Source organism: Papio anubis, chromosome 1 (genome assembly GCF_008728515.1).
Source record: "Papio anubis isolate 15944 chromosome 1, Panubis1.0, whole genome shotgun sequence".
Lineage (NCBI taxonomy): Eukaryota > Metazoa > Chordata > Mammalia > Primates > Cercopithecidae > Papio > Papio anubis.
The window spans coordinates 152,253,146-152,396,639 of record NC_044976.1 but is presented as its reverse complement, the minus strand read 5'-3'; the positions used below and the strand labels follow the sequence as shown (position 1 = coordinate 152,396,639).

The following is a 143,494-nucleotide window of genomic DNA, read 5'->3' as shown; positions in this document are numbered from 1 at the left end:
GATTAAACAGACTATCAGTCACTTACTCTCAGTAAATGAATTTTTTAAATCAGATTATTTTCTCATCACAAAATTTAAATCTGTACAAGAAAGGAGAAAATGCTAGTTGGGGTATAATAGGAGAGGGAGAAAGTGGAAAGACTAGCTCCCATCAGGGGCTACTTTTCTGTGGGGCTGAGCAGGTAAGCTAATGAGTGAAGAAGGCTGGGTAGGGTATTGGGACGCTGGAGTCCACAGACCTGACCTAAAGGAGACAGCTCCTGGTCTATTTCAGTCAATTACTATTAGGTAGGAATGCCAGGCTTTTAGAAGTTGGAAATCTGGACACATATTTGGAGTCTCCAAATGTTTAAATGTTGGCAACTAATTCAAGTTGATTTTTTCAATAGTGTATACTCCAACCTTTCTCCCAAAAGTTGTTATATGGGTTCTGGTCTGTGTCACCTATTTGTTACTCATAGGAAAGTTGAGAGAATTGCACATTTGGAGCAGCCCACATTTAGAGGAGATAAAGGGAAGGGGGAAGTCAAAGCATATTATAAGACCCTTGTGCTTGGGAGGGAGAGGAGAAGGGGCAGAGGACAGTGAAAGGCAGGCACACAATGTAAATGGAAAGTCACTGAAAACAAACTTCTTTTAATGCAGTTGGCTTGGCCTGACTTCGTTCTTCCCTATTTCAGCACAGCATCAAGTAAAAGCAAATTCTGATAAGGAAAAGCCATTTGTTCCAGAATAAACTTCATTACTCTGCTAAATATCTTTACTGGATTTCATTTGATCCTAGTCATTCTCAATTCTATATTGCACTCAGCCAACTTAACCTTTTAAAAGGAGTTTTATTGATGGCATGTTATGCAGACATTAACATTTCTCAAAAAAAAAAAAAAACAAGAAAGAAAGAAATAGAAAAAATTAAATTGCTTTGCTTAGCGATCTTAATTATCTGGAATAATTAGCTCTAGTCAATTCTCCAACAACAGCTCTCCAGAGAAATCAGTGTTTGGGGAAAGGGAAAGAAAGGAGGAACCAAACTTGGGATCAAAGCAAGTATTTGGCAAGTTATTTGGAAATATCTAATTAACCCCGAGAGTGAAGCTGACAATCAAAGCCACTTTCTTGGTGCTTAATTATTAAAAGCAAATGAAGAAAGTAAATATTCTGGGAACTAGTCTATTGAGCGCTGGAAAACAGGAGCCACTTTGTGCCAAAGTACTCAATAATCCCCAAATGTACTGGCATGCATGCTCCATGCCTTTGTTCCTGCTAATGTCTATTTAAGATATTCTTCCATCCCATCTCTGCTTAGAAACTCCTACTAGGCCTCTATGATATCATCCCTAACCCACTTTTCTCCTTAACCAGAGAAAATTATTCTCTCCTTTTTGTCCATAGTACTCATTCTGTTGTGCATTCGTTAGGTATTTGTCTGCCCCCCTAGATGGTAAGCATAGTGCATATTCATCTCTGTATCTCCAGTGTCTAGTGTGTCTGGAACAGAGCAGGTGCTTTGTCAGTGGAAGTTGAATGCATCTACAGAGCAACAGCTTTTTATGCAGTCTGGTATGTACTAGAAAGTCAACAAATCTTCCCTTGTTTTTCTTTCTTGCCTTTTTTCTCCCTCCTCCTCGATTCACTCATTCATTCTTTCTCTTTCTTTTTCTCTTTTTCTTTCCTTCTTTCTCTTTTTCTTTCTTTCTTTCTTTCTTTCTTTCTTTCTTTCTATTTCTTTCTTCTTTCTTTCTGTTTCTTCTTTCTTTCTTTCTTTCTTTCTTTTCTTTCTTTCTTTCTTTCTTTCTTTCTTTCTTTCTTTCTTTCTTTCTTTCTTTCTTCTTTCTCCTTCCTTCCTATTTATTTTATTTTTAGGTTCTACCATTAAAGGTATTGATCTCAGAGCTGCTGGGCCCAAACAACAGTGTTCTCCTATGTGAGTCTGTTGTTTTGACTTGTGATTGACTTTCAATAAGCCAATGCAAATTTCAGTGGAGTGCCTGAGAAACCCCAGTGCAGGGGTAGCCTGGGGGTAGTCCATGCACAACCCCATTAGAAGAGAAGTTTCTTAATTTGCAGCCACTACTCTTGGGCTTGCAGTGTGAGAAACTTCAGGTCCCAGAAGAAGAATTGAAAGAAGAAGAAATGATGCACAAAGCATCGCTAATGTAACTCTGGGTTATTTTTTAAAACAAGCTTGTCACTGTTGGTACATAAATCAGTACAGCCATTATGGAAAAAGTGTGGAGGTTCCTCAAAATACTAAAATTAGAACTACCATATGATTCAGCAATTCCACCACTGGGTATATATTCAAAATAAAGGCAATCAATATATCAAAGAGATATCTGCACACTTACGTGTATTGCAGCACTATTCACAATAGCCTAAATATGGAATCAACCTAAGTGCCCAACAGATGAATAGAGAAAGAAAATGTATATGTACACAATAGATTATTATTCAGCCATAAAAAATAATGAAATCCTGTCATTTGTAGCAACGTGCATGGAACTGGAGGTCATTAGGTTAAGTGAAATAAGCCAAGCACAGAGACAAATATTGCATCTTCTCACTCATATGCGGGAGTTTAAAAAGTAGATCCCATAAAGATAAAGAGCAGATTGGTAGTTGCTGGAGTCTGGGAGAGTGGAGGGAAGGGAGAATGAAGAGAGGTTGATTAAAGAATACAAATATATAATTGTATAGAAGAAATAAGATATGGTGTTCAATGGATCAGCAGGGTGACTATCATTAATATTAATCTATTGTACATTTCAGAATAGGTAGAATGTGTGCCGGGTGCCATGGCTGATGTCTGTAATTCCAACATTTTTGAAAACCAAGGCAGGCAGATTGCCTGAGCCCAGGAGTTTGAGATCAGCCTGGGCAACATGGCAAAAACTCGTCTCTTTAACAAATACAAAAATTAGCCCACATGGTGGTGCATGCCTGTAGTCGCAGCTACCTGGAGTGCTGAGGCAGGAAGAGTCCAGCCTGGGTGACAGAGACCCTGTCTCAAAAAAAAAAAAAAAAACTAGAATATTTCAAAATTTGAATGTTCCTAGCAAAAAGGAAAGATAAATATTAAGGTGATGGATATCCCAATTGCTCTGAATTGATTATATGAATGTATCAAATTATCACATGTACCCCCGAAATATGTACATCTATTATGTATCAATAAGAAAACTAGGCCGGGTGCGGTGGCTCACGCTTGTAATACCAGCACTTTGGGAGGCCAGGGCAGGCGGATCACGAGGTCAGGAGATCGAGACCATCTTGGCTAACACGGTGAAACCCCGTCTCTACTAAAAACACAAAAAATTAGCCAGGCGTGGTGGCAGGCGCCTGTAGTCCCAGCTACTTAGGAGGCTGAGGCAGGAGAACGGCGGGAACCCAGGAGATGGAGCTTGCAGTGAGCCGAGATCACGCCACTGCACTCCAGCCTGGGTGACAGAGTGAGATTCCGTCTCTAAAAGAAAACTAGCTTGTGTGTACCTGTCTTGAGGACCATGACAATCCTGGGGGCTTTTTGTAGAATATTTATCCCCAGACTCTGCACTGAATCTTGAAGTCTGAGCAAGAATTTGTTGGGTGAAGAAAGTGTCACGTTCTTTCAAAAGGAGAGACCAGCATAAACAAGGGTCCCGGGGGTAGAACATCATGATAGGAGTAGAAATTCAAGTGAGGTTTTGGTTTTCTGCAGAATATTGGTACTCTGCTATAACCTGCAAATAGAGAGTAAGAAAGTGAGGCAGGTAGTGTTAAGAAGAGACATTCATAGTCATTGCTAATTTCTGAGCTTGGATGTGGCTGTTAGTTTTAGCCTCAGGGTACATTGCCTGCTGCACTTCCAATCTCACTCGGGTGTCCCACAAGCACCCCAGATTCAATAAGTACAACAATTGATGCTTAATATTTCTCATAAGCTTTCTTCTCCTCCTAACATTCTGTTAATTGCACCATCAATCCTAGTTGTCTAAGGCAAAATTCTTGGAAATCATTCTTGATCCTCTCTTTCCCTCTCTCCCACACCCAATTAACCAGCAAATCCTGAAGGCTTGGCCTCCTAACATTTCCTGCATCTCTGCATTCTGTCCCATTTCCATTATCACTGCCTTCATCATCTTTTCCCCTGGACAATAGCCACCCATAACCCCTTACCTCCAGCCTTGCTCACCTCAACTCCAAGCTTCCTACCTATCACTCTTCTGCCAGCATGTTCAGGATAAGGTTCAAACTCCCAGACATGCATATAAGGACTTCTGAGCTCTGGCCTTGCCTGCCCCTTCTGCTTAATCTCTGTCTACTCACTTCTGCATTGTGCTTTCCACTATGATAAATCTGAATGGCCTGCAGTTCCATGACACTACATGCTATCTCTCATCTCTGTGCCTTTGCTCCTGTGCTCCCCTCTACTAAACCCTCCTCTCACTTTTCTTCTGCGGGCTCTTACTAAACTTTCAACATTCAGTTCTGGCATCTTCTTTTCCAAGAAATCTTCCTTCAAAGTCCAGACTCCCCTAGTGTCCTCCTCTGTTCTCCTGTGGCTCCCTGTGCACATTCCTGCCCTTTACCTCCCACCATTACACTGTCATTAAGTAATTATATGAGATCTGTCTCTCCAGGCTCTGGCTTCCTCAAGGACAGCTGCCACTAGGTCCTATCCATCTTGTAAGTCCAGTTCTTAATGTAGTGCTTGGCACTCAGCTGTCACACATATGTTTGTTGAGCTGCACTCCAGGCAGTGCCCTCTGAGATGACTCTTATGGCAAATAGAAAAGCTCAGCCTGAGCCAAGATGTGCATGCCCCCAGACACAGCAAAGGAAGGTCCAGAGAACAGCCAAGGGCTCCAGAGAGTTCCAGAAAGTTTTGCTTTGTTTTGAAGATAGATTCTGAAAAGTGGAAAGCATACAGGCTATAGAGTCCAAACAAATCTAGGCTGAAATCTTAGTCCTACCATCATTAGCTAATATGACTATTGGAGAGACACATAATCTCTGTGGGTTTCGGTAAATTATCGAAAATATTAGGATTATCTGCTTAAATGGAAAAAAAATGTTTTTAAAGCCCCTAACACAGTAACTAGTACAATGTAAGTACTCAATAAATATTAGTTCTCTCTTGTAGCCTCCATATTTCTGGAGAAATAGGAGATCCCCATGGCCTGGAATAGAATGACTTTGGTTGCCAGAAACACAAGATATTCTTGTTTTCTACATGCCTTAAAATCTTATCATTTTAAACTCTAATTACTAGTACTAATTGGCTTTCATCTATTAAGAGCCTATTTTATGCCAGGTACTATGCAAGGTCCTCAAGGTACGTTTTCTCACTTATTCTTTGTGATGGTAGTGATGATAGTGATGAAAGTTAGCTCTTACTGAGTCCTTAACTATGCACTGCTCTGAGTCCTCTCCAAGTACTAACTCATTCAGTCCTCACAATAACTTTAAGAGGTAGAGAGAGTATCCCCATTTTAAAGACGAGAAAACTGAGTCTCAGAGTCATTAATTTGCCCAAGTACATTTTATGGAATAATGCTGGGACTAGAATTTCTCTGCACAACACCAAGGACTCTAATTTTTTGACCTTGCTATAAAGTATCTTCAGTATTGTACAAAGTTTTATTAAAAGTGAAGATGATAGCTTTATTTTAATTTTAATACCTTTCCTCATAATGCCCTTTCCACTTTTGGAAACTATGTTGTTCAATCAGCAAATAGTGTATTGGGTAAGAGAAACACTAGATTATTTTCAGCCTCAAGCTGTTTAATGAGATCATTGGAGTCAACTGTAGTGACCTATAAGAGAGAGAATATTTTGTGGACTGTGTCTTTATTACTGACAGATCATTGTGGCAATGTGTAATATTCAACAACTGACTTGTAACATACTTACCATACTGAATTGTACTACTTGTACAGATTGAATTATGAATTTGCTTTTATAAAGGTCAACTCTTTGGTCCGGGGAACCCTGAAGACCTCGAGTTAATTGCTCATTCAGCAAGAATTTACTGAATGCCTGATCAATCTCAGGCCTTATGCTAGTCTGAGGATTCTGAGATGATTAAGTCACTGTCTCTTCTCCTAAGGTACCCACAGTCTCATTGGGGTGACTCACACAGGAATTGACTTCACCCAGGGTGACAAGTTAAGTTTCCCTCTTCAAATCCAAAGCAAGGCTCTAATGTCTCGGGAGTGTTCTCAGTGCATTGTCCAGAACTCCTTTCATTTTATCCTTAGAAGTATATTGGCCTGAAAAGCCTCAGCCTAGCATAGTGGAGTGGTTTGGGGCAGAGTAGACTTTCAGTGTGGTTAGGGAACACTGAGGACCCCTGCTCCTATGTGGACTCTCCCATGACTGGGTCTCCTCAGCCCCAGGTGGGAAAAGGGCTGGCCTGAGGTTCTACCGCTGCTGAGTCAGATCCTCCTCTCTTGCTAGACAAAGAGCGTTTTCCTCCCCAACAATAGCGTGTCAGACTGAGCTCCCTGCACCATCCTCCCCCACAATCTCCCAAGCACAGTATCGACACTTGAGATGGACTAGAAGGCCCTGAGCAAATATTGGCTCTTGAAAGGTTAATAATTTACAAATGAACTACAGCTGATAAAAAAAAAAAAAAAAAAGTCAGGGCCTCTGCTGCTGGGATACGGTGCATGACATGCATGCAGCCAGCCTTCTCCAATGGAGAACAAAGTGGCAGGCACCGGCTGGCTCCTTTATAAAGGTTTAGAGAGGTGGGCAAGACCTTGTTCTTTCCCATATAACAATGGGAGTTGTGGGGAGCCCGAGCGTTTGGTCAAACCACCAGTATTTCTTCTGTACACAGAAGTCCAGTGAGATGCATAGGCAGCACGCTTCTCCTGGGGGGAGCTTGGCAGCTCCACTCTTCATGCCAGGAAGGACATCAGGATTTTTATTCAACTCCACAGTCCTGCCACACCATCCCACCAGCCTTTGCAAATCACTTCTCTACTGTGACTTAGACCCCCTTGGACAGGCAGGTGCCTATGTTTGATCCCCTGCAGAGAGAAGGAAACAAAACCCACTTTTTAAAGCTGTTGTTGATTCCATGGGATTTCGGTGGGCACATAGACGAGTGAGCAAGATGAAGTGGAGGAACAGAAAGAGCCATCAGTGAGCAGCCCACATGCATTTAGGAGCTGAGAAAGGAGCCCACAACAAATGGACAGAACCAGAATGATTCGGTGTGGAAAGGAGGTGTTTTGGAAGAGAGAGGGCGGTGACTGTGTTCATCCTGGGGATTAGCACAGCAAGGAACAAACAGAGAAGGTTCAAGAGGATGAAATGAACTCCTCCTTCAGGAAAGAAATTACTAGGTTTGGACATGAAGAAACTGTTGCGCTGCAGGATGGATATTTCTATTCCCTGCTGGACTCCATTATCTGGGCCAGTACATATGGAAGGCAGATTAACACCAGACAGCATTTAGTAATTTTAGTAATTTTCTCAGGTGGAGGACCAGAAACTCTTTTCACATAGTAGTTCATAAAAGCTACGCTAAGAAGAAACCCATTCTGTCAGTGAGAAAGGTTGTGCCGTTTATCATCCTCTCCCCACTCTGCTACCCGGTCCAAAGTAGAACCCAGAACAGCACACACATAATCACACTCTCACACACACAGAGGACATAATCACACTCTCACACACACAGAGGACATAATCACACTCATACACACACAGAGGACATAATCACACTCACACACACAGAGGACGTAATCACACTCTCACACACACAGAGGACATAATCACACTCACACTGCACAGATTACACTTACACCAGACATCACACACACACTCACACTGGCACACAAACATACTCAGAGGTACTCATACACGTGCTCAGAATTGCACATACCCTCGAAAGTAACCAAACACAAGTGCTCACACTTGCACTCACATACACGCTCCCAGGTGCAAACACACAAACTTATACCTGAGCCCACCTGGAAGGGAGCCAGCGGGAACAAATGACCACGCCTGAGCCTGGGGAGAACAGATGGAGCCAGGCAGAGAGTCCTCGTGGGAGGCTTTCAGCCCTGTGCTTCCCCACATCTGCAATGTCCTTCGTGATCATGTCCACACACCTCCAAATCTTACCCACATGTAGGTACCCCCAGCCAGAAAGGCTGTGTAGCCCTTATTCTTGGGAACTGCTTGCACTATACAAAGAGGGGTCTTAGCAGCCATGTTTCTGGGGACAGTTCCCCTGGCCATAGCTAATGAATTTACAAACTGGAGTCCTGACACTCTACTTGATTAATCACATTAGATCGCCTGGAAACTGAAGGTTTCATGAGAGAAACAAAGAATGTTTGCCACTGAATTGCAGTGACAAGGGAACTCTCAGGGGAATGGTCACAGATTTCACCACAGGGTCCCCGAGGATCTCTGCTTCTCACCTCTACCTGAGACTTACTTGTTGAGTTCTTCATGGGTTCTGTGAGATAGTAGAGTCTGCTGCCTGTGAACACCTTTTGTTACAAAAGCTAGATTCACTTTAATTTATTTGAAAAAAAAAAGCAATTAATATACCATCCATTCTAATTCTATTCAAATATCCACTCCAGCCTATGTCTCCAGCTAGCAATCTGTTCATCCTCAGAGCATTCAAAGCATTTTTATAGCCTCATTTTCTTCCCTGTACCATTCATTTCTCTCTTACCCTTAATACTAGATCATAAACTCCTTTAAGATACAAGTTACGCTTTTTTGTTTTGTTTTTTGTTTGTTTGAGACAGGGTCTTATTCTGTTACCCAGGATGGAGTGCAGTGGCTTGATCACAGCTCACTACAGTATTGATCTCCTGGGTTCAAGCAATCCTCCCAATTCAGCCTCCCAAGTAGCTGGGACTATAGGTGCACCACCACAGCTGACTAATTTTTCATTTAAAAAAAAAAATTTAGTAGAGACGAGGTCTTGTCACGTTGCCCAGGTTGGTGTCAAACCCATGAGCTCAAGGATCCTCCCACCTCAGCCTCCCAAAAGTGCTGGGATTACAGGTGTAAGCCATCACACCTGACCAGAAACCATATATATATTTTTTTAGTTCACTTAGCAATTAGCACTGTGCCTTCTACACAATAGTTTTTAATAAGCATTTGTTGTACAAATGTGCAAATGCATGATTGAATAAATGAGCTAATACACAATCCCAGGTGATGGTAAGTATGTCTTTTACTTTTCCTCCAGGAATTTATGGAGTCATGATCCCAGAAGCTGAATCTCCTCACATGTGACTCAATTCATTGTGTTTCAACATACATTTGTTGACATCAACCATGTGCCAGACCCTGTATAAAGAGGACACAAAATGAGTAAGACATGGACTGTCCTTAAGGAACCCATGGTCTCACTGGACCAAGGGTGGGGGTTGTGAACAAGGCAAAGGAACACAGCTCCCCACCCTGTTCACCCTGTACACAGCCCTGTACACCCTGTTCCTGGGAGCAGCAGAAGTAGGAAAGTCACAAATTGTACATCCACCCCAATCTTGAAACAAGAGTGTATTAAAAGCCATTTTCCAAGGCTGAGTAAGTGTTTGTGACCTGATAGATGATGGCTGGCAAACTCATTTCATCATAAATATCACAGCAGATAATATACTTCAACATAAGTGATGCATCTGCCTATGCCAGGATCCTCAGAGTGAGTAATGCTCCTCCAATATGGGCTTCTGAAAGATAAACAAATTATGGGCTGTAATTACCTGACGTTTGATTTTCTTTTTTATGAGATTTTCTTCACTCTAATCACACTCAGAGTGGTAGGATGGAAGATACAATTGGGGCTTAAAGAAGGGAAGAAGAGGGATCTGCTCTCTCAGCAGAGAGGCAGATGCCAGATAAGCAGCTCCTAAAGAAGGGGCTGGTGCTTCTGTCGCTCCGGAATCAGAGGAAAGGCTCAGCAAGTAGGAAGATGTGCAGAAAGTGGAGAAATGAGAAAGGAGAGACAGTGATGATTTCTCAAGTATGTGCATTTTTAGAAGCTGACTGCAACAGAAAAGAAATTCTCTTCTCTGACACATACATATCACATAAAGACATAATGCATGCTATGCAGACAGAATTCTACATCTCCAAACTCCCCGCACTGCAGAGCTCAGGCCCAGATTCACACACCGTTTAACCAACTGTGGATCTTGAATTTGACCCTTCCTCCTTTCTGAAGACAGCATTTCTCGTCTCTCCTCCAAAGGTTTGCCTTAAACTTCACTTTTACGAATCCTTTACCTCCTGACAGGCTCCTGTCTGCCAGCATCGATTGTTCCTCCAAAACGTTTCCTCCTCCAAAATGTTTCCTCTATGAGCCTGTTGTTAATATTTGTACTTGAAAATTAAACCTCTCCTTACACATGGGACCAGACTCTTCTGAGTCTGCGGCTTCTCCTGAAAGGTCAGAGAAGTATTTCAAGATGGAAAGGAAGTGTGCCATAAAAAAATAATAATGAATCAACAAATAAGAGGGTCACAGTGTAATGTAGTAATCTCTAAATTGGATGTCAGGAAATCTGGGTTTAATTAGAATCTTCACTGTTTCTTATGAAAGTGATGGTTCTTTGCTTCAAGTCAATTTTCTCTTCACTTAAAATGGGAATCACTTATTTGGTAGGTTGCTTTAAAGATCCAATGTAATAATATCCATAAAATTCCATGTCACCTTCTGGATTCTATAAATATTTATTTCATCCCAGCCTCCTAAGTCTGAATAATAAAGGGCTATAAATGTGCACAGCATTCTTTGTTGTACTTTAAAAGGTCTTTTCAGATTAACAACATTCTTCAGAGGCAGGCAAGACTAAAGCAGTTGCCTTTTTTTATTAATAAAGACATTGAAAGAATTCAGGGAGGTTAAGAGACTTGCCCAGGGTCATGCGGAGATTGAAAACCCAGATTCTTGAACCTTTCTGTGGTCCTCAAAGACAGCATACTTACCTGGGAGGGTCAGGTCAAAAGGAGGTCACCTTTATGAACTATTTAAAAACTCCTGACATTTCTGAGCAGAGAAGTAGCCCATGTGGCAACTGAGCTGTGAATCCAGCAGATACAAACTTTGCCCTCAAATAAAATGAGCCAGCTGGCACCTGATGCCAAAAATGCAATGGGTGAGATCAATGGTTTGAATCCGAAAAAAGGCGGTGGTGGGGTGGGGTGTGGGGGGGAGGGTCAGGGTGCTATGCATAGGGAGAGGAAGTATGCATGAAGTTAGTGATAAATGCATTTGTTTCCTAGGATACCACAAATTGGTGGCTTAAGAGAACATAATCTTTCACTGTTCTGGAAGCTAGAGATCCAAAATCAAGATGTCAGCAGGGTCATGTTCTCTCTGAAGGTGCTAGGGAAGATTCCTTCCTCGCCTCTTTGTAGTTTTGGGTTATTGCCAGCAATCCATGGTGTTCCTTGGCTTGTAGACACATTGCTTCAGTCTCTGCTTCCATAGTCACGTGGTGATCTCCCAGGGTGTGTCTGTTTTTGTATCTCTTCTCCTCTCCTTATGAGGATACCATCACATTGGATTTACAGTGCACCCTGTTCCAGAATGACCGCATCATAACTGAGATGGCCATTAATTAAATAACCAATTGAATAATTAAATAACTAATTAAATAGGTTATCCACAATGACCCAATTTCCAAATAGAACCATATTCTGAGACTCCAGGTAGGACGTGAATTTTGAGGGGACACTATCCAACCCAGCACAGTAAGAAAATGAGAGCCGAGCTGAGGAGGAAGATTGAAAACCTGAGAAAGAACATTAGGGGAAAAGGGAGACTACGAGACAGAAGACAGACAAAGTAGAATGTGAGACAGAGACCAAAGGAGACAGAAGTGGAAAAGCAGAGTGAAGAGATGAGAAAGGAAGAGAAAGAGAAGGATGCTAGTGAAGCACAGATACACAGACCCCTGCGCACACCGTATGGGAGATGCCTAACAGCTTGGTGTTTAAAGAATTTCCTCCAAATTTGCACCTTCTCTCCCACCAGATGCCCACTGGGCAGCCCTAAAGCTGTTACTGTAGAAACTGAGGCAGACATCCTCTTTGGGGTTAATAGATGGCCCCAGTAAGAGAGACCGATTAGTCTGTTGGCCCTCACATTCCTACTTCCTCCCATGACTGGGTCCAGGGGCTTCCGGTTTTCAATGTTAGAACCTCGGTGATGGTTTTTCAAAAAAAAGTATTTTTTTCAAAAGGCCAATTTTCAGGTGGTGTTATGTTTATTTACCTCCTATAGAGAAGAAAATGGGCCACTCAGGAGATGTGACAATGACAGTTCCCCTTTGAGAAGCATCATGTTCCTAGCTTCTGGCAAGCTGCTTGGGGTCAGACTGTCCCCATTTTTCATCCAACCAGATGTCATCCGGCGTTATTCTTCAGATCCCATGTCCTGGTCTTTTCCAACTCACTGGAGTTTTCCAAAGATCTCCAAAGAGGTACTAGCCACTTTAGCATCGCCCAAAACAGACACCAGGAAAGAGGAATCATGAATTAACAGTAGGAAGGAGGCCTTGGGGCTGGCAGAACACCAGTGTGCTCTGTGTGTGTGTGTGTGTGTGTGTGTGTATGTGTGTGTGTAAGGGGGAGGCTTTCATGGAGAAATAGGTGGAAGTAGAAAGATATCCATCAACATAGACCAAGCCATTTCCAAGTTATGGGGCTCTAGAACCCTCTTTGTCACTGGAACAATCACGCATTCAGTCAGAACAGAAAGTCACATAGGACACGCCAGAATTTATAAGCTAAGATGAGCTAAGTCTCCCCTTGCTTTATTTTCTTTTGCCATATTGAAAATTTAGTGAGTTTGCCTTTAGGATAATAGTCCCCACTCCTTCCCTGTCATAGAAACCACCATTTAAAAAGAGAAAGCCATAAGCTTGTAGGTCTCCTAAGGGAAATTTCCCATGCCAGCCTGACCTGGCCAGTAGTGTGACGGGGGAGACGTGGGTGAAAGGACAGAGGTGGGTAGACATCACCACAGCAAAGTGCTCAGCCGCTGTGCCATCCCTTCAGAGCAGTGAAGAGGAAGAGCCCTCCACTGGCAGGAGCATCTTCTGGGCTTCTGGGCTCCCCAGTCCTCTCACCTCCCACAGCAGGAAAGGCAGTGAGGTGCGCATGCCCATCTCCAGGGACAACCATAGAAAGAGCAGTGAGTTAGGAGACATTTATCTCACATGGCCACACAATGGAGCATACACCTTAATTGTCATAGCAGCTGTTATTCATTCATTGTTTCTCTTATTTACTCATTCATAGTTTTTTGTTTTGTTTTGTTTTGTTTTGTCACCACACTTAAGGTGGTCTATGTTAAGTACTGAAGGTATCAAGATGAAAAAAGCTCAGTTTCTAATTTTAACTCAAAGCAAGAGCAAAGCAAGAAAAAGGAACTATAGGGGCTGAATGCTCAGGGTCATAAACTATAAGGGATGGATTCTTTTACCTGAAGGCAGGCTTTCCCATCTCCCCCACAGGGCTGCAGGTGTTTGGGGCCTAACTCTGGGTCTCTCTTCTGCCAGGTGTCTAGCACCTCCCTGATGACCTGCTGACTTAAGACTCCCTTAGATCATTCTCACAATGAACTATGGCACCCTAACCAGTGGGCAGAATAAAAACCTCAGGTCAAGGTGATAAAAGAAGTCTGGAAAGGATGTGGAAGTTTGCAGAGGGAGGTGTGGTTATTACTGATCCCCCTCTCCGCCTCAGAGTTCTAGGTTAAAAGAAAGGCCAGACAGCCCAAGGGTATGAAACACAGTGAAATAAACAAACCAAAACAGACATGAGTGTTAAGCAGAACTGAGTAAAATCTATGATTGCGCTATGTACCCATAGTTGTCTTGCTAGACAGATTACTTGACCTAAGAAATAACCAGGCTGAAATTTTTTGTCTCCAATATATTCATGTGGTAATGTCCTCTTTTAGCATCTGATCAGCAATGTTCTTATTTGAAAGCTGCAGAGACAAACTGTGGGCTTGTCATTTGCCATTGATTCCTCATCTTTCCCTTGCTCTGCTGTGTCTTGCAGGGATGACAAGGCCCTCTTGCCCACTGGTCTCTGGGTAGTTCTGCCAGTGGTGCACTGGTGGCAGCCTGGGGAAAGACAGGGAGGAAGGCCAGGGTAGTTATTTCTTCCTTGCTTTGCCTCAGGCCATGCCTCTGACTGCATTGCATCAGGTAAGCTCCACCTCCACTAGACAAGGTGTGATTAAAGCTCACATTGGTTAGCCTCAGCCTCCTCTTCCCACTGTGACTCCAGTCCTATGTAATTAACAACACTCTGCTACTGTTCATCTTTGGGTTTCTTCACCATTCTTTGGCTTTTCAGCTTCCCCATCATCCACCAATCCAATTCCTGATATTCAATTCTCTCCATTGAAAAACTTAGAGTGGTTTCTGTTTTCCTAAGGGAAACTTAATACATTCTGACTTGTTTAACAGCAAAGTAATTAACTAGAAGGACATAGGATCATTTACAGAACTGCTAGGAAGCAGAGGGGCTATGCAGCCAGACACAGAGCAAAATTCACTCCATGGAAACTACAGCAGGGGCTCCTCAGCAGCCACTGCTGGACTACAGAACATGATGACCACCATGAGAACTCCACCAGCTGCGACGCTGAGCCTACCTCTGCTGCCCTTGGACACTCACTCCCAAATAAAGTTCAGATTGCTCTCTCTGATGATCTAACTGGTTACGTCCACGTCATTTTCCCTACCCTGGCTTCAGAAGACTGGAAAATTGAGTTTCTGATCTTTGTTAACAGAGTCCAGATCCACATTTCAGTGAGACTTGTAGGGTTAACAATTCTCCAAGTATCAGAAGCAGATCAGATGCAGAAGAGCCAAGAGAAATAAATAAATATTTGTCCCAGGAATAAGACCAGGAGATAGAGGTTGAGTTTCAGCCCTAGGGTCAGCATGTGAAGAAGAGACTCTCTCTAAGATCACTGTGTTAAAGGCAATAGAAAGACTAGAACCCTGGGTGGGAGCTTTTGGCCTATGAGTATAATCACAGGCCTTCTCAGTACCCTTCAAATTGATAATGGGCAACCAGTATTTACAACTATAGGATAGCACAGCTTCCTATCCAGGACTGAATGTCTACCTCACTAGGAGTACTTACCAGATTTGGGGATCAGTCCTGACCCTAGCCAGAGAGAACTTAAGGAATCCCTGGCTTCTGAATCCACTCTGAGCTTCCACATTGATTCCTAAGACAGTTCTTATTTCTGGGAACTAGGTCCCTACCTTGTACCTCTGACCCAGCTCCTGGGTTCCTGCCCTTCTTCCTGGAACCCTGCTGATTCTTAAGAACAAAGGTACTAATTAACATCCCCATTCAATCCCTCTGAAGTTTGGGTCTTGCATCAGTCCAGCAGTTTTTGTGGTGAGGTCCTCTTTGTCTACCTCCAGATTTGATCTTCCTCTAGTCGCCCCTTCCTGAGCACAACCAGCCCAAAATTCCTCCTGTTACTTGCTCTTAGAGGCAGCTTGACATAGTAGCAAAAGGATGTATTTCCTTTACATCCTGGAAAGTCAGTCAGACCTGGGTTTGAATCCCAGCTCTAACACTTACTGCTTGTATGAGTTTGGTGGGCTTCTGTACTTATTGTTTCTCTTGTAATTCTCAAACCTTAGTATGTAACTATCTAAGTATCTGCTGTCCTGTTGTGTTTGTTGAAAGGGCAGATTCCTGGTTTCCATCTCTTAGAGATTCCTGGTTTCTATCTCTTAGAGATTCCATTAATTAGGCCCAAAGTGATTGAAAGGCAGGTAGTTTACAGACCACAATTTGGGAATCACTGCCCCAACAAGTTTCCAAGTCCTGTTCATTCTCAATGTGGTTCTGTCATTCATTCAGTCAGCACTTCCTAGGGTTCAGGTGGGCAGGGGATGTGAGTAAGTACAACCACATCCTTTTATGTTCCAGCTGGAGGTTCCCCTTCACCCAGACCTCCTGTATTAGAATCTTGGGATAAAAATGGAACTGACATATGCAATTCACCAAAGTTCCACACGTATCTGTTACACAAACCTCTGGTTCAAAAGCCCTATATTACTGCTTCAGTACCAGACTTGACTCCAGTCCCCTTCCTGCCATAATTTCCCACCTCCCTATCCTGTGTTCTACTCATACCCTTAGCTTCCCTGCAGCCTTACTTAAGAATAGGGCATCTGCTCTTCATAGATGCCACTTCAATGAGAGTTCCCTCTCAGCAAAGCTAAGTCTTTTTTTATTCTTCAAGATTTTATCTGTATTCATTTGGCAGGAGAGTAGATTCTATTATGATCATTACCCATATGGACAAGCAGCCAAGATTTAATATCTGTTGGTCAATAACTGCTTTCCTTACTAATAGCTCTTGATGACCATCTAGAGGGGAGTGTGACCTTCTTATCCTCCTGGTCCCCTTTGCTGGCACTCACATATCCTACAAAAACTGGGGACCTTGATGTCCACATACCTAAGGATTCCCCTTCTCCTGAGGGAGCACACAGCACTTATAGCCACAGTGGGGAAATGGAAGACTGACTTCTCCATCCTCAAAGCCCGACCCATGTTTTACCTCCTCCATGAAGCTGTTCCCAAATTCCAGTGCCCTGTGCTACTTTCTCTTCTCAGATTTTCTACCGCATGCCATATTACACAGCTTAGCACTAGACTGTGTCCTACTTTGGAATTTTTTTTATTATTATTTTTTGATTATACTTCTTGCTTATCTAGCAATATTGCAGACTCTCTTGAACTAAATCTTGATTTTAGACTTCCCTTGAAGAATCAGGGAGGTGGAAAGAGGAACAGATCAAGGATCTGTTCAAGGATGTCACATTGGAGTGGGACAGGGGACTGAGGACATTGACCTGCCTGTGGAGGCAGAGTCTTCAGGTATCTCCCTCCAGGGTGAAGCTGAGGTACACTATTAAAGGCTGTTATCACCTCCAACATGACTCAGGTCACAGTTGCTGAAGGAAGATCCACTGGTAGGAGAAAGGAAGGGCAAAGGACAGAGCACAAAGAATCCAAGTAGCTGTTGGTAAATACTAACAAGGAGTCACGATCCAAGGAATGTCCACTATCAGCTAGACCCAAAGTAATGGACTAGGGCATAATCCACCAGTTATGTGGATCCAGGAACAGGCAGGATAGGGGTCCGAAGGCACCAGAATGGAATTTTCATTAGGTAACCAGCATTAGAGAGACTGACCTCATGGACAGGAAAACCATCAAAATTATAGAGTGGAGCCTTTGAGACAGACACGAAAGAACTGTCTCAGAGGCTGACTCTGCTCAAGCCCTCAGCAGCTTCTCTGGTCCTCCTGCTACACCCCACTACCTCAGGGGATTTCTCCAGGTTTGAGAATTGACTCCCTCTCTCTCGTGTGCTGAGCTCTGTGGCAGGTTTTTCTGTGGCAGTTTCTTCCCTTTGTATCTGATCCCAGCTATCTGCCTGCCTAGTTCTGTAAACTGGGAAACTTCAACTATTTTATGGTTCCCAATATTTCAAGACTCCAACTTTGCTCCTCTTTCACTCAAGTTTGCCGTGGCAGAGGCTCTAGAAGTGAAGTCTGGCTGGCCCTTTCTAACCCCACAGTGCCCAGAATCATGCTAAGTATATACACGGTGGCTATCCATCCATTCCAACACATCAAATAAACACAGCTCACTTAAGCAAGTGCACACCAGAAGGGTGTCAAGAAACCCTGGGGATGGTGAACCTTCTTCAGAATTCATCTAGATGTCCCCATTATCCTCTCTGTAACTTCTTACGTTCCTCTTCTCTTAAGATCAAAGAGACCTGCGCTCCAATCTGCCATTTACTAACCTGAGACCTTGGGTAAGTTACTATCTTTAAAAAATGGAGATAGCAGAGCCTATGAATAAGCAGCCTCTGTCCCCACTCTCTGGGGGTGCACTGGCTAGTCTGCCACTCCCCAACCTCACACATCAAATGGTAGGATCTGAGAAGTGGTGCTCAGTGCTAATTGACTTGACCACTTAACTATGACTAAAGATATCAAGAGGCAAGGACCCATTTATAGCAAATGGGAAGAACACCAGTACATTTTTTCTGGGCACTGGGGATGGCATAGTCCAGTGTTTGTGGGAAGGACTGGTAGTCTGTTTGTAAGGCTAGGCACAAACTCTCTGGAAAGACAAATCACCATATAAATGTTTTAGAATCAGGGCAGCATTAAGGCACAGGTCATGCTCAAAAGATGGATGAAAATGAGGGACAGGGACACCAAGGAGGCAGGATTATGAAGGAGCAAGGACTTTTTTGCTCAGGTCCCCTCCCCCAGACTCTGTGTCAAGGTTTCAGTATGTTTTTAATCACTTTACTATTACTTATAAAAACCAATAGCAGGTGCCTGATGGAAGAAGAAAATAATGATTCAAGCATGAGAGTCATTTTCCAATTGATTTCCTTTCTCTTCATTTCCTTTTGACCTCAGTAGGGAAGGCATAGCCTCACTATTCAAAGAAACCATAACTCAGTCCTCACTCATGGACTTTGTTTAAGAAAGTGCTTAATATTTTTCTTCTTATGTCCCAGGGAACTACGTTTTAGGTGTTTAATCATCTTTACAGCCCCCAAATATCTGGGATTTATGGAAAGCATTTAAACTCAGTTGAAAAAAATAAAAACAGAGTGTCCTAAATTCAGGGTAAATTTTTACTCTTGTTATGGGTGTTAATTTATGATTCGACAATGATTTCAAGGCTTTACCTCAAATCCTCTGAGGCTTGTATTTTCTTGTTATTCAACCTGGTTTTATTCTCAGTGTCAAATGAATCACACATTCAATCACACAGAGCACAATGTTCCCCCAAAACACATAATTCAGAGTCTTAGCCTATGGAATTACGAACCCCCTGGGAGGAAGATCAAGGGAGTCCTTGTGGTCTTTCATTCCCCCGGTGATGAAAATGCCTAATCCTTCAAAAGACTGATTTTTGAGGGGCCAATGCTCCTGAGAGCTCGGTCTTGAGGCCAGAGTGTCTCAGCTGCCCTGAGTACAGAGTACAGTTCCTGGCCACTGTAATACCATGAGGAGTACTGGGAAAGTCTAAAATCCAGATTTTATTCCAAAGGAATGAAGTAGTTTTGAGAAGAGTTGAGCTGGTCTCACCAAAGTGGCCTTAAGTGGATCCTCCACTCATGTTTCAGAGGGGGAAGGAGCTGAGACTTGGGGCCTCAACTTCAGTAGTCACGTCTTCTCACTATTAGGTAAGAGATAAGAAGAGTGGTTAGACCAGTCAGGGAGTGGGGCCTCATGGCAGATTTTGGATGGCAGGGAAAACAACCCTATTACATTCCATCCAACCATCCTTGCTCCTGCTCAGGGTTGCAGGCACTCTAGAAAACATCTCTGCAGCCACCATCTCAGCCTAGGCCCTATGGCTTATCCTGACTTTGAACCTCTGACTTTCCTGAATGCTGTCCCTAATTTAGATTCTCCCTTTCTGACTAGCCTCTCCAAACTGAAGCCTTGTTTCCATAGCCTGCCTGGTTTTGGAGTGCAAATGCTCACCTAGATGACTTTCTCAGTCCCATATTCCTCACCTGTAGGTGGGTAATGGTCTTACCTTCACACTCTACCCAAGTCCTCAGGAGGCCCACATCCCCCCTTTCATAGAAGGGAGATTAGACAGCCTGTGACTGACATTTGCTGAGGGAGAATAAGGTGTGGCCCAGGCTCTCCCATGTGCCACACTTCCTGTGTCTCTCACCTTCAATCCAGCATGTGCCCACGGAAGCCACTCTGGTCTGCTCTCCCAGAGGTGAACTGCGCTCTGGCTCTCTTCCTCCACTTTTCCCCATCAGCATTGGCATTCCCATGTCCTACAAGAACCTAGTATATCAGAGATATATTGATTTCTGATCAGCCAGAAACAGAAGTAACTTTTCAAAAGCACATTTAAGGGAGAATATCTTAACAAAGAAATGAGACGTGGAATTACAGAACTTCAACTAGCTAGATGGAAGAATGATTGGGGAGAAAAACATTCAGTGGTATTGCTCAAATCACATTATATAGAATAAAAAGACACTAGAAGAAAGATATAAACTATTATTTATTTAGTGCCTATTATCTACAAGACCCTATTATGCATTTTTCTTCATACATTACTTAATTTTATCCTATAAACAGTGTGCCAAAATACTATCTTACTTTTACAAAACAGAACTGAAATGTAAAGAGATTAAGAAAATTAACAACTCATGATACTCAGCTAGCAGATTGCAGAAGTGGGGTTCGAACCCAAGCCAATATTTTCTCCTAAATTTGGGAGTTTTCTATTCCAACGCTTTTGTTATAGTAGGCTTTCAGCTTCAGGAAGTCACTTGAATTTGATGCTGACATTCTTTTCTGAGCAGGAGCTGACAGTGTTAGACATGGGATACCTTCCCCCATCCTAACTCTCTCCTCCAGCCCTGATGCCACTTGCCACCCCAGTTAAAGATACAGGTAGAGCTGCCACACTTGTTCTCACCCCAGGCCCACTAGAGGGCAGACTACCTGACAAGCTGCCCCCTCGCCACCTTGGAACAAGGCCTTTCCCACCTATAGAGACCCTAGAACTCTCAGGAACCCCATATTGCTCTTCACTCTGCAGAGTCGTTCTTCAGAGGCAAGGTTGCTGAAGAGAAAGATCTGGATCTGGGCCCAGTGAAACTCCCCACTAGACTACTGCTCCAACTTAACCAAACTGGAAATTTGAGCCAATTCTTCTTCATTCTCCTACCCATCTAAGAAAGCAACTTGCAGAAGTCAAGGACAGCAGAGAGTCTTCTTAGCTTCCAATCATTCTGCTTCTTACTATGAATATGATCCATTCAAGTGCAAGAAACCTGTAAGTTCAGGGCTAAGCTGCAATTGAAATGCCTGAGCGCTTAAGAAGCAGGAAAGAAAATGCATGATGCTTTTAAGAAACCACTATTAGCAAAACAATCTCAAATAAGCCCAGAAAGTTCCAATAGAGCTGGATGACTCCTACCCAGCCTCAGGGGTCATTCATTTACCAATTTATAATTCAGAGACTATCACTGCTGGCTCAGCCAATCTCCTATCCCAATCATTGTCCACCTACCAAACTGACTTGTCAGTGGTAGATCTGCCAACAGCCATTCATAGAGTACCAGAAAAAATGCCCCCCTCTCTCCCTCCCACCACCACTTGTCTTCTCCAGAAATAAATAGTAATGTAGGAACTCCTAACACCCACAATACTCATGACTCACACTGTGGTTAACCAAAAGAACTTACCTTCCTCAAGTCCAAGTCATTACTTCTCTGTAGCTCTCTGGCCAAGCAGAGGGGCAGGTGTGAGTCAATGGATCTAAAAGGTGAAGCATAAAGCTATTACAAATTAATAAGAAAAAGTCAAGTACATTGTAGGGGACTGAATTTTGTCCCCTAAAAATATATGTTCAAGTCCTAATGCCCGGGGCCGATGAACGCAACCTTATTTGGAAGTAGGGTCTTTGCAAATGCAGTCAAGTTAAGATGAAATACTGCATTAGAGTATGCCCTAAATCCAATAATTGGTGTCCTTATAAGAAGACGAAGATTTAGAGACGCACAGATAAGCATGGAGAGAAGATAGTCATTTGAAGGAGACAGAAATTGAGTAATGCAGCTGTAAGCCAAGGAATGCCAAAGAATGCCAGCAACCCCCAGAAGCTAGAAATAGGCAAGGAAGAATCCCTTTCTTCAGAGGGAACGTGGCCCTGCCAACACCTTGATTTCAGACATCTAGCCTCTAGAACTATGAAAGAAATAAATTTCTGTTGCTTTAAGCCACCAAGTTTGTAGTAATTTGTTATGGCAGCCCTAGGAAACTAATATATGCACCATGGGGGTAAAATAGCAGAATGATATGTAAAAGCAAATCATGAAAGAAGAAATGTAAATGACAATAAAAAATGTAAACCGTTTTCATCCTTGGTGGAAATAAAAGAAATATGACTTAAAATAATGATATACCCTTTTTACTTTTCAGACAGCTAAGATTAAAAAGAATTATAATGCCTGGTGTCAGCATAGGGGTGGGAAATGGACATCTATTAACTGCTTTTGGGGCTAGGTGAGAACAAATAATTCTAGAGAGTAATATGGTAATGTATATTAAAAGCTGTCAAATCATTATATCCTAGGAAATAATAAGGTAAGTGTGCAAAAATCTATGCATAATACTATTTCCATCAAAGCATTACATATAATAGCAAACTTAAAAAGGGAAAGAAATTTAAAGTTCAAACAATAGGAATTGTTAAATAATTTATGTTATGTTCACACAATAAAATTACTATGAAGCCGTTAAAAATGATATCAATTCATATTTATTGACAAGAAGAGATGTTCAAATATATTGCCAAGTGAGAAAAATAGCCTAATCTAATCCTCTGTGTGTGTGTGTGTGTGTGTGTGTGTGTGTGTAGTGAGAGAGTGAGAACTCAGGATGGACACTGTGTTACTGGCTGCTACCGTTATGAATTATTTGTGTCTTGAATTCTTTAATTTTTATAAAGTGAAAATCAGTACCTTAAAAAATTAGTACATGTTTCAAATGAAGGAGATGGATTGGAGAACTTCTGCTGTTGAGCTACATCCCTACAATGTGCCCAGAACAAAAGGTACTAGGGCGGCCTGCCCACACCCCTTTGTTCAGCACAGGAAGCCAATTGTTCAGAGCAGGCCAAAGGTCCAGAATGGGCCGGGGACAAACAAACATTTTCCTCCTCTTTTCTTACCTCAACTTGACTCTACTCTGAACCCTTGAGCACAACCTCCCAGACCTTCCTGTCTCACCTCCAAATCAACCAGCTCTTCCTTCAGCTCCCATTTTGAAGGTTTTCTACCCCCTCTTTACTACCTCCCCCTCACTTTTGACCTGGGCCTAGTAATAAAATCATGCTTTTGTTCCCTCTTTCACTTGGTAGCCCTGCTACCTGTAGAAATGTCCACTTTCCTGACTAGAGCATGAGCTCCATGCAGTCATGGGGAACTGGTCCACCTGCACCGCCTGGGCCCAAGGCTGTGCCTGACCCACATGTGTTTATTGGATCGAAGTGAATCATGCAATTACTAGAACCCAAATGAACCTGGAAATCAATAACAATCATTTAAAGGCCTTTCTCATTTTACAGACAAGGAAGTAAAAGGCTCAGAAAACCAAAATGACTGGCCAGTGGCCAAATCAGATAAGAGGCCAGACCCCTGACTCCTAGACAGTTTCTCCTACTGCGTCACATTGACTCTCTAAAGAAGCAATGGTCCCTTAGGCCTGGGCCACAGGATCCCTCTGGAGATCAGGAGGAAACTGAGTGGCTCCCTTAGAGCCTTTGGCAAGTTTGATGATCCCTTCCCCAGATTCCTCCCACATTCTCTTTCCTGTATTCCTGCTCTCAGGCACTTCCAACTGGGTAAGCTTCCAGATCAGCTGCCTTTCTGTGACACCCTGCCCGGCTCTTTGCCAGCCCTCCTTTCCCTGGCCGCCCTCCCAGACCCACCTCATCAGTCCCTCTCTGATGTCCTTGTACCTTCTGACCACGTTTCTTATCACCCCTCCACTACCCTGCACCTCAGTCTCAACCCCAAGTCCACTCCTGGGCCCAGCCTCCTGGGTCCAGTCACGGAGAAAAAGTGAACTGTTGTTCCCCTCAGGCCTCACATTCTCCCTTCCAAGGCCATGTTTACACTAGGTTCCTCCCATCCAGGTCTGGTGAGCGCTCAGCCTGCCCCCAGGTGACAGCTCAGAACCTCTCTGCTTCAGCCCAAAGGCTCCTGACCCCCTTTGCTAGCCACAGGTGGCCCCCTGCCCCTCCCCCATCGTGGCAAGGCAGACCACAGCCAGCTCAATCTCCTCCCAAAGGAAGGGCCAGCACCATTGCCCCATGGGGCCCTAAGGTTCAGGGTCTGGGGGCTGGCTTGCTTGCTTGCTTGCTTTCCTCTTTTTCTTCCTTCGCTTCCTTCCTTCCTTCCTTTCCCTTCCTTCCTTTCCTTTCCCTTCCTTCCTTTCCCTTCCTTCCTTTCCTTTCCCTTCCTTCCTTTCTCTTCCTTCTTTCCTTTCCCTTTCTTTCTTTCTCTTTATTTTCTTTCTTTTTCTCTTTTCATTCCTTCCTTCTTTCCTTCCTTTCCCTTCCTTCCTTCCCCTTCTTTTCTTTCTCTTTCCTTTCTTTTCTTCTTTCTTTCTTTCCTTCCTTTCTTTCTATTTCTTTCTCTCTCTCTCTTTCTTTCTTTCTCTTTCTTTCTTTCTTTTCTTTCTTTCCTTTCCCTCCCTTCCTCCTTCCCTCCCTCTCTCTCTGTTCCTTCCTTCCTTCCTTTCTTCCTTCCTTCCTTCCTTCCTCTTTCTTTCATCTTGCTCTGTCACCCAGGCTGGAAAACAGTGGTGCAACCTTGGCTCATGGCAGCCTCGACCTCCTGGGCTCAAGCAGTCCTCCCACCTTGGCCTCCTGAGTACCTGGAACTACAGGCGCACACCATCACACCTGGCTAATTGTGTGTGTGTGTGTGTGTGTGTGTGTGTGTGTTTGGTTTGGTTTTGTTTTTTGTAGAGACAAGGTTTCTCCCATGCTGGTCTCCAATTCCTGGGCTCAAGCAATCCACCCACCTCAGCCTCCCAAAGTGCTGGGATTAGAGGCGTGAGCCACTGTTCCCGGCCAAATGCTCACTTTTATCTGCCAGGAAATGAGCACTTAATTTCTCAGATGCTTACCAGGGCTCTTAGGAGATAATAAAGACTCTCTGTTGCCACTTACTCCAGCTCAATTTTAGCCTGTGGTGGCTACACCTGGGAGAAAAAAGGAGCGAAAAGTGGTCAAGAGAGAACTCAGGATCAGGACCAAAAGCAAAAGATAAGAGTTATATCAACAAGGACATTGGGTTTTCCAGCTAAGCGCCACAGAAACCAAGTTCCTTGGGGTCCTGGTGAGGTGGTGAGCGGGAGGCTGAGCTGGCAGGGCTGAAAGCCCTCCCCTCAGTTCACCTAAAGGAACTCCACACTTAGGTCACTTACATATTTTGAATACCTTCAGACTGTATTTGAAAAATGGACACCATTGTTAAAATCAAGGTTTAAAAAACACTAAACTAGGGTATCTCAAGGAAGATCCCATCTCAGGACTAAGACAGTCCAGTTTGCATGGTGGGAACATGTATTCATTCATCCACTAAACAAATACTCTGAGACACTACTACACACCAGGCAGTGAGTCGAGGTCAGGCTAACCTGGCTCACTGCAGAGACAGAAATATCTGACACTTCAGGTTAGGACTGGTTCTGAGGACTGGGAGACTGCCTTGGCTTATGTTCCAGGTGTCTAACAAGCCATCCCAAATATAGGGCTGGAAACAACAAGCATTTATTTTGTTCACAAACGTGCAACATGAGCAGGGTTTGGTGGGGACAGCTCGTTTTGCTCCATGCAGAGAATCATCAGAAGGCTTGCTCATGTGTCTGGCAGTTGATGCTGGCTTCTGGCTGGGGCCTCAGCTGTCGCTGTCGCTGAAACATCTAACATGGCTGCCCATGTACTTGTCTGCCTCCCCACAGTCAGTGGCTGGGTTCCAACAGTGAGCATCCCAGAAGAGAGAAGTGGCAGCTGCCAGTTTCTTAAAGCCCAGGGCTGCACACTGGCACATGGCTACTTCCACTATATTCTAATAGTGAAGTAGTCACAGAGGGCAGATTCAAGGAAAGGGAGCAGAGACCCCACCTCTTGGTGAGAAAAGAGTCAAAGACCTTTGGGGTCCTGTCTTAAAATTACCACAGCCTCAGGTGCCTGTAATCCCAGCTACTTGGGAGGCCGAGGCAGAGAATAGCTTGAACCCGGGAGGCAGAGGTTGCAGTGAGCCAACATCACACCACTGCATTCCACCTGGGCAACAGAGTAAGACTCCGTCTGAAAAAAAAAAAAAATTGCCACAGCCTGCAAGTTGGGAAGAAATAGTCCAGCTATAGGGAGGGCTGTAAACCTGGCTAACCTGTATTCTTCATCCAGAGAGTACAATAGTTAAAAGCATGGGTTATGGTAACACTCACCTCTGGACACTGGTACTGCCCTATGGAGCAACATGAAATTTGCTTATGCCCTCTGCTTATGGCAGCTTGTCATCAATTCCATGATGCCTACCTTACCCAGTTCCTGGTCCCAAGAAATACCTAAGCCCCAGACTCAGCACTCTCAATATCTTCCTCCATTCCTTAACTGATTTGATTTCCAGGTCCACTTGCCAAGCTGGTCAGCATCCCTGGGAAATGTCTGTGCTTGTATATATTTCTTGGAAAATGCCACCCCGCACTCAATGCTCGTGTCCCTGAATAGTGCCAGGTGCCAGTCGGCATCATCTCCCTTGTTGTGGCTACTCCATCAACTGATACAGGCTGATGTCTTCAGCAGTCTCTTGGTTCAGTTACGCATACTGAGCTTGCAGGAGCCTAAAGCTTTCTCCCCTGTGGTGCTATGAAACCCTAACCCTTCATTCAAAACAAACTCACTTTCACCGTTATTAAGAGGATAGCCTGTGCTTAGGCAGTTGACAGTTTGGCACCGAAGAGTGGGACTCCAATTACCTACACAAGGGGAAAGCTGCAGTGCACGTTCCAGTTTTCCTCTCTTAAGGGCCCTTTAGCTAAAGGATCTTGTTGCCAGAGGTGCAGCAGTGGCACAGGCAAGAAGTGAAATATTACCTGCACAGTAATTTCCATCGAGTGTAAAATATGCAACAGGACCATGAAATAATCTTGAGATATTCCAATATCAGATTTCACTTCTCCTCCCAAACCAGCCATCCTTCTCCCTCCTAAGAGAGGACACATCCAAGAAAAGATTTGGCTCCTAAACTGACAGGTGGTGGCACACGGCTAGATTTATTGAGAAACACCTAATTAAGCTCCAGAGTAAACTAGCCATCAAGGTGTTTAATTGGCAGCATGTGACTATTAGGGGCTGATTAAGTTGTTCCCTCGTACTTTAATTAATGTTTGTCATTTGGCCGCTGTATAGCTGGTGCAAGGTTAAGGAAAACAGAAGGGACCTGCCAGCCAGCCCCTAGACCAAGTTACTAGCTGTCCCCGGCACCAAGGAGGGCTGAGCAGATGGGGCAGCATGTGGAGCGTGCAGTTCATTCACTGTCCAAGCCTCAGAAGTTACTTTAAATGTACCTAATGAACAATTATTGAGCCTCAACTCTGTGCCAGCCGGGCAGGGAGACAGAGAGGGTAGGAGAGAGAATCTGGTGAAGCCCTAGGTTCAAATCCCACCTCTGCCCCACCCTAGTTGTATAATCATGTGCCACCAGGCCTTTCTGAACTTCAATTTTCTTATCTGTAGGATGAAACCAAGCAACACCTACCTCATACAGCTATTGTTTTAAAATGGAAATCAGATATGCTCAATCCTGCATTCAAAACTCTTTCGTGATTTCCTACCTCAGGGCACAAGCTAAGCTCCTACAGTGATATGTGAGGCATATCACGTTTCATAAATTGTCTCCTTCCCCCCTCCCCTCCCTCCTTACCTCTCTACCTTCTTCTCCCATTGCCCTCTCTTCTCTCTCCTCACTCCAGCCACCCTGTACTTCTTGCTGTTCCTTGGACCCACAAAGTTCTCATCTGCCCCAGGGCCTTTGCACTTGCTCTTTCCCCTGCCTATAATGTCCTTCTCCCCAAATAGCTACATGGCTCACACCTTCAGTCTTTGCTCAAGTCACCTTGTCAGGGAGGTCTCTTCTGACCTCCCTATTTAAAATTCCAACACTGCCCTCCTCACCAACAAAAAAACTGGCAAATATTCTCTCACATCCTTGCTTTATTTTCTCCTTTGCATTTATTTAGTTCCATCTAATATACAATACTATTATAATTCTCCTTTGCATTTGTTTAATTCCATTAATATACAATACTATTACACTTAATATTAAAATATTTTAATATATTGTGCTTATTTATTGTTTTAGAATGCCTACTCCACCTCTAAATAGAAAGTAAACTCAATCATGGCAGAAAGATTTTTGTTTGTTTTGCTCACTGCTGCATTCCTAGTGCCTGGAACAGGGCCTGGTGCAGGGTAGGCACTTGATAAATATTTATTGAATACATGAATGCATAAATAATGAGGAAAAATATACAAAAGACACAGCACTGTGCCTGGTGCATATTGGTGCCTGTTAATATTCATTTCCTTCTCCTTTCCATCTTTTCTTAAGCACTGCAATAAGAACTGGTCTCTCTGCCTTTAAGGGTTTCAAATCCAACATGAGCACAACTCATCACAAACACCTGCCCTACAGACTTCCACCCACACCCTGAAACCAGGAGCAGAGGGAGCACAGACAAGAGACCCCTTGTCTGTCCTCTCTGGCAAGACTGAGTTGCTGTAATCAGCAAGGCATAAGCTTTATTGCTCCCCTGCAATATGCCTGCGCTTTCTGCCATGTGCTATGAAGGATTCAAGCAAGAATAGCACACATTGTCTGCTGGTGAGAAGCTTATGGTCTAGGGCTCAGCAAACTTACCTGCAAAGGACCAAACAGATATTTTTTACTTGGAGGGTCATATGGTCTCTATCCCAAGTACTCAACTCTGCTGTTGTAGCACGCAAACAGCCATAGAGAACATGTAAATGAGTGGTTGTGGCTGCATTCCAATAAAACTTTATTTCTGCATACTGAAATTTGAATTTATATAGTTTTCATGTGTCACAAAATATCCTTCTTTGGATTTTTTTTCTACCATTTAAAAAATGTAAAAACTATTCTTAGCCTGTAGGCTATATAAACATAGTCAAGAGACCAGATTTTTGTCCGTGAGCTGTAGTTTGCTAACACTTGGTTTAGACGAGAGGAAGGAAAGGATAAAATACTGCTTGCAAGTGAGGTTTAAAACATGATGCTACAGATTAAATCTCGTAAATGTTTATGGAAAATGGCAGGAACTAGATGGGACTGTGGCTGTCAAGGAAGGCTTTGGGGAAGAGGCGAGGCTTAGGCTAAGTGCTGAGACATAGGAAGCAGCAGGCTACGTGGAGGATAGGAAAGCTTCCCAGGCATGGACAATAATAGTAGTAGTAATAATAACAACAGCCTACTAAGCGTATATGATATGGCAGGCTTGGTTCTTAGTGTTTTACAAGCATGGTTTAGCTTAATCCTCATAGCAACCCTACTAGGAAGTAAATTTTATCCCCCTCTTAAAAAAAAGACCAGGGCCAAGAGGGTTAATAATCTGCCCATATCTGCACAGTCAGCGGCAGAGTCAGAATCTCAGCCTAGGATGTCTGCCTCCAAAGCCCACCCTCCCTCCTGCTATTCTTCCTCCAGCAACCCCTTTGATCTTGGTCCCCTCCCATTTCCTATGATCAGACGCTGCCATGTCCCTGGTGTGCCTGTATTCATGTAAATAACCATTTCCTAAATACACTCAATGAAAAATCAATTACATAGCAAAGTGGCTGAAGTTTGGATAAACAACCTAATTGTTCCCTCTGGGGTTGCAGGCTGAGTAGTCCCTGCTGAGAGAAGAAAGACAGTTAACATTTATTAAGAGCTCCGCCTCAGGCACCGATGTGTTTCCTTCCTCCTTGACCACTAGGGGTCTGAGACCATTGGCCAAGCCCCCCACAGAATCCCAGGGAAGTTGCTGGTCTCATACCACGGGTGACAGGTGACAATTCTATGTTCAAAGTATATCTCTAACCCAGGTAGACTTGAGACTTTGACCCCCTAAGAGTGCCTTTCAGATGCCTTACTCAAAGATATACTCCTGGCTGCCTTCCTCTGATTGATTTGAGGACAGTCTCTCCAGGAAGCCCACCCTGTTTAAACCCTGACGTGCCCCTCACAGTTCTGTTCCCTTCTACATAAAATGTTGCAATTAGACGTCCCTTATTTTGAGTCAGGACACTGTCCCTGGTTGATAGGCAAAGATCCCAGGGAGATGTATTCCATCAAACCTTATCAATGATTAACACCGTGATGTGAATTAGTTTTCAGGACTTTTCAACCAGACAGGTAATTAAAATTGAGCAATTGGCTAGAGAAGATGGAAAATTCAAGTTTAGGTAGGGCACAGTAGGGGAAGGCTAAAGAACAGCAAAGTGGCCTTTGGCAAGTGAAGTCCTAAAATGAAGGTATGGTACTTCAAAAGCCTGAGTCCGCATGGGGCTTATTTCCCCATCTTCCCTTCTAGCCACCCCTTCCCCACCTTAGTTGGTGGTGGGTCAGCTGGTGATGCTCAAAAAAATAAGATATAGTTCCAAAGCTGTGACTCCCAAATAATTACAACAGCAGGCAATGTGGCCTGCAGGAAGACAACAGCACATCTACCGGTTCTGGATCAAAGTGTTCCAAGGTGTGACCATCCAACCATGGAAGTCATGGGATAACTGAAAGAACACCAAGCAAGGAGTCAAAAGACAGAGATTATAATGCTGGTTCTGTCACATGTGTATTTGCTGCATGACATTGCCTAAGCTCCTTCCCCTCTCTGGGCCTCGGTTTACTCATCCATTGACTCAGTTATTCATTCAACTTTGTGTCAGCCTTGTGCCACACCCTAGGGATGAATACAGTGATTAACAGATATCTTTCCTGTTCATATAAGGTTTTCAATCTAATATGGGAAATAAACATGCAAGCAATAATTTTCACAGATAATTGCCCTATAAGATGATGAAGTTGGTCTAGATCAGGGGCTTTCAACCCTGGCTATAGATTAGGATCAACTAGGGGCTTTTAGAAAAAAAATTTAAAAAGATGACTATCCGGGCATTATCTCCAAAGATGATTATTAAATTTGGTAGGGTTCAGGCATAGATATTTTTCCAATTTCCCCAGCGATTGTGGGGAACCAAGGCTGACAGCCACTGTGAAACCAGGGTTGAGAGCCACCAAGGTAGACAATATTTAACATTTCCTCTTGCTATAACTTTTTATTTGTCTTTTATATTCTATGAGTAACCTAAGATACATATGTGAACAGGTATGGGTATTTCTGTATATACGCATGTGAAAGAAAGACAAAAGTACACAGAGACACAGAAAGAGACCAACCAAGACCATTTAGCATGTGTGTAGAACAAAACACTGAAGACTAGTGGGAAAGTAACATACAAACATTTTCCAAACTTGGCCCTGAGGAATGTTCAGTGGATGGTTATGTAGAGACTATATGCCTACTCAACATTCTTTCTTCAATTCCTCTTTGCTTATAAAACTGATTTAATTCAGGGCAGCAATGTGCCCAGCTCTAGGTCTATACTTCCCAGCCTCCACAGCAGCTAGAGGTGACCAATGAGAGATGCAAGTGGAAGTCATGGGATGGGGCTTCCAGGAAATCCCCTCAAGGAGATACTCTCCAAGGGGGAGCACACTAATACCCTGTACCGCTTGCTCCAATTTTTTTCCTAGAACAAGGGTGTGATGACCAGCACATCATTAGCCATCTGGGACAATGTAATGACTTTGGAGATAGAAGTAATAAGCTAAGGAAATTAGAGCACAGATATAAAAGGACCCTGGGAGTTAGATCATATCTGGGAGTCACAGTCATCTGGACTCCTTACTTCTGTAAGTAATACACATTTACAACTAACGTAAGTCTACTTTCAAATAACACTATTGGCTTCGCAGGGAGTATAGGTACCTCATAGGAAAGTATTCCCAATTTCCTCTCCCATCTCTTATATCATTGCTGCCATTCATTTCACTTATCCATACACTGTAATTACCCAATACATGTTACTATTATTACTTTGAAAACTTATCTATTTGATCAATTAAGGATGAGAAAAATAAAAATTTTCATTTTACCTTCACTTATCCCTATTCTGGTACTTATTCTTTCTCACATAGACCTGAGTTTCTGAAGAACTTCCTCTAACATTTCTAAAGGAGCAAGTTCACTGTTCACTGGCAATGAAATCTCTCTCTCGCTCTCTTTTTTTTTTTTTTTTTTTTTTTGGTCTGAAGAAGTCTTGATCTGTCCTTCACTCCTCAAGAGAAATTTCACTGGATATAAACTTCAGGTTGGTGGGTTTTCTTAGATATTTTGCCCCTCTCTCTTTGCTTGCATAGTTTCTGACCAGTCCACTGTAAATGTTATCCTTGTTTCTCTATAAGCAAGGTATTTTCCTCTCTCTGACATCTTTCAAGATTTTTTTTCTTTGTTTTTGGTTCTCTGCATTTGAATATGATACGCCTAGGTGTGAATTTTTTGGTATTTATCTTGCTTGTTGTTCTCTGAGCTTCCTGGATCTGTAGTTTGATATCTGTCACTAGTTTTAGAAAAATATTGGTCATTATTACTTCAAATATTTATTCTTTGTTTCTTTCTCTCTCTTCTCCTGCTGAACAATTAAGCATATGCTACACCTTTTGTCCCACCACATCAGTGGTTCTCAAAGTGTGGTCCCTACACAGCAGCATCATCACTCCAGAAGTTGTTAGACATGCAAATCATTAGGCCTCACTCTAGCCCAGATCTACTTACTCAAAAGTTTCTGGGTGGGACCCAGCAATGGGTGTTTAATGAAACCCTCTAGGTCAACAGTCCCCAACCTTTTTGTCACCAGAGACTAGTTTTGTGGAAGACAGTTTTTCCCATGGTGATTCTTTGGCATGCAAAGTTTGAGAACAACCATGCTAAAGCAAGAAAATGAGCACTAAGACATCTGAAAAGGGTGATACAGAGGAAAGGGAAGGACAGCTGCTGGAAACATTTAGTAGCCTAAAAAATGTGCATTTAATTTTTGTCTACATATCAGTGCTACTTCCTATTGGGAGTCTTTCATACCTTCAGTGAGACCTAAAGGAAAACATGAGACTAACTCCAAATGAACCACCAGTCTCTTTGCCTCCTTTAACTTTGTTCCTAGCTAGTGGCCCCCTGTAGTGGTATCGTGCAGCATGTCACCCTGGGAATTCATTGAAAATGACTCCAGACAAACTGAACCAGAATCTCCAAATCTTGATGTCCATAAAACTGTGTTTTAAACATAATTCCCTGAGTATTCAGACTTAGCTCCAGTCTGCAACCTGGCAATTGGGTACCATGGCTAGAGGATTATAACTGGGCCTGTTGGTTGCTCTTCATGAAAGCATCACTGCTCCCATCCCCAAACCAATCCTGATATGTCTTGACCCATATGTAAATAGATTCTGCCTCACCCTTCCTCTTTTCATCTCTCCTTCCTTCAGACGGATCTGGTAGATTTCATACCCTCAGAGATGGGCTCCACAGCCCCAGAGTTGAGTGCTTTGCCCCATGTGACTCCCCTACTCTTTTTTGATGCCATCAGACAAAAGACATAATGTTCCCGGTGACATTGGCTAAATGTCTACACTGATCCCCAGAACATAACTATATCTGTTCTTTCCACCTCATCTAGTCCACTGAGGCCTGCCCATGGAAACATGACCCCTCTCAGAAGTTCCAACTAATTACCCTGGTACCTCAGATCTCTGTAGGACCTGATCCTATCTCAGATCCCAGTCAATAGCTAGGGGCCCCACTGATCTCTGTGCTTGTACTACTAGCTCTATATCCTAAGACTGTCCTCTGGCTTCATGTCCTGGCCCACAGGCTGGTAACTTGCTCCCTTAGAGAGACTGCATGTAAGGGCTACCCTTCTGCCTGTCTCCAGAGTGTTCCAAATGTCAGTCATTCCCCAGGCCATCCCATCTGTGGGGCCACATCTCTGTGGCCACTTTCCTCATGCCAGTAGGCTCTGGATTCATGCTGGGACTTCTGGACCCCTTGGACATGGGTTGAGGTCACTTGTTCAGATAGCTCCATGTGTCAGAATGAGAGGAAGAACCAACAGCCTAGCCTGTCCCTATAGATGCCCTGTGGCAAGACTCATTTCAGATCCTAAGACTTCTCTCATCCCTCCCTCCTGCCAGGACTGGGATGAGGGGAAAACAAGAGTGGCACCTAGGAGGTGCCCACCCTCAGGGTCAGGCAAGCCTAGATCAGCACCAGAGAGGGGGTGCCTTCTTATATTTTGCACCCTGGTCCCCTCACTCACCTCATCCTTGTTCCAGCACTGCCTCCTGCCCCAGGTTGCCATAAATATTCCAGGTCCCTATGAAAGACTAAAGTAGGACACTATAAACCCCAAGGGCTCCATGAAGTTATTCTGTCACTCAGCCAGTATTTATTGTGTATCTCTAGGTTATAAACACAAAGCAGACAGAGTTCCTGGCTGTCAGGAACTCACAGCATAATGGGGAAGGAAACCCTATAAGCAAGAAATAACACGACTGGCCAGACCAAGTGCTATAACAGAGTAGCACGTGGAAGGCAGTGGAGGTTGGGATTCCTTACAGGGAGAGACGGTACAGAAGGCTTCAAGGAGAAGGTACAGGTTGAGTTTCCCTTATCCAAAATGCTCGGGACCAGAAGTATTTTGGATTTTGTATTTATTCAGATTTGGGAATATTTGCATATACATAATGAGATATCTTGGGGATAGGACCCAAGTCTAAACATGAAATTCATTTATATTTCACATATATCTTATACACATAGCCTGAAGGTAATTTTACACAGTATTCTTAAATAATTCTGTTCATGAAACAACGTTTTGATTGCGTTTTGACTGTGACTCATCACACGAGGTCAGGTGTGGAACTTTCCACGTGTGGGACCATATCGGTGCTCAAAACATTTCAGATTTTGAAATATTTTTTATTTTGAATTTTCAGATGAAGGATGCACAACCTGTAGTAGTTGTACCTGGGACTTGGAACTAGGGAGAGAAAACAGAAAGCTGATAGCAGGTAGAAAACAGTCTGAGTCAAAGTGTGGTGTGTTCTGAGGCTAGCAGGTGGCTAGGCATCATTAGAGGGTTAGAGACTTGGAAAGAATGGTGGGACACGAGGTCACAGAGGAAGAAGACCAGATTTTAGAAAGCCATTATTACCCTGTGGAGGACTGCTGGGCTTTGGTCTATGGTACACGGGTGCATCCTGGAAGATTTTGAGGCAGAGGAGGAAAGTAATCAGATTTAGCATCACAGATAAAGAATTAGATTTTGGGGGAAGTGGACAAGATCCGCAACGGGAAAAGCAATTGGGAGACAGTTTTAAGAACAGCTGGCAAGTAACGTCTGATTTTCTAAGTCAGGTGCATCAAATGCCGGAGGCTGTCACACTATGGGCTGGAAAAGCAGACAGCACCAGGAAGACAGCCCAGACAGGCACCCTACCATTCCGCAAGCATCTGCCAAAGCACTGGCTTCTGCAGAAAGAAAACCTAAAATCGCTGGCTCAGATGTTCTCTGGGACGGCAGCCTGCAGAGACAATTGTTAGAAATGACATACAAAACAGGCTCCATGGACATTGTGGCCCACATCCTGGGGTACCCTCAAGCTACTGCTGCTTTGACAAGCTTCTGTTGGGAAGAAAGTCTCTTCTCTTCATCCCAGGAAGAAAAGCACCTGCCTGTTAGGTAGTTCTTCAGGTTGGGGATTAAAGGGCCCTACTCTATCAGAGCCCCTAAAGAGGAATGTCCAAATCACTTTGAAAGCTCCCTTCCTGCCCTATTCATCTGTGGCTTGAGGATTCCAGAAGTATAATATGCAGACACTGGAAACTTTAACTCTTCTAGAGTTCCCTGCTGAAATAAATCCCAGGTGTCTGTAATGAATGTAATCATTTTGATGGTTCACTTCTCTCGATCCACACTGAGAACACCAAGCCCTGGCCACAGTCACCTCTCACCAAGTCCCTGCCTGCTAGAGTCTCTGACTCGTCTTCCTTATTTTCAGTTTTGCTCTCATTCCTCACCCCTTTTTCCATGAATAAAACCAGAATAGGATTTCTGAAGCACATCAGTCTGATCTGATCACATCCCTGCCTGAAATCCTTCCTGCTGCCTTCAGGATACAGTCAGGCTCCTGTGAAGGGCTCACTGGGATGCTTCACGAGGCTGCCCCATGACCTCCCTAAACCCCAAGCTCAGTAATTAAAAATCCCTTCCAATTCCTCAAATCCATCGAACTCCCACCTGCCTCTGAGCTCTGTGCAGACCGTTCTTGTTGCTTAGAGCAGTGCCAGCCAATAAAAATAGAATGGGAGCCACATAGGCAATCGTGAGTTTTCTAGTAGCCACAGTGAAAAAAAGTGAAAGAAAGGAGTGATGGTATCATGAATAACCATATTTTATCATTCAATCTATCCAGAATGTTATCAGTTCAACATGGAATCAATATAAAAATGATTAATGAGATAGTTTACATTTTTTTCCATGCGAAGTCTTCCAAATCTGGTGTGTATTCCACACTTACAGCACATTTCAGTGTGGACTTGCCATGTTTTCAAGTGCTCAACAGTTGCATGTGGCTAGTGGCTACCATAGCAGGAGCACAGGCCTAGAGCTCCGCTGCTTCTACCCCACCCAGCTCTCTACCCTGTGGTTTAGGTCTCAGCAGCAAGACCCGGCCTCTCGTCCTGTCTGTCCGGGTGCTCCTCCTCTGTGCTCCCGTAGCTCTCTGTCTGAGTCCATTCAAGCCACAATAACAAATCACCATAGGACTGGGCAGCCTGTAAGCAATAGAAATGTATTTCCCACTGTTCTGGAGGCAAGTTTGAGACTGGGGTGCCAGCATGTTCAGGTTCTGGTGAGGACCCTCTTTCAGCTGTGGACTGCAAACTTCAGTGTATCCTCACTTGGTGGAACCGGTGAGGGTCTCTCTTATGAGTGTCCTTCTAAGGCCCCACCCTTATGACCTGCTACTTTCCCAAAGGCCCTTTACCCTAATACCGTCACCTTGGGCTTCAGCATATGAATGTTGTGGGGACACAAACATTCAGACCATAGCACTCCCTACAGCTCCTCTTGCAACTCTCACACTGAATTGCAAAAGCCTGTGCTCTTATCTGAATCCAAGACTGTCCGCTCTATGAGGGCAAGGACTGTATTTGTCTTCTTTATCATTCAACTTCAACACTGAGCCTAGCAGCAAACTATATATGTTGTATAGAACAAATCAGTATCTGTTGAAAGAAGAAAAGTAGTCTCCTGTGTCCTCACCTGTCACTGGGAGATACTAATATACTTTGGAAATTCCCTTAAAGATTCTCTTCTGCTTGACCCTCTCTTTCTCCACCATCTATGTGTACATGCACACCCATGCTCACACTCATTACACACTCTCACACTCACACACTTGCACAGTAGCATCACACACATATACCCTACACTCTCAAACCCTCTCACACTGCCTCACACTCACTGAAACATGCTCATGTGTACACATCTCTGCACACACATACTCACACGTATTTAAATGTATTTAGACACACACGCTCACACATCCATATATACACTCACACACATTGCAGAGGTTAGTGGGAGGCCCAGAGAGGTCTTTATTTGCTCCAGGCCACACAGCACAACTGGGGCAGGCCTGGCACTATATCCCAAGGTGACTGCTTAGGTGACCACACTGCCTCCCACTGGACTAACAGGACCACAAGGTGTACAAGTGTGTCTGGGCACATTAAGAATGATTTCTGTTTGCTACCAACCAGTGACTAATGCCATACCTGATCGTCAATGAAGTATATTTCTAGGTTTTTATGCTATTCAGACAAGTTGCCCTGGCTGGGGTGCCTCAGAGAAAAACCCTGCTGATGCCCAGGGCAGGCAGAGTTTTGCCGACACAGCAGAGGGCAGCCAGGGTTTCATGTGGACCTGCCAGGACCTGGCACCTTCTCTTCCTTGACAAGGAAGGGGCTGAACCATCTCCATTAAAAAACATCACATCTCTCACAGTCTCCTAGAAAGAAAGCAAGACTTTTGGCCTGGGTGAGGGGAGCTCACATGGTAAGCTAGAGCAGTAGTCTTAAAACTGGGGTACATAGTTGTGCTGTGTGACCTGGAGGAAATAAAAAACCTCTCTGAGCCTTCTACCAACTTCTGCAATGTGGGTAAGTGTAGGTGTGTGTGAGTGAAGAAAAGGTGAGTGTGCATACGTGTGTGTGGGTGTGTGTTTTGGTGTGTGAGTGTGAAGGTGTATGAAAGAGTTTGTGAGTGTATATGGATGACGGTGTGTATGTAGGTGAGCCTATGAGCATACATTCGTGTGTACAACAGTGTTTGTAGGTATGAAGGTGTGTTTTTCGGAATGCTTGGTGAGTGCGAGCTTGTGAGTGTGAATGTGTAGACAGTGGAGAAAGAATTCCATCCATGAGGACCTTCTGAGGGGTATGCAGATATGGCTATTTTGATCCACTGCTGGGAGACACTAAGATACTCAAACCGCATTTACTATTTCCTAGTCTCCTATTGGTCCCCTTTGCTCTCCCCACCCCTACGCTTTTTAATTGCCTTTCTCTCACTTTACAAAAGAAAGGAGTTTCCCTCACCCATTCTCAACTTTACTGTGCTTTACTCTCCAGAATGTAAAAGTTTTCAGGGCACCAAACAAAAAGGACAATTAAAAACATTATTCAGGGGTGTGTTTCCTTATTGATAAATTAAGGCACAAAGCTCATCTTAGGGCCTTCTAGTCCTTCCCTGCTTTAATCAAGAGCAAGCCACAAGCTCAGTAACGGGCCCTCGTAGAAGTGGTTTTTAATCAGACATCCTATAGAGTAGGGGCAGTGGAATGTTGGCTGTTCGGGGTAAGGCCCTCTTCTCTGCATTCCTCAAGGCTTGTCCAAGAATGCATTGCTTTTGACAGGGTCCCAGGAGAGCAAAGAAAAGACACCACAAAGCATAATGAAGGCTAAAAACTGTCCGTTTTTCCTCACATATTAAACATAAGCAACTCTTTTCAAATATTCTCACTACCAACCCTAGGATGACCAAAAAGAAAAGAGGAAGGAAAGAAAGAAAGAAGGAAGGGAGGAAGGGAGGAAGGGAGGAAGGGAGGAAGGGAGGAAGGAAGGAAGGGAGGAAGGGAGGGAGGGAGGGAGGGAGGCAGGCAGGCAGGCAGGCAGGCAGGCAGGCAGGAAGGAAGAGGGAAGGGAAAGGGAAGGGAAGAAAGGCAAGAAAGGCTCTTTGAATAGCCAAAGCAGCACAGGTTTGTAATGTTAGTTCTTTTAAACACAAATAAAATATACTCAGGGCTACTAACACTTACAAGTTAAGCCAGATAAAACCACAGAGAGATATTTTATGTGCTTTCTTTTGAATGCAGTGTGCATTATTCAATAGGTAGTTAAAATCTATTTTATCAAATAACGTAATATGTATTCCAATTACAATCAATCCTGAGACTATTTCATCTTATAAAATGTTTAAAATTTGTTTCTCCTACACCTTTTATTAATCAAAAAATAAAATTAAATGCTACCTGCTGGACCAATTCATCTTTAGTAACATATACCTTTCTCTTTCGTTAAAACAGTTGGAGAGTTTATCTCAATGTCTAATGAAATTAAAGGAGTTATTTCTGTTTTATATACAAGATTTTAATTTAATTATTCCCAAAAGCCAACTCTAAAGCTCAGTACACATATGCATGCATATTTGCCACACTTTTATTGTGTATTTTCTTTTGTTTCGTAAATAACTTGCATTTTTGGCTGCACATAACATTTAATTGTGACTAAGTAATGAGAAACAACATATAGATGTATTCTTGCTTTTATAATTTACCATAAAATAGATTAATTATATTATATCCTTCATGATTTTAATCTTGACTGCTTTTTAGTAATCTTTTTACAAGATTATGAGTAATCCCTCTTATAGTGGTTTTTATAATATTCCTTCAAATATATGATGTTGATTTGAATTAAAAATTTAAGTCAGATGTTTTCTTACAGAAAGTGAGTCTGATTTGCAGCCTGGTTTGACAAGAAAGACTGACTTTGCTAAACAGATTATGCACAAGGCAGTTTTCATAAATTGAATGAGCTAAATCTGAGTTATATGATTTTGACAAAAAGATACTTGAAGCATGCAATAAAACAAATACATCTGACTTTTTAAAATGCATTGAAAAAGATATATTGAAATTTACAACATTTTAATTTTTCAATCTTTTCTTTTTCTTTCTTTTTCTTTTTTTTTTTTTTTTCCTTTTTTTTTTTTTTTTTTTTTTTTTGAGACGGAGTCTTGCTCTGTTGCCAGGCTTGAGTGCAGTGGATCTCAGCTCACTGCAACTTCTGCCTTCTGGGTTCAAGTGATTCTCATGCCTCAGCCTCCTGAGTAACTGGGAGTACAGGCACGTGCCACCACACCCCACTAATTTTTTTATATTTTTAGTCAAGATGGGGTTTCACCATGTTGGCCCGGATGGTTTCGGTCTCCTGACCTTGTGATCTGCCCACCCCGGCCTCCCAAAGTGCTGGGATTACATGTGTGAGCCACCGCGCCTGGCCTCAATCTTTTCTTAATAAGTTGAATGGGATAAGTTGCTGTTAAGTTAAAAAAAAAAAAAAAAAAGAATAGAAGATGTAATTAATAGTCATTAAATACATTTTGGAAAAGGCTTTTGGGATATTCCCAGAAATTGAGAAAGTGAATGGTTCTAATTATGGGCAACAAATACCTTAGGAAGTCTTTTTCTCTTTCAACAGAATTGAAATTGAAAATAATTTTTGATGATATGTCACAGTGTGATTTGGAGGATTTGAACCCAAAAAGATTTCAAATAATTGATGAAGTTACCATAATAAAACATCTGTTCCCATCAACTTACACATGTAAGCAAAATTAATCAATGTGCACATTTATAAAAGTGAAACAAGTTTTCAATAAAGAATAGAATTGATTTATATCCTTTCTCATTCTAGCAAAAAGGAATATTTATCATCTAATTGGAGGATCTCACTAATCTCATTAGGAGATGTAGTCCCAATAAATTTCTACTATGTTTAAGTTAGCATTGACAAAATTTATGTTACCTTTTTTTTTTTGGTAATGTGTACACTGACTTATAATGATCACTCATTGAAGAAGTAATTTTAACATTTGGAAACAATATTAAAATTTCTGATTACAAACAATATGAATGAACTTAACATTACTGAACTGTACACTTAAGAAAACTGTCAAGCATAGAAACATATCACATTAGAATAAAATTCTGTGGGAGTTAGAACACAAAGGTGAATTTAAGAAGATTAGAGAATGAAATAAAATTTCTCAATGTTAAATAGCAGTTTGAGGCTGGGCATGGCAGCTCACAAACGTAATCCCAGCACTTTGGGAGGCCGAGGTGGGAGGATCTCTTGAAACCAGGAGTTGGAGACCAGCCTGAGCAACACTGGGAGACCCTGCCTGTACAAAACTTCAAAAAAAAAATTGAAATAAAGAACAGTTTGTTCACATAGTTTTTAAGGGACGATGATAGATAACTATAGTATTCCAATTCCATTGAATACATTGAACAAGTAGTAATGGTTTCATTTTAAAGACTCAGTACTTATAATACCTTGACATTATACCTTTTGGAATGATTCCAAACTTATGGAGAAAATTGTAGACGTTAGCTTAAAGATGTTTGAGGAGCTACACAGACTTTCAGAGTACTTTCAGAGGCATGTGAGGAAAACTGAAAGGCATTGTCTTTGAGCGTGGGGAGAAGGGGGGATCCTCACAGCAGAGGCCAGCCCTGTGCTTCCGTTAGAGTTGTGATTTTTCTGTCCTTGTTCTTCCCACTTCATTCCTTATGGCCATTTCTTTTTTTTTTCTTTTGCAGACGGAGTCTCACTCTGTCACCCAGGCTGGAGTGCAGTGGCGTGATCTTGGCTCACTGCAATCTATGGCTCTCAGGTTCAGGCAGTTCTCCTGCCTCAGCCTCCTGAGGAGCTGGGACTACAGGCGCATGCCACCACGCCCAGCTAATATTTGTATTTTTAGTAAAGATGGGGTTTCACCATGTTGGCCAGGATGGTCTCGGTCTCCTGACCTCGTGATCCACCGGCCTCAGCCTCCCAAAGTGTTGGGATTACAGGTGTGAGCCATGGCTCCGGGCCTCTTATGGCCATTTCTTTTCTCCTGGAGAAAGCAGTGACATTGTGGAGCAGTTTTTAAAGGTATGTGACCTTCTCAGGCTCTAACCATTCTATGCTGCAATAGCCTTTCTGTTCAAAAGAAAACTGAGTTGGGCCAGGTTTTTTAATTATACAGACTGGTTCATCTATTTAGGAAGGACAGAAGGTGGAGACCTTTATTTATTGAGTATTTGCCATGTGCTAGATACTGTGCAGGATGCTGTCTAGATAATCTCATTTATTAACAAGAAAAATCGAGATTATTGTCTGGGCCAGGTGGCTCACGCCTGTAATTCCAGCACTTCAGGAGGAGGAGGCAAGCAGATCATTGGAGCTCAAGAGTTCAAGACCCTCCTGGGCAACATGGGGAAACCCCATCTCTACAAAAAATACAAAAATTAGCTGGGTGTGGTGGCATGTGACTATAGTCCCAGCTACTCAGGAGGCTGAGGTGGGAAGATTGCTTGAACCCGGGAGGTTGAGGCTGCAGTGAGCTGTGATCTTGTCACTGCACTCCAGCCTGGGCAACAGAGCAAGACTCTGTCTCAATAAAGAAGAAAGAAAAAGAAAAGATTATTTTTATATGTGGTTATTGTTATACTAAGCATTTACTATGTACCAGACACAGAGCTGGAAACTTCACATAAATGATTTTAATCAATTTCAAGAATGATCCTATGGGGTAGGAATTATCTCATTTTTCAGATGAGAAAATAAATCTTGCAAGACTAAGCAGCTAGGAAGGGACAAAAACCTGATCATGATGCCAAAAGCCATACTTTGACCTCAAACATTGTCATTCCCACTTAAAAATGAGGGTCTGAGAGTTCCAACAAGTTGCCAGGATCACAACTGGTAAGACTCAAGTCAGTCTGAGTCATTCTTTCCTTATTTTATTCCAGATAGGAAGGAATTAAGGCACTACCTGATAACAACAAATAGTCATGTTTACCTAAAACTCTCCAAGTACATTATTCCCCTTGCTTCTCTGCCAATTTTATGAAGTGGGCAGAATTGATTTTACTATATTACTATCTCCCTCCTTTAAAAAAAAAAAAAAAAAAATGAAGGAACTGAAATACCCAGAACCTTTTCTGAAACTTGCATGGCCATCTTAGCATCCTTTCAGCTCCTGATAGGAGCAGTCTGACAGCTGTGAAAACCAAGCCTAGGCAGCTGATGCCACGAACACTGGGGCCCCTGATCTCCCAGGGCTGGTACAGCTAAGCAAGGGAAAGGAGCCCCGACACACGGTCTTATGCTTTTGGCTATCACTGAAGGTGCGGGCTCCTAACTCACATTTCCCATCGTGTAGGGAAACTGTGTGTTCACAGCCTCACTCCTGGTTTTGAGCAGGAGCTTTTGAGCCCTGGCCCCAGAGTGTTTAGGAAAGGGGAAGGCCTTTAGGGGTCTTGAGAAAATAATGTTAATGAGGAGGGGAGGTCGTGAGAAAAGAGAAGCCTGAGTTTCATTCCCCACTGCCACTCCCTGAGTTGAGGTGCTTATTTTGTTGGTTCATAAAATCAGAGTCTTCATTGGACTTTGCATAAGGGCCTGTTTTTACTAATTATGTCCTAGGCAATGGCAAGAGGCAGTCATTTAAACATAATGTAACGTGCAAAAATCCTAAGAGTAATCTGATTGCAAGACAACCAGAGCTGTGGATCAGCACACTAACGTTGATAGAATGGGCAAGAGACAGACCAACTGGAGGCAGGCCCTCCCCAGGGAGGCTCTTTTGTGAACTGCCTGCAGGAGCTCCCCAAATTCACCTGCCTAACCTATCCCACTCTTCCTAGGAATGGTGCGTCCCAAGAAAAAATAAATGGTCTCTTATGTGTGTGTGTGTGTGTGTGTGTGTGTGGTTTTTTTTTTTTTTTTTTTGGATTGAAGAAGAAGAAATAGTTTTTGTTTTGTTGTTGTTGTTATTTTTGTTTTTTTGTTTTTTCCTCCAGTTGGCTAAACATGACATCCGACCTACAGGCTTGGAAAACAACTTGACTAGCAGTCTGAGCGATTAGACAGGACAACAGCCTGGGGTATTCTCTCGTGGACTGGGGAAACCCCAGGCTGTCTTTTCTTGCGAAATTTGTGGCAATCATCAAAAAAGAGCAGCTGTCAAATTCGCCTCCTGCCCCAGTGGGGCCACCAGGCCGCTGCAGTCTTTCTTTAATTGGTTTATTAATCTTATAATGCAATACCATCCTCTGTCTCATTGTTCCCCACTAGCTAACCAGGCCTGGACTTTGTAAACATGTTTAATTAAGCTCCCAAAGCCACAAGCCTTTTCTCTTCTTGGTTACACTCTCCCACCAGGCCAACACCAGCCAGAACTGATACAAACAACTGGCTCCATCCCCCTGTCCATCTGCTTCCACGTGGGGGTGGGGATGCAAGGGGAGGACATTCTGCAGGAAGAAAAGTCCCCCACCCCAGATGAGAGGTGCTGCCTTCCATGGCAGGAGGCCTGCTGTTCTGTGGGGAGACATCAACTAGGTGTTCTGGAGAGAGTGGAGAGAAAAGGACACCATTCAAACTTGTGGGTATAAATCTCTCTTTCTTCCAGACACCCGCATGTGTTTGGGAAGGAAATCTCTCTGCTACAAAGGAGTAACCCTTCTCTAATATTTTTTGAGCTCCCACCCTGGAGACACAGCGGGTGCAGGGAAGTTGGTGGGAGCATAGGACATGAAGTCAGAGAAGGTGAAAATATCCAGAGATAGGCCTGGGGAAGAATTGCACTTGAACATGTTCTACAACTGCTGTGTGCACATCTGTCTTACCCAATAAACCCCGAGTCCTAGCAGACAAGGATCAGTATCTAGCACAGTGCAGGGTGTGTAGGGGACATGTAAGTTTGGAAGGAGGGAAGGAGGGAGAAAAGGAGCAAGGGAAAAAGGGAGGGAGGGAAGGAATAAAGCATGTGGGTAGGTGGGTGGATGGACAGATGGATGATGTGGTAGGGATTTGAACCAGGGACCACACTCACTGTTATACAGACCATGTGGCTTCAGAAACCAAACAATAGGGTTCTTTCATAGAAGAGTCTCTTCCTAGGAAGGTACTCAGAGCATTTGGTCAGAGATGGCTTATATGGAGTCTGCATTGCATACCACCAAACTAATGCCAGCAGGAAGGAAAAAAACCCAATCTCTACAACTTGTTTTGAAGACAAGATGCTAAACAACTCACTGCTTGGGTTGTAGAGGTTTTTAAAATTTATTCATGTATTTGTTTTTACTGAATTGTGTCCACAGGGCACCCGGAATATACAAAACAGCAAACATTAAATCTGCCATCTGGACATTTCTACACATCTGGGCATTTGGCATCACACTCACCCCAACGTGTCATCATGTGACCATGGAGTTGGGGCCCAGCGCAGACACAGGCAGAGGGGACAGCACATGGAGAGGGGTGTTAAGCTCACCCATTCCAGAATGCCTGTGGATGTCCACATTTCAAATACTCTGACATATTGTCAGGCTATGTCCCAATTTTTAATTTGGAAACTATAGTCACAATAGACACAGGGAGAAAAGAAACAGTATGAGGGAGAAGGGAGAAAAAAGGAAGAAAAGACAGGAAAGGAAAGACAGCAAGTGAGAAAGGGAGCTGGCTGGGGCACTTCTCTGAGCAGTGAGGACGGAACAGTTAGAAAACGCGTGCCACACCATATGGCATTCCCAAGGGGTGCTGTTTCCACAGCCACCGCCTAACACTGTCATGGGCTGTTCCCAAGGCTCAGATGGAAATAGCCTGAGCACCAGGTTCCCCTGGAGCTTACCTTACACCAGGTTTAGTAACACTGTCATTTTCCTCACCTCAGTGGTGTGGGACAGAGAAGGAAGAGTGAGAATCTCCCCATTCTACAGACAGGGAAGCCAAGGCTTGGGAGGGAACCGAAGGTAGCCAGCGATGAGCTGAAAGGTGGAGGTAAATCTAAGCTCCTTGTTTCCAGGGTGACATCTGGATGTTTTCCCTTTTTTTTTTTTTTTTTTTTTTTTTGAGAGAGAGTCTCACTCTGTCACCGAGGCTGGAGTACAGTAGTGCAATCTCAGCTCACTGCAGCCCCCACCTCCCAGGTTCAAGCAATTCTCCTGCCTCAGCCTCCCAAGTAGCTGGGACTACAGGCATGTACCAGCATATCTGGCTAATTTTTATGTTTTTAGTAGAAATGGGGCTTCACCACGTTGGCCAGGCTGTTCTTGATCTCCTGACCTTAAGTGATCCACCTGCCTCAGACTCCCAAAGTGCTGGGATTAGAGGTGTGAGCCACCGCACATGGCCATTTTTCCTTTTCTAGAGGTAAGAGCTCAGAGAAGCCTTAACTGAAATAATAGTTCCCTGCTACCCCCATATAGACCAAAAGAGAGGTAAGATGAGACGAGACTACTTGGAAGCCTGGAGAAGATTGGCACCACTTTAAACATGGCCCCCCACATACACACCTCCTCACACCAAAACATACACATGCTCATGCCACATGTCCTTAAGATTTATTTTGTTAAACCCATGAAGCGAAGAGCATCCTCTCTACAGAGTCCCCCTGCCTGCCTGCCTGCCTGCCTGCCTCGAATCTCCGTGTGTTTTTGTTTCCTGTACTGGGTGATTGATTACAGAAGAGCAAATTAGCTCCCACTGCTTTTAAGATGCATTTTCTTTCTTAAAGAGAAGATGATGTGAGCATTACTTCTCCCTTCCCCCGCCTGCGTTGGCGGTGGGCCTGTAGTCACTGCAGCTTTGGAAGGGCCTTCCTGGAAGGCAGGAGTACAGCAGCATCTGCTAGACTGCAGCTAGGCCCACCCCAGGGGCCCAGTCGTGTACCCACTCTGCTTTCCTCAGGCTTCTCCTCCTGTCCCAGGAGACTTTCTGGTTACTCCAGGCTATTTTCACCCTTCTCTATCTGTACCAATACATGTGAATTCAGCTGCCTAGCAGACTAGATGCTGTTGAATGAATGATGAAGTAAATGATGAATGAATTATAAAGACTAAGATCTCAACTTAATGAAATAAATGTGCTCTGGGCTCCAAAGCATGCTCCCCTGCCCCCATCTGTTTCTCTCTCTCCCTCTCTCTGCTATGGGTCTTGCTATTCAAAGTAGTTCCTGGACCAGCAACATCAGCAGTCACCTGGGAGCAAGGTTCCAAGGTGACCTATACACATACACATTAAACCTCGAGAAGCACTGCTCTGTGGTCCTGAGTGGAGGCAGGCTGGTAGACAAGATGATCTCTCAAGGCCCCTCATTGCCTTGCATGTCTCTCAATATGATCTCAGATAACGATGGTTATGAGAAGACATAGACCAGGGTCACTGTACACCTACAGGGCCGGCCTGGAATGTGGAAGGTGGAATTTCAACTCTTTCCCTCCCAGTCTCGTCCTTCCTGCTGTAATGCTCCTTTGGAGGTCCCAGCTGACAGAGCCAGAGCACAGCATGGCTTTGCTCTAACTAATTGCCAACAGTTGGCTGAAGCTACATTTGTTATTCAAAAAGCCTCATTAATCTGCTAATGCCAGTGTAGCCATGGCTGCTAATGGTGCCTCTCATCTCCCCACACCCAGTTCCGGATGGGGCATCCTGGCTCCTGGCAGCAGAGCAGCAGGAAATGGCTTCCTTCTCAGAAGGTTAAGCTAGTATCTGGGGTCATGGAGCCAGGCTGATTTAGAACCTGGCTGACTTCTGCCTCTGGATGGAGTGGTCCTAGGAGGCTGGACTCAAATCTGGGTCATCCTTGGGTCACAGAGCCTTGGAATGGTTCAGGTAGGTGGAAGAATGGATTATAGAATACCACAAGGAGGCTTATGTGAGACCTCTTGGATGAGCTGAGCTGAGCTTCCCCCTCACAGCCACATCAAGAAATCCACCACTTGTCTCTTGGGTATAGGAATGGGCTTTATCTCAGGAAACCCTGCAGGGTGTTTGGACATAGAAGAGGTACCTTCCAGAAAGTTCATGATGAGGAAGTCCTGAACCACTAGAGAGCCTTTGCCAAGGTTGAATCCGAGGTTGAAACTTGCTTGTATCCTATGGCCCAGAGAACACGGTTTCAGTGCTTTCCTACCTTCCCTCTCTAAGTTCTGCCTCTGTCCGTTTGTCTTCCCACAACTATAAACTCTGAAGGGACGGAATCTGCTGTATCTTTCATACCTAACCCCTCATATCGCCAGTACTGGCCCTGCTGACTCATGAGCCATCCACCTGACTCACAGTTAGATATGGAGGTAGAGGAGAGAGCATGAGGGGGACGGGAAAAAGGAGAAATAGCAGAGGAGAAAAAGGAGCAAGCAAAGAAGAGAGCTGACAGAGGCATAACTCTGGGCAGGGAGAATACGAGGAATGTCAAGAATAAGACACTCCGTGAAGACCCATGCCACTGCCCCCAGTGGCTATGGGTCTGGACCCAGATGGGTGCACCACCCGCAGCAACAGGGCTGAGACAGGCACAACCTAGGGCTCCATCCTCTTTTTTCTTCCAAAAATTTATTACAACATTTTCCAGACGGAAACATTGAAAGAATTATGCAGAAAATCCCAGTATAGATAGTGGGTATATAGGTGCCCATCTTTTTCGCTGTTTTTGTTTTTCAAATGGACCAGACCCTCTGGCCTCGATCAATTCAATTACATCAGTATTGCCAAAGTTTAGATGCGCGGGCAGCCTTCTCACTAGCCATTATTAAAGTATTTGTTAGAACAACACTGCCCCCTGCTGACTACAGGCTCTCACTTCTCTGGGACAGCTCTGCCTTGCAAAGGGCTCAGAGAGGGCTGGATCAGATTGTTCCTTCCCAGCCCTTTGTTTTGTCTCTCCCGCGTCTACCCTTAGCTTTGCCTCCACCCTCAACTTTAGTTCTGGGGGCACCCACCCAGGCACAGCAATGAGCACCCGACTGAGACTCAGACAAGCTCAATTAAGCAATGTGTGAGGCCAGCAAATGTCTTTGTATCTTCATTTTTCTACAACCCTTCACGGAGTACTGCTTGTGTGAGGTGCAGCAGTAGGGCTGTATGCAGAGCAAAGCTATGTCTTCAGGCTGTGGGTAAATAACTTGACTGCGTGGGAGAGCCTCACTTTCCTCCTCTGTGAAACAGGGATCATCAGACTCTTTCTTCTCTGCTTCAGAGAGGGTATGTCAAGCAAAGAATGAGGAAGAACGCAATGAACCTGGTAGTTTCAGATATAACTGGGAATTCACCTTCTTAAAGCTACAGTTGAACCTATTTCCAGGTCATTTCTTAACTTCAGGTAATTAGCTTGGGCCATAGTATATGTATTAGTCTGTTTTCATGCTGCTGATAAAGACATGCTCGAGACTGGGGAATTTACAAAAGAAAGAGGTTTAATTGACTCACAGTTCAGCATGGCTGGGGAGGCCTCACAATCATGGTGGAAGATGAAGGAAGAGCAAAGGAACGTCTTATGTGGTGGCTGACAAAGAAAAAATGAGAGTCAAGCAAAAGGGGTTTCCCCTTATAAAACCATCAGATCTCGTGAGACTTATTCACTACCATGAGAACAGTATGGGGGACACTACCCGATGATTCCATTATCTCCCACCAGGTCCCTCCCACAACACATGGGAATCATGGGAGCTATAATTCAAAATGAGATTTGGGTGGGGACACAGCCAAACCACATCAGTATATTTGTAGTTAAATATGCTCAGGTGTTTAGTGCTTAACTATCTCTACCAAAGGAAAGAAGTAAAGTAGAATGGATCATCCCAAACACTGGTGGCCTCTGGGGCAAGCTCCCTGTGTAACTGGAAGCTGACAGAGTGGGATCTCACCTCAGGCTTCTGGCACCTGTTTCACTCAAGATCAGTTACAGCTGTGGTTCTCAAGCCTGAGCTAGATCAGAATTACCTGTGGGAGTTGTTAAAACCCAGACCCTGGCCCCATCCTCAGCCTCTGATTCAGCTTGCGTGGGGTGAAGCCTGAGGGTTTGCCTCTCTTAAACATCCCCTGATACTTACTTGGGACCAGACTGAGAACCACTGAGCTTGGCTCTGCTATGGTAACAACTCCTGAATCTCAGTGACTTTGCACCACGGAAGTTTATTTTTCACTTGTGCTACCCATGGATAAGAGTCAGTGCAGCTTTGCTCCACGTAGTCACTCAAGAGCCCAGGCCCACATAGGTCCCCCCACCCACCTTATAGCTGCAACTTCTGGAACATATGACCTTCTTGTTGCTGTGACACAGGAAAAGAACCTGAAGAATCATGTTTGGGCTTTTAACTGTCTCAGCCCAGAAGTGAAGACATAATGCACTCACATTTCATTGACCAGAGCTACTCACATGGCCCTGCCCACATTCCAGGCAGGAGTCTTCCATGTCCCTAGAAGAAGTGGATTGGATGTTAGTGAACACTTGTACTTGTGGGGACAAGAATGACTTTATTTTAAATGGTAATTCATCATGTAGCTTCTGACTAACCCCGAGTCCAGGAATGCCTCCAAAATGTCTAGTTGATGTATTACTCTTTATGTAGGGACACCTATTCATTAAAAGTTTCCTCCAAAACAACTCTTGTAGTTACAGAAATCAAAGGCTATGACACCCATAGCCATCTACACATCTCTTCCAGAGCATGTATGCTTTTTCTTCAAGACATCAGCCCTGGGTCTGGGGGGTGTTGTGGTGCAGAGATCCACCTGTCTTGGGACCACCCAAGACCTTGCTTCTGCCTGTGAGTCCCCCCTAATAAATCATTCAGAACTGACAAACTGGATTTGTCTGCCTCTTTCTTTGATTACTTGGCTCCTTCTGCATTTGAGGGTCACTTTGTACATACAGCCCTTTCATGGAACAGTACTGTCAACCATACCACCCAAGCATATCTCTTTTCACTCTCAAGAGCATGCATGATCACAGCAAAATGGGGTGGCGGTTAGCGGGGACAAATATTTGGCCTCATAAGTCTTGGTCATTTGATGATGATGATGATGACAGAAAATAAGTACTGAGGGCTCACTATGTTCCAGGAACTGTTCTAAGTAGTTTTTGTGTATCAACTCATTTAACCATCACAGTAACCTTACATGGTAAGTACCATTTATACCCATTTTATAGATAAGGAAACTGAGGCACAGTGTGATTACATAGCTCACCCAGGTCATAGAGCTATAAGAGACACAGCTGAGATTATAATCCAGCCAGTCTGACACCAGAGTCCATGCCTTTAATCACTATTCTGCTCTATCACTATCCAGAAAACTTTATTTTTGAAGATAAAAGGAGACTATGGTAGAAGGCCTGGCTATTATTAATAGATAAGTGAGTAGTTCAAACCCAAATAACCCAAATACAAACAGTTCTACAGAGAGGGAATCCCCACCCAAGCATCTCTACTGATATCCCAAATACGCCCTAAAATGTCAAAATGGGATCCAGTTCCAACAGAAGGGCTTTGAGGGTCCACACGAGTGCCCCACAGTGTCTGGAAGGCCATTCAGGTAGTATCTGTTCCCCCTAAAAAGCACACTCTTCCTAGTAAATTGATCGGGAAGATGGACAATTTTTTTTTTCATTTCTCAAAGAATTGCCTCCCAGGTCATACAGATGCCCCTTAAGAGGGGAGCCAGGAATATTCTTATGCCCGCTTTCCTCCCTCTTTCCCCCTACACTTCCCCTTGGCCCTATTTCATCTGGAAAGACTACAAACTGTAGAGTCCCCACCCTGACCCAAGCATCTACTCTTTCTCTACCCTGGTGGGCCAGTGCTAGGTTCTTATTTGACAATATCATCGTAAGCAGCTTTAAGTCTTAGCATCAGTAAAAAAAAGCAATTCTTCAGGTTGAAGCATCTACACAAAAAATAACCCTTTTCCCTACTGATTGTGATAGCCTCTTATAATTTCAATGAGTATGCTATTAAAAACTCTGTTTCTTTATTCCATCTCACCAAATGCCCCTTCCCCACAATAAATTGGGAAATGAAATATATGTAAATACACGAGAGAGAAAAATCCCACCTGGACTCCCTGGATTAGATGAATTTGTTTTCCTCATTGGTGGATGCATAGGATTTAGCTGCAAAGAGCCTCTGGCCAGCAGAGGGCGATAGTCTCATAGCTTCAAATGTAAGCTACAGGTCTGCCCTCAAAGGTATCTCACGGGGAATGCTCCCTCATCAAGAAGAATCTGTTTAATCCGAAACACAGGATGCTCGATGGTTCTTGTTAGTGCCTCAAATGGAGTCAGTCAGTGGCCTCAAAATGTCAGATTTCCTCCCTGGGTTTTACGAGTCTCTCATTTCCTGTTTTTCTTAATAAAACTTCAAAATCTCCCTGGCAATGATTTTAAATCACTAGAGTTTTCAAGAAATCTGAAAATCCTATTTCTTTTGGTTGGACAGCCATCAAAGATACATGTCAGTCATTCCAACCGTCTCTCTCTCTCTCTCTCAATCACACACACACACACACACACACACACACACACACACACACACACACAGAGTCAACATTCACAATTCTTGCTGACAGCTCAAACCCATGTCTGCAACCAGAGATACCACAGAGAAGAAGGAATGGTTGGAAATTGACTAAGCGCTCCAACAAGTTATTCTGCATCCACGATCTGTATTATGAGAGGTCTCCAACCTGCTCAGAGGTGTGCTTAGCGTTACTAAGGGCACATGGAGTAGTGGCTAAAGCAATTCTTTCTGGTCCGGTCTCTAGGTGGTTAAAGGCATGAAACATATCTTTCCTCTCTTGCAAGAGTACCTATCAGATGGACCAGCAGTGGGGATTGTGCTTTGGAAAAAGGCAACAGCAGCCCACTTCTTGGCTAATTCTGACATGGAAAGCATATTGCACCCACAGCTCCTGAAGGGCACCCCATGAGCTCTGACTCAGATTGAAAGAGAAAAAGTGGAGATCCAAGATTTCACGCTGTCAGCGAATCTGTGTCTGGAGAGGGCGGCAAAGGCAAGCTTGGGATCCTTGGGAGCTCTCCCTCCAGCACTTAAGCTGGGAGGCACACTGAGCCCCATAATTCCTTACTGCAGCCCTGCCCAGCCGAGCAAGGTTCCTGCCCTAGAGTTCAGTCTTAACCATCACCGAGGAGGTGCATTAGTTTGCTAGGACTGCCTAACAAAGGGTCACAAACTGGGTAGCTAAAATGATAGAAATTTACTGTCTCACAATTCTGGAGGCAAGAAGTCTGAGATCAAGGAGTTGGCAGGGTTGGTTCCTTCTAAGGGCTGTGAGGGAGAATCTGTTCCATGTTTCTGTCCTAGATTCGGGTGATTTGCTTGCGATTTTTTGGCATTCTTTGGCTCAGAGAAGCATCATCCCTATCTCTACCTTTATGTTCATGCGGCATTCTCCCTGTGTGTGTCTGTGTCCAAAGTTCCCCTTTTTATAAGGACATCAGTCTTACTGCATTAGGGGCCCACCCTCCTCCAGTATGACCTCATCTAAAATTAACTAATTAAATCTGCAATGACCCCACTTCCGAATGAGGTCACATTCTGGGGTCCTGGGGGTTAGGACCTCAGCATATAAATTTTGGAGGGACACAATTTACCCCATAATGGGAGGGCATGCCTCCCCTAACGACCAACCCATCTTCCAGGCTAGATGGGGATGCCAATGGTCAGGGAATAAAGCAAGCAAAAAAAGCCACATACATTAATTAGATGTTATTTATTTATTTATTTATTTATTTTTAATTTATATTTTTAGACAGAGTCTCACTCTGTCACCCAGGCTGGAGTGCAGTGGCACAATCTTGGCTCACTGCAGCATCTGCCTCCTGGGTTCAAGTGATTCTCCTGCCTCAGCCACTCAAGTGTCTGGGATTACAGGCATACACCACCACGCCCAGCTAATTTTTGTATGTTTAGTAGAGATGGGGTTTCACCGTGTTGGTCAGGCTGGTCTCTGATTGGTAAAATTTTAAGAGTGACGTGTTCCATCAATATAGCAGGGCTAGGAAAGAATGGGAATGGGAGAAGGACAAAACGAGAGGAAATCAGACCAACTCAGAGGCTTCTACTAAAGTCCAGGCAAGAGATGATGAAGTCAACCCATGAAGAGATGGAAAAGAACATGCAAATATAAGAAATATGTAGGAGGCAAAATCAGCGAGGCTTGGAGGCTTGTTGGGTGTGGCAGAGTAAAGGAGGGTGGAGAGTGCAAGTGGCTCAGATTTCCAGGTTGGATGGTGGAGAAGACAACGGAGGACACAGGTGGAGGAACAGATGGGGAGGAAGACGTCAGGGTCATTGCATGGCTCCGCTTCACCCCAATCCTTCATGCTCCTGGCTTCACTTCAATATCTAATATCTAACGGTTTCTCACTCCGCATTTAGGTGCAGTTCTGGACATGCCGAACTTGAAGTGATTGTAGGACGGAGTGGTGTTCATCCCTGCCTTCAAAGAATTCATATTCTAATAGAGAAGACAGACATGTATGATCCAAATATGCCTAGACTCAACTACTTACAATTCCACAGTCCATGCTCCACAATCCCCAAATTCAAAGTGCCCTGGAAATCTAAACAGAATTTTTTTAAATATAAATTTGAAGTAAGTTCATTTGGCAGCAAAACTGAACTGAATGGACTTGAGCTCACGACTTGACTCATCAACTGTGAACAGGGGTAGGTTCTACACAGAAGTCGTGCCGCCCATTAGAGTCACATAACGGGGAAATGAGCACTTTCCAGCAGAAAGGGGGTAGAAGTGTATGTGCAGAAAGGGGCAAGGGTACTGTTTGGACCTTGCAAATGTTTTCCATGCTCATCAGATCTCACTGGCTGTCAATATTGCATTATTCTTCCTGTTCTATAGATAAAACTAAGGCTCAGATTCATCTGAAGTCACCCAATGGGGACTCAAATTTAGAATGAAAAGCTCTTCTATGAGATGAGAATTTGCAAAGAGGTGCTAGGACCTGAACTGTTTTTATTTGTTTGTTTGTTTTGTTTTGTTTTTTAGATGGAGTCTCACTCTGCCGCGCAGGCTGGAGTGCAGTGGTGCAATGTCAGCTCACAGCAACCTCCGCCTCCCAGGTTCAAGCAATTTTCGTTCCTCAGCCTCCTGAGTAGCTGGGACTACAGGTGCGTTCCACCAAGCCCAGCTAATTTTTTGTAGGCGCGGTAGCTCACGCCTGTAATCTCAGGACTTTGGGAGGCTGAGGCGGGCAGATCACGAGGTCAGGAGATTGAGGCCATCCTGGCTAACGTGGCGAAACCCCATCTCTACTAAAAAATACAAAAAAGTTAGCCAGGCATGGTGGCGGGCACCTGTAGCCCCAGCTACTCAGAGGCTGAGGCAGGAGCATGCCGTGAACCCGGGAGTTGGAGCTTGCAGTGAGCCCAGATCGCATCACTGCATTCCAGTCTGGGTGACAGAGCAAGACTCTGTCTCAAAAAAAAAACAAAAAAACAAAAAAACAAAAAAACAGAGCAAGACTCTGTCTCAAAAAAAACCAAAAACAGAACAAGACTCTGTCTCAAAACAAACAAACAAACAAAAAAACAAACTAGAAGTAGGCTCTGTGAAACACAGAGGAAGCAGGTAGTACCTGCATGGATGGTTCATCAGTGTCTCTGCTGCAGGTTTCATATGCCAATTCTATGCACAAAATGTCTAATATTTAATGGTGGCAGGAGGCAGATTCCCTCGGGATTCCATCAGATGCTAATGTGCCTTGCTGTGTTTAGAAGGCTGGGATATCTGTGCCTGTGTTCGCTTTTTGGAGAAAAGAGGACAAAGCAATGGTCATGAGTTTGGCCTATTGACTTGTTGGCTCATTGTACCCTCAGCTCCTCAGCTGCAACTGAGAGCACTTCAAGGCTATGTTCCCAGCAGCAGACTCAGCATGGTCCCAAGCCTGGACACCAGGACCATCTTCCTTTAAGGACCCTCAAAGCCCTTTTAGTTCAATGTTCATAAGACTCAATCAGCATCCAGCCTTTCTCAGGCCCAGTGCTCAATTGTGTATAAGCCTCTGGCTTGCTCCCACAACCAATTCTCCTCCCTGAACCCAAGATTCCCGTGTTGCCATCCCTGCATTGAAACTCTGCCAGGTATCCAATTCCACTAGGACAAAGACATGTCCTTGCCCTTTGTTTCCACCCTCACCTTGGGCTTGGAGTATTGCCTTGATGGCTCTTGCCCTGAATTCTCTCACCAAACCTCCTCATGCTACCTGCCAGCCTGCTTCCTGAGTTTTAATTTACAATTGTTGGATGAATTAGTAAATTACTAGCTGTTATACACTGGGTAGTTAAAGCCACAGAATCTACTCTAAGGGCTCAAAATTTAGTGAAATGGATTAATTTAATAATAGAAAATTTTGCATATAATGGAATTATGAATGAGGTATTGTCAAATGTTGTAGAGAGAGAATTATTTTGTTACGGAGGATTTCATAGAGGTGGCAAGATGTGAGCTGCTCTTGAAGCATCGTTAGGAATCCTCTAAACAAAAAAGGAGTGAACACTCCAGGCAAAGGAAATGGCCCATGCAATGGCACATGGTCTGAAAATCTCAGATACTGTCTTCTCTTAGACTCCCTATTCTATGGGAGCACTGCTCTATGCACACTTGTTGTGATGCCTCACCTCGCCTCTCATGGGAACTGTGGGATGTGATGATTTGTTGGGCATAGCACCATTCCCTATCACAACCCTCTCTAGATACAAAGCTCCTTCTGGTCTCTAAATCTTTCCATTTTCAGCTGGGTTACAGGCTATGATAAGATCAACCTTACCTTACGAAGAAATGTCCAAAATGCCTGGCCTGGGCTTATTTCATCGGCTGACACTTGCAGAGCTCCCTAGCGCTACAAAAGGAACAGAGCCTGCCTTGGTGCTGCCCTTTTCTTCTGTCTTTGAAATCTGCCTTCTCATGCCTGAGCCCAGGAAAGGACAGAAGTTTCTCCTTCCCCTTTCCCTTCTCTCCCCTTCACACCATCTTGCTGCCAAACAAGGGGCTGATTTCAGTATCCCCATTTAGGGGCCTCTGGACCCCAAAAGCAATCAATAATTTTCTGGCATCACCACATCATCTGGCCTTGCAACCTTCACAAGAATATAATTCTTTGTCTCTTTGCAATTCTTTAGGCTGGTTGTTTTTCCTAAGGTTTTGGAAAACCTGGGCAGACCGTTCTTTCTGCTTCCCTCCACCTATTGTGGGAAGGTAGAAATGCTGAAAGCTGAGATCAAAACAATCCATAACAAGGACTGGCAATGCCAGCCTACTTTCTGTCCTCATGCTGAGGACTCGTCTCCAACATGGAGTGGAAGGAAGCAGCCTTGGATCTGGAGTGGCTATTGTGCCTCGTTTCCAATTCGCTGCACAGAGAAGGAGCCAGACCATTGTTCTCAGCCTGCAGTCCTTGCTCTGGAAGCACTGTGCCTGCATTCCACCCCTATGCAAGGTTCTTTCAATCCATCTCTGAAGGTCAAATGTGGACCATGGCACTGAGAGCACTCAGACAAGAGATCTGGTGTTTAAATCAAGCAATTGTTTCCTTCCTCAGGAGTAGATTATTTCTGCTGATTTCTATTTATCATCAGTCCTATTATTTAAATATTCCACCTCAGGAACAACAGCAGAGGAGAACATGCAGCTGGTGATGCTGCTGCTCCTTCAGAAATTCTCCACCTCTTGAAAACCTAGAAGAAGGGAAGAGAGAAGGAGGGTGGAGTGAGAGGAGTTCACCTCCTTGCAGGGGATGCAAAGGGAGAGTACAACTGGAAGAAGGATTTTCTTGTTGCTACTCTCCCTAGGGCCAGCTGGGGCTGGATGTGTCCCCAGAAGGTTGTCTGGCTCCCAAGTCCTAGGCATTCTAGTTGTTCAAGAGTACTGGATATCACCCTCCGAAAGCCATTATAAGGGGAAGGTTTTGTCTTTCATTTGCCTCCCTCTTTCTGACTAAGTCCCCTAACTAGAGCATACATTGATTGGACTCCTTGGAGATGAGAGTGCTCGGGAGCTCAGGAGGGTTCCTCTAGACAGTTATCCCAAGAGGTAAAAGTGCCTGTAACCTCTAAATCACAAAATTTTTAGCTGAGATCTCACTATACATGGAAGTCCTCTGTCCCAAACCTCTGGCTTATGGGTGAGCATGTGTATGCACCTTCTCGCCTTCTGTGCGAACACTGTCCCCTCCTTAACCCCATTTGCTCCCTTCACCCAGATCTCTGGAACCACCTTACATATCACATTGGTCTCTGCCATGTCTCAAACTGATTCAAATCCCCAAAGCGTCCTCTTCCTGAGTGCTTGTCATTTTCTAAGCAATTCATATGCATTATCTTATTTAGCGCTTATGACCTTCTTACACACAATTTATGCTAGAGAAACTGAGGCTCAGAAACGTTTTTAAAACTGTCTGACTCAGCCTCTGCACTAAAGTGAGTCTCAGAAAGGTATGCACATATTACAGAATGTCAGGATCTATCCAAGGAAGGCATTCATAAAGGTCAACTATTCACTCAGTAGAACTTTCCAGAATGCCTGTGCCATGCCTGCTCTGTGATGGGCACTGTGGGGGACAGAGAAGACTCTCAGGCAACCCCTGTGATCCCACTGAGTCCTTTCCACAAGTGAGGAGGGGGCCCAGTAATTGTCCCTGGGAAGTCTCCAGAAGGCTGACTTGCTGAGGAAGGTTGCGCACAGCTCCCTCTTAAGGCAGAAGAGGGAGATGGGAGATGGGGGAGCAGCGGCGGCTCACTGCCTGCGCATAGCCTTACCCACAAGAGACACCTGCAAATATGTGTTGGTTCTTAAAATATTAAAGAAAAGGAGCAGCAGTTACTGCCCCTATCAAAAATATGATCCTCTGGGTGTGCAATGGGTTACCGCGTGGAACTTATACAGAAGAAATGTGGAGAATTATGAGGCAAGGCAGAAGGAGGGGTTGGTCAGACACAGTGCTACCAAGAAAATGATCCGTTCTCCCCACCAGTCAGCCATTGGGGAGGACACAGGCACCTCTGGGCCTGTTGCTAGACAGGACACTGTCACTAGAGGGCAGTGCAGCTCATTCTTGGGCGTGAGGGAGCCTGGCCATCCCATCTCCCGGAGAGCAATCCTGCTGGGAAATCGCCGTGCCCGGCGGAGCGGGGCAGCACCTGGAGGTAGGTAGACTCGAGATTCTAGGAGTAGGGGACAAAGGTGACATTACTTTTGATGTTTTTATACACATTCTTTCGTTTTATTTGACCCTGACAGTAGACTCCTGGGGTAGACTGAGATCTTTAGCCCAATTTGACAGATGAGAAGATAAATCATGAAGGTTAGACTCATCCCAGGTTACCCAGCTAATAAAGGTGCCATGGGACAGACGCCAGGTTCCCTAAGCCCCAGTCACAAGTTGAATCCAGGGCTGTCTGTAAACATGGGCTAGATTCCTTAGCGAAATTCTCACCATTGTAATTTCTCCCTTTGTTATTTATGTATTCCCTAGAGGGTTGGGAAGAAACAGAAAAACAAGGTTAAAATGGAATCGCTCAATTAGATACTTTGTAAGCAGCTGTGATAAAAGTTTGGATGAAGCAAGGGATACTCATGACTACCCACTTCCTTTGACTCCCCTCCTGCTGGCCTTTCCAGGCCACACCCTGGTGACCTTGGAGAGTCATTGCAAATGCTTCTAGCTCTGGATACAGAAATACATGTGGATAATAAAGGATGCAGAGGTGAAAGGTCCTCCAGTCTCTGCTGAGGACCAGAAGCAGGTTCCCACATAGGAAGTGACTAGGTCATAGCCAGAAATCAGAAGCGGTGGGTGATGAGATTTATCCTGCCCTCCGTCAATTCTTCCTGGAACATGACATAGACCCAGGCTGGGGTCATTTGGGAATATGATTTCAAGCAGTAGAGGTGATAGATTCTTTTAGCACATAGACACAAATCACACACATGAAGAGAGGGTCCGATGATCAGATGAAAATCTACACGCCTTGTAGATATTCCACGTGCAAGATCCCTTGCTACCCCCACATCACCCAAGGTACAGCTAGACATAACCACGTGCTTGATGAACCCTAGCAGAGGCTGAGGAGGAGGATTAAAGAATCCGGGAAAGAATACATAGGATGGAGAGGCCAAGGGAAATAGGAGAAAAGAAGAAAGTCCAGATGGGAAGAGCTGATACCTTCCTCTTAAGCAGAGTGGCCATGAGGACCCAAGCAGACATCCTGGATGAATGGCCCACCCCTGACACCCAACTCTCTGCAACATCTAAAGAAACATCTAAAGAAATTGGAAGATGCAACACAAACCAAACAATGGGCCATTTTGTACATTTTTCAGGATTCTGTGTGTCCTTGGGGGCAGCCCATGGTAAGCCTGATATGGTTTGGTTGTGTCCCCCACCCAAATCTCATTTTGAATTGCAGCTCCCATAATTCTCACATGTCGTGGGAGGGACCCAGTGGGAGGTAATTGAATCATGGGTCTGTGCCATGCTGTTCTCGTGACAGTGAATAAGTCTCACGAGATCTGAGGATTTTATAAAGAGGAGTTCCCCTGCCCAAGTTCTTTCTGTTTGCCTGCTGCCATCCATGTAAGATGTGACTTGTCCCCCACTTGCCTTCTGCCGTGATTGCAAGTCCTCCCCAGCCACATGGAACTGTCAGTCCATTAAACCTCTTTCCTTTATAAATTACCCAGTCTCCGGTACGTCTTTATTAGCAGCGTGAGAACAGACTAATACAAAGCCCATGTATTTATCATCCATTGTACTCCTCCTCCCTTACACAGTGTCAAATGGCAAATGGTGTCAAACTCAGGACACACCAGAAAACTCTCATTTTTAGAATTTATTTAGCCCTTCAATTTTCATGACTTTGTGGAAGTGTAGAGGTCATTGAAGCCCGGTTTCTACCCTCAGAGAGCTTATCACCTAAGGGGCAATGCTGACACGTATCATGCCAATTTTAACCCAAGCAGAGTAGGGCAGGTACCATTGCAGAGATGCTTTGGATCTTGCCATTGCAAGAGCTTGGGAGAAAAGAGAAAGAGAGACATCATTTGCCTGTGGACCGAGGGAAGGATGCTCAGGAGAGGAGACTTTTTAAAGATCCAGCTCAAATAAAAGAGCATTTCGCAGGCCGCAGGAAAAATGTCGTCCAAGACACAGCAGTGTAAAATGTCTATTCCTGGAAATACTAGCAGTCTGGTGTCTTATTTTTAACATAAATAAATACTAAAGCAGCGAGTCTTGCATTGATTCACGCCTGTGAGCCAGCCCATCTATGGTCCTATAATTTCCATTCCCTCCCTCCAGCCCCCATTCCCTGATCAGGAGCACATTCTATTCTCTGTTATCCAACCTCCAACTGGAGATATGTTTTGAAATAAGTGATATTTGCTCTTTGGTGGCCCCTCTTCTCCCTCATTATCTGTCCTAGCATGCCTTCAAGGCCTTGCACAATCTGCTCCTTTTCCTACCTCACCAGCTGCATTTGGGTTACTCTCCCACTACTCTACCTGCCCAGTCACAATGCGCTACTCTGTCTTTCCCCAGCAGGTATGGCTCCTTTCCACCCCAGGGCCTTTACACATGCCATTTTCTGGTTTGTTTTTCTGACTTCTCATGTAGCAAATTCTTTCTCCTGATTCATTTTCCCTTCCCTCTTCCACCCTGGCACATTGCCATGTCTTGTCATTTGGCTGTCCAGAAAGCTCAATCTGGAGATCTAATTAAATGTAAAAGACAATGCAGAAAGGAGGTGACGCAAGAATCTGCTCTTAAACAGAGGAAGGATTGCTCTGTCCTCATGAGCAAATCTCCCTTTTCTCCTCCTTATATGAAACCTTAAGAGGACCCCTTATTTTGTTTACTTGGAGGGGTAAGCGTGGTCCGATAGGAGGGATGGAGGTAATTATCAGGTTCCATATGGCCACTTTCCCCTTTGCCAATGTCACCTGTGACATTGCAAAGCTGTCTCATCATTTCCAGTATGGATATTGTGTAGGTATTCAAATCCATGTGTTTTCTTAATTCTACCACACCCACCACTGACGCCTCCCAAATCTGGTCCCACTTATCCTTAATATGCAGATTCTACTTTTTCTATAAAACCTTTCCTGATATCTCCATCCTGCAGAAATCTTTCCATGATCCTATCTCTGGGAACAACGTAAATTAATAGTACCTTATTTAGCTATTGAATGATCTCCAATTGTTATTCTGTAGCTTGTCTTGTCTCCTGTCCTGGGGACATAGTTGATGTTTAATACATATTTGGTCAAATTGCCAATTGAGAAAAACATAGAGATAAGGCCATTAAAAGAATATAAACTGGGCAAAACTGCAACCATGCATGTGCATGTGCGTGTCTTTGTGTAGTGCATGCTTGTACCTGTTCTGTAATGACAAAAGCTCTCTTCCACGTCCTTGGAGACATTACCAAATGCCCCCTCAGTTCTCTAGTCATCCGTTCTAATATTTGAGCAATGGGTGCTCTGCCTCCTCCCTACGCCTCCAATGATTGGCGTATGGCCTGGTCAGTGCTTGCAAGGAGAGCTGGCTTCTGACCTCATCGTTAAGAGGCAATGCTTTCTCCTCTGGCGCCAAACATCTGCTGAACCTATTTATATTTCCACAGCAGAGAATTCATTCCTGGCCCTGTGGCTTTTCAAGACCAGCAGGGTGCAGGTGAATTGGAGAGAATGGGAAGAAAGAGAACTCTGGTGGTCTGATGACAACATACAATTCCTTGCCCGATTCATCCTTTCATCAGAGTGACCTACAAGGTGCAGAGTTGACTGATGAATGTACTTGGACAGTAAAAATTGTATGAACATACGAACTAGGTCTGGTTTCAGATCCCCAATACTTAGTATACAGTCAGCACTTGATAAATATTTAAGGAATGAGTATATGTATGCGTGTGCTGGGAAAGTCTTCAGAGAAGCAGAATTCAGCTTCCTCTAGAGATGAACTTTGTCATGTGTGTCAATGCCCATGGGCATTACTTAGCTGTCTTAGGCTGTGATAAACTCCCCAGCTCCAGAGTGTGCAAACAGGAGGAGGACAGCAGCTTAGTCAGGGATGCTCTACCCAGAGAGTCTAGGCAATAAATGGGATGTTGTATCAATAACAATAATATGCTATTATTCCTACTTTCAATACCAATAATAGTTACCATTTATTAAGCACTTATATATCAATAGTTAGCAAATCATCTCTTACTTAATTATGATGACTATCAAAGGCCTTTCTACCCCTGAGGGTTGATAAATCTATCAGGTCCAATAAACATTTGCAGAGCCAGGCACAGGAGGAGGATGGAAGAAAGAAAAAAGAGGGGCAAGAAATACAGGCAGATTCACGGCCCTTAAATAACTCTCAATTCAAAAAAGGAGACAGGAAACAAACTAGAATTCAAGGCAGAAAAAGATTAAGAACTAGGAAGAGTTGTAGACAAAAGTTTTGGGAACAGTCCAAAGGGAGAGTGATCAGTTCTCAGTGGGGTGGGAAATCTTAGAAGGCTTCCTAGATGTGGAATTTTTGAATCTATAGCATTTTTATAGGCAGAGAATGAGGAAAGGGCATTTTCTTAACCAACAGATCAGGATAAATGAAGGTCAGGAGTTTTGGTGTGAGTGTTATCTTAGAAATAAGTGTTTCATATGGTGAGGCTGGAGTGTCACATGGGTAGAAAGAGAGATGCAGTGGAGAGAGAATAGCTCTGTGCCCAATCCTGGAATGCTTTCAATGATGGCCTGAAGTGTATGGATTTTATTCTGTAAACAATGAATGTTTTTGATGAGGAAGCAATATGTTTTATTGAGGTAATTCTAGAATGAAAGTTACATTGTATATTGTCTTAGTCTATTCAGGGTGCTGTAACAAAATACCATAAACTGGTGGCTTATAAACAGCAGAAACATATTTCTCACCATTCTGCAGGCTGCAAGTCCCAGCAAATACAATGCCTGATGAGGGCTCACTTCCTGATTCATAGAAGGCACCTTTTCTTTGTGTCCCCCTATAGTGGAAGGAGCAATGCAGCTCTTCGGAGTATCTTTTATAAGGGCACTGATTCCATTCACAAGGGCTCTACCCTCATGACGTAATCACTTCCCCCAAACCCCATGTTTTAATACCACCACACTAGTGATTAGGTGTCAGCATATAAATTTGGATGGGGACATAAATATTTAGACTATGACAGGTAAAGAATGATCACAGCTAAATTTTATTAAGTGCTCACCATGTATGAGCCACTGTTCTAAGCAGCAGCATTCTGTCTCGCTCCACCCTACTAGTGTGTGAAATAAGTTTAATAATTATGCCATTTTACAGATGGAAAAACTGAGGCACAGAGAGGTTAAGCTACTTTCCCAAAGCCACATATCTGTCATTGGAAGACCCAGGAATCCAACCTAGAAGTCTTCCCCAGAGCCACTTTTAAATATCCTACTGCACCACCTTATCCTATGCTATCACAATTCTACCTGGGTGGGAGGGTGAGGGCTTGAACTGAGATTGTAGAGGTGAGTATTTCCTTGCATTCACATAAAGAAATACCATAATAAAAGTGGTCACCTATAGAAGGCAATATCAGGGTCAAGGGACAGACAAGGAGTAGAAGGGGGTGACACATCTCAATGTACGCCTTTTAATATGGTCCTTTTCTTGCCCATATGAATGTGTTATTTGTTCAAAAAACAAGATGACACAAAAGAAAGGGTACAATTTAAAAGCTAATTTCAAGGAACAAATGAAAATGCATAAGAGCTGGATGGGTTTGGAAGACAAATGAAACAGGCAACACAAACAAAACAAACCCTGGAGTTTCTCACTTGAGTGTTTGGAAGATGGTAGCCCACTAGCCTAGCTGGGGAAAACAGGAGAGTGGGTTTGAGGGTGGCCATAACACATTCAGTCTTGTTCTTAGGTGACAGTGGACATCTGGATGTTGAGGTTGAGCATGGTAACCAAGGTGGGATGTTGACCGGGGAGGTTCTCATGAAGATGGGAATGGACCCCGTGAGTAGATGGTAACCTTAAGGAGAGAGTAGAGAAGGAGAAAACAAGAGAGCAGATGACAGAGGTTAAAGAAATCTGCACTAAAGGGACTGCCCCAGAGAAGCTAAGATGGAGACTGTGAAGCCTTGGTCAAGGGCCAGGATGGGGAGATGAATACAGGAAACAGAGGGAGCAGAGAGTTTCTGGAGGAGGGGAATGATTTCCTGGGGTCTCATGGGTTAGGACTGAGACAGGTTCGGGGATCAGAATGCTGAGCTTCCGGAGGAAAGGAGACATATCAAAGATATTGAGTGCGACTGTCCAACTGAAGGGCCCCTTGTGGGACGTCTAAGGCCCTTTCTCCCAGTTCTGTAAGAGATAACAAGCAAGATGGACACTGAGATGTCTTCAGTCCCTACATGTCAGCCAGTGTAGATGTTCTGTTTTTCAGGGAGAGGTTTTTAGGCAACATACGCCAGCACCTGAGTGGTTAAAAGAGAAACTGAGGCAGACAATCCTAGAAAGCTTATCTGATTTTTTCTGTCATCACCCATTCAGGATAATGGGAACCTATAATTCGATATGTTTGCTTTTCATTCTTCCTTTCTATCTTTTCATCACACACATCAATGCAAACACAATTGCACACACACACACACACACACACACACACACACACCAGGCAAAAATGCACAAGCATTTTTCTGGATAAGACTCATTATTGCTCGGTGGGAGGGAGGGAGAGCAGAGCCGAGGAAAGGAAAGAGAGATGCAAGCCACCCTAGCTACTTTTACTCCCCTTTAAGGCTGCATGGTTACGGTCCTGGGAAAGAAAACTCCTGCATTCCTCCCCTTTAATTGGGTTTATTGTTAAAGCACTGGAGCAGCTAATCCTCACAGACCTGTAGGAGCTGGAGTGGGAGCCCAAGCAGGATTCTTGCCGAGTCCGTGGGTAAGATGACCCTGCTTCTTTTCTTGGCTTTAGGGGGTCTCCTTGCTTAGTGGGAAGCGTGCAGCACCTAGCGAGTGGATTTGAAGAGCCACTTTGTAAGCAACTTGGGCATTTATTTCAGCCCCAGTTCCAGGCTTCCCTGACTCTTTTGGCATCAAGGGTAAGTTATAGATGTCTTGGAAAATAAGTCTGAATGGGGGTCCGGGTGGAGCCATCTGTCCATCATTCCTGGGCTGGCTTGCATGGAAACCTTTTGCACTTCTGGGCAGGGAAAAGGGAGAAAAATATCTTTATGTGCCCCTCCTGCAATGTCTGCATTCTAGGGACAAGCCTCCAGGCTCTATGCCTGGAGGGACCCCATCCATCTGCTGGGGTGTCAGGACCTCCAGCTCTCTTGCACCCCTCCCTCCTATTCAACCTTCATCTCTTAACCTCTCTGACCCCATCCATCAAATAAGGTATGCCCTCTCTGCCTACCTCTTTGGGTTATTGGGAGGATTAGCAGAACCAATGACAAAACGATTCGTAAACAGCCTGTGGCTCTGCAAACCTAAGGAAGAAGAATCAGCCTCAGTCCCTCCTGGAGAGGTCTGTGGACAGGCTTCAGGCTCCCTATCCCCGGCCGCGTTAAGATGCAGAACACAGTCGAGCTATCGCTGTCAGTCACAAGACAGCTCCTTCACCTTCCCCAGGGGCGTGTCTACCTCCCTTCTGTTTTTAAACTTCCCTAGTTTACCTCTCAGGTGAAGATCTTGAAAGGAGGTCTGGATTCACCAACACCATCACCCCCATCCACACCGTGGCCCCTTCTCTCCACGTAACTTTGACGTACAAACATTAACCCTGAGGCTCCTGGAGGTGGCTGCCAGGCCTCACGCTGGTCTGGCTGCAGTGCTTGGCTGGCCAGCCTCTTGCTCTGGAGTGAGATAAATTGATCATGAGGAAAATCTCTGAGAAGGGTCAAGAGAGTCAAGCAGATTCCGCCTTAGGTAAGAAGATGATCTTTTCCAGATCATAAGCTGAAGACAGAACAAGGCCCCTGTCATTCCTGCTGACCCAAGCTTAACCAGAACCAAAGATGAGACCCACCTCTGAAACAGGCTGTAACACAGAGTGCTTAGTAATACCTGGTATGCGGACCACATTTTACAGTTTAGAATGTGTTTATAATTAATCTTCTTTAGGATGATCCCATCAGATGATGTGGCATGTATTATTTCCCCCTTAATATAGATGAGACCACTGAGGCTCAGAGGTTAAAGGGGTTGTAAAGCTGGTGATGGTGGTGGCATTTGAACCCAGATCTATTGATAAATTCAGTGACCTTTCCATGATGCTGCAGATTGCTCTGGTGTGTGTGTGTGCGTGTGTGTGTGGCTGCTTATTAAGAGTCCTCTTCAGAAAGTACTCTTTGGGAAAGAAGCTTGAGGTTAGAGTGAGAAATGGTTTGAGCTGGAGCCATGAGAGGCTTGGGGCAAGAGATATGCTGCCCCCAGCCTCTGTGCTGAGAAATCTGAGTGCTTTAAGGATTCAGTCCTTTCCAGATTGTCCGAGCCATGTGTTCCCAGGGGAATCAGTCAGACGTTAGGATTGCATTACAGCATCATGAGGATGAAGGTGGAGATGAGTGACATCCCAGCAACCGCCACCAGGAAAGAGGCAACAGGTTATGTGGTACAGCGACGAGAAGACTAGCGTTGGAATCCAGTTCAGTTCTATCATTCACTATCAGTTTGATGCGGGGGATTTTTCTGAACATTTCTACTTATCAGTACCTGAGACGTAAAATGCGGTTACCTTGAAAGGGGGACATGAGTCATTAAACAAGATAATGCATGCAAAGTGCCTAGCGCGGTGCCCCACCCAGGTGCGTGGTCCAGGGCAGCGAATACTATAAAGCCTAGGAGAGATTCTACCTGGAAGTGAAAAAGCATCCCCCTCTAAGAGGAGAGCACCTCCCTCCCTCCCTCTCCCCCATACACACGCACACAGGGCCAGAAATAAATTGCCACACGAATGCGCGCGAGTGACGGCGCCTAGCCACAGCCTGCCAGCGCCAGCGAGTGAATGAGCTGCAGCATGAATGAGGGGAGCGGCTGAGTCTGCAAACAGGCTGCGTGCCTGGCGCTACAACTGCAGGCGCGCCGCCACGGTCAATGGCGAGGGGGTTGGGGCTGAGTGGGAGCGGCTGCCAGCAAGAAAGCAAGCTGAAGCAGGCAGGGGACTGCACGGACTATCCATGATTGTGGAGGAAAGGCTGGTAACTCAGAGCTTCCTGACACAGCCCTTCGTCCTGAATTCAGCCTGTCCTTTCTTTTGCACTCCATTGCTGGTGGGGGAAATATCCTTCCTCTCCCCTTCTGGAAGCCGCAGTGGAGTGCCTGGCTGTGCCGGTTAATAGTAATGAGCGTTCAGCCTGTACAAAAGAGGCACCTCTTGCATGGGATTAGGCTTGAAGGCGGTGTGTGACACACAGTCAGTGTTAACCTTGAAAACTCCTTAGAAAAGTGCCCCAATGGAGACCTGATATCGCCCATGAAAAAATCCCAACAAAAGTATTATTTCCTCTCTTGTTGCAACAGTTCCCTGCTTTCTTGGTTGGGTACCAGATGAAGTAGTTGGCTTGCATTCAGGGCTATGATGTATGAAAAATCATATATCTTTAAACACTTTAGAATCACAGTGAGATGAGATGCTCACACTGTGAAAGGCACGTGGGAGCTGGAACCAGCTGAAGGAACAGCAGATCCCTGTCTCCTGTCCTGTGCTCACCCCTGTTTAAGTCCTTATTGGTTTCCCTTTCTTTCTCCAGTGCTTAGTGTTTAATTCATGTGCCTATAATGTGGACCCACTGCATGGCACTTTAGAGGTTGCAAACTGCTTTTGTGCCCATTGAAGCATTAGCCCTCCAAAGAAATGCTGAGAAATAGAGCAGGGATCATTATTCACACTCAGCAGATGAGGAAACTGAGGCCCAATATGCTTAGCAGCACACTAAGAATAAGCAACATACCCTGCTCTTTACAATGGCCCCTGTGTGTTGACCCCTCAGCTACCACATGAAGCCCTAGAGAATGGTCTTCACATCCTCTGTAAGAAGCACATAGTAAACCATAAGCAACACATAAATTATGGCTTGTCACTGCAGTCAGCGTGATTTTGTTAAACTTAGATGTAGGTTTGCGCCTTAAATAAACTGCAGGCAACAATGGAAAAACCTTCTCCCTGGGTCATTTTGTGAACAGAAATTGGCATGCAGAGTTGATCTTTGAAATGCAGAATGACAGTGGCAGAAGGGCTGGGAAATGGAGTGGGTGGTCCTTGGAGTTTCTCTCCAGTCAGAAGACTCCTGAAGCCTTTAGGCTCCAGAACCTGGGCTTTGGCAAGCTGATGAGCCACTTGGGTTGCCACCCATGAACTAGAAATGAGTTCTGACACAGGCCCAGCCGTTCACCTATGACACCACAAGGAGGGTAAAACTGTGACTGATGGCAGAGGGCTGCTAGAAATTTCATCTATCCTTTCAAAATATGAAGAATTACAAAGCATTAGAGATGGCCTAGTCTACATTTTCCAAAGGATGCTCTGAGAAACCCTAGATCCCCTGCACACTAATATGAGTGTTACAGAAGGAAAGAATTTCACTGTCTACTAAATTTGGGAAATGCCGGATTAAACAGCATTAAGCATGTGTCTTTAATGGTCCTCAGAGCCTTTAATAAGCTAATGTGGATTATGAATCTCCAAGAAGGGGGCCAGAGGAGGTAGCAAATCAACCCTGCTCACGGAGAGTCGCCCAGGACTAACATAATGAAAAGCAAACTTCAGGGAACTTTAATCTAGTCCAATCTCATCTGTTCACCAAAGAGGAGGATGGAAACTCAGAGATGTATAGTGATCTGCTTGGGGCTGCACAGCTACTGGATATCAAACCAAGACTGGAACAAGCCTCGGTTCTTTCCAGTATTCTTTTAACCCAGTGGATGATATAAAGTTCAATATGGGCCAGAGTGTAGAAAATTGTGGGACCCAGCAAGAAAATTTCCCAACTTTTGCCTTTTACCCTTTTGTCACAAAGTACTGACAGATTTCCATGATTCTGTGTGCCCCAGCCTGGAGGCAGAAAGCACATTCTTATTGAAGATGATCCAACTGATAACCTCCCTCCCAAGGCCCATAGGCTCTTCTGAGTCATGGTCCCAAAGAATGGAAAATCCTGGAAGCAGAGACTATAAAGCAGTCTTAGGGTAGACTGATTCCTCTAAAGTCAGTGAAAGAGCCAGGCATGATCCAGAAGGCCTAAGCCTGCTCACTATGCCCCAGAGTGATTCAAGCCTCCTTGCTCAGAAGCCCCTAGTGACAGCACTAGCAAAAGGAGGGTGGCTCTTTCCATGGGTAGAATTGAGAACCATTATCTGTGGGCTTAAGATTGCAGAGGTGCTACTCAAAGATGCTCTCCTTCCCTGTCCCCATCTACTCTGGTTAGTCCATGCCCAGTTTAGGAACACTATGATTGTTCCTACACTGTACCTATTGTAATGGTTTGGAGTGGATTGGATTGGAATGGAGTGGAGTAGGGTGGATTGGATTGGATTGGATGGAAAGCCTTTGAATTCTAACGTGATGCTCCTAAGACTCTGGATCACCTAATTAGGAGTGTAACACTTTTAAGCTATTAGCCCAGCTGATTAATTTAATAAGCACCTCAGGGCAGGTCCCTAAATGGCTGCAACTCAAATAGGAAACTTTGGATAGTGAGGCCATGTGGAGAGTGGGGCAGAAGTGAGAGTCCAGAGAAAGAATCTGGCCAGTGTGGGGTCATGAGGTGACCTGGCAGTTTTAGGGTACATGACCACAGTGAGGAGGCCACTGCAAACAAACCTCATCTGCCTGAGAGTTCTGTCTGGGGCTAGTGATGCTCCCTTTACTAAATGAAGCTGGAAAAGGAGGAAGGACAGAGAAGCTCCATGGAAGGAGCACCTGCCTGCTGGGCTCATGGCCCAAGCATCTCTCACCAGCATCTCATAAACAGGCATCACACAGCCTGCCACTAGGAGCATGGAAAGGGCTGCACTCAGAGGCAGCGTCCACCCCAAGGCTGTACTGCCTGCCCTTTAGGAAGAACTTTCCCCTCTGTAACCTCCTCCACAGCTGCAGAATTTTCCCCCAAGAGGCCAGGAAGATCATCCAAAAAATACAGTTGAGCACTAACCAGGAGGCAGATACTGCAGTAGCGCCAAGGGAGGCAGCGAGACAGCCAAGGTCTTTGTGTGGAGTTACTTTCTACAGAGGAGATCAACCTCTGACAAATAAACAGGGTGCTTTGAGATTGTCATATGTATTACAGAAGAAAGGACTGGCTCACCTAAGACAGAGTAACTCTGGGTGTGGGTAGACAGACTCTAGGTAGAATGGTCAGAAAGAGCCTTGTCTAGTGTCCCAGGGAAGTTCTTCTGACCAAGAACTGGACACAGGTCCCATCCCAGGCACTACTGTCCCTGAAATGATGATGACAACAAAGAAGCCAAGCAGATTTGGCCTTCTATGGCCATTCCACCCTCTCCTGCTGCTGTGCCATGGGCAGAACCTCACAGTGAGGACTACACAGAGGAAGGCCCTGCTGCAGTCCCTTCTCGGGGCTCAGGTCTTCTTGCTATAGGCTCCTCTCTAAAGCAATATAAAGAATACATCCACCCACCTTCCATACTTATCTTAAGTCTAACTCCTCCACAGTGCGCTCCCCAATCAACCCACCCCCAAGCTTTTCTTTCTCATTCACTCATTTAGCAACCATGGGCTGGACCTTTAGCGAGTGCCAGGAACAGTAGTAGGTTCTAGGATTTCAAAGATGAGTAACACGTGGTCCCAGTCCTTTAAGCAGACTGGTCTGCATTCTTAGCTCCTTATTTGTATATCTGCATTTGGTCTTCATAACCTGATTGTAAGCACTTTTAAGGCCAGACTCCTATCATAGAAATGTCTATTTATAGCCCAAAGGGTATACAGGAAGTACTTAATAAATGCATGTTGCGTGAAGGAGTATTACCTCCACAACTCAAAGATAGTTCCATGAATAAAGTCATTTCCTTTGCTAGGAGCCATTTTTGCAGAATATTCTTGAGAATCTTGCTGTGCTGAGGTGCAAGGCGCCTGAACCAGCCACGAAGCCAACATTCTCCAAGTCTCCTGAGCTATCGACGTGAAATCAGCCCTAAATCTCAGAGAAATCTGTGGCGGCTGCTCCTGAGCTTTGAAACCCAATGGAAATTGTTGCCAGAAATAGAGTGAGAGGCGGGGAGTACTTTGGAAACAAATGAGAGCAATACTGGAGCTTCAAGCTCCTTAGAATTTGTTTTCTTTTCCTCTGAAAAGGCCTAGATTACAGAAGTCAAGAGAGGAGGGGGAGGACTTCAGCAGAAAGAAGCAGGATGCAGCCATGGAAGAAACGTGGGCACCCCTTTCAAAGCCCGCTGTTTAGACCTCCACCACACAAGGCATGGGGGTCTTGAGGCGATCGCTCTGGTTACAGAGGGGCGGGAAGGAAAAGTCAAAGCTATGGGGGTTTCAGATCTGGGCCTTTGAGTTTTCCACATTGCACTGAAGATGGAACTAAATGGTTAGGATTCAGTGTATGGGAGGAGGAGTGGGCGGGAAAGATGTTTTCTTATAGCCTAGCTTCGGCTAAGAATACTATGTTTTTAAAGCTATTTAAGAGAGAAGAGAAAGAAGGAACAGTGAGTACAGATCTGCTAATGAGGTGGTACAGCCTCCTGGAGAACAGGCCGTCATTCCATGGGAGCTCCGGAAGGGGGAGTGATGGACGCCTGGCTCTTGGTCCCAGAGCTGGAAGGCAGCTCTTGATTGGCTGGAAAAGCAACATCCACAGCCCTGTTGTTCTGTGGAGAGGGGAGAGAGAGAGGGTGGGGGAGGCACACAGGCAGTTGATTTTGCTTTGTTAAATGTTCAAACCTTTGCCCTTATTCCCTACTTTCAAGACTTCCCAGCAGCAGTGTATCTACACAGCGAGAAGTATTTGTGATGCCCCCTGGAGACTGGGTCAGCTAAATGAGATTCTTTAAACCTGATAAGATTAACATGCAATAATGGACAATCTCAAATTTAAAGTACCCCATTTTTCTTTTTGCAGCCTGGTAAAGCGAGTGAGAGTTCATGCATTCTAGATGCCAAGCACCCTGATAAGTGGAAGCTGCTAGATTTGGGGTTCAGGATCTACAGAAAGGCATCTGGCTAAAGACATTCCCCAACTCTTATATTCCATCTTCCTCAAAGAGATCTCCACCAGTCAGGGTCCATTTGTCTCCACCTTGTGTACTGTGCCCTCAAAGTCAAGTGTCAGCCCACCACTGCCAGTGAGACCTCCTCTGGCCAGTGCCTGCATCCTGAACTGCTGTGGTCCCTTTGGGCTGCCACCCTGCCAAGAGGAACAGATCATCTAATGGGCCAGAAGACCCAAACACAAGCTACCAGATGTATATACAACTAGGTCAATCATGAAGGAGTTTCTCACATGCATTTTTTAATAATAAATAGCCACCAATTATTATATAGCCAGGTTGCAAGTTGACACACTATTAAAATGTACACCAAAAAATGCAGCTTCCTTATTTCTTATAAATCTTTCTCATGAACTCCCACGCCACCAGGGAACAAAAAGGGAAATGGGGAACTTTAAATTTCAATTTGTCCATTATAGCATATAAATCTCCCTTTGGGTTTCAAGAGTCTCCTTTAGCTGACCTTATGCCTTTCATGAAAACATAGCCTTGAGATGGCCTTTCCTCTTCCTGCTCAACTTCAAGGTGGCATTTTATGTTGTAAGGTGTTTACTTGACCTTGTTGTCATATGGGAGAAGGGGGCCTCAGACTTCTCAGACTTCTCAGACTTATCAGGGACCCTGGATTCCATAGTCCTCCAGATCCCATCAGAAACTGACTAGTGACCTCTGAAGTATGACTGGTCACACTGGTTCATGGGAATCATACTGACATACTCTACTAAAGGCCCTGATCCCAGCTGTTTGCTTACCTGAAAAGTCCTGGTCATCACCATCTCTTCTCACCAACCCCAGCCAGCTGGCCCTGACCTGCTCTACGTCCCCTCATAGGGCCATGAGCCATGATGATCTGGTAAATGTTTAATGACATGTCTTGGGGCAGGGGTCAGTGGAGTCAGGGAGAAGCCCTGATTATAGCTGTTGCCACTATCCATGGTGTAAATACTCCTATTAGGCTGGGATTGGTGGCTCACACCTGTAATCCCAGCACTTTGGGAGGCCAAGATGGGAGGGTCACTTGAGCCCAGGAGTTCGAGGCCAGCCTGGGCAACAGAGTAAGACCCTGTCTGGAAAACAAATTAAAATTAGTCAGGCGTGGCGATGCATGCCAACTACTAGGGTGACTGAGGTCCCAACTACTAGGGTGGCTGAGATGAGATCACTTCAGCCCAGGGGGTGGAGGCTACAGTGAGGAATGATCACACCACTCTACTCCAGCCTAGGCAATAGAGCAAGACTCTGTCTCAAAAAAAATACTCCAGTACTCCTACTGTGGTCACTTTCTAGCTGCCAACATTAACACCAGAGATGTGCACAGCTGGCTCTCATGAGCTGGCATGAGCTGGCCCTGGGGAGGTTTTGGAGTCTCTGCCCATCATGAGGCACTGTGTCAACTCACCTCCTCCCTCGAGGCCTCCCCATGATTCCTCACTGCCCTGTTAGATGCAGTTGCAGGTGGACCTCCTCCTAGGCTTAAAGCCTCCCACCAGCAGGGTCCTGGTAAGCCACCCCATCCATGTCACCAGTCTCCCCATTCCTGAACAGATGCTCTAAAGCAAAGATCTGTGCTTTGGAAAACTATACCATCTGTCTCCCCATCCCCTTTCCAGGGTCCACTTGAACCAAAAGTAGCCATCTTTCCACCTCCTCTTCCTCTCTGCCAAGAGCCTCGCTTGTATCATATTCTTCTTATTCCAGGGCTCTAAGTCTCATATTGTGTTTTAATGGTGGAAGAGGTTTCCCTCTATTCCATGAAACCTGTTTTACCATGAGTCCTCCAGGTGTGGATTACCAGGAATGAAATACATCAATAACTGTCTCCAGAATATTATCTCCATTACAACTGTTTATCATTGTAGCAGAACAGAAAAAAATAAAAATAAAAATAAAAAAAGAAACCACTGTTTATCACGTGTACCAACGTCTCTATATGCACCATTTCATTTAACTTTTACCATATCATAAAGGTTTTTGCCCCCACTTTACAGATGAGGAAATAGATTCAAAGAGGTTAGTAACTTGCCTTAGGCAAGGCCATTTACCTGGTAACTAGCAAAGGCAGGATTTGAACTCAGGTTGGCCTCCAAAACTATGCTCTTCACTAAATGCTGAATTGTAGACAAACAAACTTTCTTTTCGTTCAAAGGCTATTATTAATAGGAGACCCCATAGAGTCTACAGGTGGTTTTTCTCAAGTGGGGAAGGAAGGTCATTGCCCAAGAGGGGCAGTCATTAGACATATTTTCCTATTTCTCCATCAGGTTCAAAGAGTGTGAGGGAGAGGGTGCTGGCAGAAATGGTGTCTCACTCATCACTCCTGGACACCCAGTACCCTGCCATCAGCTGTTGGAGGAGGTAGACAGAGTGGAATATCCAGAGGAACAGAAATTCCCTCCAACCATTTAACCCCATCCCAAAAATGTGTTTCTCTCTAGTATTCATGAGCTCAGTCAGGGCACCCCCAACCAATCCCAGATGCTCCTACCAGAAACATGGGAGTCCTCCTGGACTCTGTCTGCCCCACCATATGACACAACGCCTAATACTGTAGATAGCTGGACTCCCAGAATACATCCCAGGTTCATCATTCTCTCCTTCACTCCCATCTGGCCCGAGCCGCCATCATCTCTCTCCTAGACTTCTGTCCCCTACCCGTTTTCCATGCAGCAACTCTTGCCCCTTCCACTCCCTTCACAGATCAGCCAGAGAGAACTCTTTAAAACATCAATGGTGTAATTAACTCCCCTGCTAAAAATACTTCATGTCTTCCCATCTCACTTAGAAGAAAATCCAAGGTCTTTAACAGAGTCTACAAGGCCCTTTATGGTCTGCCTCTGCCTGCCTCTCCCTGCCTATTCTCCACCACCAACCATAGGGCGCTCACTCTGCACCAGCCACACCATCCCTTCAGGCTCTGGAGCACACCATGCTCTTTCCTCCCTTCGAGATTTGCTGTTATATTTCCTTTGCAGAGAAGCTCTTTCACATGCTTTTTGCTTGGTTGGCTCCTTCCCAAACTTTGCGTCTCAGCTTAAATATGGCCTGCTCAAGAGGCCTCCCTGGCCTTTATCTAAAGAAGACTCTCCCTGTTTATCTCTATGACAAACCCAGGTTTTTGTCTTTCATGATTTTCCCCACACTTTGTAACTGTACACGTGTGACTTTACTTGCCCATTGCCCATCTCCTTCAGACTGGCAGCCTCATGAAGGCAGGGCCAGCATCTGTGTTGTTATCAGTACACATCGGCACCTTGCATATGGTAGGTGCTAAATAAATATTAGTTGACTGTTGAATACGTATGGTAACTCCAGAACTCTGATATAAATTTAGGAAATGATTCAATTTAGATTTTCATGAATAACTATTTGCCCAGCACTGTGCTAAATGTTGTAGGAGTTACAAAAACAGCACAATACTCATTCATTTAACCCATAACAGGTGGGAGAGAGGTACTAGTGAGAAAAATTGAGGGAGGTGGCAGAGTTGTGACATGAGAGAGGAAGCCTGGCTGACTCTGTAGTCTGAGTAAACATTATGACTATCATTTGGAAAACATAGGACATGCCTCAGCTCAGCTCAGATCCCCTCAAGGTGGATATTCCCAGGTTATCTACACACGTACTCACTACTGCCCTGATGTGAGCATGCAGCAAGCATAGTACCCATGTAGTAGGCATTCCATAAATTTGTCCTTGTACTTTTTATAAGCAAGTGTGGAGATAGTTTTATTTTTGCCAGTTATCCAGGTTTGCTCCTAATCCTTCCTTTTGATAATTACAGAAAGATGTGAGTATTGCAGCCTATTTTTAATCTTGTTTGACAAAGCAACTGACCAGACTTTTTTTCTCCTCTTTTTCCCCCCGTTCCAATAAAGCATCCTCAGAAGCTTCAACTCTGGAGGCGATGGGTCGAAAGGAAGAAGATGACTGCAGTTCCTGGAAGAAACAGACCACCAACATCCGGAAAACCTTCATTTTTATGGAAGTGCTGGGATCGTAAGTCCTGAGGCTATAAGGCCGGGTGGGCTGGGCTGCCTGCAGTGGGAGGTTGGAAGAGTTGTTCTCTGCTGGCTGCAATTGATGAACTGGACTGAGGCTGCTGTGACTTCATTTTGATTTCTTTAAGGGACTTAGGGAGAGTTTTGTGGCCTAGAGGATGGTGGGTGGAGTGGGTGGCAGGTACTTTGGGTAATACCAAAGATGATTTAATACATTGGATATAGTCCCAGCTACTCGGGAGGCTGAGGCAGGAGAATTGCTTGAACCTGGGAGGCGGAGATTGCAGTGAAAGGAGATTGTGCCACCACTCTCTAGCCTGATGACAGAGCAAGACTCTGTCTCAAAACAAAACAAAACAAAATTGGAGCCCTCAGGGAATACCAGTCCCTTTCCCCCAGGGCTTACCTCCTTCCGACCCACCTGCAGTGACCTATCCTCCTTCCAGATCTGTGACAGCTTGTGGGTTCTTGCCTGTCACAGGAGAGGAGAGTTGGAGAGCACTTCTGGAGGGCCAGTGACCCTAGAACTTTCCCAGCCTCCTCCCCCAGCATCTTCATTTCTCCATCAGTGAACAACCTCATCTTCTGCTCTCACTGGAACATAAGGGGCTTTTCAGGTCCAGGGAGTTCATGGGTCACACACACCTGAATCAGCCCCCTGCACCACCATCCTCCCTCCTCCATATCTAAGTGTTTCAACTGTGCTGTAGTCCATACCTCTGCCAGCCTGCAGGGTGTCTGAGCCTGCCCCTTGAAGATGATTACACGACTGGCAGACCAGAGACAGTTTGTCTGGAGCTGACTCTCCACTTAGTCCTGCCTCTCCCCTGGAAGGCTGCAGACTCTGACGCAGGCTGGCAGCAGCTCCAGGCCACTGGCCCCCAATCCCCTCAGAACCCCAGCTGGTCAGCTAATTAGTCTAGGCTAATTGGGCCTGGGCAGTGAGGAGCAGCCAGCGGGCTGTCCATCCGGGTAAGCTTTCTCTGTAGCCAGTGCCACTTCACTTTGCCCTGACTAGGAGGCAATGACCTCAGGCAATGACGGCTGCCCACACTCATGCTGTAGACAGAGAAGTGACTTCTGAGCCCTCCTGGCACAGGGAGGTTGTCAGGCTGTGAAAGTGCAGGAGGATCCCAGCGGGATGCTGGTCATGAGAGCATGGGCCTTCCATCAAAGGCCTTTACCAAGACGGGAGTGATGAGAGAGGGGGTTTTGGCAGGAGAAAGAGACAAGGCTCACGAGTAAGTCAGAAATGATTTGCTAAGTGTTCCAAAAATCCAGAGGAGAGGAGAGAAGGGAGCCCAGGTTGACAAGAATTTACCATCTGCTAGACTTGTGCTGTAGGACTCCAAAGATGGACACACCTTCCCTCTTAGAGCTCAGTGAAGTTTACCATAGCAGCACCTAAATCTGGGAGAACATCGGAGTCATCTGGAGAGTTTATGCCTCCAACTTTTAACTGTGAAAATGTTTAAACATATGGAAAAGGTGAAACAATGGTAAAATGAACATCAGTATACCCACCATCTAAATTCAACATTGTTAGCATTTCACTGTACAGTATGTATTTTACATCATACACACACACACACACACACACATACATACATGTACTGAACACTGAACTATTTGTAAATAAGTTGCTAACATGATGACATGTCACCTCCGAATCTTCTGTTTGTATCTCCTAAAATAAAGGTATTTTCACATATATCTACAATATCATTGTCACACTCAAGAAAATGAATAACAATTCCTTTTAGCCTGGGTGACTTGAAAAATAAACCCCGGTCTCAGACCCACTAAATTGGAATTTTGGAAGATAGGATGCAGCAGCCAGGAATCTATATTTTAAGTGCTTCTGGTGTTCTAATGTATCTAGCTCAGCAGTGATTTGAAGGGAGCAGAAGGACAAGACAGGAGGCACGTCACAGCTGTTGCAGAAGTTAGAGCTGAGCGAAAGAGAAGACACCTCAGTGGTGCTCGGGATGAAGACTAGTGTCCCCAGGCTGCAGACCCCACAGACTTACCACAGTGGGGTGTGGTGGAGAGTGGACAAGTGTACAAATTATGAAAAAGGTGCTCTTTTATCTAGCCTGCTGTCTGCTGGGGCAGGAAATATAATAATTATCATATGAACATGTACGATGGCTTCAAGGTGAATGGCACCTGCTGGAGCTGTTGCACTGCACAACCTGCCCAACCATAGCAGGGGCCCTGTCTTAAGTGTCCATTTTCTGTGGCCTCTTAATATATCATTCTTATGTGTTGTGTATGTATCTGTCTTTCACACTGAATCCCAAGCTGAACCAATACTAATCTCAGTGCCTGACACAGAGAAGTTCCATCAGTTCAATAAGCATTCATTGAATACCTGAGAGCATTTTTCAAATCAAATGCTAATTGCTTACTTGTCCCTGTTCCTCACTATTCTACAGGCTCCTTAAGAATGGAAACACTCACCTTTTACTTTCCAGTGTCTAAGACTCAGTAGGTGCTCAATAAATCTTGGTTGAAGGGATGAGTAAGTGAATGGATTAACAGAGCAAGCTCAGGAGGCTTTGATTAACTCAGTTCCAAGTGCAGCTGGGAAAACAGGAAACTCAGACACAGGAAACACCAAGTAATTTCTAATGCAGATTTTTAAAGTCCTTGTAGAAGCTTGACTCCCATTGGGCTTTCATTCTAGCATATCCAGATGGCAGGGTCAAGGATGGCTCAGCTGTTTCCTTACTTAGATTCTCTCTCCTCTTGTACTACTGGGTGTTCTTCATAATGGTATTCAAATAGTAGTGATGATAATAATAGTATCTAACACATATAGTCTTAATAGATGTCAGAAACACTTTTAAGCAATTTACATATATCAAGTCATTTAATCTTCTAAACAACCTTGTGAATCAGATACTATTGATACTCCAACTTTTCAGATGAGGAAACTGGGAATATGGGGGTTAAGTGACTTTTTACCCCAAAAGCTGAGATTCTAACATGAACAATCAGGCTTCAGCATCCACACCTAGCTTAACTGCTGGTCTGATGGTCTGGTCTCCAGAGGACCCCTTCAAACCAAGAGGCCTGTAATTTGGACTCCTACCCTGTATTCCCATTGGTTCCACCTTCCCTGTCTTCAGAGCCTGCCTCAGAGACTGCTAGGTTCTGTCTTTTGTCTTTGAAGATCCTACTGAATGAATGAGAGGATGATCAGCACCCTGGCCTCTGATAAGGGTGATCATCACCATCTAAAATTGAGAGAGAAGTCTTTTTGTTCTCACTGTATTTCCACTGTGTCCCCTGTGCTACCTCCAGCTGCCACTCCAGTGTGCCACACTGAGTCACATTGAAAGTGACATGAATTGACTCTGTAGTGGCTTCTTTTTAGTGGGCTTGCCAAGTGGAGAAATCTTTCCACAGCTGCAGGGGACTCTCTGTCTCTAGGGATCATTCCCAAACTATAGAACCAGGAAATAACACATGCCTAGTCCCTGAATCTGTGGTGGGATCTTTTTCTTCCAATATGATCTTTAAATTAGAAAGCACATTAGCATGTCAGATACACCTGCCATCAACATAACTCAGCAGCGCCCAAATGACAGTGAAGAGTAATTATCAGCCTTTCCCTCATCTACTCTTTCACTTTGCCTCTAGGTTTAATTGTTTAACTTTTTAGTTGGAAATAATTTCAAACTTAGAAAAACATTTAAAAAATAAGAATAACACCAGGCGTGGTGGCTCATACCTGTAATCTCAACACTTTGGAATGCCAAAGCAGGAGAATTGCCTGAACCCAGGAGTTCAAGACCAGTTTGGGCAACTGTATTAGTCTATTTTTATACTGCTATAAAGAAGAGCTTGAGACTGGGTAATTTATAAAGGAAAGAGACTTAATCGACTCACAGTTCAGCATGGCTGAGGTGGCCTCAGGAAACTGACAATCATGGCAGAAGGTGAAGGGGAAGTAAGGCTCCTTCTTCACAAGGCAGCAGGAAGGAGAAGTGCCAAGCAAAGGGGGAAGAGCCCCTTATAAAACCGTCAGATCCCATGAGAATTCACTCACTATCATGAGAATATCATAAGGGAAACTGCCCCCATGAGCCAATCACCTCTACCTGGTCTCTCCCTTGACACATGGGGATTATGAGGATTATAGGGAGTACAATTCAAGATGAGATTTGAGTGGAGACACAAAGTCTAACCAGATCAGCAACATAGTGAAGCCCTGTCTCTAAAAAAATAATAAAATAAAATAAGAATAAGAATGGTAGAAAGAATTTCCAAATGCCCACTACCCAGATTCACCTCTTGTTCACAGTTTCCCCCATCTGCCTTCTCATTGCAATGTTCTCTGTAGATTTGTAGAGATAGATGTAGAAAGATGATTCTTTCCTAATCTCCGAAGAGTTAGTTGTGGACACCATCACCCTTTACCCATCAAGGACATTCGTGTATATTTCTAGGGATGGAGTATTCCCTTACGTGACCATAGTACAGTTCTCAACTTCAGTCAATTGAATATTGACTCATTAAGTGTACCTAGTCTGTCATCCATACTCCGGTTTTATCGATTGACCCTATTATGTGTCTTATAGCATTTTCCCTCCAGTACAGGCTGCAGTCTAGGGTCTGGTATTGCACTTCGGTGTTATCTCTCTCTAGCTTTTTATGACATTGGCATTTTGGAAGAATACAGGTTCCCCTCTGCTCTTTTTTAAATTTTGTATTTTCCTGATGTTTCTTCCAGATTTAAATTCAGGATATGCCTTTGTGGTCAGAGGATTACATAGACTCTGTTGCGTCCTTTCTCAGGTCTCACATCTGGAAGTGTAAGATGTCTGCCCCCTACTAAGTTTTATCTTTTGGTATCTTCTCCTCAGAGGAGCTTTCTCAGAAGTGTTCCTGGTGAAGCAAAGACTGACTGGGAAGCTGTTTGCCCTGAAGTGCATCAAGAAGTCACCTGCTTTCCGTGACAGCAGTCTGGAGAATGAGATTGCTGTGTTGAAAAAGTGAGTGGGTCTTAGGGTTGATTGGATGTCACTATGGGATCATAATATTTTCTTCATAAATTTCCTTCAAGAAGGACTAGGACTGGATTTCTGCACCCAAAGGCATTGCTCCCTTTGATTGAGTTGATGTGTCAGTTCAATTAGCTAAGTTTAGTTGGACAGCTGTCCTAGCTGATTTTTTTTTTTTTTTTTTTTTTTGTTTGGCAGCAAATTGATGCGCAAACCCACTGGTGGCAGAACTGGTTTGTGCACATAGGCTGGAGAGTAATTAGCTCAAAGGAACAAAAATCAATTGAGGGCCAGCATCAGGAAGAATTAATAATTAAGGAAGCAGCGTAAGATTTCAAAATTAGCTTCAATTTATACCAAAGCAAACAGAGGTTCAGCACCCCAACCATCATAATGAAGGCGACACTACAAATCATCAAATGTTTACAGCAAGACTCTTACAACAGGCCCTTGTGAAACCCTTATGGTGTACCAAAAGTGTATTAGGCACATGAACACAGGATCAGGACCACAGGGATGAGGCAGACAAAATTCTGTACCCTCAGGAGTCTACGTTGGATACAGAGGTGCCCATAAGAAAATCCAACAAAATCAGATGTAAGTCACACTAGCAGAAGGCAGACTTTGGAGGAGATAAAGATTCATTTTGCCTATGTGTGTGTTTTTATGAGTATGAGTTATTGGACCACTTTCAAAGAAGATGGACCTTGATGGATGAGTCAAACTTTGTGGGGGCAAGAAGGGCAGTGCAGAAAGGGAATTCAGGCCAAGAGTAGCATAAACTTTAATGTAGAACCATGTAAGTGCAAGGGGTTTTAGGGAAGAGTGAGTATTTGAAATCCTTGAATTTAGAGTGCATAGTATTAAAAGACAAGTGATGAAACTAAAATCGTGAAATAAGACTTGATTACAAAGGTTCTTAGATGGCATGATAAGGAATGTTGGCTTTATTCTGTGGGCAAAAAGAAGTCATCAAAGGATTTTAAGTGAGGAGTCACATTGTTTGATTAACATGTTAGAGCTATCCCTCTCAAGCACGGTGGAGGATGGATTGGAGGGTGCCAGCCTAGAGGACAGGAGGCCAATTATAAGACTTTCACAATAATTTAGGCATGGGTTGAGAATACAAGAGAAGGTGGTGGCAGAATCATGTGTGCCTAAAAGGACTAGATTACAAAAGATGTTTCAAAGAGAGAAGTGACTGGGTTTGGGGTTGACTGCTAAAAGTGTACAAGACAAAAGCATTAAAAGAGACCCTGAGATCGAGCAATTAAGTGGACAACTATGTCATTGCTTGGGATAGAGAGCAAAGAGGATGTGTACGCTTGGATGAAATAGAAAGAAATTGGTTGGAATATACTGAATGGAAGTATCCACCTATCTCAACATGAAGGCATTTTGTAACATGCTAGAGACATAGGTCTGGGATCCAGGGAGATTAGGGCAAAGAAAGATTGCCATCTAATTGAGAGCAAGGACCATGTCATCTTTCTTATTATTGCCTTGTATCAACAGTATTTATGCTCAATAAATGTTTGTTCAGTGAGTGAATAATTGATAAACTAATGTTAGCATTGCCAGCTTATGAGTATAGTTGAATTCATCAAGTGACAACTGCCACAGGTCTATATTTTCTAAAATATCGTAAAGAAGATAGCTACTATTGATTATGTGTTTACTCTTCCCCAGGCACTGTATTAAGCATTATGCATTATCTCCTTTTATCCTGATACAATTCTATAAGAGACACATACTTTTCAGAGAAGGAAATTAAGGGTTTGAAAACTGGAATAAGCCAGCTGAAGTTACCTAATTGCCTGAACTAGATGTGAACCCAGGCCTGACTGAGTCTGAGTCTGAGTTTAAGTCCTTAACCCCTGTGCTGCACAGCCAGGAATAAAATTCCTAGAGAATTTTCTCCTTTACAGGTATGCACAGCATTGCTGCCTGGCAAGCCAAGCCCCTCTGCTAATATGATTATTCTGCATGATTCAGTCTTTGAGTAACCCCGAACAAGGGTAATAGAGGGCCGGACTTCTCCACCATGATGCTGTCGACATTTTGAACCAGATAATTCTTTGTGGTGTTGGGGGCTATCCTATGCATTGTTGGATGTTTAGCAGCATTTCTGCCTCTACCCACTAGATGCCAACAGCACCTCCCCCTGCCCTAGTCGTGACAATCAAACATGTCTCAAGATATTGCCAAATGTTCCCTGAGAGGCAAAAGAGTCCTTGGTTGAGAATCACCTATCTAAGTCATTCCATAGAACTAACCCTAAAAATAAGCATCTACCTTGCTTCTCACGATATCCTGGAACACTAATTTTTCAACACTTCCTCTGTGGTTATCCAAGAGGAGGCTCAGCTCACCTGAATCCTTCCCATTGTATACAGGTTGAGCATTCCTACTCTAAAATCCAAAATTCTCCAAAGTCAGAAACATTTTTAGCATTGACAGGATGCCACAAATAGAAAATTCCACACCTGACCTCATGTGACAGGTCATAGTCAAAATGCATTCAAAGTTTTGTTTCATGCACAAAATTATTTTTTAAATATTGTGTAAAATTACCTACCAGCTATGTGTATAAGGTACACATGAGACAAAAACGAACTTCATGTTTAGACTTGGGTCCTATCTCCAAGGTATATCATTATGTACATGCAAATATTCCAAAAACTCTTCTAGTCTCAAACATTTTAGATATGGGATACTGAACCTGTACTTTTTAAATGCAATATTTCTAACATCTGAATACCCACTTTGTAGAATAACCTAGAGTCAGGTATTCCCTTAGCCTTCCTCCATTCTTCTAACTGTCTCTTTTAGTAAAGTTTAAAGAGATTCCTGGCATAACAAGGAAGTGTTTGTTCCCTGAAGGAAGGATGATCAATTGTTCATTCAGTAAACACAGACCGAGCACCACCATAGGAATCTTTTCTCTAGGATTAATTTGTGACAGTCAACTTATTATGAAGACTTCACAAAGACCTAGTCTTCCTAAACATTGCCATCAAAAGCCTCCAACAGAAGTTTTTGGGCTAGGTCTGCATTCTTTGTCTGGACAACCTGAATCACATACCGTTCATCATGCACTTTATTTTTCCCAGGATCAAGCATGAAAACATTGTGACCCTGGAGGACATCTACGAGAGCACCACCCACTACTACCTGGTCATGCAGCTGTAAGTGATAGGCGACTTGCTTCCTCCACAGAGGCCTGGTGGTGTGGGGGAGGCCTAGAGGAGGTTGGTCGCTGGTGAGGGATGGACAGCGATTCAAAGACAAAAATGAAGACTTAATTCAGGAGGCTCAGAAATGCCAAGGGTCCTTTTAGACTGAGTGTGCCTTTGGTCATGGGCAGGTTCTATGTGGGCCACAGGGTAAACCTGGGTTGATTATTGAGCTCCTTTGCACCAGGACAACCCTATCGGTTGTTAGAACATTTCTTACTAGTCAGCAAATAGCTGCGACCCCAACCCATCCATGTCCTTCTGCTGCCCAACCCCTCCTCGCCCCTTGCAACCAAACAACTGAAGGGGTAATGCCAGACTAACAAGGAGTTGCCAGAACCCTTTCCTGGCACCATGGCTTCAGTCCATTTGGACCAATACATGTTAATCAAATTGGATAGTAAATGTTTTAACATCACTCCAGCATAAAATTACTGTAGGAGCAGAAGCCACAGGTAGATATATTTCAATATAAAGAAAGATTTTCTCAAAAGAGAGCCACCCAAAGTTAAAGACGGGCTGTGATTGTGCGTGTCCACCTGTAGGACAGAAGTGGTGCTTCATTAGCAAGGTCTCTGTGTCATTGCCACATCCAAACAACAGTTCTGCCTGACAGCGACTGCTGTAGAGGTTGGTCGGTGTTCATGAGGACTCAGCATTGGGCTCAAAGACACTTCTGTTTATAAAGTACACACACACACAAATACACACACTTGCACATGCACACACACACGTACTCACACACCACTCTGCAATCTCAGCGTGGCTGGACACAACATGATTTTTGGCTGATGGGCTGATTCCTAAGAAACTTTAATGAGCTAACTCAGGCCTAAGCAGCTGATTAACTGGGGGGTCATCTGAGGGCCTCTAAAGAGAGGTAGCAGGCAGTCAAGGGAGTGAGATGGGAAGGGCCCCTAGTGGCACTAACCGGTGATCAGGGACCATCAGGTACTTCAATGAGGCCAAGCCAACAGTATTAGCACACAGTAATTCAGAAGGCAGGGAGGCAAGGAGATAGGCAGGGTTGGACGTCCCTGAGGAGACACCAAGCCTCCTCAGAGCATAGCTCCAGGACTCAGGCCCCTCAGGGTTAAGAATTCATACCTCTGTACAAACAGCACATTTCCTACAGGCCTTCAGCTACCATAGGAAAGCCCAAAGTCTAAAGACCGGAAGCCAAAGAGCAGGATAAGGTGAATTTTGATTGGAGAAATTGTGTTCCTTCATCACTAGTTGGGCATGAATGACCACAGCTAATGTCATGGGACAGTGGTAAGGGGGACTAGGAGGGTGAAAGGACTAGAACCCCTGGCTCATGGTTGAAATAGTCTGGGAATGCTTATCTCAGAGAAGACAAGGCCTCCAGAGAGCATTTCACTATCTTTGAATACTTGAAAGGTGCACAGGAAAGGCTGTTATTCTTGTTCTGTGCAGTCTCAATGGGTGAAATTGGTAGCACTGGTATGACAGGACATCAGCTTTCAACATAATGTACAGAAACATTAGGAAGATGCCAAAAAACACTCTGTCTTAGGAGGTAGAGTGTTCTCTGACACTTAAGTGTTCTAGTACTCACTAGAAAACTTCTAGGCAAAAATAGTGTAGATGGTATTCACGAGATAGAAGTCGGACTTGATCTTTAAGCTCCTCTGAGTCCTAAGATACTCTACCATTTGAGTCTCAAAGCACCCGTACAGCCCTACCTGTAATTCCAGCTTTACGAAGTCCAATTTCCCAAAATGAGGAAAGAAATCTTAATATAAGCACAGTTAGTTTCACTTTCGTGCCTTCCCTTTCCTACTTTGCTTAATTTCTGTGTCAGCCCTCTCTTTCATCATGGCTTCCTGTGTCATAGGCCAGGAAGGAAGGTGGCTAAGAAGTGTGTCCACACTGAGGAATTATTGGCTTCTTGTGCAACCCCAACCGGAAGCATTTACATTTTAAAGGAAATTGTCAGAGAGAGAGGTCAATGCTTGGCCCAAAGAAATGACTGCCTGGTGATATCACTCCAGGTGCCCAGAGTGGGTGTTCTGAGACTGGAGTAGTCCTTCCAGCAGCCCTTCAATCGCAGTTCATGGGTGCCTGCCTGTTCCGCCACAGCTGTGTCCCCCATGGCTTCAAAGCAAACACTTTCGCATTACTTTGACCTGAAATGAGAACAGAATTCCTGTCTTGATCCTATGCCCACAGTGTTTCTGGTGGGGAGCTCTTTGACCGGATCCTGGAGCGGGGTGTCTACACAGAGAAGGATGCCAGTCTGGTGATCCAGCAGGTCTTGTCGGCAGTGAAATACCTCCATGAGAATGGCATCGTCCACAGAGACTTAAAGGTGTCAAGCCGGGAGTCCTGGGTGGGAAACAGATAATGACTCTTAAGGAAGCTGCATGGGTCATGGGACATCTAAGCTCCATAAAGTAAGAGGGTTGGACTAGTGACTCCCAAGGCCCCTTCTGCCCTTAGATTCCTTAAACAGACCTTGGATGAGTGAACAATGGTTACTAATTTGCACCTCAATCTTTTCTTGAACCTTTCACTATGCCTTACCCTATTTGGATACCAAAATAATACACACATTTCTTAAATCCAGCCACAGTCAAAACCCAATGCAACAAAATACTTACTGAGGGCCTACATTGTACTAGGCATTGCACTGGACTTTGGAGAGATCAGACACCATTAACCAAAGATAGGTTCCCTCAAAACACAAACAGTCCTGGGGTAGTTGGAAGTGAGGGAAGGAAAGGGTGAGTATATTAATGGTTATAAGACTGAGCAAAGTCAGAGCCATAAGCAAGAGGCAGAGTGCTGGGGTGCAGGGGTGAGGGTGCAGGTAGGAGGAAGGAGGGAAGAATGGAGGAGGATGGGCTGGCCTTGAAGTCAGGAGCCCAGGGCTCAGCTTCCTATGAAATTATGTATCAAGGGGAAGGAAAATACTTGCTTCAGGTGGTTATATCCTACACTACATATTTTTTCTCCTACAGCCTGAAAACCTTTTGTACCTTACCCCTGAAGAGAACTCTAAGATCATGATTACTGACTTTGGTCTGTCCAAGATGGAACAGAATGGCGTCATGTCCACTGCCTGTGGGACCCCAGGTTATGTGGGTAAGTCTGGGAGCAGAAGGAAGGTTGACCAGTTGGCTACATTCAACCACATGCCTATCATTCACAGAAAGGGGTAATTCTGAGAACGTAGGGTTCAACTTCAGGGGCTATTCAGGTAGGACATCCACTTACAAGGTTTAGGGCCAGCCAATTCATCCATCTCAGGATCTGTCCTTACTGCTCTCAAATTCTACATTTTTAAAGACCGCCTACCCCTGAGCCCTCCACAGTTCCTGCCTATGCTTTGGCTCTCATTTCTGCAGATAGACTTTGAGCCTTTGTCTTTCCAGCTGGACCAGGGGCAGACAAGATCACAAACCTAAAGATCAGCAGAGAGCTGAGGGGTTGAGCACTGGCCCCACTCCTTTCTCCCACTCTGCAGGAGACATTAGCCCCCAGTTGTTGGGAGCCAGGAAGCACAGGATATTGAAATTGGGCCTGAGGAACCCAGAAATGGGCTAAATGTCCACCCAAGGAAGCACTCTGGGAAATTGGCAGAGCTGGGGCCTCCTGCTTGAACATTCCTATAGGTTTCCAGGGCACCCAAAAAGAGTGAGAGCAGGCAGGGCACCTGGGAGAGTATTATTGGGATCTACAGGAGAGAAAGCTGGAACTCTGAACATCTGCTCCTGTCCCTTCCTCCTTCACCAGTAATCACCTGTTTGCAGTTGGGTAATGGGAAGCAGAGCTCTGACTCAAGAGAGGGAATCTACCCTCCCAGAAAGTCAGGTCATTCACTCATCAGTAGGTATTGAGTCCCACCAGGTACAAAGTTCTGGTAGCTGCGATAAATATAGAAGGCAACCCTCTACACTCCACAGAGGAGTGTAGAGACTTCCTAATCAGAGGAAGTCATGGCTCATGCCCTCTGAAAGCTCTCAATCTGATGGGGGAGACTAAATGCCTCCCCTCAGAAGGTACCCACGGTCTGATGGGAGAGATACTGCCTTTGCTCCAGGATCTCCTAACCTAATGGGGGAGACTCAACATCTGCCTCCCAGAGGCTCCTAGTCTAGTGGAAGAGAGACAGTGCTACACTGATGATCTCCAAGTCTGAAGGGAGAGAGATCACCCTTGCCCTGGGAATCCCCTATCTGAGTGGGGAAACAGGCCCTGCCTTCAGAGAATACTCACTGTGATCAGGGAGACATAGCCCTGGAGATCTCCAGTCCAACAGGGGAGTCATTGACCCTGTCATGGGGAAACTCACAAACTAATGGAGAAGTCACAGTCTCTCTTTGCAGGAAGACTTAGTCTTCCCAGAAGAGACACAGCCCCCAGCCTTAGGGAGTTTTCAGTCTCCTAGAAACACCACCATCCCATGGTCTTCCCCAGTCTGCTTCTCTAAGCCTGACCTTCAGCCCCCACCCCAAATCCCTCTCCTCTTGCCACCAGCCCTGACTCTGCCCTTGGTCTGCTGCAGCTCCAGAAGTGCTGGCCCAGAAACCCTACAGCAAGGCTGTGGATTGCTGGTCCATCGGTGTCATCACCTACATATTGTGAGTAGACGCTGGCCTGGGCTCAGCTGCTGAGAAATCTCGGAGCCTGCTTACCCCTTCTCATTCCCTCCCCTGTCTCAGCTCCTCTTCCAAGCATGTGCATGTGCACAAACAGACACAGGCACACGGGTGCATGCACACACACACACACACAAACACACACACACACACATATGCATGTACACGAAGCTTAAAAGCTTCCTCTCTCTTGACCTCCACTGAATTTTAAAACAGAGCTCAGCATGAATCCACTGCACAGCCACCTGTCACTCCCTCCTCTTGCACCCCTGCCCCATTTACTGCCTATAAATGTGTTGGATCCCACTCTGTGGAATGAACAGTGAAAAAGAGAGAGGCCAAGCCAGTCTTGGAAGTCAGGCGGACCCACTGTTCCTGCATCTCAGCTTTCTTTCCCAAGGCAAAACCATTGCCTGGATGAAGCTGGTCAGGGCCTCACCTTTTCGCTCCTCTCCACACATTCCCAAGCTCTCCCTTTCCTAACCTGCCCATCACCTCTTCCCCACCATCCCTCCTCACCTACAGTAAACTTTGTTCTTAGGAAAATAACCTGGTTTCAATTATCTCCTCCATTTATGTTGAATAAGTACTCTCATTTATTTGCTCAACCAATATTTGCTGCCTATCTACTCTGCATCTATCCCTGTGCTAGGTTCTAAAGAATCCAGCAGCGAACAACACAGCCTAAATAAATCCTTCATTAAACTTACAATCAAGTAGACAGTCTACTCCATCTTTCTTAAAGATATTTTATATAGCATTCATGAGTCAGGGAAAGTACAAGGAGAGTTGGCAAGGGTTTGAGGGCATAATGTATGCAGAGACCTTCTAGGGATGCCTGTGCCAAGGCTTGGCACTTGCATAAACACTTCATGGGACCTGTACCATTCTTGAATTTGAGGCAGATCCATGTCCTGGTCATACCGCTGTTCTGAGACCTTCATTGCCCACCTGTGTATACAGTGGGAGCCTGGGGGAGCAGAGAGGCTGGCTCAGGGAGGACAGGTTTTTCAGTAGTGTACCTCCTTCCTGTCCTGCTGCAGGCTCTGTGGATACCCCCCGTTCTACGAAGAAACGGAGTCTAAGCTTTTCGAGAAGATCAAGGAGGGCTACTATGAGTTTGAGTCTCCATTCTGGGATGACATTTCTGAGTCAGGTAAGGCCAGTAGGCGTGAAGGAGAGATAATAGGCTCAAGGTAGAGGCTGCCAGGCAGGAGAAATGAGCTTAACAAAGGGTGACAGTCCTGGCTCTTCAAAGTCCTGGGGATCTTACAGAACAGGCTGCCAAGGAAAGTGGAGAAATCTTCATCTGCTTCAAAGACCCAATAAATTATTTACTTCTAAGGGCTATGCTTTTGTTTTTCTGGGGGCAGAACCACAGTATGCCTGATAAGGAGATGGCGGGGGGAGCGGGGGCAGTTCAGATGCGGGGCCAGGAGGGCAGAGCCAGGTGGTGAGGGGAGAGTTCCAGGCAAGAGCAGCAAAACCAAGGGGTTAGATACCAAGAAAGACCATGCAATGTCTGTGTGTGAGAGAAGATGATCATTACGTGATTGTTGGACCTGTTAAGTGGAAATTGGAGCTGGAACAATCCAGCACTCACATGTGTGCCCATGTGCCAGTGCTGTTTCCTGTTTCCATGCAAACACATGCACATGTGGTGTGCAGGCACATGGGGGCCTCGTGACCAGTGATGCTTCTGCAGTGCTGTGTGGGTGAGGCGGCTTGTAGCTTCCCTTCTTTGGTGGTTTATAGTGGGTTGTTGTTAGGTGGTTTGGATTTTTTTTTCCCTCTTCTAAGACTCTTAAAATTGCCTCTTTGGAAGATCAGCTAAAGATGCATTCACTGCCACCCACCAGCCCGGAAGTGAATTTCCATCAGTCATGAAATCTGGTCCTTAGTCGTCGTGTCTTTGATTGCTCCCCTTAGCCAAGGACTTTATTTGCCACTTGCTCGAGAAGGATCCGAATGAGCGGTACACCTGTGAGAAGGCCTTGAGTCACCCCTGGTGAGTGAGACATGGAGTGGACTCTAGACCCCAGCCCTGTGGTTCCCAAAACCAGGCTGACTCATTCACATTGTGTTCCTCTGGAATCTGCTTGCCTTGGTCCATTTGATGTTGCGACGAGCAAGGACCATGCCATTGTTCATCAGGCCCAGGTGGAGATTCAAACAGCATTCAGTGGAGCAGGTTCTGATGCAAGGGTAGCAGCTGGGTTGTCTGGTCAAGTGCAGGAGGCAGGTGCAGCCGAGCGCTGTCATTCAGCCCTGGGACAGGGTGCAATGCTCAATACCAGTTATTCAAGAGGTGCCAGGAATGGGCAACTCTGTTCTGTCCTTAAGAGGTTTGTTTTACTCAGGGATCAATAACTGTTCCAGGTGAAGTGATTTAGGAATAATTGCAAAGCAACCGATTGGCAAAATAGGAAAATCTCAAAATACTTCTTCATGTTACTCCCTAACTCAATTTACAATACTTCCCCACTTCGCACCCCAGCAAGCCTGGATTCCTTTGTCTGTCCAGTTTCCCTAATATGGCCTGACCCTTTATCTCCAGCCTCTTTTCCCAGGATCACCAGCATACCTCCTCTGTCCAGATACGCCTGGGAGCTATCTCTGTCTTCCTGCCATCCCTCACCCCACATACGAAGCTCTTTCTTAACTACACCTTGGATCAGATCATTCCCACTACCTACAATGTCTTGCTTCTTGCCCTGTATGTGGCATCCTTCAGGATCCAGATCAGTCTCTGCCCTTCCCTGAAGCCCCTGATCCCTGCAGTCCATCCCAATCTCCCCTGTTCTCTTTATTAATCACACAGCTTACCATGCATTACTGCAGTCCATAGCATGAGCAACACCCCACACCTAGACTGTAGGTTCCTAGGTGTTAGGGCCCATGTCTCTTACTTCTTGAGGTCTGTTGGCACAGTACTATGCACACATCAGGTGTCTGAGAAACACTTAGAGACCAGTGAATAAGAGGCTAAGGGGATAGAAAAGGGGTAGCCTGTACCAGATGGCCTTATTGAGGAAGGCTTCCAGGGGGAGGTGGGTTCTAGGCAAGGTTTTGAGCTAAAGGATGGTGACTATGCTAGTGCCCTCTGATGCTAGGTCCAATAAACTTTTTCTATAAAGCAGCAGATAGTAAATACTTTAGGCTTTCCTGGCCATACTGTATTTATGGCAACTACTCAACCCTGCTGTCACAGTGCAAAAGGAGCCACAGACAATACCTGAATTAGTGAGCACCGCTGTGTCCCCTTAAAACCTTATTTACAAAAACAGGCAATGGGCCGATTTGGCCTATAGGCCATAGCTTGTTGACCCTGCTCTAAAAGTTTTTTATTTTGCCAAAGCTAAAGCGCACTCTTACCTGCCCAGGGGGACAGAGAACCCCTGCTTGTAGCCCTTTCCTGCTGTGGGCTGCCTTTCCTCTGCACACTCTACCCAGCTCTCACATGGACCTGCAGGCACCCTGCCCACCCCCTGGCTGAGTGTCCATAGCCACCCAGTAGCCAGGTGTCCCCTCTTACATCCACAGGATTGACGGGAACACAGCCCTCCACCGGGACATCTACCCATCAGTCAGCCTCCAGATCCAGAAGAACTTTGCTAAGAGCAAGTGGAGGGTAAGCTGTCCTCTCCGGGGGGTGGGAAAGCTGTTCTGGGCCCCTGGAGGCTGGGCTGGCAGGAGCTGACATAAGGGCTTTCCTTGGGATGTCCCAAAAGGCACTGGAGCTCCCTGTACCCTCTCTGAAATGAGAAGTGGGCACCCAGGTTTCAAGAGGCCACAAGGCAAAGGGAAAGTTTAAGCCCCGAGGCCCTCTGAGGTTGCAGAAGGCCAGAGGCTGCTCTTGTATCTCCTTAGCAAGCCTTCAACGCAGCAGCTGTGGTGCACCACATGAGGAAGCTACACATGAACCTGCACAGCCCGGGCATCCGCCCAGAGGTGGAGAACAGGCCGCCTGAAACTCAAGCCTCAGAAACCTCTAGACCCAGCTCCCCTGAGATCACCATCACTGAGGCACCAGTCCTGGACCAGAGCGTAGCACTCCCTGCTCTGACCCAATTACCCTGCCAGCATGGCCGCCGGCCCACTGCCCCTGGTGGCAGGTCCTTCAACTGCCTGGTCAACGGCTCCCTCCGCATCAGCAGCAGCCTGGTGCCCATGCATCAGGGATCCCTGGCCGCCGGGCCCTGTGGCTGCTGCTCCAGCTGCCTGAACATTGGAAGCAAAGGAAAATCCTCCTACTGCTCTGAGCCCACACTCATCAAAAAGGCCAACAAAAAACAGTATGTATTTTTAGCCAAAGATGGAACCCCAGCTTGGGTCTGAAAGAAATCGGCCAACAGGACTGAAAGAAATGGACATAAAGGCCTCTCCCACTCGCAGGCAGCGGGATGAGTTCTGGATCAGGGGGCGGGGAAAACGCTTCTAGCCCTGTCCCCATCACTTACTAGCTATGAGGCCATTGATGAGTCAGTGAATGTCTCTGCTTCTAGTTTGCTCATCTGTAAAATGGGTTGACATCTATTTATCTACTCAGCCTGCCTCACAGAGGTGCTATTAAAGGTTAGTGAAGCAATAGAGATGATAAAAGCCTACAGAAAACTGGGTATGTGCAAGTGGTGAGCATCAGATTCCCTGAGTTTCTAGGGCCTCTGTGCTTTGGAGGAGAAAGGTTAGGGGGGCTTGGTTATCTTTATCTTTTCTGCAGGGTCTTGAACTTTCTGAACCTTATGAGGGGAGAGCTGAGTGGATGCCACAGGCACAGAGAACTACCACCTCTGCCCTGCCCCATCAACTCTTCTTCTCCCCTCAAATACTTCAAAGGTTGTTGCTTCATTTCCTTTCTAGGAACTTCAAATCGGAGGTCATGGTACCAGTTAAAGCCAGCGGCAGCTCCCACTGCCGGGCAGGGCAGACTGGAGTCTGTCTCATTATGTGATTCCTGGAGTCTGTGCCTGTGTCATTGCAATTTTCAGGTGAGGAGGGTCACAGTGTGAGGCTTGGGGAGAGTTTCTGTCCCAGAGGAGAGCCCCATACCAGAGTGTGAGTGATGGGGTCTGAAGTGGCAGCCCCGCCCTTACTCTGAGCCCCTTTCTCTTGCAGGAGACATGTTCAACTCCTCTGCTCTTCCAAACCTGGTGTCTATCCAGCAGAGGTAGGAAGGCAGAGCAAGTAGAGCAGGGCCTAGCAGGAGCGGTTTCTGGCCGGAAGCACCAGCCTGCTGCCAGCAGGGCAGCCCCTCACAGGAGGCCCGCAAGGGAGCCCCAAGGCATGAAGCCTTGTTGAAGCTGTGAGCAGGAGGAGCAGCGCCTGTGGGCTTCCAGGTCTCCCTGACCTGCCTGCTCTATGCCCCCACACCCTACGTGCCATGGTTCTGTGCAGTGTATGTAGATAGCTCTCGCCTGGGTCTGTACTGTTTGTCGTGAAAAGCTTAATGGGCTGGCCAGGCTGTGTCACCTCCAAGCAAAGCCATATGGAGCATCTACCCAGATACCCACTCTGCACACACTCACTCCCACCTCTCAAGCCTTCAACCTCTTGGCCAGATTGGGCTCATTAATGCTGTTGCCTGCCCATCCGCATGAATGACAGGCAGCTGTCCATGGTGGTCTGCCTGTGAGCTCTTCAAGTTCTAATCCTTAACTCTAGGATTAGCTCCCAAGCGCGCTGAGACCCAGCCAGCCTGCTCCTGGCACAATTCTGGCCCCTCTCCCTGCCTCAATCTAAAAGCAGTGCCACACCCTCCAAAGTGGAATGGAAAGAAATTCATGAGTAAGGGCTGCAAGGAATTCTTATCCCGGCCACATGCCCTCTGCGCACACACCCAATTGAGTTAACCTTGGAAGTTGACTATTTTAATGTCTGCCAGGAGTTCTAATCCTGCTTCTGTTCCCTTTTCTCTCCTTGAAAGTCCAGCATACCGTTCTTGTCCTTCCCCAGTCTTCTCACCCTCCGCCCCTCCAGCTTCATGCTCAGTGTTGTGCTCAATAAAATGGACATATTTTTCTCTATGATGCTTCATTTGATTCTTTCAAAGTCAGGAGCAGTTCAGGGACTTCTGAGCATGTCTGGAGTAGAGAGTGCATGGATGGCTGGGGTCAGTAAGGAACCAGCAGTTGTAGCTGATGTGCATACAGATGTGCATACAGCAGAGTATACGGTGCTCCAGGCACCTAGGGACATGAGTTACACCATTAACTCATTACTCATCACAACAACCCCTTGGGGCAAGTTCTGTTGGAACCCAGGCAGTCTGGCTTTAGTGGCCATTCTCTGAATGGCCGTATCAGATGAGCATGAATTCGAGCCCCAGCTCTGTCCCGAACTGCCATATATGTGACCTTGGGGAAGTTACTTAGCCTTTTGTGCCTTGGTTTCCTCACTTATCCAATGGGAATAGTAGCACCGCCTGCATCATGAAATGATGCAGATGATGTGCCCAGCCTCGTGACCAATAAATAATTAAAATGATTAACAATGATCAAGAAATTAATGTAGATAAAATGTCTAGCACAGTGTCTGCTTGGGCCATGGTTAACACACAAATGTCCATGCCATTCCATGTCATCCTCCACCCCACCCCCTTCACATATCCATTTACTTCTCTTTAAGACCCCAAGAGACACAGATTCTAGGTCTTAGTCTTTCCTCTGGAATCTGCATGAATTTGAACAGAACCTTCCCTTCCCTGGATTTCTATTTCCCCATCTGTAAACAAGAAGTTGAATCACTGCTTAGAGATGAAAACTGCTTGTCTGGTTTCTCAAGGGTAGAATCCATCAGGTTCTGGGGCACAGGGGCCCAGACTCCCTAAATCTGGTTACCCAGCAAGCCAGGTGGAACAGAGGAGAGCAAACCATGGGCTTGAACAGAGGAGTCCCCCACAAATCCCAAATAGGAGACAGAAACAGTGGCAAGAGTTTACCCAGTGAGGGGACAGACCATTTTTCCTTGTTGAACCTCTAGGCTCTTTTCCAAAGATTTTTATTTGGCTTTTCATTTTTATATCACTTTTGTTAAGTTTTTGTGTTTGGTCCAGGATTCTTCCCCAGTGGAGAACTAAAGGCAGGGGATACTGCCCAGCCCAGCTTCCTTGACTTGAGAGCTCCTAGTTTCAATGGCATGCCAATCTCCACCATCTCTGTCTGTCAAGTGTAACTGTCCCATTGACTCAGGCTCAGCTGCAGCTCAGGGTAATCTTACTAGCTGCACACCAAGGGTGGTCCAGGCTGTGCTTTGGCTGCATGAAAGACTCCTGGAGATGGAAAGCATTCCAACCCAATCTGCCCCCAACTAAAAGCAAAGGGGGCAGATGAGTAGGGAAAGGGGCTGGAAGCTGTAGCATCACTTGCAGGTGGCATAGTAGAGCACACGCTCATTGATGTGGTCACGAATCTGCTCCACACGCTTCTCCAGTCCTGTCAGGTCCGCCGAGCGCAGCATGATGGCCTGGCTGCCCCGCAGCAGCTCCAACTCCATGTCTGAGGCAAATGGAACAGCAGCAGGAGGAGGAGTTGATAGTGAGACTCCCAAAGACTCCCAACCCTTCCTTCCCCTCCTGCTAACTGGAAGTAGCATGTGCAGAGGAAGCCCCGCCAAAAAAATCTGGCCTGTAAGGCAGTGGTGCCCCCCCATCTTCATGCCTCCCTAGCCCCTATTCCATGCTTAGAAATCCGGCAAGGGCCAAACCCAGCAGGCCCCCACTCCTAACTATTACTGGGCCCCTGACCCTCTGGGCTCTCACAGTTGTCCCAGGCTAATGAAGGAGGTCACAGACACCAAGATTAGCAACCCAGTGCTGTTGGGCTCAGACAGCTGCCATCTAACTAATGGTCCTCAAGTAGGCACCTTGACAAAAGAGCTGGATGAGTGACCAGAATTCCTCCTCAATTTCCCTCCCCAAATGCCACTCCAGATAAATCTAGCCCTCCTCTTGCAATTCATTCTGCATACAACCACCAGATGATGCATAGAGGTTTGAAGAACTCTGGAAGTGACTCAGTCCAGCCTGCCCCCTTTCCCTCTAGGCAGGAGTCCCTCTATCACATCCATGAGAGCTGGTACCCAGGCTCAGCCTGAACTTTTCCAGGAATAGGAAGAAAGCAGGCACTGCCTCATGAGGCTCCAATCTTAGGCAGCTCTGGTTATGAAAAAAGTCATCTTCTCATGAAGCCAAAATCTGACTGCCTCTTACTTCCACCTCTTGTCCCAGGTCTGCGTCCTGGGGGTATAAGAATATACCTTCTCTGTTCTCACATGTCAATCCTTCACATATCTGAGGCTTTATTGTCTCCAGGTTAAATATCTCCAGTTTCTTCACCTATTCCTCATCTGATATAATTGCTGTGTCCCACCCTGGTCACTCTCTCCTTGATGTATGCTGGTTTGTCAATATCCCTTCTGAAGATGTAGCAGCCATCACTTGAACACCATCCCCCAGGTGAGATCCCATCAGCAGAGTATAACAGTGTTATTATTGGATTGACATTCAGCCAGTAGATACCCATATGGATTCACAGATTGATAAAATATTTAAATATGTCCATAGCAGTTGTTAAATAGCTGCCATTCTGTTCCTTGGTACTCACCCCCAAGACCCACCTCCCACCCCTGGTCAATGCATGATCTTCCCCCATTATCCTGCAACTAAAGGTAAATTCCTGCAAGCAGGTACCTTCCGGTTCCAATACTGTAGCCTAAGCCTTTTCTGGTTAGTGGGTACACACCACTCCAGTTGCTAAATAGTCTTACCATTACCCCAAGCTATTACTCTCTTCACTTTGGTTGCATTGTGTTTGTTAGCTCTTTGGGCAGCAGTAAGCATTGCTGGCTTATAACAAGCTTGCGGTAACTCTTGGGTCTTTTTCAGGTGAGTAACAACTCATATTTGCTTATCACTTACTAGTTATAAAGTGGTTGCAGTGGCATTAGCTACTGAAAAGCCAGGCTTCACCTGAGCTGTACTTGTGGTTTAAGCCCAAACAAGGCCAGAGCAGGAGGTTAGTTTTCTCTTTATTTAATTTCATTTGTTAGTTTCAGCCCATCTTTCTGAACTTTTGCTATTGCCTTAGAATGCTGGTTCTGTTACCTGGTGTCTCTGTTGTCCAGAGACTTGATAAATTATTTATCTTCATACAAAGTATTGGATGAACAGGACAAGGAAAAGCACTGACTTAGCCGCTGGCCCCTTCCCCTAGGTCAGCTCCTCTCACTTCATCCTTTGGGTGCAGCTGCCCATGGCCCCAGGTTTATTCATTGTCAACCCACCAGCCCAACCTTTCACGTGGTGCCCACCTGGCTATCCAACGAGACTTCTGCCAAACACTTCTGCTGAAATTCGAAGGAACTCTTTCTGTGGCTTTCACTGGATACACCACTCCAGTGATCCCATCATCATGTCTTAGCGATGACTCTAGTTCCCAGGAGCCCCTGTTCTCCTTTCTGAGAAATCTTCGGAACCCTTCCGAAAGCTACTTTCATTATGTTTCCATCATATTCAAAACCCTTGGATGTGCCCTACTGCCTCCTGAGCTATCTACCCTCCTCATCCTCACACTAGAAGCCAGGCACAGGGACAAGTCATGTTAACCCCATGCCACTTCTTTCCCACCAGCTCCTCAGCAACCTTCTTCTCCTGTCCCTATGTCAGAACATACCTTGTTGCTTCCCAACACCCTTATCCTAATGTCCCTCCTCTTCCTCACAGCTTCTCCCAGGCCTATACATTCTTCCAGGCCCATCTCAAATCTTCTTTTCTTACCTTCACTGAACATGTCTCAGTCAAATTATTTATGCTCTGAGCCCCAGAACTCTTATTATTCAACCCCTATCAGAGACCACCTCATCCTGTTAAATATAGTTCTATGCATCTTAAACATAAAGCAATAGGAAGAGAAAATATGACCCCACTGTTTGCAAAAATAGAAAAAATGGTCCCATTAATTGTGAGCTTTTTGAGGCCAGGTCAAGTCATGGAACCATCTCTGCATTCCCCAGCCTCATACATACTAGACGCCCAGAAAAAATCTCATTTGATCTCACTCCCATAGCACGGCTAGCTCCAATAAGAATGGGCTTCAGAAGCCTTGGGTTGGGTGGGACCAGCCTTCATGAATGCCCAGTAGTCCGTGCCCCTGAACCATTCCCTCACCTTTCATCCTGTCCATCATCTCCATGGTCTCCCCAAATAGCTCCTCTGCCTCTGTCTTCACACTCTGGATCCGGGCACCCTGTTCACCCAGCGTGGGACTCTGACCCAACCGGTCCTTCAACTCAGCATACTTTTGTTTTATTCTCTCAAATCCCTGAAAAAGGTAGAATAGTCTCAGTGTCATTGTCATCATGCAAGGTCCTAAAGACCTGTGGCCAAAGCACTTGATGTCACCCAAATCAACACACAGTGGGAAAGCGCCTCCTATTAACCCCCAATAGAATTGGTTTTGCCTATTAAAACGCCTGAGTCACAGACTATGACTTAAACTTCTGTGTTTCCCTCTTCCCATCTCCAGCTCTTGACATGTCCCACCTCACTCCCAGGACAATGTTAGTCACATCACAGGATATTGATATTAAGCTGTCACATAGTATACTTAGCAACTTGGTCACTGAGCCAGGATTGAAAGTGCCAGTGTTCCTAGCCATAGGGGGAGCAGGTAGTGTGTGTGAGACACTGAGAATGGGCTCTTTGATCTTCTCTCTCATCTAATTCTGACAATTGTGGAGCCCAGGTTAGGATAAGCAAAGAGCATCTGTCCAGGCTGGGGATCCAAGAGACAAGCTCTGGATCCAGTGTCAGGGGACCTGCTTTATAGATGAGTCTTAGGCCTGTGAACAAGTCACCACCTCATCTGTAAAAGGAAAGGGATTGGACTGGTCATCTCCAATGTCCCTGAGCCAGCTATACCAAAGGCAGTGGAGGGAGAAATCAGATGCCTGGCCAGGTTTGGGTTGATTCTCAAGCCTCTTCTTGTTCTGTTATTCTAAGCACATTTGAGTTTGTGGTCTTATAAAGTGTGCAAAGTCCTCTCCTGCTCAGGACCCCCTCACTGGCCATACATCGTTGAGCTAACTCTGCCTTCTCGATACCTCTTGGGCACTCAATGCCTGCTTGCTGGCACCTTCTGCAAGCTGCTGGGCCTGGACTGCCTGTGCCCGCTGCTGCCGGGCTTGGCGGCGGAGCTCCTCCATCCGTGTCCAGAAGTCACCCAGCTGCTTGGTCATGCTTGTCACCAGCTTTTCTGCTGGCTGCAGTACCTGCTGAACCTTTGTGGAAAGAGGGAGATCTGGCATTTGTGGTGGGTCTCATAGGTGGGGGGTTCATCCCCATTTTTTCTCCAACTCATCAGGCAGCAAAAACCCTCTCCAATCAGAACAATCAAAATTGCCCACCTCTCACTCCTGCCTTCTGCATCCCAGCCACAAGATCAGAAAATCCAAGGCCCAAAGCCAGCCCAAAACTTGTCACCCTCCTGTAGAACTCCACCTCAGCTTTCATCTAGTCACTTTTCATCTAGTCACTTTCTGGCATTTTCTATGCCTGGTGCCCAAATTTTCCTGTTTATGCCCAAATATGGGTGGAGGAAGCCATGATGCCTCACCTCAGCAACCCTGTCCTGGATAAGCCTAAGGGAGCGGCTGGTGCCTTGCATGGTGTCCTGAGCTTCCTGCAGTGCCACTGTGCCCTGCCGCAGGTTCCCAACCACATCCTCCACCTGGCCCTCCACTGCATGGGCTCGGCTCCTGGGTGAGAGAAGCATGAGGGAGAGGAGAGAGAGAATGAGTGAATAGTGAATCAATGTGTGGTTCGACTCACACACCAGTCCAAAAGAACACCCTTCCCAGCCAAGACAAAAAGCAAGGAAAGTATTAGCTTTGACGTCCCAGGACCCCACCAAGCAGACATGATGAATGTTTGTGTTATGCCTGAGACACTCTCTTGGCAGTTTCCAATACGGAAGACACAGTCACGCAAATTGTTTAACCTGCACTCTGGACTCTGTGTACCACTCCCACCATCGTAAGCATCCCCTCCTGTCTCCCAGCCCTCTGCACCCCTCTCCCAGCCATGGGGTTGAGAAGCAAAACTTCTCTCTTCTGGGCAGAGAGAAGTTCAGGGCCCAAGGCCGTACCTGGCTTCCTCAGCCTCAGCCTGCAGCCTGCGGGCCCGCGCAATGTCCTGTTTGGTCTGGGACAGCACCAGGTCCACGTTGGGGAGCCTGGCTGCAATGGCCTGGATTTCATTCATCTTCTGCAGAACAGTAGCTGAGTCTGTGGGCAGCCACAGGGCCAGCACAGCCTCGCTGACCTCCTGGATAGTGGCTGCATCAGTGTCGGGGTCTGGAAGACAACCATGCATTAGACTGTGGGAGCCCACTAACCTCCCCAGAGATCCGAGGCCTCTCCTGGCTAAGCAGCACCTGTGGAAGGCACCCATGGTGGCCCCTCTATCATGGTGTCCCAAGGAGCTGCTGCCCCCTCTCAGCCTGTTCTCTGGAAATTTCTGGGAATGCTGTAGGAGGATGACTATCCTGTGCTCCATGCTGCCGCAGGGAAGAGGAGTGGGGGAGTGTCATCACAGCTGTGGCAACTAAGCGTCTGGTGTCACAGGAAGCTGCGGGCTAGGGAGAAGGAGGTGGTGCCAGACAGCTGGTACTGAACAATGCCTGCAGCACATGCACAATCAGCCCTAAATTGGGAAGAGTGACCAGAAACTGGAGCTGCTTCCTTGGCAAAAAGACCCCTTCCCTGCACTCCCCCTCAGGCAAGACTGCTCATTTTTGCAAAGGCAAATAAGAATGATCAAGTCTTTGCTGGAATATCACCTTCTCAGGGAGGCCAACCCCAGCCATCCAATCTAGAATTGCAACCTCCACCCTAGACTGTAGCACACTTTATCGTCCCTCCCCGCCTCATCTTTCTGTCTAGCACTTGCACCACCCCGGTACCAAAAACTGTACTCATCTAACTGGGTTTTTTGTTTTTTGTTTTTTGTTTTTTTTGTTTGTTTGTTTGTTTGTTTTTTTCCGGTCTCTTTTCCTCTAGAATGTAAGCTCTGCAAGGGCAGGGGCTGGGTTTTGTCCACAGCTATATCCCTAGACCCCAGCATAGTGCCTGGCACTTGGAGGTCCTCATGTGTGTAGAGTGAACGAATGATTGACAGGGCTTCAGGTTCAGATCGCTGCTTTACTATTCAAGCCACCTGGGCAAGTCAAGTGGTTCCCTAAGCTCAGTTTCCTGATCTGTGAAAAAGGAATATCAATCCCCAATATCAATCCTCAACCTGAAGGTACAACATGAAACAACCCATTTGCAAGAGTTGTTACAAACCGATTCTGGGTCAGAGAGTAAGGTCAGAAGTACAGAGATGACATCTCCTCCCCATCTATTCCAATTTGCTTTTACAGATTTCGCTGGTATTGAGGTATTAAGGAGGGGGGCACCCACTCACCCAGATGATTTGTCCTGGGACCTGAACTCCTCCGGGGTCCCAGGCCCAGCCTCACTCTACACCTAGAGGGTACTAGGTGACCACACAGGTCTCATTCCCTGCCCCATCCCATGCCTGGCAGAAGGACACTCCTGGAGGGTGGAAGCCATGCTTGTTCATTGCTGTGTCCCTTGGGGTTTGCATGCAGCATAACTGTGGTTGAGTTTCATTAAGTGGGTTTATCCCAGCAGCAAGCTTTCATAAGGACCTTCCTCAAAGAGACTGTCGACCTCTCATCTAACCCAGAGTCCCACTCTCAAAGCAAGGCTTCATATGCAACTTCCCCAGAAAGCCTTCCAGGATGAGCACATCCCCACCTAGATCTGGCCCTTCCTTTACTCTGCACCACTTCAGCTGCACCCTTAGGCTCAATCTACATGACATTCAGTCACAGAGCCTTCTGGGTCTCAGGATGGGCTCAGTAAATATTTACTGCATTGAGCAAAAGCATGGGAGGAGTTGAGACTGCAAATCAAATTAAACTCAATACCTGCCTTTATGGAGCTGGAAATCTAATGGGAGACAGGCACATGAACAAAGAAGTACAGCTTTGAGTGAGTGGTGTAAACACAGGTGCTACAGTGGCCATGGGAGGGGCCCCCAGAGCCACCTGATAGGTCAAGGGAGGCTGCTGGGAGAGTGGGATGCCTAGGAGGATTCCTAGAGGATGAACAGGAACTAGCCAGGTCAGCAGAGGTGGGAGAGGGGAGACAATCCAGAGAGAGGAAAAACATTTGCAAAGGCAAGTGGCAAGAAAGTGTGTATTTGTGTGTGCATGCACACTCACAGGTGTGTATGTACGTGTGTGTCCATGCCATAACGCAATAGGGTGTGGATGACAGAATCAGACCATTAGGGTTGAAGCCCACCTGCACCACTGCTGAGCTGGATGCCTTTAGCCAAGTTGCTTAACCTCTCTGTGCCCAGATTACTTGTGTGCAAAGTAGAAGTAATAAGAGTACTTAGTTCATGTAGTCAGGAGTAAATGATGTAATACATGCAAAGCACTTGGAACAGTGCCTGGACTCAGAACTTAATAAGCCTTAACTATTCATTTTGTCAATTCCATTTGAAGAACTGGGAAAGGCGATGTTTCCTCCTCCCTCCACAGACTTTCCACTCTCCCTCCCACACCGTGACCCTACATCTGACAGCAGCCAGCGCTCAGAGGCGTCTGCACCAGGACTCTGGAGACCAGAGTCCGAGCCTACAGCTACACAAAATTTTCCTGGGTTTCTCCCTGGAGCCAGGCCTCTCTCAGGCCCTGCTTTTTCTCTCTGACCCTGGACTCATCATAAGACTTGACCTGAGATACAAGCATAAGAAAGACGACAAAAGGGGCCTGGCAGCTCCCTGTCTGTTGAGGTGAGCCTGTTCACGGTACTCACCCAGCAGGAGAGAATTCCAACCCACCTCCCAACCCCTGAGGTCAGAGCCCTGGCTGAGATTAATGCAGGATGAGTAGCCATTCAGCATCACTGGACTTGACTCAGGGTCAAGACTCCCTTATCCATGAGCCTAAGCCCCACATCTTGACCTCCCCCATCATCCACATTTGTGGGGCACAATCTCCCTAGATTCCCAGGTATCATTTTCCCCAGGTGTGGGCCTCATGGCCTTATGCAAGTCATAAGACCTCAGAAGAAGTCTCCTGCCCCTCTCTGACCTGCCATCTGCACTCAGGAGGGGACTTTGGCCTATCTGGGGCAAAAACACGGTAATAGCAGCAAGAAGAGCTACTGTCATTACACCAAGCCCTAGGCTCGTATTAACTGGGCTCCCAGCCAAGCAAATTCCCTGGCAGGAACCAGAAATCTAACAATATCAACTCCTGTTCCTGAGGCACCTTTCCTTTTTAAAAACACGTTTTACATCAGTTATTTGATCCTCAGAATAAACTTGTGAAATACTACCGTCTCCCCATTTATAGAAGCAAAAGATGAAGCAAAGAGAGAAGCAGCCTGCCCAATGTCACACGAGTCTCCCGGATCCTGTTTAGGAATCTTTCCATTGTACAGCCCTTCCTCACTCCCCAGGGCAGTGAGGAAGGGCATCTGGTTCATTTATTCATGCCACCTATGTCAGATGTCTTTCTGTGTCTGGCCTTATGTTAGGTGCTGGTGACACAGTGGTCGAAAAGACAGACAACCATCCTTACCCTCCTGGAGTCCCCATTCTAGTGGAGTGACAATCCACTTGTCGACAACTGAATGACGGTGAGTAGTGCGAGGAAGGTAAGACACCGAAGGGGAATGGGAGATGACAGGGGACAACCAGATCAGATGGTCAGGAAACACCTCTCTGGGGAGACGACCCAGAGGACAAGAAACAGCCCTGGAAAGAGGATTCCAGGCACAAAAAGAGCAAATAAACATTCCTGAAGCAGGCAAGAGCCTGATATGTTCAAGGACAGCCAGTGAACAAAGCAGAGAAGAGCCCAAGGTCACTCCCAAGAGATGGACAGAGGCCAGGCTCTGTAGCCATGATAGGAATTGAGAGCTCATTCCAAGAACAAGGTGAAGCCACTGAAGGATTTTAAGCAGGAGTGAGATGTGATCTGACTTATACATTTTAAAAGAGATATTTCAGTTATTGTGTTGAGAATGAGAATGGGTCACGAGAGAGTGGAGTGGGTGGGAAGGGCAGATGGGAGAACGACAAGGTCACGGCCATGGGAAGGAGAGGTGGAGGCCTGGAGCAGGATGTTGCAGGCCTGGGAGGAGGGAGGGAGGGCTGGCTGATGCACTGAACATGGGAATGAGGGACAGGCAGGACTGGAACAGCAGCCAAGGTGGGAGTGGAGACCAGGCTCACCTGTTAGGAAATCCCGGACCTGCTGGATGAGGAGCCGCGTGCGTCTGACATCTTCCTCCATCTGGGAGCGGCTGGTGCTCACCTGGGTCTCCAGGCGCTGGGCATTGGATTGAATCTGCGAGGCTGATTCCTCGGCTGCCCTAATCTGTTGACACACACTCTAGGTCAGAAGAGATAAGGCCCCAAGGGAAATCTCTCAGCAGTCCCAGAATTCTGTGGATCATCCTCTATGCCAAGACCTACCTAGGAAGCATTTGTAACCAGTGCAGTTTCTATGTGGATGTCCAGTAAAAGAGAAAAAAACTATCTTGCACTTGCTGTGGCACCTTAAGCAGGTCACTAAAATCTCTGGGCCTTAGTGTAAAATGGGAACTCTGACTTGCCCAGGGGATCTATTCTGTTTGCCTCCTCCTACCTGTGCCCATCCCACCTTGGCCACACTTACCATCTGCCTGGTCTGCTGGAGCTGGGCATTGAAGCCCCGCAGCTGCTCAGCCACCTGCCCTGCCGTCCAGAAGGCCCCACCAGCCCTGGGAAGGACACCCCTGCAGTGGGAGCCACAGGCTGTGCCATTGTCATGGGGACACAGCTCACCAGGGCATGATCCTGGGGTGCAAGCCATCTGCCTGGAGCTGCCACAGAGCTGTAGAGAGATGGGGCTGTCAAAGAGGCTACCCAAAGCCCCTCAATAACCAATCCCACCTCACACCTGGGAAACCAACAGCCAGACATCTCCATGACAACCAAGCACCAGAAACTGGTTTCCTTGGCAACTACTGAGCTCACAGTGAGTGGCACAACGGTCGGGATGGCTGGGGGAGTGGGGTTCTCACAGCGGCAGGTCTGCCCTAATGGGAAACAGGTGGCAGCAGTTGGTGTGTGACAAGCTGGGGTGTGGGCTCCAGGAAGTGGGACTCCATGCCCCAAGTCACCTTGTTGAAGGTGGGTGTCAGGTCAGGCAACGAAGACATCTCCAGCCTCAAGGCCACAAGCTGGGGGCTGCCGGTGCCTCCTCCTCCTCCCGCCTGCTGCGCCAGCCTCTCTGCCTCTCTCCGGCTGTCCCTGAGCTGGTCCAAAAGGTGTGAGCTGTCGGAGACCTGCTGAGCAGCCTGGGCTGACTGCTCGTAGGCTGTGGTTAGCATCCGGAAGGCTCCTGTGGCAAGAAGCATGGGGAATGGAGATGGAGGAGGAGCAGGAGGGAGGGGGGCGGCATGCCCACCACAGCAGTGCCCATGCCCGGGGTTATCTGGGTGGCCCTCTCCTCACCTGAAGGATCAGCACTGCTTAGTTTTTCAAACTGCTCCCTCTTCCTCTGATACATAGTGAGGAGACCATTGAAGCTTCTGTCCAGACTCTCCAGGTCTCTCGGAAGGGACAACGTCTCTTCCTCTAGGGGCAGATCCGGCTGCAGGCCCTGGAGAGTTCGCCTGAGAAGGGAGAGGAGCTTACACTAAAATATAGTAGGGAGTTGTGCCTCCCCAGAGCAGCCATTCCCTTAGAGCAACTGCTACTGAGTCAGAACAAACAGAGGCCTTGGGCAAAGGCACCAGAACAGAGAATCCACAGGCTAAGGGGGTTCCGCTGGACAGAGGCTGAGCGGCCAGTACAACGTTTCTCTGTCCATGCATGGGCAGAGCCACAAAACTCTCTTCCCTTGACTTCCATGACCCAACATTCCCAATTCTCCTCCCCCTCTTCCAGCTCCTGGCTTCCATGAGGAGCACTGCCCTGATGCCCTCCTCCTTCGCTCTCTACAGGCTGGCTTCAGCCACTACCTGTACAGCTGCAGCTCTGAAATCTCTTCCACAGTCCACACATCCCACTCAGTTCCAGACCCCACCACTGCTGCCAGCTGGTCATCCCCTCTGAAGGAGGCTCGGGGTCCACCTTCCAGGCCCTTGGCCACTGAGCTCTTGGAGAGTCCTCTCTCCCTGTGCCCTTTGCAGCTCCGCCAACCCAACTACCAGCTCCCTCCTCCAAGCCTCACATTCTCCACCTCTAGGCTTTGATCAGGCACAGAACGCCCTTCCATGGAATGCCCCTCCATGCCTGTGTTTCCAACCTACTGAACCTGGTGGACTGACTGCCCGAATCTGAGACTTAGTTCAGAAGGCACCTCTGTGAAGCCTGCCATGATACGTTATAACATGTGTCACATTATAGTTTACCATTTACACATCATTCTCCCCAGTGCAAGCTTCTCGAGGGCAAAGACTATGTCATATTAATTTCAATATCCCCGATGCCTTGTGCAATGCTTGGTTCATAATAGATGCTCTAAAATTATGTAAAGAGAAAGAAAGAGAGAAAGAGAGGAAGGAAGGAAGGAAGGAAGGAAGGAAGGAAGGAAGGAAGGAAGGAAGGAAGGAAGGAAAGGGGAGGGAGGGAGGGAGGCGGGGAAGGAGAGAGGGAGGGGAGGAGGATGGGAGAGAGAGGAGGGAGGGAGGGGAGGGAGGAAAGAAAAGGAAGGAAGGAAAAAAGGGAAGGGAAGAATGAATGGAATGGAATGGATAAAGGAAGAGGAATGAATGGAATGAAGGAGGGGAGGGAGGGAAGGAAAGGAATAATGAAGGAATGAAGGAAGGGAGGAGGAAGGAAGGAAAGGAAGGAGGAAGGAAGGAAGGAAAGGAAAGAAAGGAAGGAAGGAGGAGGAGACGGGGGAGGGATGGAAGGGGGATGGAAGGATGGAAGGAAGGAAGGAGGAAGGAAGGAAGGAATGGAAGAAGGAAGGAAGGAAATGGAAGGAAGGAAGGAAGGAAAGGAGGAAGGAAGGAAGGGAGGAAGGAAGGAAGGTTCCCAATATTTTCTTGACTTCCTCTGCTGGAGCCCCCAGCCAGAGGCTCTAGCACATCGTGAGTCACGAAGCCTCCATTTTCATTCTTCTTAGGCTGCCTTTTCCCTCCCCGCCACTCACACACCTGGATGGCTCTGTGCACCATCAGAAAGCCAGTGCTCAGGGAATGCCAACTAACTATAGAAGCTTCCAGAACTGAATCTCACTAAGAAGGCACCTCTGCTGGTGGGATGGGGGTGTAGGCGGGACCACTTCCATTCCAAAGCCACACGCGGGTTATTTTTGGAGCCCCTGCCTCTCGGATGCCCTCTGCCAGGGTGACTAATCCAGAGCTGACTCCCTCCCACAGGCAGCATCGGGCACTTAAAAGAACGCTGGGCTTGGGCTCCTGGGCTGTGTTCTGAGTCCCAGCTCTGCCCTTCGGGGGCCATGTGGCTCTGTCACCTCACCTATCTGTGCCTGTTTTCTCATCTGCAAAACCACACCAACCTCACAGGACTGTTGTAATGGTTGAAAGAGAGAGCACTGTGAAAATGCCTTTAAACTGTAATGCGCTGTACAAATGTAAGGAAGGACCAGTGTGCCCCGTACAGGAACCCCGGAGCATAATTCTTCCAAATGCTTGGCAGGGAAAGGGAATTACCTGAGGGAGAGGATGGCACTGGCCACCTGAGCCACCTCCTGCTCTGTGACTGCGGCGCTGCTGAGAACTGCTCGGATCTGCTCAATCTTACTCTTTGCATCTAGGATCCGGGAGGCCAGGCCACGGTCCTCCAGCCCTGGCCCTGACCACAGGCTGGCGGTGGCATTGCGGAGGCTACCAAGGCGCAGGCCCTGCTCCCGGAGGTCCGCATCATAGGTCTGGAAGCAAGGGTGGCAGGCCACACACACCGGGTAGCGGTTGCAGTAGCCTCGCTGGCACTGGTCACAGCGGGGCCCAGTCAAGCCAGCGCGGCAGAGGCAGCGGCCCGATGCCTTGTCGCAGCCTGGGCCCTCTGTTCCCCGGAAATCACAGTCACAGGCTAGGGCCAAGAAAAATGACAGTCAGAGACAGGGGTCAGGGAGACAGAAGCAGCTGTCAGGGAGAGCCCTGAAGAGCAGGTCTGACCTGAGGCTCTTTCTACATGACTTAGAATAACAGAAGTCACAGCCAGAATAAAAACCATGGTAACAGCTGCAGTGAAAGCAAATGCTTACTTAGCACCTACCATGTGCCAGGCACCATTTAAAGTCACACACACACATTAACTCATTTGATCTTCACACCACTCTCAAGATTAGCACTCTTGTTTCCCCACTTTTTCTAGATGTCCCTCTCTGAGGGACAGAGAGGTTAAGTACAGCACGCCTCTTTCTCAAAGGAGGAAACCGAGTCTAAAGAGGGGAAGCAGCTCCCTCAAAGTCACTCAGTGAGGCAGGGGCAGAGCTGGGACCAGAATCTTGTCTGTACACTCCAAGGCCTGTGCTCCTATGGTGACATCAAACTGACTCCCTGGGAAATGACACCCTTCGGCCCTCAGGACTCACTTCCTCCATCTATGAAGAATGAAGAGACAGCCTACCATTCTTGCTGCTGCCTTGGAGATGGCTTCTGGGAAATGCTCTCTCTCAGGGAAGTGGGGAGCAAAGCAACTGGCATGTCACCGGGACTCAGGGACAGCAGGGCATAGGCCTGCCTCAGGGGCTTAGAGGCCACACCAATGGGCCAGAGTGTGTGCACTCACAGGGCTGCCCAGGCCCACACCACGTGCATCAATACGGGACGTTCTGCCCTGCTGCAGACCTACACGCCCCCATCACGTGCCCAATCGCGTGCTTGGACCCCACAGCCTCAGCATCCCCCAGGCCTTGAGCACGCACCTCGGCATCCTGTAGCTGCGTCTCCATAGGTCCGGTCCGGACACTGGCGGATGGCTGCAGCGCTGCACGTCAGGCCACCAAAGCCTTCCCGACAGGGGCACTGCCCTGTGAACTGTGTGGAGAGAGCAGCGTCAGTGGACCCTGCCTCATAGCCTCTGCCTTACCCTGGTGTCAGGGACCGTGTCCTAGATTTCTGGTCCACAGGTAGAATCCAGGGCTCGTGGCCACCTCCAGAGCTGCTGTGCCCACAAAACAAGGGCTCCCACTCAGAGATGAGCCTTGAAGTCAAGGCCCAGCATGGGCCTTTCAGAAGGTGTGCTGCATATGGTATCACTGACGGCCAAGAGCCACAGAAAGAGGAGCATCTGGTGACTTCCCCAAAGGAGAATGGGGACAGAAGATGCCTGGTCTGACAGGGGAGAGGCCCAGAAAGGCAGCATGGAGGGGCAGCAGAAAGGCTGGTGCTCAGGACCCCTCTCCCACTGAGGGGCCCCCAGGCCACCCTCACTTCGTACCTGGTTGCAGTGGGGGCTGAGGGAGTTGTGTGGGTCGCAGGCACACGGTTCACAGCCCTGGCCACTGGCCAGCTTCCAGTGGTAGGGAGCGCACTGGTCACACTTGGGGCCCACCACGTTGGGCAGACACAGGCAGCGCCCACTCTCCTCGTCACACAGCACGTCCCTCCGGGACCCCAGGATGTTGCAGTCACAGCCTGCAGGAGGAGAGCTGCTGAGCTCAGGCAGACGCTTCATGAAAAACTCACCCCCAGAGGACACACATCCAGGGAGGGGCCCCACCTGGGAAAAGAACTAGGCAAGGCCATTCCCTGCAGATGACATGGCTGACTCACAGTACCCCTGCGCTGTCCCACCAGTTCCAGCAACCTGGCAGCTCAGCCGCCTGCCTGCCCACCCTCCATCTGGCTCTCAGTCCCACCTTCCAACTCGGACCTCTGCTGCCACCTGCTGGAAGCCAGTAGCACAGCAGCTGGTGCTGGGTAAGAGGCCAAGAAGTCCGGACTCCTGGCACAGGCCTGGGCACACCCCCTCTGTCTACCCTGCAGTGGGATTTCCTCTGAAGAGAGCACAGTGAGCAGGGCAAGCCATGGGTCTGGTGGCCCCATGCAGCCTGCCCCATGTCGTGCTGGGCCGCGCCCCCTACTCACGGTGGCAGCCCTGCGGGTTGGCGTAGGTGAGTCCAGTGAAGCCCGGCTTGCATAGGTCACAGCGCTCTCCCTGCACATGCTCCTTGCACACACACTGCCCGGTCACTGGGTCACAGGGAGCCCCTGGCACTGCCCCATCCGGATCACACTCGCAGGCTGAGAGACAACAGCAGTCACCGCAGTAGGAACAAAGAAAAGTAGAGTTCAGAGCAGATTCCAGGAGCCAAGCTGCCTGGTTCAAATCCTTGTTCCACCACTGGCTTTCAATTTCATAGCCTTAGTCAAGTTACTTAATCCCTCCATGCCTCAATTTCCTTGTCTGTAAAATAAAAATAATGATACAGCCTTCATAGGCTTCTTGTGAGAAATAAATGAGTGAATGGCCGGGCGCAGTGGCTCATGCTTGTAATCCCAGCACTTTGGGAGGCCGAGGCGGGTGGATCACCTGAGGTCAGGAGTTCAAGACCAACCTGACCAACATGGTGAAACCCTGTCTCTACTAAAAATACAAAATTAGCCAGGCACAGGGGCGCATGCCTGTAATCCCAGCTACCAGGAGGCTGAGGCAGAAGAATCACTTGAACCTGGGAGGTGGAGGTTGCAGTGAGCTGAGATTGTGCCATTGCACTCCAGCCTGGGCAACAAGAGCGAAACTTCATCTCAAAAAAAAAAAAAAAAAAAGAGAGAGAAAGAAATGGGTAAACATAAAGCAAGGGGAGCATATTGGCATATGCTAAGTACTATAGAAGGCGTTTTGTTGTCATTACTTACTGAGCAACTACTCTTCCCAACCACTGAACTGGGCACTCTCACATGTTGCCTCATGGAATCTTCATGGTAATCCTGGAGATTATTATTCTCATTGTACAGAGGAGGAAACTGAAGCTCAGATATGTCAAATAACTGATTCAAGTTCTCATTAAAAGTTCACGCAAGAACCAGGGATCAAACTCAGTTCTGTCTCACTCTTCCCGGCAACAAACATCAACAGAAAGTGACTCAGCTTTCCCCAACCCCCATTCCCTGACTTCTTTCAGACCTTTCAAAATGTAAGACCCCTTCATCCAGAAAGTCTTTTCTGACTAAACCTGCCCGAATCAGATTGCTTCAGTCCAGGCCCTCTCCTATATGAAGTCGCTGGCTCTTGTGGACATATTAAGCTGCCTCTGCCTGTTGTCTCCCATTACATTCACAAACGCTCCCTGAGCATCAGTGGTTTTCCAGTCAGTGTGCTAGGGCCAGAGGATGTGAGAAATAATCCTTGCCATGGAGGAGTTCTCAATGTTAGGAGAAACAGGAAATTAAATCACAAACCTCATTACAACATGGTAAAGGCGATAATATACATATGGAAAAGGTGCTTTCATCCTTCTTCTTCACAAGTATATAGTTTATATCACCAAACAGTGTGTGTGTTCCCTGATGGCAGAAACTGTATCTTATGTTTACTTTTTTCTTTCCTATGCCCCAAATAAAGCCCATCTATTGATGGATTGTCTGCTTGATGGTCCAGAGAGCTTAAGTGACTTGCTTAGTAATACTCAGCTAAATTAAAATAATCTCCCACAAATCCTGACTCACAGTCAAGTTTTCATGCCCCATGAGGGCCTTGGTGTACCCAGAAACATGTGATCTATTGCACCCAGAGCAGATGGGGAGTAACAGACAAATGACATTCTGGGTCTCCAGAGCCTCTACTCACGGATACACATCTCCTGAATGGAAGCTCCCGGGCGCCGGTTCCGGAAATAGTGCAGCTGACACCGCTCACAGTTCTTGCCTTCCGTGTGGTCCCGGCAATTGTCACACACACCTCCATATGCCCCCTGGCTGGCGGCAAACACAGCAGGGTCAAAGTGACATGTCTCTGAGTGCCCATTGCAGTCGCACCCTGGAAAAAGAGAGTCCCAGGGCTGACATCTGACCCCCGCCTTTGCTGTCTACAGAGTGTGCTCCACAAAAGCTCATTGGCATCTGTAACAACTCTGCAAGATGATCAAGGCAGGGAAGTGGGGAAACTGAGCCCAAGGGAGGTTTGTATAATTTATTTAAGGTTACATGACCAATAAGAAAGCAGAGGAGAATAAGAACTGATTCTCCTGATTCCTACTGTTGGGATAAACCCAAGAACAGTGGCCATGTTGGGCCAAAGCAAGAGCCCTTTGAATGCTCTATCCCCAACCCTCCCACTGCCAACATTGGTCTCCTCTTGGGTCACTTCCTGTCTCCGGGATGAGAATCTCTGCTTTCCTCATTTATGTAAACAAAGTCCCTGATTCTAGGGAGCCATTTGAATTAGGAAAAATGACAACAGAAAACCAGATATGTCCTAAACAGGGTAAAGCAACTGGAGAGGCCAGAAGAAGCAGGCTCTGGAGATACCATGAAAGTCACATGGAATCAGAAGCATCAGCCAAGTCATGGTCCCTCCAGGTCTGGCTGAGGAGAAGGCAGGGGATGGTGGGAGGATGTCACCCAAATACTCTCTCCATCCTCACAGAGCCAGGAGAGCTTGAATTGTAACAGTGCAATTCAGTTTAGATTTACATAAGAAAGACTGGATCCCCCTGTGTCCCAGGTGAGGTCACTGAGGCCTAGAGGGGCCAGCACTTGACCCAGACCCTACAGGGAAGGGGTGATCCAAAGCTCCTACTTTGGCATTCATGGGTGTCCCGGCCCTCTGCAGGTCTCCAGGGCTGGTTGTTGTAGAAGGGGGCACAGCGTTCACAATTTGGACCGGCAGTGTTGTGCTGGCAGACGCAGACATCGTGGACCTGGGAGGGGGACCATCAGCCATCAGGAGTAATCAACAAAGAAGGGCCCCAGGGATGGACCTGCCCTCTGTGTACCACTCAGGTCTGGCTCAGACACCAACCCTTCCAGGATGCTTCCTCTGAATGCCGCAGACTTCACCCAGCTCCTGTGAAACTGTCTGCCATTGTTCCGCACATATGAGCACATGTGTGTGTGTGCACGTGCTTGTGCCCACACTGCTCCCCTAGTGAGGTTTTTGCAAGCTCACTCGTTGCACTTGGACACCCCTGTGACACCCAATCAGAGGCAGCGCTTGGAAGGTGCTCAGAAACCCTTGGCAAACTGTGGGATCTAGAAGCTGGTGGGGCCCTCTGGAGATTTATATTCCAACAATCTATGACTACAGTTGTTTGGCTAATGGAACTGTTGTGATGAACTGTCACTAGACTCATTAAGGTATAAAAATAGAACAGCTATTGTGTGCTAATTGCCTTCCAAATTAAGCCCAACACCTTCAGCCTGGCATTCAAGGACCTGTATCATGTTAGTTGCATTCTCAGCTCCCATGCCCTGCTGACAGCACAGCAAGCTGAACTTCTAGCTGCTCCCTATGCAAGCCCTACTTTCTCTACCTTTTGACCTTAACAATGGTTTTGCTTCTACCTAGAATTCTCTTCTCTCTGTATTCATTCACAAAATCCTGCCAGCTGGGCTTCGGCTAGAATGGCACCTCTCTCATAAGGCCTCCCTGGTCCCTCTAATTCCATAGATCTCAACCCTGGCTGCGCCTCAGTGTCACCTGGGGAGCATTTTTTAAAATGCCAAGGTCCAGACCCAATTCAGTCTGAATCTCAAGGATGAGGCCCAGGCAGTGGCACCTTTTAAAAGTGGTGATTCCACTGCACAGCCAGATTTGAGGACCACCAGGGCTAGGTGGCTCCCTCCCTCCCTGTCATCTCATAGCATATTGTATTCCCTCTGTGTCACTCAGCCTGGGGTTCTAGTAGTATGTCTCATGGGCCCTGACAGATGACACACTCCCTGAACTGGGCTCCCTCTGCACACCTCTGCAGCCTGGGGCAGAAGTTGGCCCAGAAGTGGAAAGAAGAATGCCAGCTGAGGCTTGTGCCACCTCTATTTCCCTCCCAGGCCATCTTACATGATTTCCTCCTGTCCCCCTATCACTAGGACAGCTGTCACACTCCCATGTTGGGTCTCTCTGCTTCTTTGCTCAAGGTTCTCTCTTCTATACCTGTGGTTCTCAAGTTTGGTTTCACAGCAAAATTCCCTGGGAGGGGAGGGCTTGTTAAACTGGAACTTCTCAACCCCCATCCCTGCTGAAGCCAATCTGCCTGGTCTAGGGTAGACTTAGCATCTGTACTAAACATTGGTCTCTCACCCTGCCCCCATATCTCACCACTAGATGAGACTTTAAAATCCCTAAACCAGTGGCTGTCAGACCTGGCAGTATATTCGAGTCACCTGGGAGCTTTAAAAATCAATCATAAAATTAGAATATCGTAGGGTAGAGGGCTGGGCAACATTTTTAGCTCCCAGTGAAGTTATAATACATAACAAGGGTTGAGAATCATTGCCTTAAACTCCCTCCCAATTTCCACACTTATGTAAATGAAATGAAAATCATCTCAAATTAGGAAGCAGGTCTAAAGAAGTACTAAACGATTCTGATTTTTGGAACGAAAACCACTTAGATTTTTTGTTGTTGCTGCTGAAGTATTAAGTACCCAAGTTTTAGATTTAGTGCCCTTCCTGCTTTATGGGAGCCCCAAGAATGTCCGTAGTCTGCCCTGGTCCTGCCCCCTTCCTCTCCCCTTCCCACCCTAGGCTGTCACCTGCATGGTGGTGGAGGGGCCAGCAGAGGCCCCAGGCTTGGGGGCGCAGCGATCAGCATGGCCATGACAGAAGCAGCTCCCCTGCAGACGGAGCTGGGACACGGCATAGTAGGCGCTGGGAGGGTGGTAGCCCCTTTGGGGCACAGGGGCCAGCCTGGTGAAGTTGACTCTCAAGTTTGTGATCTCCCCCAGCTCTGAGAGGACCAAACAGCAAGGAGGGAGGGGTTGGAGAATGGAAAATAAAGAAAGGAAGTTAGAGGCACATAGAGTCTCCTTCATATGTGATACCATGGGCCATCCTCTCCAGACCTCAACCATCCCACAGCATCCCACAGACAATGTCCCTATGGGGCAAACAGGGCAAGTATTAAATCCCCAACCACGTTGACAAAAACATGAAAAACCAGGAAATTCCCATGACCTGGGTTCCAACTCTGTTTCCTTTCCCACTCATAGTTCCATGGACAAGAGGAGGGGCCACACTGACCTTGAATTTTTTTACTTTGAGTTGCTGGAATCCCAGATGCTAAATCCATAAGGTTAAGTTGGACCTACAGAGAGAAGGGAAAGAGAAGCACTTAAGAAGAGACAAATAGTGTGCCTCGAGCTCAGAAGAAACCTTCCTTTCCATTATATGCCTCACATTTGAAGTCCTTGTTACCTGGAACCTGAGACAGACCATGGTTATGAGGCTTGTCAGCTGCTTTGGGGGAACAAGATGATCACTGGGCCATAAATGTGTGTGTGTATGTGTGTGTGTGTGTGTACACCCTACCCCCCAGTTGAAAATATAAGTATCCTAAGAATTTCCTGAGTTCCCTGGGTCAAAAAGTATGGTAAGATGTATCATCTATATATGAGGGTTTAGGAGATACTAATTTTCTCATGACTCAGGATGAGTGAGAAATCTAAAATCCAAGGATGCATGAATGTGGGTGACCACAGCACTCTGGACAATCCCAATTTCAACTATGCTTTTGATTTACTTTTTTTAAAAAAAACGATTCATCATCTACATATCCCAGGAAGAGTTTTCACATCCGCCCTCCACAAGTTAGGAAACAGTCCTGCGTTCTGATCTGCTGTGTGAAGAATGTGGTTAACATAGATTTGGGTAAGGGTATAACCAAGGAGGAACTGCTAAACCCAAAGGAAGAGATGCATGGTCCGCAGAGAGGGCCCCACTCTGAGCGTTGGTCCACATGAGAGCAGCTCTGAGGGCTCACTTGTGTCTCGGCCAGGGAAAGGAGAAGAGAAACTATAGCCTCCTCTGCCAGGGGATGGGGAAAAGCAGTTATCAAAGAATTTGATCATGTCAGGAGGACTTAGGGAGAAACATTCTGAATGTTTCTTCAGGCAGGTTCTTATTTCTAGCTCAGGGTTTAAGCTCAGGAGAATTCGGGCTCTGGGTTATACCAGAATTCCCTCCAAGGGCTAAGACTGGGTTAGATGGAGGGATTAAACTGAAAATGTTTATTTTTGTGTTAAACCCTACCAAGGTGAAATGAAATTTGTGTAATTTGCTCTTGTATCTAACTAGCCATCCCAAAATCCTCACACCAAAGTAGGGTCGATTTCATCTTCCCACTAGAGGGATGAGACAATGAGTCACGGGGGAGGGGGCTGTGGAAGAGGGCAGGGGTGAGTAAGAGAGCAGGGGTGAGTAATGCGGTGGCCCCAAGGTCTTTCTGAAATATCCCTCCTCAGAAAGAGGATAAGCAGCAAATGTTTTGAGGGTGGCCACAGGGGTCATTACTGGGGGGAATTCAGGAAAGTCAGCAAGGGGAGCTGGCAAGGATGTTTCCATTCCTTCTCAAGAATCCATGTGGCTGTGTGAACAGTGGGACATCAGGGATTTCTCCCCAGGCCTGGTTTTCAGGATTCCCTCTACCTACCTTCCCCCCATTTAGGCGCGCATTAGGTCTCTGGGGCAGGGACTGGCACCGAACATCCTGCCAGCTCTGAGGCCGGCCCTGGCGGACCCGAGGGAAGGTGGAGGTGCAGTCAGCAGCCAGGTACTGGTACACTCGCCAGGTCTTACCGAAGTCTGAGGAGCGCTCAATCAGCATGCCGGCAGGCATGGGCCCCTGCGGAGACAGGGGCAGTGTGCAGAGGGGAGGCGCTGGGGCTGTGCCCCATGGAGACACAAGCAGAGAGACAGGCTCCTCCAGTGAACTGGGGAGAAAGGGAGCCCAGCGGGAGCAAGTGGGCTCAGGAGCGTACAGGTCCAAACCTCCTGGCATACCACAGGCCACAGAAGTTTCTCCCCAGGATCTGCCTTCCAGAAGGAGTGATCCCTAGCTCAGCTTACCAGGCTTCCAGGCTTCCAGGCTAGACATTCCCCTGCTCCTACACTTCCCACAGCTCACCATTGTCTCTCTCTCTCTCTCTCTCTCTCTCTCTCTCTCTCTGTCTCCCCTCCTGGAACTCATGTCCAGCCTCCTCTGTCCTGGCCCTCCAAACCACGTTCCCCACTTACCAGAGAGCTCTTCCCGGGTGATTATCTGATCTTTGAGAGCTTCAATCAGTCTGCACTGATCTCATGATATAATCTGAGCACCTTAGCATGACATATTGAGTCCCTGCTCCTTCCTACAAAATGATTTCATCCATTTTGGGTGGCTTTAAATGTGGTCTTTATGCTGACAGCTCCAAGCTTGAACAACTTCCTGGAACTGCAGGTCTATAAACTCAGCTTCCAAAGCAGACACTGAACCAGGCCCAGGCCTGTCTCTCCAGCTTCAGGGTTCCCTCCTGCCTGATCTCCCTAGTAAGCTTCATCTGATTTCCCCTTTCCCCATGTTCACTCTTACTCAGTCATTTCTTTCTTTTTTTTTTTTTTTGAGACAGAGTCTCACTCCATCACTCAGGCTGGAGTGCAGTGGTGTGATCTCGGCTCACTGCAACCTCCACCTCCAAGGTTCCAGCGATTCTCATGTCTCAGCCTCCTGAGTAGCTGGAATTACAGGTGCACACCTCCATGCTCTGCTAATTTTTGTATTTTTAGTAGAGACAGGGTTTCGCCATGTTGGCCAGGCTGGTCTCGAACTCCTGACCTCAAGTGATCCACCCGCCTCGGCCTCCCAAAGTGCTGAGATTACAGGTGTCAGCCACCGCGCCGAGCTAATCTTCATATTTTTAGCAGAGACAGGGTTTTGCCATGTTGGCCAGGCTGGCCATCTTCTTAAAACATAAAATGGGCCTTGTCAATCCTCTGCTAAAAATCTTCCAATACTATTCTGGAATGAAATCTGAACTTCTGACCATGAGCGAATAGGCCCCAGGCTCCCTGGGCCCTGCCTCCTCTCAGGCCACCTCCTCTCTTCAAGCCCTAAACCAAGCTCAGTCCCTCCTCAGAGCCTTTGTCCAGTCTTCCTACTTGGGATGCTCCTCCCGCTGGTAGGTTCCCTCTCATCTTTTGTTCTCAGCTTAAATGTCATTTCCTGGTACAGATCTTTTGATACCTGACTGAAGTGTGTTCTCCTGCTCATGGCTGGCCCACCCCACCCTGCCCCATTATTTTCTATTTCAGCATCTTGTTTCCTTCAGAAACGTCACCACGATTTCCAATTATTTACTTGTTGGTTTCTTGCTTTTTATTCTTTTCCCATGAGACCAGGATTTCTCAACCATTCTCACTGTTACAGTATTGAGTTGGGGAAATCTTAGTCCTAGGAGCTGTCCTGTGCACTGCAGCCTGGTGAACAGCATCCTTGACTTCTACCCACCAGATATCATTACATACCCATAGTTATGACAACCAAAAGTGTCTCCAGAAATTGTCAGCTATCCCCTGCGGGAGAGGGGAGGGCAAAATAGTGCCCCTGGTTGAGACTCAGTATACCAGGCTGTAGCCCCTATTGTCTGTGGTTCACAGGTGGATCCCCAACACCTAGCACATCGGTGTTTAGCACACATTTGTTGAACGAATGGTGAATCTTCAGTCTGCTCCCCTCTGTCTGTGTATACCTGGAAACTCATCTCGCAGCAGTCTTCAGCCCTCTACATCCCCACCTTTTGCCACCAGGCACATTTTACCCTCCAGGCCCTGTGTGCATTCCCTTGCCCCCAGCCCCAATCATATACCTCACCTTCTTGCCGCCTGCTTCCTGGTCTTTGTGTTTATGGTTCTGTTTGCTTGAAATAAACATTGCCCTTCACCTGGCCATTACTGGTCTATGAAAGTTCATCTTCCCCTGGGTGTACTCCCTGACAGGCCCTCCCAAGACAGACCATGCAAGAGCCCCGTCATGGGCTCCCAGCACCTCTTCTTACCAATATTGTGCACACATTGCACCCTCTCACTACTGACTTCTCCACATATGGTGAAAGCTGCTTGAAGATTGTGATTTGGTTTTATTCATCTTTATATCCCTAACATCTGACACCAAGCCTGCCATGTAATCAGTGTTCAGTAAGTGCTCACAAATAATTGACAAATAAATGAACAGGTGAGTGATGATAAAGTAAGGAGACTATTTAACACTGTCCATCCAAATGAATATGCTGCCCTTCAAAGTTGCCACCTTTAGAGACTGGGCATTTATTCAAATGATACTTGCATTTCTCAAAATACCTTTGACCTTTAGATGGGGCGAGGCTCTTAGAGCCAACTTCTTCAGTCATGTAAGAAATTAGGTCCTATTACTTTTTATTCCAAGCTCATTTTAACTCCTGAAAGTTATATCTCCCTTCCTAATCATTTAATCTTATTAACCAAATTTGATCATTGAATATCTGACTATTTCTGTAGAAAGAATAAAACCAAATCATCTCTGAAAAGAAAAAATTGACCTATGGCAATTAAATGAAAATATTTCCTCCAAAAGAAGTATCTAGAAGGCTGTTCTAAAGGCAGAATCTGAAAGTGCTTTGAGAAGTAATGGCACTGAATGAGTAGATTGCCCACCAAGAGAGCTGTTCCAAAGGAACATCCGTCAGTTAGTTGGATAGGCAAGTTCTTGGCTGCTTGTTAAACTCAATCTAATATGCAAAGTTATTAAAACAGAGTATACCAAGAATACACAAATGTACAACAAGCAACTGGGCCCAGTAGAATTGGTACTTGGCAGACCTGAATTAATTAGATGGGTTGAGGGTGGAGAATGAGAGAGGAAGAGGATATGCAACCACTGCACGACCAAGATAGGGAGCCTGGAGGTGCCACTGTTCACCCAGGACCAAGTCCTTTGCTGTCACCATGATATAGGCTCATGGTGAGTGTTGCCCCAACCTAGAGAGACAAGGACACTGTGCTCCCCCATGGCTCCATGCCCATATGGCCCAGGAGCCACTCTCCTATCCGCTGCCACCCCCAGGAGGCACACCTGGAACTCCATCATGACTTCCTGAAGCTGGAATCTCCTGTCCAGGTCCAGCTGCAGAGAGACAGGGTTCACATCTGGAAGGACAAAAAGTAGAAACTGTCAGTCAGAGACTTTCCACTTCCCCAGCCCTGAAGGAAGCCCTGGACTAGACTAGCTCGAGGAAGTCAGAAACTCTCTAACCTTGATTTTCCAAACTCGCTCTTGGAGAGGAGTGGGAAGTGGTATGTTTCTGCTTATGTCATCTATTCAAGACCCTATCTGTTTTTGGCTAAGTTTCCTTCCCACCATCACCTGATGTCTTCAATACTTTGGAGGGCTTCAACTCGTCTGTTCCACACAGACTTGTTCCCAAAGCTTAATTCTGCAAGCCCACCCACTGAGACTGAGTGGAGGGAAATAAAGACATTCCTCTCTCCTCATACCCTTTCCTTCACCTCCAATAAATTCTTCTACCATAACATCCAACGGACCTCAAATATGAGGCAGAAATGTTCTTCTTGTCAATCACCCACGTCACATCACCAAAAGAAATGCCTGGGAAACCCAAAGGGTTACAGGGCACCTTCCATCCACCTCATCCTGTAGAGGCTGCACAGTTTGAGTCCCTGTAGATGGCAAATGCTCACCATTCTGTGACTGCCACCAGCGCATGGGGCCGGAGGATGAAGCCACATTCTCTACTCGGTGACTGTAGTAGTTGTGAGGCTGCCTGGAGTCACACTTGCAGCATTTCATCTGCCACTGTGGGAGAGGAAGACAGCAGACACTCAGAGGTGGGGTCCTAATAGAATTCCCCCTTGCATCCTGAGATCCCAGCATATCCCCTCTGTGGAAATCCTGCCCTTAGGAATCACTAGTTTTATTAATACACTTTGAAGGATTAATCTCTTAAAACAGGGCTATTGGTCATCTTTTAATCGGTCATCTCTGAATTCCTTCGTGTCCCTCCTAACACACAGCAAGTGAATGGTGAATAGATGTGTGAATGGAGAAGAGGTACAAGGTGGGAAAAAATACTTGAGTACATGACATTGCCTTGCAGAGAAACTTGAGGAAAGTGCCAAGGGCAGGAAAAAAAGGCGGGGGGGTAGGGGAGAAATTCATACTAATTGAGCACCTACTACATACTAGGCACAGGCTGGAAAGTTTAATAGCTCACTTCATTTAATCCTGGCAGCCTGGGAAATTCTGGGGTTTTGAGGATCAGAGAGAGAGGACTCCAAAAGAAGACAAGGAAATGTGGATCTACAGTCCTAGCTCTGTCACCTCTGTTTCCTAGGCTTAACTTTCTCCTCTGTAAATTAAGTGGGGATTGAGCTAGAGCTTTTTATCTACCCAACAAATGCTTATTTAGCATATACTATGTGCCAGACTCTACTCTGGGCTCAGGAGTTATAATAGGGAACAAAACAAAGGCCCTGCCCTCAGGGAGCCAAAATTCTAGCGACATTCAAATGATCTCTAAGGCCTTCCAGCAGTGACATCTGGGGCTTGAGGATCTTTCTCAGGTTTGGTATTCCCTACCTACAGGAGACCAACCAGCCTCACTGGGGAGGTCCCCAATAACCTGGCCTATGCTTATCTCTTGGAATGAGACAGGAGCCAGAACTGAAACCCATGGGTTTCATGGCAAAGCAAGGATCACCAAGAAAAACAGCATGGCCATAGAGGTGACATATCCCTTGTTCTTTTAGCTTGTGCCTATATGCATACATATACACATACATACATACACGCACACACGTGCACATGCGCACGCACACACACACACACAGATAACGTGACCTTTTCTCAGCTCCCCCATAAAACACACATAAAATCTGTTTTCTTTGAGTAACCATGATCCCAAACCCTGTGCGTAGCTTAAACAATACTGTCCACAGGGCTCCAAATTTGCCAACAAATAGATGCAAGGCTTGGACAAGAACCTCCTAGACCTGCGGGTCCTTCTGGGTAGGGAAAACTGTCCCTTCACACACTCTGTACCTCTGCTTTCCTCTAAGCCTCCACTCACCAGAACAAAGGACCGACCCAAAGAGTCTGAGTGGATATGTGGGGCCTATGCCTTGAGTGATAGAACCTCCCTGCCCAACACCCATCTTCCCTCTCCAAAGCTGGCACTGCCTGCAACAGGAGAGAGCAAAGAGGGGAGCCAGGTGTCTTGGTTCCCTGGGCCTCTGCTTACCACTCCACTTTCCAGCTCTCACCCGCTCTGCAAATGAAGAGAACTATCACCCTTCCCAGTGCTTGGAGGTGCCCTTGGCATGTCCAAAAATGCTTTATTAAACATTCATTGTTTGGGTGTTTAAGGCTCAAATAACAGCTGGCACATAAGCCCTTTAAAAAGTAGCACCCATTGGCGGGGCGCTGTGGCTGACGCCTGTAATCCCAACACTTTGGGAGGCCAAGGCAGGCAGATCACAAGGTCAGGAGTTCGAGACCAGACTGGCCAACGTGGTGAAACCCCATCTCTACTAAAAATACAAAAATTAGCCAGGTGTTGTGGCAGGTGCCTATAGTCCCAGCTACTCGGTGGGCTGAGGCAAGAGAATCGCTTGAATCCAGGAGGCAGAGGTTGCAGTGAGCCAAGATTCTGCCACTGCACCTCAGCCTAGGCGACAGAGCAAGACTCTGTCTCAAAAAAAAAATAATAAAATAAAATCTAGTAGCACCCATTGCCCCACCTCCCACCACTCACTATGCATTCCCTTGCCCTGCTATATTTTTTTCATACTACATATCTACACTTGATACATTGTATACTTACTGTCAATTTATTTATTTGTATATTGTCTGCCTCCCCCTTCTAGAATGTATACTCCATGAGGGCAGGAATTTGCAATCCTTCACTGCTGTATTCCCAGTGCTTAGAAAAATACCCAGCACATAACAGACCCTCACTAAATTACTCTTGAATAAATGAATAGCAAATTTTCAGTAAAGGCCAACTATTTGCATTAGCATTATTACTAGGCACTTCCTTCTTGCAATTAGGGAGTTTGAAGGGAGGGGTGGAAGAGTGAGTAGGTAATAAAGCATCAGTAGTAAGTGGAGTACAACCATGTGCAGAGGAGTCCTTGGTAGTTTCAATGCAATAGCCTACTTAAATCTCACAATAACCCTACGTGATAAGTAGTATTAGCCCCATTTACAGAGGAGAATGCTGAGGCACAAAGAGGCAACATGGCTTTGCTATTGACTGATTCCCACCATCAGCATCAGAAAGAGTCCCTCCTCTCCTTTCTCTCTTTCTCTCTTCTTTCATCCTCTCACTTCCACTCGAAACTAGTTGAGTGGCAAAGATGTGGGGAAGTATGCTAAAGGGTAGCAGTCTCTGTCTCATGCAGCGAGCCCCAAGAAGGGCTTGGTCTGACTTTGAAGCTTATCATGGGGAAGGCTAAGGCAGAGAGAGAGCACTTTGGGAAGAAATGGGGCTTCTCCAGCTGACTCAGCTCAGTTACCACAGAAACTGGAGACCTGTCGCTGGCTGAAATACCTGAGCACTTAAAATAATCCTTTCTGGGCAAGAGAAGGCCCTTGCTAGAGCCTGACTCCCCTCCAGACCCCTATTTTGGTCCCTGGCAGGGAGCATGCCCTTCTTTATACTCTTCCCAGCCTCTCAGGGACAAACTTTTCCACTCCTGTCCTCTGCCTGCACTCAGCACATGTCCTGAGAAGAGACAAGGGCCAGCTGCCTTCCGGCCGCCTGTCACCAGAGCTTTCTCCCCAGCTCTGCTGGGAGCTGGTCCAGCCCTTCCCTGGTCAAGAGAGTGCCAGAAACAAGTCTCTTTCTTTCCCTGGGCCATGGGACAAGTAGCTGGAGACTGCGGAAATGTCCTTGATACTCCCAAACGACAGGACATTATGTAACTATTAAAAACACTGTTTAGAGAAAAAAAATTAATTGCATGGAGAAATGATTATATTATGTTTCATGAAAAAAAACTGCGCATATACTTGCATATACATTATAATCTCAAATATATAAGTGTGTGTGAATATATATGTATATATTTCCATTTAAAGGAATGTAAAGTATTTGGAAGGAAATATACCAATATATTAAGTGAAAACATGAAATTGCTGATATTCACCCATTTTGACCTATAAAAATGGCAACTGCATACAGTTCAACCTGATATCTCTGGGTAGTGGAATCATAGATAACTTGTTTTTTCCTTCTCTGTTATTTTTTATTATGTTTAAACTTTTTGTTTGTTTGTTTGTTTGTTTGTTTGAGCAGGGTCTCACTCTCTCGCCCAGACTCTGGGGTGCAGTGCCACGATCTCTGCTCACTGCAACCCTCTGCCTCCCAGGCTCAAGCGATTCTCCCACCTCAGCCTCCCGAGTAGCTAGGATTACAGGCACAAGCCACTATGCCCAGCTAATTTTTGTATTTTTAGTAGAGACGGGATTTCACCATGTTGGCCAGGCTGGTCTCAAACTCCTGACCTCAAATGATCCACCCACCCCGGCCTCCCAAAGTGCTGAGATGACAAGCATGAACCACTTGCACCAAGTCTGTTTAAACTTTTATACCTTGGATACATATTAATTTTTATATTCAGGAGAGCAGATAGTATTATAAAACAAAACCAACTAAAAATGCCCAGGGTTTGTTGCCCTGCTCCTCCCTCAGTCTTCATGGGGATAATCTGGGGCACCCATGCCTTCTTCTCCTTCCTTCCACGTGTGCAGGCACTGATGGCGGGATCAGATGGCATCATAGGCTTATAAACTACGTGCTGCTTATCACAGTAACATAGCTAAAGGAGGAATTTATCTCAATCCTTGGAGACAGGCTAAGCCAACAGGCGAGACAGGTATTTTAAGTAGCTCTGCCTGTCAACGAGCTAGCAGGACAGAAGCCTGAAATAGAGCAATTTATGGCAGAAGCCCACATGAAGACAAGCTGCTAATTTATCCTTTCCCTATGGGCCTCAGTTTCCCTTTCTGATTTATTCTTGTATGCTTATATGTAGGGTGCACATATTTGTAAGCATAGTGTGCGTGTGTGATTCTCAGTGTGAAGCTCTTCTTCTCTCATGTGTGATGTGCCCCCGTCTCTTCCAGAGATGGCAGCTCTCTGATGCAGCTGCCTCCCTCTCTGGGGTCATTTGGCCAGCATTCTTCTGGCTGTGTTACCTCAGAGACACAGTACTATTATCAATTCAGCCTGTCAGGCCTCCAGCCAGTTTGGCTCCTGCTTGCTCTCCAGCTGGAAAGGCTAGGCCTTCTCCCTTATCCTAGAGCTTTCTAGAAGCTCAGCAGTCTGGCTGGAAGATGAACTCTCCCAGAGAGCCAGGGGAGGGCAAAGGAGCAAGAGGGCAAGAGCCAGCAGGGGCCTGAATCATGGTGGAGATGGGAGGAAAAGGAGGGCACACCCAAGTAAAACCTCTGAGCCTTTGCAAAACACAGAGCTAATTCTGGGGGAAAACAGGAAAACAGGCTCTGATTATGTATGGCCCAGCTCCCTCCCATGAGGAAGCCAGAGGGCTGTCTGGGTTCATCTAAGAAGCTAAGGTTGGGTTATGGCCACCAGCCAGGGCCAAAAGAAAAAAAAAAAATCTAGCTGCCTTCAAGAAAATACATTTCCTCCACTTCCACTTTCTTATTGGTGAAATGGAAGGGTTGAATGAAATAATAAAGTTCCGTCTTGTTCTAACATGCTAATAGAATTCTTCCCTACTCCAGCACATCAGCCCAGAAGTTAAAGCCACTCTCAGCAAGTAGACAAAGAAAGCAAGAGAAAAATAAGACAGTCACCAGATACTGTCCTGGAGAAACACTTTTTCCAGCAATATGGACAGGGAGAAGGGGATCAAGGCCTATGGTCAGCCAGGCCTCCATTAGAATCGACTGTAGTTCAAAAGCCTCTGCATTTCTATGTCAATGCATATTGGCAATGAAGATCAAAAGTCAGCACCTACTGCAGGCACTGCGTGGGAGGATAGCCATATGTGAGGTACTTTCAGCTTCGTCTTTTTCCTTATCACGAAGTGAAATTTTGACCAAAGCCTTAACTCAGTACAGCTGTTATTTCCATCCTAACTAAATTCAGAAATCACTCTCTGAAGCTGATTATAAAGATGATATATGCTACACACTCAAAAATTACACTGCACCAGCCTCAGTCCTGAGCAATGTGCATATATTATCTTAGTCCCTCCTTCCAAAATCTCGGAGGTACCTATACTACATTTACAAATGGTAGGTATCCCCATTTTGCAGATTAGGAAATTGATAAGAAATGTGTCCAAGCCCATAAAGTTAGCAAGGCATGAAGCACAGACTCTTGTCCCACCTTGTCTGACTCCAAAACTACCTGTGCTGTTCTTCTTCTTTTCTTTTTTACCTCCCTAGCACACTGGTGCTGTTCTGATTGAAGGAACATAGCAATCACTCGGCAACCACTGAAAATTTCAGAGTTGGTTTCAGGAAACTCCCTTCTTCTGCTTACTCCACCCCATTGGAAAGGCAACCTCAACTCCAGTATGGACATCTCCAGAAAGAGGGATGTCCCCTGGACCTGAGTGCAGAAAGTTGGTTAGTATGCCAGGGACCTCTACAGGTCCTGCCAGTGGCAATGACTACAGCCCTTCATATGGCCACACAGGCAGTGGGTGGATGTCCAGGAAAAGCAGCAAAGTAGGTCTACAAGACAGTTCCCAGAGGCTTCCAGGGGCCTGGGCCCCAGAAGCAACGGGGTGAGAAGCCAGGCTAGCAAAGTTGTGAGGCCATCCAGGTTTGCCTTTGGGAACTTCCCATCTCACATTTCTCTTCTCTGCTTTTAACCCCACAAGCCCTACTCCTTAGCCCATAACAATTACGACCCAAGAATCTCACATTCCGCCAACCCAAGTTTTGCTTCTCTCTGATAGCAATTTTTCCCTACAATGTCCCTTTCCATTTTCTTCTATCCCCTCAAAACGTGACTCATTCTGGGTCTCGTGGGTCCCTTTGCAAAAGTCACATCTAAGTTTCTGATTAACATACTCAGCAAACTTAGGTTTAGGTCATAGATTGATATGGTGCTTTTCTCAAGGTTGTCTGTGTTTTAAACAAGGAACTCAGTAATGCTTCATCCAAAAGAGTAAACCCCCAATGGTAGAACTCTGGAAGTTTTAGAGATGCTTAGAGCTTCTAGGAAACAAAGAAAGCAGATATTTTGGGCCGGGGGGCAATGGCTCACGCCTGTAATCCTAACACTTTGGGAGGCCAAGGCGGGTGGATCACTTGAGGTCAGGAGTTTGAGACCAGCCTGGCCAACATGGTGAAACCCCCGTCTCTACTAAAAATAGAAAAATTAACCAGGTATGGTGGCACATGCCTGTAATCCCAGCTGCTCGAGAAGCTGAGACAGGAGAATCACTTGAACCTGGGAAGCAGGGGTTGCAGTGAGCCGAGATTATGCCACTGCACTCTAGCCTGGGAGGCAGAGCAAGACTCCGTCTCCAAAAAAAAAAAAGAGGATATTTTGGGTCAGAGGCAGGCTCAAAATCCCTTGTGGGTCGAGGATAGGGATCACAGTACATATATGAACACATCCTCTGCCAACACATTAGCCTTCCTGAAAATCAAGAAAACAGACAATTGTCAAACGAAGAAAGGCAGTGGTCGTTGGAGTGTGTGTGTCAGCAAGCAGGGGGATAAGAGTGCATTTACACGCATATGCGCCTGCGCGTATTAGAGAGGAGGGACTTCTAACTGGCTACTGTTCCTCAGCTTGTTTCCAAGAGATAAAAATGACAGCTGTTTGGCTTATACAGTTAATTAACCTGAGGAATGCGCTGTGTAAGACTGTTACTAAGGCAGCTGGGTAATTAAGTTTTTCCCCAGAAAGGGAGGGAATGGGGGATAAATAAAGCATTTAGAAGAGCAGACACAACACTGGAGGAGACATTGTCGGGAGCAGAAATCAGGGATAGAAAGCTTTCCAGCTAATCCGCTGGTTCTTGAGAACTGTGTGCCATCCCGGAAATGACTGAAGGGCATGGCGCAACCCCTGCCTTCACACGCCCTGAGAGAGGACAGTGGACTCTCGGGGTCACACACAGCCCAGCTGTCTCTGAGAAGCAAGCTGAGTGGCCAGAGCTGAATAAACAGCAAAGTTTGACTAACTCCTTCACTTCACACACGGAAAAATGGCGGTTTGTAGAAGAGCCCTGACTTTCACAAGGTCACATCCCTGTTATTAGTGTCAGACCCAAAACCAGAAAGAGGGAGCCTTCACCTCCAGTCTGGGATGACTTCACTAACCATGACTGCCTGTGGATTCTTCAATAGCTCACTCTAAGTCAGATTGGCATCAATCACCTTGAGAGGCACAGAGGAGGGCAGCCCAGGGATGGGTGGATTTTAGTGAGGTACGTGAACACATGTCCTGATCAGGGAAGAAATGCTCAGCAGTGTGCTTCGCAGATGGGGCAGCCTCTGCATGCGGATGCAGCCACCAGGAGGGGGGCAGGAGAGAAGGGTTGGATAGAATAGTTTGCATCTGCCAGGCACCAGGTTTGTGGTCACTTTACACATTCTTTTGTGCAGTCCTCATGACAACCACTGAAGCCCATTTTTCAAATGAGGCCCAGGGATAGCACAGAAGTAAATGAGGGCAGGGAAGCATCACAGAATCACAGACGTTTTCATCCATGTCTTGAGATTGAGGGAATAATGGTGCAGTGAGTTTTCCTAGAATCCATCTAGGAGCTGGAAGAAAGAAAACAAGAGGCCAGGGTGATGGGACTACAACTTCAGGCCGTTTTGGTAAAGAATAGCCTTGTCCCAACCATAGACAGTTAATGGGTCATTAAAGCAGACGAGCCCAGAAGGGCAAAGTTAGGGAGGCAGAGAAGATGCCATAAGGCAAAGCTGGCCAAGACCTATGTCCATTGCAGGGTTGCAACATGGACCCGGAATTTACAGAAGCAAGACCTTGAGACCAGTGGGATTTAGCAACTGAGACAGAATTGGGTAGAGGAGGTAACATGAAAACAGGCTAAGACTGGTCCACAAATAAAAAAAAAAAAAAGCCACACTTGGAGGTAGGGAACTAGGAGAGACAATTTTGGAACTAAAAGGAGTCTCCACTGCTCCTGTAACTCCATTCTGCTGAGTCACCCTGTGTTAGTTGACTGAAACTGGGGGTAGGGAGTGGAGGGAGTAAGGCAGAAATGTCCAGGGGTCATAAATGCCCACCCCATTGCCCTTGCATTCATGGCACATCAGTAGGATGTGGCACAGAAGAATGATCTGGTCCTGGGGCTCAGGGCTCGCTATGTCATCCCTGCATGAAGATAGAACAGAGGCACTAACCAGAGGCCTTGGCTTCAGGGAGGTATATCTGTGGGAGTGGGAACTGGTAGACAGGGGTGAGAGGGGTAATAGGGAAGGGCGAAGGGAGAGGCAATAGGAATGCAGCATTGCATTCGGCCAGCCTCGTTTCCAGCTGTGGCTGTCCAGTACACCCCCTACCTCTAACTACTCAGAAAACTCAATACACAATGTGTTTCTCTCGGAAGTCTGAGGTCCCAGCACACACCCAAACCCTCCCAATAGCTCACAGGGAAAACAAGAGCCACTTCATGGGGTGTTATAAGAATTATTCGAGATAATTTATATAAAACTCTTAGCATGATGCCAAGGACATACATGATATGCTTAACGAATTATAGTTGCCGTTGGTATCATTTAATAACAAAACAAACTTAAAAACTGACATTAGAACTCAACAGAATTAAAACTTGAATTTCTATTCTTATCACGCAGCCACCAATGCATCCAGAGAGGGTTCAGGGTACATCTGTCCAGAGAATGAAAAGGGAGTCTCTATGCCTTTAGTATCTATCTTCATTGCTGGAACTCATGGCCTTTGGGAAGGGTAGGCATGTAGTAGTGAGGGAAAGAGAAATGAAACAAGACAGAGAGGTGGAAAATGGGGGAGAGATGCTGATTGTCAGCAATCGGCTCATTGCCAAAGAATGCTGAGGAAAAGAAGGGACCCTAAAGACCATCTCATCTAATACATACAGAAAAGGACAGCAAGGCTTAGACAGGGGTAATCTCTTGCCCAAGGTCACACCTCAAGTGGTGTGACCTGAAACTATACACTACACTCAAGACGATACTCCCTGCCATCCTCTATTCTTTCCAAAAGGCTAGATAAATTTATTCCCCCTTAGAAAAAAAAGAAGAAAGAGCCAGTGCTTCTCAGCTTTCACAGCAGAAAAATAGCTGAGATTTATCCATCCCCAGGGTTGCAAAAGTCTAGACTTCTGTTTTATAAGCACCCTGTTTTGCTCTCAAGGGGACGCTTAGGAGCAGCGAAGACAGTTGGTTTCCCAGGGCATCAGAGAGGCAGAGGGCAGGTCAGTGTGAAGCCAAAAGCCCTAGGCCTGGAGGAGGAGAGACTTTTCGGATGGGGCTGGGATTGAGGGTACATCCCAACAGAGGGGCCTCTGACCTCTCCTTGCCTCCCCTCCCAAAATGCAAGTCAGCCTGAGAAAGGAAATCGGCAGAGGTCTCCCTGAAATTTTTAGACATGGGCTTGTAATTTGGAGGAAACAGACAAAATCACTCTGTTGCCTAAAAAGCTCAATACTGCCAGGTCCCCTGATGCTCATGGAGTAATCTAGACCCACAGGGAGTGCTGGCTAGGAATGGCCATCTTACCCAACCCTGTCAAATGGGCTTCCCCACATCCAAGTGGGTGAGATGCAGAAACCACAGCCATCTCTGCTCAGTACCTCCAGTCATTTCCCTATACCATGTGTAACTAAAATAGCCAAGATACTGCAGGGACTAGAAGGGCAGTGAGGCCCAGAGGCCGTATCACATACCACCTTCCACAGCCCAGAAGACAAGGGCAGCCTGGAAAGGGGAAACCACAGATAACCCAGGTCTCTTTCCCCAAAGCCTGCAGCAACTCGGGACAAATCACTCCCTTATCCATTCCCTTGTTCAAGCAAAATGGCCGAATGAGGCAGCTGGTAGACAAGAAAACACTGAGCGATTTCAACTTTGGTAAAGAAAGATTCCACCCTGCTGAGGGCAGACAAAAAGAAAACCAAAGTTCCTACAAAAAAAGACCCAGAGACAATGTAGAAGAAAAATACAACAGCTGTTTATAAAAGCCATTCCTAACAGGTGATGTTAGTCATAGTTCAAAGCGTTGTGTTTCTGGATTTGATCCAACTTACACCTGAGCCTCTGACCCTGCTGGAGAAGTTCAAGTCACTTCCTAATCTATCTCACTGACTGTGGCACAGCTCAGTTCCTGACATGGCAAGAACACAGTTTGGCCCACACATCCCAGCACCAAATAACACATGAGGCTCTGTACACCTAAATGGCCAGTGTTTGGCCTATTTGCCTATTCCCAAGACTTGAAAGACTATCTTGCCCATGCCCAAGGACTGAGAAAAGACTCCATGTCATCTCAGAGAGATAAGAGAGAAATGAGCTATTTAGTTAATTCTGAGTACATTTCCTCTTGCCCAACTAACAAGTAAATTTCTTAGAGGCAAGGATCTGGCCTTATACTTTTACTGCACTCCCCAGTCCGCGTAGTGCACAGGGCTTGGCCTACACCAAGTACATTCTAAGTATTCAGTGGACAAATGGCAGCTCACACATCCCTCCCATCCCGCTTTCCTCCAGTCCTGGGAAGTAGGGCCTACCTCACCATGCTGGGTGCAGTAGGTCTCAGGCTTGGTCAGTCCACAGGTAGATGAAGCTCGGAGAAACCGGGTCCTCCCAACAAGCAGGTCCCCGACAGGTGGATAGCAGGCCCCACGGGAGCAGGCTTGCTGGGCATGCAGGAGGCCAGGTAAGGCTGAAATCATACGGATGTGTGATGGTACAGTCCAGAAAGAGAGGGACCTCGCTGGCCACCCCCAGTGTCCTTCAGGGAAGCTGACATTAGCAAGATTATATCCTCTCCCTCACTCAAGCTTCCACTCGCTGCTGGTGGTAATAATTGCAGTATTGATACTGTTAGATTTTAAAAGTTGATTTCATATTCTATATAACTCAAAACTTGAAAAGGAGAGAGGAGAAACACTGGCAACCAAAAACCATAGATGACCCTAAAATATGGCTTTTAGAACCAGACTGGAGATATTGACTCAGCCATCACGACAAGGTCTGCGGCTCTTTCTACCTGCATTGTGGCCTCTGTGAGCAGCCCAGCGGGGGACTGACTGCTGAGCCCTTGGCGGAGCATTCAGAAAGGCCTGCGTTCATTCTGCTCCTTTATCTTCAAAGCTGCCCCAGCCACACTTTGGGAGTGCCCAGCTACAATTCACTGGAAAATAGGAACTTAAGCCACAAAGGCTTTGGAACGAGCTTGAGAAAGGATGGGAAACTGTGGAGAACACTTGGGAAACCACAAACTACCCTCGGGTAAGAATAAGAAGACATTTGGGAGCCTTTCCAGAGTGGCAGAAAATCTTCTCCCCCAAAGGCCCAAAGGAATGGGGAAATCTCACAGGTGTCCCCAGTAGACAAGTATTCCCAACTGAAGGGACTACAGGTGACAGGTGATGCCCACACTTTGGTAAACTCTCCTCCTCCCGTGGCTGTCGCCTCCCTGCCATATAACAGGCCTGAAAGGATGGGAAGGGGTACTTACCAAAACACAAGAGGAAGAGTGGTCTCATCTTCAGCCAATGGGGTGATCCCCAGAGAGGACCTTACCTAGGACAGAGCAAAGCAACCTGGGTACAACACTGCAAACACCTAGAGCACACTAGCCCCTTTTCTTTTCTATTTCTAGACTCAAGTTTTTTTTTCCGAAGTCTTTACATAGGGTCCTGATCTAGAACACTTGGTGCAGCAGATACATTTGTAGCCAAAAGCTTAGAAAATGCTGGAGCTCTAGACCCTCTCAAGTGGCATGTGACTCACAGGGTGCCCTGCGAAAATCCCATCCCCTCCCATACTCCAGCTTCCTCCTCTAAAATGGATGGGAAGGAGTGTGGACCCTGCCCTACCCCACACAGCCATAAGGACAATGTGGGGAGCAGGAAAAGGCTGGACCCTTTGCAGGAGAAAAGCTGTAGGAAGGTCCAAGGCCTAGTTCCTGCCCCGAGACGGCTGGCTTTTCTCAGGGCCTAGACCAGCAGCCTCAACCCAGCCCAGCCCAAAGTGAATGAGTCAGAGTGGCTGACAGCCTGGAGGCAAGCCTTCTCCTGCCATGGGCATGGCCTCCAATACCATCCAGGGCCACTTAGAGTTTGAGGCTGTGTGCCCACAATTCTGGGCTAAGCAGGCAGCTGGGATGCAACAGGGAGAGATGTATGGCTGTCTTTAACAAGTGAGTGAGGATTTCATCTGAAAGGGAAGCAACCCAAAATGTCTTCAATGATGGGCTGGGGCTCGACAAGAGGGGTGGGGCTGGGAGGCCACAAAGCAGGGATTCTGAAGGAGGCTGGGGAAGGATGCTCGAAAGCCACTGTGGGGTCCCAGAGGCAGGCTTGCCTTGTGGAAGCATGTCCCACCCTTGCTCATGCAGTGACCCCCTCTGCCTTGAACTGGATGTTCACTCTGTTCCAATGACAGCCACAAACTCTTTTGGCTGGGGTGGAGGGCTGGGGGCTTGGCAAGGCAGGGGCAGAGGGGAGTTGAGGACATTCCTGCCATCTTTAAATTATAGATCCTAATGCTTCAAAATCATTCCTTCTAATCCCTCTCCTAAAAGAGTCATGGGCCCAGGGAGGGAACATGTGGTCTGAGGTCCCACAGCTAATTGGCCTAAGAGAGACCCATCTTCTGACTTTCATCCAGTGCTTTCTCAGCTTTCCCACCCCTGACTGGAAATCCCCCTGGAAGTAGACGTTCTGAGCCAGGCCAGCCCACTCTTTTCACTTCTCTTTTGTGCTCAACCCCGGATCTGAACCTGCTTTCCTCTAAGCCACTGAGGTGCTTATCAAATGTGAAAAAGCAATCAAAACTGTAGCAGACATTTTAACCTAGCTCACCTGAGTGAGCTCCCAGGAAGAGGAATAAATCAGGTCCTGCAACCAGGCCCCAGGCACCCAGAGATACAGTTCTCCTCCCCCATCCGGCCCCCACCAGGCAGGTAAAGACAGGTAACCTACCTCACTGTGTGTTCTGCCGTTCTTCCTCCAGATTGCCTGAAAGCTCCTCTTGAATGTGGGGGTCTCCCCTCCTGGCTCCAGGTTTTTAAACAACAGCCTCACCTCTGGAGACTCCCTGGCTGGGTGTAGCCCCACCGCAGGGCGGGCCTCAGGAATCTGGCAGCCGTCACACCCATCTGTCGTCACTGCACCCCCACCTCCCAGGACAGGACTGGGCAAGTGGGTCGGTCGGTTGGTCCTAGAGACCTTGCAGTAAGCTCCACAATGCCCGCCTCCCTGTGGGGGCTGCAAGGGGCACCACAAACAGCACCAGGCACATGTAAGTGATCATCAGAGACCAGGATTCATAGGGTGGGGAAGGGCCCTTGCATCTGTGCCAGGCAATGAACTCCTCATTTTCCCAAGGCCAGCAGGGGTCAGCTTCCTCTTGTGACCTGGACCACCCCAGACAGAAGATCCGGCAGAGAACGCAAAGATTAGGGCTTATATAGAGAGTTAAAGCCCCAGACATGTCACTGGGCTGGAAGGTGAGAAGACCCAAACATCCAGGACCCTGGAAAGTACCATTCCCCTCCCCAGTGGAAAAAAAAAAAAAAATGAAAAATCCCAGCTTCTTGGGGAATTTGGAGGATCCTCAAAAGGCAAAGTTCATCAGGAAGGATTCAAAGCTCAACTCATCCAAGGAAAGCTTAAGAGAAATGAGCAGAGTAACTCTAAATGCCTCCCCTCCAGCTCCTTCCACAGAGTTGGCAGGGAGCCCTGGGACAGGTAACTGCCTGTGAGTCACTCCTCCCACCTGTGGGGAGGGTTAGTCTCCTAGCCCCTCCCTCCCTGGGCAGGAATGCCCGCCTGGAGGGCCGGAAAACAGACCTGACCACAAGTGGTGGAAGGAAAGGCTGAAGCATAGCTAGACTGACAAAGTCAAAACAGACTTTCCCTGGCCTCCTGCCAGGCCTGAGAACACAGCTTCCTTTGTGGGCTCCTTGCTCAGGGCTCCTGGGCTTCCAGCCACTGTAAATGGACGTGGCAGGTCCAAATTGAGAGGCTGGTCTCACAGGACACTCTTTCCCCCAGGTTAGAGTTGGAGAACTTTTAGGGAAACCTGGAGGGCCACCCAGTCCGTGTCTTGGCCCTGGAGAGCCTGTACTGGCACCGTTTTGGAATGCTAGGACCTCAAAGTTGCTATTTAAAGGAACTTCTTAACTACCTATTCCACTTCGTCAGTGTCTCCTAAACAGAAAGTTCTCTACCATTGGAGGGTTATGTCCAAGAAATTGGCTTGAAGACCCTTAAGGGGGAAATGTAGAATTTTGTGGATTAAATTGGGCATTTCTAACCCTCAGATTCTAATTTAGCATAAGTTCAGGTAGGCAGAAGAAACTATGTAATTAGCAAAGTGGGCAGTAAGTTGTTGATGCAAGTTGATGCATAATTGATATTCCAATAAATGTTAGAGTCTTGCCCCCTGTAAGCATTCCAGTGAAATCTAGCTCAAGTCAGCAAGTAAGGGTCAGTAGAAGCAGTGTCTCTTCAACACAAAGAGACCTCCCTCAAGTCCCCCACAGAGAAAGGTCACCTCGGACACTGACACGCCTGTGTTTTCAGTTCTCCCACCTGGTGGTCTCTTTCTCTCCACTTCCCCAACTCCCTGAACTCAGTCAGAGCTCTCAGGAAACTTTCGCCCTCTGCCCATCACCAGAGAATGTGACAAAGAACTCATTAATAATTAACTCAGCAGAAGAGAGCAAGGTGTTGCAATCTCAGATCCTCAGAGGAGACAAGGCAGGGCAGGTGTGCGGTGGGCCTCACCATGAGTAGCTAGGGCTCCTTAAATCCACCCCCCTCCCTTTATCTGAGGCCATGAGCCCAGGTAAATACACATTCGGTGTCTCAGACTTCACAGGCTTGGGCAGGTCCTGGAGTGGTTTGGCTTCGCAGGAGGGACATGCCAATTGCTGTGCTTGGCTCTCCCCCACACTCCTGGCAAAGTCCAGGAAGCTGTTTATGCAGACCCCCAAGAGCAGTCCAGCCAGCCTCACTCCTGAGGGACACTGATCATTTCCAAGTGGGGATCCAGTCCCCTGAGAACTCTAGGGCTCTAGGCACAAACTTTGGAACTTCAGAACCCAATTTGTTCAGTCAGGTAGCCTAAAATAGAGCCTGAGACCAGATCAGGGTCCAGCTAAGATTAAAAGGGTATGGTACTGTGGCTTGAGCCCCTCAGCCTCCCCTGTGTGCACACCTTTCCTCTCTCCCTGCGCCCATCCTCCTACTTCAGAGCACTCATCTGCCCTAGAGCCTTGGCTTATTAGAATGTGTGCTCAGGAAAGTGGCTAGTGAAGTCATCTCAGACTTCAGTGTCTCAAACCTCATCACTCCCTCAGCAAATTCGGTCAGCTCCCCCTTCCAATAATAATCAGAATCTACTTCTGCCCTCCTGGCCTAAGCCTCGCTCCCTGGGACATCTGCAACAGCCTCCTCACTGATATATGGTCAAGTCCCAACACAGCAGGTTACGTACCCCCAGCTCAGAATCCTCACATGCCCCTCTCCCACGGAAGTCCAAGGCCGGAGCTTTTTCAGAGTCTAGGGGCCCTACACCACCTTCCTCCCATTACTCTTCCCCTCTACTACAATGGCCTCTATCCCTATCTTAGCTCAGGCTTAGGGCTTTGGCTCCAGCTGCTTCTGCTGCCTGGAATGCTATTGCCCCTGGATATCTACAAAGCTAACTCTCCGACCTCTTTCAAAGTCTTTGTTCAGATCCTAACTTCTCAATGAGGCCTACCCTAAACACACTATTAAAATTACAGCCAACTTCCCTGCCCCATCCCTGTCCCCCATCCTAGCACTCCTAACCCCACCTACCCTATATTTTGGTGAGTTATTTATTTACTTATTTGATAGGGGGGCATCACTTACCAGCTTCTAACCAACTATATAATTTATCTACTTATCATGTTTATTTTCTGTCTCTTCCTAACTAGAATGTGATATCCAAGAAGGCAGAGACTTATATCTTATTCCTCAATACTTGTGGAATGAATGGATCCACACTAAAGTACAAGCAATTAATATAGTTCAATGCATCCCCTGTGCCTTTTGTATAGTTGCATTCTCAGCGGGGACAACCCAGGCTTTGGGCACTGGGATGGATTACTAATAGTGGAAATCCATGTATCAGCCAGAGTGCGGGGGTCTTTTTTGAGGCACCTATCTCCAATTACAGAAATGTCACCATATTGACAGAGGCAGTCTCCTTCTTTTCCTGCTTCTCAGTCTTTGCTGGCAATGTCTCTGACAGGGTGTGGGGGTGGCATTAGAAGTTACTGTCTCTATTATCCATCTGTCGGTTCAAACTGTCCAAGTTTTTAGGGAGATCAGCCAAGATCTGATCAATCAGAGATCAAGGGATAGGGAACAAAGGAAGGAGGAAAGGAGGAAGAAAAGGAGAGAGAAGAGGTTCAGGGGGCATAAGAGAACCTGCTCCAGGCTGTGACTCTCAGGTGTTGGAGGAAGGGGCACCAGGTGACTCAAATGCAGGCCACACCTGAATACAGTGAATCATGGCTGAGTCCTTGTCTATGGGATAGGGTGGACTCCAGGAATGGCCCTGGGGATTTGCCATGTGACTAAAGCTGGCGTTGCCCTGCACTACAACACAACTGCTCAGCTGTCCAGACAACTGGTCACACTCTTCTCTGTGCTTCCCCAGGAACCAGGGAGAGAAAGTGGGCCTGGTGTGTTACAGAGGCACAGATAGCAGCCCAGCCTTAGGAGCGAGGAGGCTAAGCAGGACAGAAGCCGCCTGTCATGAGTGACTCTTTCATAGCCCTTCTCCTCTTCCCAGTCTCACCTATCCAACCTGAATGTTCACCCAGTGGAAAACTGTGCATGCAGCTTGAGCCCAAGGGCTGGGAGCAATCAGGCAACTGGCCTAAAATCACTACAGTTGATGTCTGCTGAGTGCTCGCAGTGCCCAGGCACTGTTCTGAGCCCTTTGCATGTATCCACTCACTTAATACCCACCACAGCTCTGTGGGGATAGAAAATTGTCTTTATCTTGCAGACAAAGAAAATGAGGCACATTTTTGATAACTTGGTCTCGGCTAGTAACCGGGGATTTGAGCCCAGGCCATTTTGCTCCAGCATGCATATTCTTAACCATTACACAGGGCCAAAGATGAGCCATATCGCCTGAACTCCCAGAGTCCACCCTGGCTAATCCTTGGCCAGAGTCCACCAGACTCTGGACCTCATGTCTCCCAATGTCTAAAAACTCCTCTTTGTTGGCCGGGCACAGTAGCTCACACCTGTATTCCAGCACTTTGGGAGGCCAAGGCGGTTGGATAACTTGAGGTCAGGAGTTTGAAACCAGCCTGGCCAACATGATGTAACCCCATCTCTACTAAAAATACAAAAATTAGCTGGGCATGGTGGTGGGTGCCTATAATCCCAGCTACTCAAAAGGCCGAGGCAGGAGAATCGCTTGAACCCAGGAGGTGGAGGTTGCAGCGAGCCGAGATTGGGCCACTGCACTCCTGCCTGGGTGACAGAGTGAGATCCTGTCTTAAAACAACAACAAAAAACCCTCCTCTTTGTGCCCTTGTTCCAATCCTTGGAGCACTGATACTGTCTAGGGACTCCACGAGTGACACTGATGCTGTAGAGACATCTAGAACAAACCCTACCAGGTGCTGCCTCCTTATTTGTTTTCCATATTGACAACCTCTCTTGTATGGGCACAGATGGAGAAGGTGCTGGCCTCCATTTCTTCCATCTCAGGGCCTCCAGCACATACCAGCAGGGTTTCCTCCCTCATACCAACAGGGGTGGGTCTGACTAAGGACAGGAGCACGCCAGGAGGCGTGGGAAGACAGAAAGTGACCGCAACATTGCAGTGAGCTGACAAGGTGAAGCAGAGGGCGTGACGAGAGGATGACACAACTTCCCCTTTGCCAAAGGAAGGAGATCCCCTGCCCTGAGGTCAAGAGCCTGGGCCACCTCACGGGCTGCAGCTCCTTCTGCTCTGTCTCCCAGTGTGCCCTCCAAATGGCCCAGCCCTCCTGAGGGGTACAGCCCAGTACAGCCTGCAGCCTGGTGGAGTCATATGCTAGCTCATGGCTGACTGACTCCCAGAGAACAGAGAAGAATCTTTTCATTCTTACCACCTCCATCCCCTCCCATATTTCCCAACATTACTCTGGCAGACAGGCTGGCCCATCACCACGCCCCCTCCTCTAACCCCAATCACCTCTGTCTCTATTCTGTGATTCTATTTGGTCATTGACCTCTGGGGATTAGGTTATTGGGCTCTAAGTCCAACCTCTGTGACCTTTGGGTAGATTTGCCATGTGTAGTTGCCCATGTGGCCATGGCCCAGCCTCCGTGAGAGGAGATATACACCTGTCTGAAGGAGCACCTAGCCACGTGGCATGGTGGGTCTGACAGGTTGGGAGCTTCTTGGGAAGGAGGGAAAGCAATGGCTGAGAGTGAGCTGGGGATTTTGTGTCCTGAAATCTGCTCTTGAAGCTCTCACAGGGCTGCCCCACATAACTTTCAAATTCTAAATATGATCTCTGAAAAGGCTACTAGACAGACAAACTAGGCATCCTAATGTTTAAATTGGCATTTGAGGGCTGAGTATGGAGAAATAAACACCTTGTGGTTTGATGGGGAAGAGAGAATGGGTATGTCTGGCTTCTTGTCTGGAATCAACACTGCCTAAGGGCTTTTAATCAGCACCTGCCCGCAGCGCCTGTGGCTACACCGGGGTATGTGTATGGACTTGACGTAGCTCTGCTCCGCTACTCAGTAGAATTATAAACTTGGGCAAGATCCTCTCTAAGCCTCAGTTTCATTATTTATAATTAAAGGTATTGGATTCGAATGGTTCTTACTCAGGCTGCCACTCAGAATTACCTGGAGAACATAACATATCATATACCAAGACCAGGCCTCACCCAGAGAATTATTCACTGGCAGACAGGCAGAGACATATGTTTTTCAAGCCCCATAGGTGATTCTAATGGGCAGCCAGGGTTGGGAAACACTGAAGCCCCCTCCAGCTCTAGGCTGCTGTGCCCTCAGGATGGGGTGGTGCAGACAGTTGTTAAAAGCCTAGACTTGAGAGAGAGTTGAAGGCTCAAGTCCTGGTTCTGCACTCACTATCTGTGTGACTTTGGAGAGCTCGTATAATCTCCAATAGTCCCATTCCTGCAATGGGAATAATGACAAATCTACCTCGTGGATCCTGTGAAGATTAAAGGAAACATGCATTATTGTCAGCAAACTGCCTGGCTAGGGCCATGCTCTACATGGTGTGTGCCTCACACACAGGTATTGGGGGCTATGATCAGCAGTCTTTGCAGCTGCTAACACAGAGCAACTAACACTCCCATCCAGATGGCTCATAAGTCATTCACTGGGCAATGAGCAGGCTTGGGCCGTTCCTCTCCTCCTCCTCCGGGGAAGCCCCAGGCCCCAAACTGAGCATCTGTGCTTTGCACATTCCACCCTATTCCTTAGGAGCTGTAAACTCCCCAGTAGCCATGACCTGGACCAGAAAGAAAGAGAAGACCCCCAGGGGGACCAGTCAGAGCTAAGCTCCTGGGAGTAGGAGGATGCTTCCAGTCTTGCTGGATAGGGAAAGACAAAGGGTGTGAGGGCAGGGAGTGTTTACAAACACAGAGGACAGAGGACAGAGGGGCAAGTATCAGCTAATGGACTTATTGTTTTATGGCCTTCAAGAGTTAGTAAAACCAGAGTCCAACATCTGATTAAAAAAAAAGAAAGAAAAAAAAAAAGGTGTCAAAGCTAGTCTGGACAGCAGGTTTGCAACTGAACTCAGAATAATCTCCAGGAAGTCTGATGGCAATAGAGAAAAGGCACTTCTTCTCCCTGGGCCCCTGCCTTCACCTATCAGACAAGTTAAATGACTCTTTACTCAATTTAACTCTTTCCCTTTCAAACAGAATTCAAAACTGCCCCCTTCCGATCTAAATATTGATAAAAAGATTTTTATAACTTTGGAAAATGTTTAGGAGGTACTACTAGCTGGCAGAAAAAAGGAAAACAAATGTACCCCAAATCTACTTCACTCTAAAGAAAAAAGTACTCAGAAAATAAAATGTTACCATTTCTCCTCCCTTTCTGTTTCTCTGTGTACTCTCTTCTTCCACAATGAGCATATTTTACCAGAATAATCAGTGACAGTAAGGTAAAAAGATTTAGCGTGAGAAGAGTAAATCTTGTTCACTACAAGTGATCTTTGATTAGT

At 46.4% G+C, this 143,494-nt stretch overlaps 2 protein-coding genes across 7 annotated transcripts; one reads left to right on the top strand and one right to left on the bottom strand.

The window, feature by feature from the left end:
• Nucleotides 1-65,639: 65,639 nt before the first annotated feature.
• On the top strand, nt 65,640-105,741 carry CAMK1G (calcium/calmodulin dependent protein kinase IG). Of its 3 annotated transcripts, none has more exons than XM_021927462.2 (13): nt 65,640-65,888; nt 77,059-77,179; nt 82,056-82,184; nt 85,307-85,381; nt 87,623-87,761; nt 88,414-88,537; nt 89,961-90,036; nt 91,098-91,210; nt 91,984-92,062; nt 93,598-93,685; nt 93,925-94,349; nt 94,915-95,042; nt 105,667-105,741. In XM_021927462.2, exons 2-12 carry the CDS (start codon nt 77,088-77,090, stop codon nt 95,003-95,005), a joined length of 1,431 nt encoding a protein of 476 aa, XP_021783154.1. In that variant the 5' UTR covers nt 65,640-65,888; nt 77,059-77,087; the 3' UTR covers nt 95,006-95,042; nt 105,667-105,741. The 3 variants fall into 3 exon arrangements, with proteins under 3 accessions (XP_021783154.1, XP_003893211.1, XP_003893212.1); XM_003893162.4 differs by lacking the exon at nt 105,667-105,741 and adding an exon at nt 95,170-96,077 and having other exon boundaries at nt 65,644-65,888; XM_003893163.3 differs by lacking the exon at nt 105,667-105,741 and adding an exon at nt 95,170-96,077 and having other exon boundaries at nt 65,838-66,048.
• LAMB3 (laminin subunit beta 3) lies at nt 97,011-137,017 on the bottom strand. Of its 4 annotated transcripts, XM_031656075.1 has the most exons (23): nt 136,216-137,014; nt 134,748-134,812; nt 133,795-133,949; nt 122,746-122,860; nt 122,120-122,193; nt 118,688-118,879; nt 117,280-117,343; nt 116,793-116,986; nt 114,839-114,959; nt 113,888-114,076; nt 112,186-112,341; nt 111,536-111,732; nt 111,021-111,132; nt 109,804-110,182; nt 107,633-107,793; nt 107,299-107,519; nt 106,812-107,009; nt 106,367-106,511; nt 102,195-102,402; nt 101,664-101,805; nt 101,152-101,328; nt 100,217-100,370; nt 97,011-97,547 (listed from the first exon to the last, which is right to left on the bottom strand). In XM_031656075.1, exons 2-23 carry the CDS (start codon nt 134,773-134,775, stop codon nt 97,411-97,413), a joined length of 3,519 nt encoding a protein of 1,172 aa, XP_031511935.1. In that variant the 5' UTR covers nt 134,776-134,812; nt 136,216-137,014; the 3' UTR covers nt 97,011-97,410. The 4 variants fall into 4 exon arrangements, with proteins under 4 accessions (XP_031511935.1, XP_031511937.1, XP_031511939.1 ...); XM_031656077.1 differs by lacking the exon at nt 101,152-101,328 and having other exon boundaries at nt 97,020-97,547; nt 136,216-137,017; XM_031656079.1 differs by lacking the exon at nt 106,812-107,009 and having other exon boundaries at nt 97,020-97,547; nt 136,216-137,016.
• Nucleotides 137,018-143,494: the final 6,477 nt, after the last annotated feature.

Excerpts from the sequence above, each read along its gene's own strand:
- CAMK1G (XM_021927462.2), top strand. The coding sequence starts at position 77,088 with ATGGGTCGAAAGGAAGAAGATGACTGCAGTTCCTGGAAGAAACAGACC. Across the intron at positions 88,538-89,960 it reads TGGGACCCCAGGTTATGTGG|CTCCAGAAGTGCTGGCCCAG; the intron begins GTAAGTCTGGGA and ends GGTCTGCTGCAG. Across the intron at positions 94,350-94,914 it reads AAAAAGGCCAACAAAAAACA|GAACTTCAAATCGGAGGTCA; the intron begins GTATGTATTTTT and ends TTTCCTTTCTAG.
- LAMB3 (XM_031656075.1), bottom strand. The coding sequence starts at position 134,775 with ATGAGACCACTCTTCCTCTTGTGTTTTG. Across the intron at positions 107,520-107,632 it reads AAGCAGTGCTGATCCTTCAG|GAGCCTTCCGGATGCTAACC; the intron begins GTGAGGAGAGGG and ends TTCTTGCCACAG. Across the intron at positions 101,806-102,194 it reads GCTGAGGCTGAGGAAGCCAG|GAGCCGAGCCCATGCAGTGG; the intron begins GTACGGCCTTGG and ends TCTCTCACCCAG.